Raw genomic sequence first — 144,179 nt, 5'->3', positions numbered from 1 at the left:
AATTAAAAATATCCAGTGTCGAAAATATTTTTAACATCAGCAGTAAGAAGGGACTTCACTTATTGGAAGAAACATATTTCACATTCACAAAGGTCAGGTTCCACTAGAATCACTGGGATGTATCCTGTATCTCAGGATCCTGACCAATATTCTGCTGTACCAAGGCAGGTCAACGCCCTGTCCTCCCAAACACCCTGAGTAAATTATGCCTTGTACAACAAAAGCCCTCTCACAAGGAAAAGCCATTGGGATCACACAACAGGCCCTTGACAAGGGTTCCTCCTGTGGTTTTCCAAAGTCAGGCACAACCCAGCTGTTACCATCTGCTGGGAGGAGTTTTTGGCAGGAGACACCTTACAAACCCCAGTCAAACACCAGCCTCTCGACAAAATGGACCAGCCTCGTTCTCTGAGGCTGAATCCCTCTGGAGTTATGGGATCTCACTGGCTGGGGCACAGGTGCTGGTGCTGCTTGCTGCCCACCTGTCTCCAGGAGGCTGTTGGATGGGAGGGGGAGACTTTTATGGACTGAATCCATAAAAGTGAAATAGCAATTTTTCATGGGTAATTAGGAAAAGCTCTTTCAAATTTTAAACACAGATACTGTCATCATTGCAAAAGCAACACCTTTTTTGGGACACTTAATTTCCTCTAAGCCACTTTAATAATCATTATGTTTTATTAAATTTCTAACCCTAGTACTAACTGTTTGCATTGATTTAAAGAATAAATTACAGATTGAAATTTTTTCCATCATGATTTCATCCTAGTCTCATTAAAATACTGGAAACTGTCAAGCTACCAGCATGAAAAATAGTTAATCTCAGTCTAAAATTAAGCAGTTTAATTTATTTGCATAAATATAAATTGACACCTTTAATCCCACAGAGAAAAGTCTGTATTCCCAATACCAGATCCTGTCATTTAAGACTGAATTAGTGTTGAAGTATGGAGATCCTCTTAACGTATGATTTATTTTAATGCTTTCACTGAAATTATAAAACTATCATTTCTCTTCTACTTCTCTTTCGAGTAACATTTCTCTTCAATGGATTTAAGATTTTTTTTTCCTTTCCAGCTGCACATAAATGCTACACAAAGACTTAAAAATGTTAATGCATCACCTCTGGAGTAGTCTTCAAAAGAATAAATGATTGCTCAACTGGCACTCTAGGAATTTGCCTTGGAAACGCCCAGATAACCTAATGTAAAATTCAAGAGAAGAGGAACAGACAGCTGTAAAAGTAAACCATGGCATAGTCCAAAATGAAAAGTTCACCACTGATTAAAATAAAGATTGATAGTTTATGCCCCCATAACTTGAATTGCTTTGGATTTGTTTGTTTTAAATGACAGCATTTAAGACACCAAGTTTTGAGCCTTTTTGGGGTATAACACCAGTTGTAAACTCTGTAACTGAAATATTGATTTAAATTCCTTGTCATTTATATACATGTAACTCCTTTTTGCATGACAAGTGTACACTCTGCTTTGATACTTATATTTGTTCCAGCTCATTAAACCCAGCTGTTGTGTACCTTTCCTCTCTTCCCCTCATTGTTCAGTGGTTAGCAAAACCATTCTTCCCAGGCCCAAAGTGAAAAGCAGAGAAAACATTAGCTGCAACCAGCTAGGAAAATACTACCACTTTCCTTGATTTTCCATACTTAAGTGTAAATTGATCAGGGAAATACACTCACTGCACAGAAGCAGAGCCAGTTTTACTCAGGAATGCTAAGCCGTGCACAGAGCTATGCTGGCACACTTAACAGCATTGCAGTGATACATTCTGGTCAAAATGAGAATGAAGAAGTTCTCCTAGACAAACTGAGAAATCCTGGTCCTATGCCAGCTTACATCCATTACTGACTGTACCACTGTACTGTCCATGCAGTGAAAGCATGATTGACAAGTCTGATTCTTGTGACAAGTCTGAACTTGTGAGTAAAAGTTCTCACATGTACCAATGCAATCCTGTTTTTTCTCCCAAAGGACAGCTTCTTACCTAATTTTACGTAGGCAGAAGAGAATCAGACTCATCCATATGAGCAGTTATGTTCCCCCTCTGCTTTAATGAAAACTCATGAACCCAAGTGATGTTACTGTGGCATTCCAAGGCTGCCTTTGGTGTCCTAGGACACAGCATGCCACATGGGCTATGATCAGATTGGTCTTTATGTATCCTACAGTAAGTTCTTATCAGTTCAAGTTCCTTAAAACTGTCACTGCTCCCATGCCCTGTTGGGAAATAGGTCTTTTTTCCTGTGGTCAGTGATTTAATTATATTTGTGTGTGACTAAGTAGGCACCTTGTTCCCCCCTCCCTGTGGTAGAAACAGCCTGTTGGACAGGAGGCATTTGTGCACATACATGATGTAAGAAATTCTGCAAAGTGTCTTTCACTCCCCACAAAAAAAGGTTTCCTCAGAGCCCTTGCACCTGAATGCACAGGTGTGGTAGGCCTAGAAAGGTGGCAAAACAGAGAGATGTTGTGTGGGAGAATAGACCTAAAATCTTGTGAAAGCATTTTGACTGAAGCTTCCCTGTCCACATTGGGTTATTTGCAGTGTTACCACAGGCTTTTGTTTGGCTTTTACCCACACTGCACTATACCATCTGTCCATAAACATAGACTTTGTTCCAGGCTGCTATTTCAGGCTGCCTGCAAGCTAAGACATCAGGGATCATTTCCCTACCATAAGGTTGCCAAAGGCTTCATCCAGCATGGATTCTAGCTGAGGATGAGACTGGCAGCAGTCTTAAAGCTCAGGCAGCAGAGGAAGCAGGATTGGATCCCAGTCTTTTGGGCCATTTGGGTAAAATTTAAGAACAAAGCAGAGAAGGCAGGACTGTTATCAGCACTGGAGTCACAGCTGATGCCAAGTTGAGGTTGCCTGGAGAAATATTCCATGTAATCCCATGACCAGTGATTGAAATTATTTTGGTAGCTTCTGTTTGCTATGGGATGGCTTTTGTCTCAGTCAAGGGAAGAAGTAATGTCTTCCTCTGCCATCACTAGCAAGAGCAATTCCAGATGGAGAGCTATTATCCAAGCCTGCAGCTAGGGATTTTTTTTCTACTGTAGAAAACAATAGGAAAATTTCTAATAGTCATTTTTCTCCTGGTCTTTAATTTCATTAAAGGCACTTGCAGGGGCTTGGGCCTCTTCCTATTCTGCCCACTGCAACAGTGAGTGGAAGAGCAGAAGTACTCATGGGGTAACATATAACCCTATCACTGGAGAGTGATGCACAGGGCTGGGATCCTCTCCACAGACAGCACCACAGGCACTTTGCTGACATTTGCAAACTTTGCTTGCTGTCTACTTATTTCTTAACAAAATTGTTTCATTCTTTTTGAACAGCCTTTACTTGCTTTAATGAAGACCATAGTTCCACACTCTACTGGCAGATAAGTACATAAGGAAACACAAGAAACAGGCAGGCTCACCCAAACTTTTAATAGATTTCAAAATTGCATAAAGCAGTTGCCAGCTGGCACGGATGTGACACAGTAATGCAGCATCACATTTCCTTACCCTGTCTCACTGTGCACTGCCTCTTGCCACACAAAGCTGCAGGCACACAAAGCCCTTTCAATGCCTACCTCTTCTGGACTGCTCCCAGTGATGACAGATGAGCTCCTTAGTTGCCTGTGCCAGGCCTGCAAACTGATGGTGCTCACAGCCTATGCCAATGAAAGCTCTTTGCAGTACCCTTGTAAATATTGTGCCATTTACCTCCCACCCCACTACTCTGAAGAGCACCAGGCTTCCTGGCACCTCAGCTGGGTTACAGGTAGTGTCCATTTTGCTTTCATTTTGCCTGAAACTGGTTCTGCATCCATTAAGCAGCAGATCAGTGCACAGCTGAGCCATCTCCTGCCAGGTGCTCTCATAGCAGGGAATGGCCTCATCAGCCAGACTAGTAGAGGGTACACTGACCAACCCCCCCCTCCCCCCCATATATAAGCAGGTACTCACATTTTTAAAGGCAAAAAGATGTTTTCATATTCAAATAGATCTGGGCCACATAGTACCATGCACACTGCCAAGGTATCCCACAGCAGTATTCACAAAGTCTGTGCCTATAATAATATATCAGATGTGCCAAGGAATGCTCCCAGGTGCAGGGGCCAGCTGGCACTGAGTGGCTTACATCTATGCTAATAAATTGCCTCATCCTCCCAAGCAGGGCTGCTGCAAGCAAACCACCCACACTGCCCTGACCATGCTCAGGCATTGCTCAGAGGTGTTGCTGCCATGGCCAGCTCTAAGGTTTACCAAGAAAGATACTGGGAGCTGTGGGCACGCTGGGCATGCTTGGAACTGCTCACAGAGGAGCAGCTGATTTTGCCCACCTGGCCAAATAAGCCATTTTCAGTGATGTTACTCTTTCACACTAATTTGTCCAGAGCCTGTGTAGCACTGTGGTATTTGCTGGGTCCCCAGGACAAAGGAGGAATTGAGAATCTGGCTCCAAGTTCTTAGAAGGCTAATTTATTATTTTGTGATATTATATGATATGATATTATATTATAGAATGCTATATAAAACTATACTAAAGAATAGAGAAAGGATCCTTACAGAAACCTTTACAAGATCCTAATGAAAAACTCGTGACCTCTTCCAGTGTCCTGACACAGCCGGACGGTGATTGGTCATTAAGTCAAAACAATTCAGATGTTGGATAAACAATCTCCAAACCACATTGTAAAGCAGCAAAACACAGGAGAAGTGGATCATATAATTATTATTTTCATTTTTCTCTGAAGCTTCTCAGGTTCCCAGGAGAAGAAATCCTGGCGAAAGCATTTTTCAGAAAATGTGACAGTGGCATAGCACAACCGCTGTCCATATAGGAAAGGAAAGTTTGTAAATGCCATCACCAGCACCTGGTGAGGGGCACAGAGGGACTGTCCTCTCCTCAAGCCGGCTCTCGCTGCAGGCCTGATAGGAACACCAAACATTCTGCAGCCACAACACTTTAGTAATCACCTCACAAGCTCCCACAACTACTCCCACCAATCAGTTGTTCACTGGCTGCCATCAGAGGGACTGGATGCTGGCTTGTAATAAAGTCATTGCCTGCAGATCCCAATTGGAATCTGCCTGGGCTGGAGCTGCCTTTTTGCATGGTTCCATGAGTTAGTGCTCTCTGTGCACAAGCTCTTCTGTCAGTTCTTGCCATCTAAGGTCTGTGGAGTAAATGGAGGCACTCCAAAACATTAAATCAAGGAGAGGTTAGTAGTGAGAAATTCCTTAGGCTCAGATCCCTCTACTTTAATATTTCCAGTAGTGATTTCAGCACAATAAATATGAGCAGTGTTGGTGAGAATTGTTAAAGTCGTGAACACGTGTGGTGACATGAAAAGAGAGGAGGCCTGAATATCCTATTGGAGAGATAACTTCAATACTACAGTATTAGAGACAGGATGAATGTCAATAAAATGAAAGAGTATATATTTGAGAATAACATAACCCATGTGACAGCAAGGCCCTTACTGTTGCCATCCAGAGAGGAAGGCGTGTGATTACAGATTGAAGAATGGACCACCATGAGAGGCAATCATGTGAAAAGCAAATGTGGCTGCAGGACATGCCTGCAGGAACAGGGTGTTCCAAAGAGTCCTGCCTACTGGGCTGGTCACTGGCTGGGAGAGCAGTTTGTAGTGGCAGGAGGGGCAGGGGAAGGGGCTGTCTCTCCTGTGAGAGAAGGCTGGTGACTCTTAACTTGGCCATCCTAATAATAGGAGAGAGTGAGCAATGTAGCACACTTGTTTGGTCCATAATTGTACAATGGAGGTGAACCTCTTCCCTCTGGAAAAGGGACAGTCACTACAAGCCAATGTTTGCATGCTTGACATAAATACAGGTAGGCTGGGATTTAAAAGATGCTCCTCTTCTCTAAACCAGTCTGCTCTGGAGTAGCTATTCAAGTAAAGCAAGGATAACAGAAAGAAAGGAAGAGATTTTTATGCAGTGTTTCTTGAGTTCAAAAGAACAGCACAACATACCTGTGAGGGCAGAGAACAGGCCTGGCAATTCACATTCCCAGTGCAATCCTTTTGTCCTACAACAGAGAAGCAGCAGTCTGTGCTTAAGTGTTCACTTGTTCCTGTGACCTGGGGAATGCAGAGGGCACCCAGAGAGGCTGCAGCTGGCGTCAGCAGTCTCCATTCATTCTCCTGAATGGCCTCTGTGTCATGGCATGCCCCACCTTCTGCTGCCCTCTAAGCATCTTTGCCAAGTTTCATATCCTTCATTTGCATCCATGTTTGCATAATTGAGAAGTTTTTCAGTTTACTGCTGTATATGATTAAATTCATTGGTGGGAAATGAGGAGAGCTCACAGCTGGAGTACATTAGTTTGCCATGTCAGAAGGCTGAGAAGTAACAGAGAAACTGCACTATGGGAGTAGGGACACCAGAATAGGACCCCCAAAATCTGACATGCCTGCCCTGCATTACATTAGCAGCAGTTTGGACCTCAGGGCTGGTTATGGTCGGGAATAGGGACTCCAGTAGGCTGTTTGGCTAATTTAGTTGCAGGAGCCAGGGAAGATCCTACATGATAGCTGAAAGGAGACTCTGCTGGCAGTCAGGCTCATGCCAGCATCATGTGGAATCACTACAAGAAAAACAAATGGGAAAAACACATGCCCCAGTGGTCATCTCTCCCCATCAGAAAGGACCAAGTGTGTCTGAAGGCATAATTGAAAACCATCAGATAATCAGCAAAGCCCTGAGGGTTGCCTGTATGAAGTATTATTAATTGATACAAATTGTTTTTTAGGGAGTGACTCATTTGTCATGGCTTGCACAATGCCTTGGAGAAAAAAGTCCTTAAAGACAGAATGAAACCATTTTCCATAGTTGTGGAGGAGTGTCTGGAACAAGCTGCACATATGCTTTCTAGCTCTGGTTGATGCCTGCCAGAGCAAGGCTTTGCTGGTACCAGAATGGATGTGAAGTGAGTAACCACTGCAGCTGGTGACTGATGCCAGTTCTGGCAGGGAGGGATGCACAGAGTCCTGAGAGCAGAATCAGGGGTGCATTGACTGAAACCCCCTTTGCTGACACTGACAGCAACACAGACCCTTCTGGAGGACAGCACCCACAGTGGTTCTGCAAGGAAAGAGAGGGAATGGCACTGCCTGGAGCAGAGATCCCAGCTGGCCAGGCAGTGTTGCACTGCTGGGGCTCTGTTCCTCTGTGCCCAGCTAGGACAGTGGCACATGGCCAGTAATGGGGACAGGCTCAGTGCCGCCCATGGGCCACCAGATATGTCTGTGTTGAGATGGCTGGGGCAAGGAAGGAAGTCACAGCATCTAGGGGGCTGAGCACAGGCTCACCTCAGCTCAGGAGTGAGAGTAGCAAGTATGTGCTAAGTAAGGAGAAGTAACAGAGACAACTTCAGAAAATCATTCATTGCAATCCAGATGAAAACATGAAGGTTTTTAAGCTGTGAATTGAGCAGGCAGCCAGCCTTAGCCATAGGTGTCTGTTTGACAAGGGAGAAAGTACTACTGAAGCACCTAATTAATCCTGAGCTTCACTCCGAGAGGGAAGCCTGGAACTGAGGACAGCAAATTTTTTTCACACACTCCTGCTTCAGCTTCCAGGTCTGACAATCAGATGTGCATCCTGGAGAACTCTACTAACCAGCACTCTTTTATCATTTCAGTAGCACACCTGACATTTTTTGCAGGTAACTCTTTCAGGTCTGTAACCCAGCTGCTTCACTAGTTTTTCTCTGAGAGGTGAATCCTGTCTCAGATGGTGGTGGCTCTAGTCAGTCACTGCTTTCTGCAGAAGGCAGGTGATTTGACTTTGAAGACTGCTCCAAACACACAAAAAACGTTGAACTGGAAGTTTTAAAATTTCTGTTGGTAGTACACTGGCTGGAGGCAGATAGTAATGTAAGTTTTGTTACTGATTAAGGCAGGTATTTGCATGAGAGTCTGAACTGTTATCACCAGGTTGTCCCCCATGATGAACTTGCACACATTTGTTATTAAACTGGAACATGCTGCTGCCCCTTTTTAACTGCAAAGATAGTTTCCAGAACAGCTCTCTTACTGCCTGTGAGGGATTTTGTTCCCATGATATTTTCTGAAAAATCCCTTTGCCAGGACTTTTCTCCTGAGAAGCTGAGAAGCCTCAGAGGAAAAGAAAAACAATAATCATCTGCTGCTGTGGAATGCAACATGTGCATCTTTGATTGGTCCATGTGGTTGTTTTTAATTAATGGCCAATTACAGTCCAGCTGTCCTGGACTCTCTGGTCAGTCACAAGAATTTATTATCATTCCATTCTTTCCCTTTCAAGCCTTCTCATGAAATCCTTTCTTCTGTTCTTTTAGTATAGTTTTAATATATAATTTTCTTTTAATATAAAATATATCATAAAATAATAAATTAGCCTTCTGAAACATGGAATCAAGATTCTTGTCTCTTCCCTAGTCCTGGGATCCCTGTGAACACCACCATGGGATTGCTTTCTCTTTTCCAGCAGTATCAGCTGGGCCTGAAGAAAGAGGCTGGGGAAGAGCAGAATGACTGAGGATATGGGCTCCCAGAGTAACCTCTCCATGGTCAGGCTGGGGTGAGTAGTTCCTTCTTCTCCCTCTCAATCTTAGAGATCCCCACCATCCCCTCAGCAGTGTCACCACAGGTCCCAGTGGACCAGATGGACAGATGGACCAGGCAAATGATCAGCATTAAAATGTAACCTTTTCCTAGTGAGACCATTTCTGCCACACCAGCTCACAGTGTCCTACCTGAGAGCATGACCAAGGCTGCCTTTACAGTCAGTGCACCTTCACAGATGCCTGCCCTGCTGTTCCCCCCAGTTGTGCCACCCTCCTCTGGCCCAGCCCTGCACCCTCACCCCTTCTCTCCCTTCTCTGGCAGCAGGGGAGCCACAGTGGGCTCTGGGCTGAGCCAGCCCTGCTGCCACCAATGGAAAGGAGCAGGCAAGGTCCATCCCCAACTTTCCATTCTTACAAAGAGGGATGGGAAGTCCTGAAGAGACCATGAGTTAAATGAAGGTTATGCTGATTTAGATTTGGTTTAGACCCCTCAAGTGAGCCAAATATTGCAGTTTTATGGCAGTCTAAGGTAAAAGGTGGGAAGGAAAAGATTTTCTTTTCCCCTTGCTCACTGCCAGTCCTGTGCTGCGGGTACCCACAGATCTGACAGGGGAAAATGGCTGTTTGGAGGTGGGAATTATGCAGAATATGTGTGACTGTGCAATAAATTACAGCTTTCTATCATAGATCAGTTCTGGATAACACACACAGCACAGTGAAATGTTTCTCAGATTTCTACTTTGCTGATTGTAGGAAATCAGAGATAACATATCAGGGCTCAATATATTCACTTGATCTTGTGTGGGTGAGGTCAAGCTACCACTGCTGATCAGGAGCAATTACTGCTGCAAAGGGAAAACCCTTTTCCACCTACAGAGCTGTGTGTTGTTGTAAGATTTGAGACCAAGATTTGAACTTAAATTGAACTACCAGTGAGAAATGTGTTAATATAAATCAGTCCTCATAAGCCAAATACAAATTGTAACAGCAATCATTAAAGCAACACAGAGTACAAAAATATTACAGCTATGAAACTGCATATTGTAATTACTGGTGTTATCTCAGTGCTTTATATTCAAAGTTCTCTGTTCTGAATACTATTAATGAATATTGATTTGGAGAACAGAAGAAGAACTTCTCAATATTGAAAATGGTTTAGCTGTATTTAAACTGAGACAGTTCCTTTTTTTTTTTTTTTCCTGCCTTGGCTGTATCTTTCAACCCCCATCTAACAGCAGCTGTGATTTATTTTTAGCTTCTTTTTTTGCATATTTAAAAGGGTGTTTCCGTATGGTGTGAAGCATAAGCTAGTGCAGCAATTAGCTGGCAAAGAGACTGAGCTTTACAATTGCAAGTAAGTCAGAAAATAATTTTTTGCTGTGAATCAAAGACATCTACACAAAGTGAACAGTATGCCTCAACTGTGCACATATACTTCAGATCTCTTCATTCTATGGGCCCAGTGGAGTATACAAACTGAATTCAAAGGAGGACATCTAGCAGCAAGTTTAAATGCCTACAACACAAAAATATTGGCTGTGTTGTGGAGCTGCCTTTTAATTCATAATATGTAAATAAAATATTGCAGAAATCAGCAATATCCTCTCAGAAGTACTACCCTGTACATCTAATGGAACTTGATCCAAAGGCTCCATTTGCATCTAAACACAATGATCCATGCGGAAAATATCTGGCTTTTATTTATAAATTGCAACGAACATTTCTTTTTCTACTCAGAATGGTTCTCTTTAAAGAAAAGGAAGCTCTGTCTTCCAAGAGATGATGAACAACTGATTTCTTATTGTTTGGATAAGGTGCAGTGATCCTGTCAGTCAAGACAAGTTACACATGAGGGGTTGTAAGTCTGTGACCATATAAATGGCTTTGCCCTGCCATCTTCAACTAGGGAAGCAGCCTCCAGAAAATAAATTATGTGGGTACAGAGCAAACTCTTTTTACACTGCATCTTAATTAAGAATTAATTAACAAGTTCTCATAAAGAAATAATTAATTTCTGGATCTTATTTGCTTTTTTGTTGTATAATTCTAAACAAATGTCTAGAGTTTCAGCCCTAAAAGACAAAAAAGCCTTTACAACCAGAGAGCATTTTGATCTCTTATTGGTGTGTGTTAAAATTTTAACAATACAAATCAGTGTTTGGGTTGGTTTTTTTCCGTAGATATAAAACCCCTCAGACTTCTCTGGCTGGTATTTCTCTTTAAGGCAGTTAGTTTCTGACTTCAGTGGCCTCATCAGCAGGGATGGGGAGGAAGGGCTTTGCTTCCCTATTCTGTTTTGTTTATTTATGGTGGTTTATTTAACACGGCAGGCAGCCAAACACCTCCCAGTTGCTCCCTCACTCCCCAGCAGTGAGATGGGGGAGAGAAAAGGAAATAAAGGTAAAAGTCATGAGTTGAGATAAACAGTTTATTAGGACAGAAAAGCAAGGGAAAATAGTAACAATGATAAATGAATATAGAAAAGAAATTATGCATAATGCAATTGCTCACCACCCACTGAAACAATGCCCAGTGAGTCCCCAAGCAGGCCACCTCCAGCTGACTCCCTCCGGTTTTATCACTCAGCAAGATGCCATATGGTGTGGAATGTCCTTCTGGCCAGCTGGGGTCATGTGTCCCAGCTTCTTGTGTCCCAGCTTCTTGTGCCCCCAGTCTCCTTCCTGTCAGGGCAGAATGAGAAGCTGTAAAGACCTTGACTTTAGGGTAAGCACTGCTCAGCAGCAGCCCAAACATCACTGTGCTATCAACATTATTCTCATCCTAAATCCGAAACACAGCACTCTACCAGCTACTAAGAAGAAAATTAACTCTATCCCAGCCTAAACCAGGATAACCAGCACTTCAAAGTAGTTGAGCTTCTTCTCAAGGCAGACCGAGATTATTCTAGATCGCCTTCAACCCTTTCCAAACAGGACACCTTTTTACACAGTCAATTAATAAAACAGCAGTGGAGCCTGCAGAGACTCAGCCAGACCCAGAAACCTGCCTTCCACTCAAGCTCCCTGAGCCCTCAGCTATCACTTCTGCTTGGCCCCTCTCCAGGCTGGATTAGATGCACCCAGCAGGGACACACTGCCAGAGCCCCTCCACTGCTGTGTGGCTCAGACAGGGACAAAACAGCCAGCTGTCTTCAGTGTGTAAAAATGAGGAACATTTTGGGGAAACTCCTCAGAAAATACTGGGTGTTAAGCAATGAATTGCCTAGCATCATAGTAAATCTCTGGCATGTGGGATAGACTCAAACTCCTTCACTGTTTGCAGCCACTCCTCTTTTGCTGTTCTGAGTATGTCTGCATTGCAGTCACTGTTCACAGAAACATTGCCAGACTGGGTTAAGCTCACTCAACTCCTGCTAACTGCTGCTGCAGCAGCAAAAACCTCTGTTACAAATTCTGCTTCAGCAGATTTCTGCATGGCTTTGTGTGTTAAAGTATCCACAGTGCAATTAGTCAGAACTTTTAAAAGTGAAGGTCCATAACCCATCATCTGGGCTGAGAACCCAGGAATTCGGATAATCAGTCCTGAGATGCAGGTATTTTATTTGGGCATCTAATTAAAGGACTCAACTGAACACAAAAACTAAAACAACACCGGTACAATTTCATGGATTTCTGTCTTTGAAAAGGTAGCAATTATCTTTGGTAATTTCATTCCCATGGTACATGCCGCCTTTCTGCTTATCTCTGCTGAAACGCATTTTTCTAAACAAAACAAAGCTATTTTATACCTCATACTCAATAGTTTTCAGTCTTGATCTTCAAGGCTAAAGGTGAATTTGTACACAGTGCTCTCCAAGTCTCTAGCTCTGTCATTACAACTCTGTTTATCCTGGGCTATTCTGGGACCTATTCCCTATTTTACTCCCTGTAGTGCTTCTCTGACAGTGGCAGGAATGAGAGAAACTCAGGAGAAAGAACTGGTATTTTCTACCCCAAATCCAGGACAAGTTTTGATTAAGTTTAGACAATCCAGGACCAAAGTTTCTGTCCTCCAGCTGCAACACTGACGACCTCCCTTACTGCAGCGGGAGGACCCCTACACACTTGCCAGATTTCTTCAGAGGATCAGGTTTCTACACACTGCTTTGCATCTCTAGCAGATTTATTGCAGGCTGAAATTCCTCCCCCAGCACAGCACAGCACAGCACTGTGCTGCAGGTGTGCCACAGGACAGGCAGCACAACCTCCATCTCTGGCACATCAGTGTCCTGCCTTGTATGCATTAAACTTTAATGCATTTGCTGCCTTCCTGACATCAGCCCAAGGCACAAATGTGTTGATCCTGCAAGTGTGAACCTTCAAGGTTCCAGAAGTAGAGACCTGCTCTGCATTCAAATTTCAGTTTGAATATTTCACCCTGTCTTTCTCACACTGCATAGTCTTGAGAGAAGTCTTTTTATGGAGCAGGCACTGCACGTAACAGTCAAAAAAAGGACCACTGCTTTCTTCATCTTTTTGTGATGACATTCAGGGCCAGGTGAGGACACAGAGGAGGAGGCTGCTGCTACATTGCATGGGACAGGGGCTGGCAGGGGACACGCCACCTTGTGAGTGGAGCCAAGTCAAGGGCACGTGCCTCTCCATATCGAGTGCATCCCAGTGGTACATCCGCCTCGGCACACCAGCTGATTCAGCCATTCATGTCATCAAAAACCAACGGCCTGGTGGATTGAACACTTGTCGTCATGCATGTCTGGTAGCAGCTTGTGTTGCATGATGTAGCTCACCACTTTTGCTCCTTGATTCAGACAGCTGAGCAGAGGAACCTGTAGCTGTTTTGAGGAAAAGGGGAGCCATATTCTGCTCTGCTCCCAACCAACATCTCCCACATGATATCTGTGGCACTGGTACTGACCTGCTGTTGTTATGTGCTGATGGGCTTGCTAAGGAAATGAATGCACTGTTGAGAAAGTTTTCCTCATTCATTCCTAGGTGATTAATTGTTTACATGGTCATCAAATTGCCCTCTGAGTGTGTGACAGGAAAATAAGTCCTGATGATAAAGTACACTGTCAAAACTGTCCTCATGTAGTTTTAATTACTTTGGGTGTTACAGCAGACAAGTATTCCACATAGATTTTACTATGGATCAAGATGTACATATAAAATTAATTGATTCAAAATGGAATACACTGCTTTTGTTAAGGAGTGTGCTTTTATCATTAAAGGAGGGAATAGAGCTGAAGTAATTTATTGATGACAGCTGGAATATAGTATATAATAGCAATGTGTGAAGCATGCTAGATACTGAAAATTAGAAAAATATTTTGATCATCTCTTTGCATCTAGGTGGTGGCTCTGTCAGGAGATATTCTTTCATCCTTGCAGTCACTTAATATGCAAAAACTGAATTAATGTCCTGTTATACAATTTCATCTGTGGGAGCGCCATGCCTATGCTAATATAATAAGAAAAGCATACACTTCATCATTTCTATCCATGACTTAGTCTGGGAAGGTAAAAGTGGCACTAGTTCTCTGTGTACTATGCCACCCACAAAAAAGAATTCCTAGCATGGAGATCCCAAAAACCCCCACCCTTGTCAGAATAGATATAACATCTTACCAGCCACTAGGGCACAGCTTCTCCTCAGTGGGCTGGACCCAAGCCACTTCTCTCTTTTTTGGGTTTTTTCATCTTTCAACCTCAAAAAGAAGGCTGAAATACTTTGAAGGTAGTGTCTCCCAAACCAACTTTGAAGGCAGTGCATCCCAAACATCTCTCTAGACTCAAGACATAAACTTCTGATGTCATTACATAATCATATCATAAACTATGTAAAAATGCAACTTTAGATGATATGGACACAGGATCTCCAGTCCCAGCTGCTTTGCTGTACAAACCATTCTTACTGCCTGATATCACAGCCTGTAACACATGGACAAGTCAGCAGCAAAACACTGAAATCTGCTGTGCTTGCATGTCTGAGAAGAGAAACAGAAATTTATAAGAAAGAACCCTTATCTTCAGAGTGAGAAAAACCACAAGCACCATGATCCATCCTCACCCCCATCTGCTACCAAGCCTGCTGAAACCTCCAGCACAGGCTGCTTCAGCTCCCTCACTGAAGGCATTTGCTGATGGTTCTATCCCTCTGTGCCTCTGCTGTGAGAACCACACCAAAAGCATCAAAGGAAGGAAGACAGAAGTGACACTGCTCGAGTAGGGATTCTAGAAACAGAGGCCAGAAAATAGTGCTACAGTTAAATTTCACTGAAGGTATCTCAGGATGAGGTAACCTACAAGGACTAGCCCAGAAAACACAATGCTAAATGCATTTAGCTGTCAATCACTTACATGATTAAATTATTGGTATATTCCTCCTCATTGACCTGTTTTTTGATTATTATTATTTTGAATTCTTTTGTGCCTAAATTTATAAGAGCAACTCAGAACGTTAGGCCTTTATTATACAGTTAGGATATGATCTGCCTATAACCAGAGACATTCAGTTCCCTTGCTGTCTAGCCTCAGTTTTAAATGTTTGCAAAACTGCAGCCAGCTTAACTGCATTTTGAATTGCACAGCTGTGTAATTCAACTACACAACATGTTAGCAAAAGGCACCTCTAAAATAGCTGAGTACATTTTAAAAATGTGTGCGTCTTCCCTCAAGATTTTCCTATTCCTCTCAAAAGTCTAACATGCCAGAGCCTCAGGAGAAAGAAGGCTTAATGGATTAAGTAGAACCATCTTGATTTTTACTAGCTGGGTAGCCAAACTGGCAGCAGTGATGCTGAAACAGTGTCAACAGTGATGCTGCTCCCAGACAACTGCACGGGTTTCCTAAAGGTGTTGTGGGTGTCCCACCCCTGGAAGTGTTCAAGACTTGGCTGGACAAAGCTCTGAGCTACCTGGTCTACTGAAAGGTGTCCTTGTCCAAATCAGGGGGGTTGGAACTAGATGATCTTAAATCCTTTCCAGCCCAAACCATTTTACCATTCTGTGCTATGCATTTTACTATCTGCTGCCAGAAGACAATTGTGGTGTTTGGTGTGGCGGTACAGCTTCCCTATCGTGAATGCAAGGTTGCAACAGCTCCTTAGAGTAAATGCAGGGTAGATGAGGTTTAGCAAAGATGATTTACCGGTGATGCTGTGTAGGGCCTTACATTTGCAGACAGTGATCTGATGAAACTCTTAAGAAACAGGAAGATCTGTTGAGCAGGCAGCTGTTATGGTGTAAAAGACTTTTTGAAACACACAGACAAGGTAAAGATCACCTCAATTCCCTTCCTGGCAACAAAGTCAAACTCTAGGTGTTGATGGTCACCCCAGTGTTTGCTAATTAGGAAGAATTGTGGAGAAAATCTCCTGTGTGAAATATGTTTTGTCACTGAATTGCTGATCTCTGCTAATACACAGGGTTTCCTGCTTGATAACTGGAGTTAGATGGATGAAAAAACAACAATGATAATATTCACATACATTTATCCACATATTCAGGGCTTCATAAGACTCCTGTATTATAACCTAAAGCCACTGATGCTTCATAACTGGTTGGATGCTTCTCCTGGGTGCTGCATCCACCAGCTGATGTTGTCCCTATTCATGTAAAATCCCTCCCATAACACAAAAAAACCCCATTGTCTGATGCTATTCAGTCTGGTAACCATTCCCAGTCAACCAGACAGGTGTCAATCAAACTAATGCCTCTCAACATAAAGCCAATCTGTCTAGGGTTGCAGGGTTTGAGCCAATTTAATTTAATTTATTAGAGTTGAAAGGAACCTTTGCCTCTGTGACAATGGGTAAGACAGTTTGTAATCATTCTCATTTAATTGATGAATGTAAATTTGGCACTTGACAATTAACCAGACACATTAAGACGCTAGAGATGAAATCCCAAGAGGATTTCACAAGCATCTACATGTTCTAAGGTTTACTTTCCTATAGCAAATTCATCTGCAGCCTTTCTCTGCTGGCAAAGCTGGAGCCATTCAGCTGTGTCTCACAGAAACCGACAGCCTCCACTCAAAGAAAAAATCCTGCTGTGAAGGAGAAGGACCCAAGTCTCAGCTCTGCTTTCAGTGTGTGACTGTGCTGAAAACATACAGCCTGATGGCAATTCTGTAACCCCATACAGGCCTGCACTCCATGGGCTTTTTGCAATTGATGTACCTATGCACAAGTGAGGAACTTCTAAGTATGCATTAGCCACAAAAAGCCCACAATAAATTAATTATCTTACAGAGGGCTGGTTTGAAGGAGCAATATTTTTCACTGGAAACACTTTTCTTTCCCACGTATTTTCTAATGCTGAAACTTTGCTTGTTTTTATAGTTTGTCCTTTATGATTGCCTGATTTACCAACCCACTTTGATTAGCTTTTCAGTGTTAATTAATACACATTTGCAACCCTTCTAATCACATATTGCTCAAGGGTGGGTATTCTAAAGTCACAGATTTTAAGTCCAGGGTGCATCATTGCAGGATTCAGCATAACTTTCTAGAATTTTACCCTTTGCCATGAAGCAGAGTGCTGAACAATTCTCTGCTGACTGAATGTGAGAATTTTTTTAAGGAAGGAAATCTAATCCTGATTTAAAGATTTAATGCGAGAGAGAAGCTAACCACATCCTGTCATAAGGTGTTTCACTGGTCAAGATCTACATTTCATTTTTAGCTTGAACTTACACAGCTCCAGCTTCCACCCATAAAGGCATTGCTAGAACTTTGTTTTCTGAACAGTGTTATTTATAGCTTGTGACAGATCCCTTCAACTATCTATCTCCTCATTTACAAGCTAATTAGATTTTTTATTGATATTTCTAGCTCCCTCACCCAAAGAAAAGCCCTGGAGGACAGCTATGGTCTTCTCACTCATGCCTCTACCTCTCAGCAGTGTCATCTGATCTGCACAGAAGCTGCTGCTCCCCAGTGCAGTCCCCTCTTGATGGGGACAAAACCTTTCAGGGCCATCAGACTGTCACAGGCTCAGCACAGCCCACTCTGCTGATCATCCCAGCAGCACCAGCAAGGGCTCTCTGGCCTTTTCCCACCACCCTCCTGATGTGCAGCCTTGGAAGTCTGGATGTTATTTGAGCAGAGGGTTGGTTACTGCTGCGTTTCTCCTGTCATCCCCTGCTCCTTGCAGCCTGCTGTTAGTCCTCTGAAGCCACACATCCCACCAGGAGCTTGTGCTTACCCACCACCTAAGAGGCCACCCAAATCCTTTGTATAATCCCTCATCTCCCCATCAGTCCCCATCTGAGGCAACCTATAGTTACTTGAATATTTCTATTTTATTTTAAGTTATTGACACATAATTTGCCTTTTTTCATCACGTTAGTCCTAGGGTTTTTAGCTCAATGGGAACTGTTCTGGATGGGACTCCATGCAGTCTATGTGAGTTTAGTGTGCTTACCCCTCTCTGTTCTCTGGTGTCAGTTCAATCTAAAAAGGCTTTAACATTGTATTTAAAGTGTTTACATGTTCCATTATGTAATGTTTGCATTCATTCTGACATACTTCAGATCTGCTCTCCCTCCTTCCCTCCTTTCCCCTTCCCATTTCTCTGCCTGCATCCTACGCTTTCTGTCTGCCAGCTATAAAGAGATTTCAGAATTTTAAAAATAGCTATTTAAAAGCAACAAACCAAGGCTGAAATGAAATACAGCAGGCAAGAACTGCTCAAGGGAAACTCACTAAGTTAGAATACACCAGGGCTTTCCTGCAGGGTTTTAATGGTGACCTTGTGTAACTGCTTAGACCTAAATCTACACCTTTAGCAGAACCATCACCATGAGAGGTTTGTCCTTTATCTAAATAAAGCTAATTGCAGGTTTACTTTGGGAAGAGGAATTCCAGATATAAATTAATTTAAACCATGTTTTATTCTTCTTATTTATTACATATTCTTCTTACCATGAAATTTTATTTTCCCCTCATGAGAGTTTATGGGATAATCTGGATTTAGATGCCTCTGTTTGAACGAACAAGCTCAAAAGATTTGGCCCCATGGTATTTAATGAAAAAGAAAATGTCATGAGGCCCTCCCCTTTGGAAATAACCAGTTGAGTAAAGATTAATGAAGATATATTCATGTCCACACTGTCCCCTGCAGAGAGGTTAGGAGGGATATTCATCATATACATCAGGATTAACTCAGTTTCTGCTGTGGCATTGCAATTCTCTTGAAACTGTATAGCTACTGACCTACTTTTCAGGTGGTTTGGTGGAAGTCACTACAAATCCTTCTGGCATTTCAGCACCAGCAGACTATAATGTTTTACAGGGATAGAGCATCTTATGAAATGGCAACAAATACAAAACTGAGTCACAAAATAGAAATTGAACTCTCAATGCTGGGAAAAACAAGGATAATTTTCATAACAAGCACACACAAGTAATGAGCTGACATGGAAATGCCCTACATGAATTTTTCTCAAAGGGCAGTCTCTGCAACCCCAATAATATTATAATCTTTGACGACCTTCTGGTGCTCTTCCTCTTTTTGCAACAAAGTTACTGGAAGAGTCCTTCCGTCCTTCCTTCCTTCCTTCCTTCCTTCCTTCCTTCCTTCCTTCCTTCCTTCCTTCCTTCCTTCCTTCCTTCCTTCCTTCCTTCCTTCCTTCCTTCCTTCCTTCCTTCCTTCCTTCCTTCCTTCCTTCCGCTCTACTAAACCCAGGCTTATGTGTATATAAAATTACACCAGCTAAATGTTGGACACCACAGTCTGTCTCAGTTGAATATACTAATTCTTGAGGTTGAAATAACACCAGCTTTCTCCATAGCCCTTGCTCCCAGCTAAGGCAGCTTCTCAGGAAGTCAGTGTTGGAATATTTACCAAGAGGGAGGTGGGTGATAAAAGCCCAGGACAGACCCCTGTTTGGCACCTTCCAGCACTGTCTGCCCCTCAAGCTGTGCCCATGGTTGATGGATGCTGTCAAACAAGGTGGTGTGGGGCAGCAGGCCTGGAGACACAAGCTTCTCACTCTGAAACAAAGACAAAGCAATACCTGACTCTGATCCAGCAGACAGAGACATGTGAATTTATACAAAGCAAATCCTTAATCACTCACCTAAACACAAGAAAGACTTCTCATAAATTGAACCCAACCACATTATCATCTTAAGCTCTTTAAGGATTTGCTTCTGATTTCATAAAATCAGCCCCAAGAGGAAAGTGGAGCAACATTTTCTGAAGCTGCATTGGGAAGTCCTGAAGGATGTTATTTTACAGCAGAATCTTGAGCAGGCATTGTAACTGCTCTATCACTACTACTGTAATGGCAAAATGATCTCCTGCATTGCTTTAGTCCTTTGAGGACTTGGTGGTTAGAGAGCTATTTCTGCTCCCCTGCACTGGCTGTACAAGGGCTGCCCCAGAAAAGAGGGCATGAACAAAACACCCAGGCAGCTCAAAGCCCACATTGATTTGTCTTGGCCAGTAATTGCATTAACATCTCTGTGGTATGGTTATACAATGCAGCCAGTGGGGAAGGGAGGAAAAGGATCTAGTGAAGAAGACAAGACACAACTCAGCAATTCAGCTGTTACACTGCAGTTTGACAGATGCATAAAGAATTTGTTTCTTCATGAATGTTTCTTCATCATCTCTTAAGATCTGGTCACCAGTTTGAGGAATTGAGGACAATAAAATAATCCCAATTTTAAAAATTATTATTTGGGCTCATTGATATAAATGCTGTGCTAAGTCAAAAAGTGGTAGCACCAGCACAGCACCGAATAAGGGAGCAGAGTTGTTTCAGCACTGCTGAGGCTTGCTGCAGCTAGAGGGAAAGCCTCTGTTGCTGTGTCCCCATTGCTGTGGATAGGACCACTGGCTAGGTGGAAGAAGGAAAATTTTGTCTCCCTCTGCCCCTCTTCCATTGTTTCCAGGCCATGTCCACACTATTGCTGCATGGAAATTGATCTGCTGGTGTAGGAGAGGTGTTAAGCAGAAAAGACAGAGGGGAACAACCACTGTATGTGGCAACTGGATTACAGGGTTATAGGAGTTTCTCTATGTTTTTCTTGTTACTCTACCTTGTAGTTAGAGATGGGGAAACCAGATTTTACTGTAGTTGAAACACCCAGACAACAGCCCCCAAAAAGTATCCCAGAGGGTACCCCATGGAGCAGTAAGGTGGCAAAGGCAGGAGCAGGCTATGCAGTCTGAAAGAAAACAGTGCCTGAAGATGTCAAAAAAAGGGGTTGCACACCAGGATTGTTCCAGCTAACACAGGACAACTGATCCCCCTCTAACAGGTCCCTTGGAAGTGAGATAATATTAACCAAGAAAATAACTTGGCTTACTGTTTTTTATTTACCTTGTTACAAAAAGAAGAAAAAAATAAAAACACCACCAAAAAGAGGGTAGCAGACATTTTTAAGAGTGAATGTTGCATACTGGTATAGGGTAATATCTGACAGTAAAGACACTTCAGAAAATTGAGATTAAATATCTTTCCTAATATTAACACTGTACTAAATCAAAAGCTTTACTCCTCCTCCTGTTTAGCTTTAGCTATATTACTGACCAGATAGCTTTCAAGACAGAAAGACCCTTTTATCAAAAAGGAAATAAATCCAGAGTTTGCCTGAGGCATATGTCCTTCCCCAAGATTTAGAAAGGTGGGAAAAGAAAGTAGAAAAATAATTTATCTAACTTATTTTAAAATAAGATATATATTGCATTTTTGTATTTCAAATAAGGACTTGTTTCAATTTTATTCTGTCTATGTAATGGATTTTGTTTGCTTGTCATTTTAAATACATCCCTGTCTTGGAGTACCTGAGGTATGCATTTAGTCCAAAATTAATTTCTGCAGTTTTAATTAATTATGGTTCTTGTATTAAAATTTAACTTCAAGGTTATTTTTTAAAATATATTTTTCTTATTTGTAGGACATTAACAGAGACAGGAGATATACATACCATAAAAATCATTCTTGATATTCAAAAAATTTATCAATTTTTTTCAGGTCTACCAGGCTTTACTTCTGATTGCTTGACAATTCAATGCCATTTGAGAAGTCCGAAAGAAAAAAAAAAAAACCCAAACTGTTGCAGACTTCAAAGGTAGAAAGACAGCATGGAGCTGGACTCCATGGTATCACAGTTGTGGAGCAAGCCTGGCTCAGCTGAGTTCCCTGTGGCTGCAGCTGCTCTCCATGAGCTGCTGGCCCTGTGGCCACTGCCCCTCCTGCAGCCCTTTGGATGGTGCTCCCTGTCAGGCACAAGCCATGGGACCCACCCCAGCCCTGCTGTTTAGCTGCCATGGAACTCAGAACCTCTAATTTGACCTCCAGCTTCCTGGAAAGAGAGGTGGGAGAGGTCAACTGCTTCGGGCTGCAATCCTTCAAACCTCTTCCTAAATGCAGTCAGCTGTGAAAGGAAGTCATGGTGGTGAAGCATTTGTCATTCAAAGGGAGCATTTGCCTGAGCTCCTTTCACTGACCCCTCTTCCCCCGCCAGGACCTGAGCCCTTACTTGCCCAGACCTTGAACCACTTAGACAGACCCTGCCCTTTCCTATTTGGGGTGGGAAGGGGTTGCATTTCTCCTTATTTTTGGTCTCAGAGCAGGGCAGTATTCTCCATGAGAAATGTAAATCTCTTCATGCACCACCACAGCTCTTGCTCTGGACTGAGACCTCAGCACTCCTTCCTGCTCTCCATAATTTTCTGGTGTCTTTGTGAGTAGTAATTAATCATTCTTAGCCTAAAGACAAGGAATGCGATCTAGCCTTTGCAAGAATCAACCTTTTACCTCAGTATGTGAGAGTAGCACTGGCATTAATTTGTCTTTCAACAACGTCTCAAGCTTGGGTTTGGGGTTTTTTTTGACAAAAGGCTACATTAGAGCATTAATGATCACAATATGTTCAGGTTTGTTACACTTAGCAGGTGGGCTATTAATTGAAATGAGTATTAGTGAGTTTGAAAAATCTTTTTTTCTACTCAGTTTTGATTTGCTTCCAAATACCTGCCCTGTGGTCAGACCACATATTTGTAATAGGCTCCTCTGTGGTAGTGAATTTCTTGACAGGGTTTTTTGTATGTTTTTAAAGATCACTTCAGCCTCTATACAGCAGCATCTTTGTTCATATTTAGCAATGGGAAATCAGTCCTTAATTTCCCAAGGCCAGCAGAATGTCCTGAACTTTGCTGCAGCAAACTAAAATTTATAGGTAAATATACAAAGAGTGAGAGCTCAGACAAACTAAATAATTTGTAGATTCAAGCATGATGCTTGTGACTGTCATTAGAAACCAGTCTGCCATCCTAGTAATTACATTCAGATGGCTTTGGGTCAAACCCACTTACTGTATTGTTTCTTCTAGAAAATGAGCTCTATGAGCCTACATATTTCTGCCTAGCAGTTTAAAAATATTGATGGAGGATTATATTACAGCAACCTTAAAGATTTTATTTAAGGTAGTTATGAAAAAAATGAAATAGTTTGTAACTGTGAATATAGATTGCAATTATTTTTAACACTAGCAACCAATTTTCTGACTGAATAATTTTTATGTATATTTCTAATACTTGTAGGGAAAAAAAACCCCATGATTTTAATGTAATTTTCTGAACCAAAATATTTTCTCAACGTGGTACAGTCAGTAGTTTTAATTTCTTATTTTCGTTCTCTTTCCCAGCCATCATCTACAATCAATACTACAGATGAATCATTAGTACCACTTCTCCAGTTTCCTAGTGGAAGTCTGATAGATCAAAGTCCATTCAAGGGTGCAAATGTTTCCCTTTGTCTCATCCAGGCCATTCCTGAAGCTAAGAAGAGGTAAAATATTAAGAACAGCCATATTTTTCAGCAACAAATCAAGATACAAAGAACAACTAAATACTCCTGAATAGCAATTCTGCAGCAGTGTCAGCTAAAATGCTGCCATGGACACCTGCTCATTCCCTCTAAAAATACATTTCTGGATTGTGTCACTAGAATTAATGAGCCTAAAACAACTAATGTCTCATGACAATAGGATTCCTGGGTGGGAAGCTGTGTGTGGAAAAGTCCTGGGCAGATGTACTGCAGCCCTTGCTCTGCTGCCCTGCAGCTGTGCTGCTGAGCAGTAGCCACAGCCAAGCCAAGGCACTCCAAGGCTGGCAAGGTGATGGAAGCCACAGCTGGCTCCCAGGCTGGGAGCAGCATGATTTGCTAAGGCTGAACGTGGGTCCAGGTGCTGCTCAGCAGACACAGCAACTTCTCTCCTTCCTCCTTGCTGGAAAGCAGGGAAGTGAGCTACTCCCAGGGGTGGCATCACTGGCAATGGCTTTGTTCATTTGTCACCATCATATTTTCTGAAAAATCCCTTTGCCGGGATTTCTTCTCCTGGGAAGCTGAGAAGCCTCAGAGAAAAATGAAAACAATAATTATCTGGTTTGCTTCTCCTGTGTTTTGCTGCTTTGGAATGTGGTTTGGACATTGTTTACCAACTGATCATTGTTTGATTGGTTTCATGTGAATTGTTTTGACTTAATGACCAATCACAGTCCAGCTGTGTCAGGACTCTGGAAGGAGTCATGAGTTTTTCATTATCATCTTGTAGCCTTCTGTAAGTATCCTTTCTCTATTCTTTAGTATAGTTTAGTATAGCATTCTTTAATATAATATAGTAACATAAAATAATAAATTAGCCTTCTAAGTACATGGAGTCAGATTCATCTTTCATCCCCGAAAATACCACATCCATTTGATACATTTCTGTCCTTTGGAGGAAGCCTTGGCCCAACACTTCAGCCAGAACAGTTTCCTTGCCCTGAAGGCCTCAGCACTAACCAGGCAGCAGCATTAACAACGCCTGTCTCACTCAGTCAAATCGGCCACGCCAGGAGCCACTGCTTTGACAGAACTATTTTACACACCTCAACCATAATGTGACTTGTCATTGCTTTCAGAGATGTGGTGTGCAGCCATCCAGGCTTTCACGGAATGTTTTGGCCTGTAAGAAAGTTCTATTAGATTATTTACTCTCTCCCCTTGACTGTGGCAGCTTCTCCCTGATGTACTCCTTGAATGGAAGCAATGCTTTCCCACAAGCCCCCATACCTTCCTTCACATCCCCTTCTTGTCCCTAATGGCTTGATTTCCAGAGGTGATGCTATCCTTAGGCCCTTCTGCTCCTTGAAGAACTAGGACTGCCCAGGCCTCTTGAAAACCAGGCCAACAATACAGAGAGGAGTAATTGCAATCTTTGTGGGTAGCTCCAGGCCATGTCATAATACACTCTGTTAGGTGAGGACAAAGCCCATGCTGGAGGGATGAGCAGTTAGAAGTGATGCAGGCCTGGCATGAGGAAAGAAACACATCAGTCTATTTGAACTTTTTTACCAGTGTGTGGTGAGAGGGAGCTTAGCAAGGATGAACATCTTCCCTGTCTTAAGGCAGGTAGGGCACGCTTCATCCCAGGAACTGGCAGGGGTGAGGGACATTGAAAATGCTGATTTAAACCCATGGTACTGCTCTGCATTAGGAACTCACATGAAATTTACACTTGTGTGGTTTGAAGTTGCATTCTCTTTATAATGAGTTTTGCTTATACTATGTACAAATAATAATTAGGGGACATAACTCAATGCATCTTCAAAAGGTACTTGTTTCCTCAAAGTACAGAAGCCTGCAGGCTAAGAACTGATTTTTCTCCAATTTTATTTACTAAAACTTCTTTAATGAGTATTTCTACATGAATAAGAGATGTGGAACTAGGATCATGTTTACATAAAATAGGAGTGAATTTAGGGATTGCAGCAAACTGCAGCACTTCCAGTTCCTACAGAGTTTGTGTATTTCTGGTTTAACACGTGTAAATTGACCTCTCAACTGCATCTGTGAGCACCTAAGCATATCCAGTGGCTTGGTCTTGCCATAAGGGGGAAGTCTTGTTCCTTCTTTTCCTTCTCCTCTAACTCAAACTTCTTCCCAGCCAAAGAGCCTGCCCCCTCATCTGTGGTGGCTCTGGAGTTTATTTGGTTTGCCTGTGAGCTGATACAACTCAATGACACAGCAGAAAACCAGGCAGCTGTTTCTTTCAGGGTCACATTTGTGCTTGGTTAGTGACCAACACTGGTGACTGAAGGGTTCCATTCATTCACAGGTAGCAGGGCTGACAAAAGAGAGATGATGGGATTGCATGTTTGGGAACAGGGTCTCCTCACTCTGGTGGAGGTGAACTGCTGGCTTACTGATTGCCATCCTAGGAAAATGAAACCTAAGGTGTCCAGCTTGAATACCAAAATCCATTTTAGGCATCTGAAAATGCAGTTTAGTAAAACAACCTGCTTTGCACAAGCACAGCTGAGACCAGTCCTGTGCCTCTGGAGCAGAACATCTCCAGCAGCTTCTCCAAACCCTGCTGCCCCCCTGCCTGCCCCTGACACTCTTCCCATGCTGGCTGGCAGAAATTTCTATGCCTTCTCTGGGAACTGGTCCAGCTGAAAAGTAACTTCTGTAGCCAGCTCACTTGCAAAGAGCTGTGACAGTGCAATGCAGGGCAGAACAAGGAACAGAGATGGGCTGTTCCAGGCTGAGCCAGAGCAGAGCTTGTATGTGTCCAGCTACTCCTGACTGCTGCTCTCACAGAATGCTGCAAGTCAAAGGCTGTGACCCCTAGCAGCACATGCTGTGCTTCAGCTGTGCCTGTGGTAGCCTTCCACCCTAACTACCACCAACAACAGGCCCTTGGACAAGAGGTTAAATGGGGTGCTTGGGATTTCCTCATTCTTGACTGGGAGAAAAAAGACAGTGGAAAGGCCTGAGACGGAGGGTGGGTTGCTGCTATGTGCGTACATTACTTGTATGTTATTTACTTCTGATATAACTGTGACATTACATAATGTAAATGCAAGGTAGGCTTCCAAAGCTCCAGTTGTCCTTCCTCTCCTGGTCTTGTACAATATTTTGTTGCACTCCTTTGCTGCATTTTGGGTCATGCTAAACTATAAGCTCCTTGTGGCAGAGAGTGTGTCACTGGTGTGAGGCACAATGCCTCAGATAATGGAGCTCTAGCAGCAGTGGGGGCCTTGGGGAGTGCCTGTCACAGAAATGACAGGAAGGAAGTTTCACTCTTGTTGAGTGCAGAATTAGTCATGTCTGAGATTGCTTGATTTTTGCCAGCCATTTTGAAGGACTTCATCTTTGCCTGTTGCCTATGCAGCTCCTATCCCTCTATCTCCACCAGCTACCCATCACCTTTAGACCCCCCTCCTACTCCTCTGTTTTGATTCCATGCCTGATCCTTCACTTTTGTCCAGAGATCACAAGCTCCTGTCCCTCATTCTCTGTATCTCTCCTTTCTGACCTCCCTGACCAGCCTGTCTGCTGACTAGGGCTGCAAATAAAGGTTAGGTAATGAGCAAACTCCACTTCCCCAGATTTAAAAGAGAAACATCCAATATTGTCTTCTTCTAAATGCAGAGGCAGATAAATTAAACCAAAAAGTATTTGGAACTGGAGTGCAAAGGGGAGATGAGAGGTGGGAGAAAAGAAAGGAAGAGGTCAGCAAAAGCTACCCCTCTCCTTTGGAACTGTCTTTGGCTTTGTTTCCATTTTAGCAGGAGTAGAGGTTAAGGTGAGAGTCCAGATTGCTTTGGTAATACACTTTTATACCACATGTAGTGACTCTTGCTCAAAAGCAAGTATATGGACTTGATTAAGCTTATGATTTTTGAAAGGTTTTTTTCAACTAATTAAATCCAAATAAACTAACTGTCTGGAGGAGTCAGGAATGTCTACAGCAGGGTTAAAGAGATGGAGAGTTCCTCTGGGTTTCAGTGTACTGGCATGTTTTGTGCACCCCTTATACAAGACTCAATGAAAACTGTATTTTGCTGATGACATCAAACTGTGCCAAAAGATACAGCTGAAGGGGAGTAGCTGCTAGAACATTTGTTTCCAGTCTTTTTGGACCTACAGCCTACTGTTAGCCTCCAAAATTTCCTACAAATCACAATTTCACAACTCATACTTTAAACTGAAAACACGACAGAGGCACCAAATGGCGATGACGGCCTACCACTCTTTACAGGACATCAACAAGGCTTGAGCAGAGCAGGAGAACCACTGGTCAAGAATGAAGGAATGCAGAGGTAGAACAAAAGTGCTGATTCGAAACTCCACATGTGCAAATCTTCACTGACTACAAAACCAGTTGGAGGTGCAAGAGTTAGTTATTCTCTGGGGTAGTTGGGTTCATTGCAGACTCACCATGTGGGATGTGGAAACAGGGTTTCACAAAGTCTTCTTGATTCTAACTAAATGATTTGATGGGAACCTTCTGCAAGAACTGCAGGTGAAAGAAACCAGAGAAAACAAAGTCTGAGAAAAACATCATTAGGTCAGATACAGTGCCAGTATAGTGGCATGTCAGGAACGGAGAAGAAAGGCAACACCAGACTGGTAAAATGGCAACCATCAGCTGGATATTACAGGAACTGACAGGTTACATGCTACAATAATATGCATTTTGTGGAAGGGGCCACGTGGACAAACTGGGATGGGCTGGGCTGGACTCTGCTAATCATGTCACCCAGTGCAGACAGAAGTTGTTGGATAAAGAGCTCAAAGAAGGTTAAAAAAAATTAAAAGAGATTAACAAATCAACAGAGGAACCCAACAGCTGGCAATCATGAAAGGTGGGATGAGGAAAGGATCAGCTCTGAGGATTCATTGGGTAGATACACATGGAGATAATACATTGAGCTGTAATCTTGCCAAAGATTAGGTGAAAATGAAAATGCTGGTGGTACTGCTGTATTTGGATTTCAAAAAAAAACCCCAAGCAACCAACTAAGCAACAAACCAGCACTTTCCTGGAAAGGCAAATCCTTGCTTGGAAAACACCAAGAGCAGATCTAGACTCAAACCTTGAACGCATCTGACAGCATTGCTACTGCAGAATGGCATATGGGGCTTAAACTTATTCTCAGGAAGAAAGAGCTCACTGGGTGTTAAGTCACTCCTTACATATGGGTGGAAACTCGTAGTAATTGTGCAATTTCCCTAAAAAAATCCCCAGAGATCTCAGTTCGGTATTTTGCTTTTGCAGCCTTTCCTGCCTTTGCTGTTACAGCGCTTTTCACTTGCAGTCCTTGCGCTTCCCTACATCATGTAAAAATACGATTATTTCTTTTGCTTAAAGACCTTGGTACAACATTAAAAACCCACCAGTAACTATACCGAGGTTCCTTTTGCCAAAATACCTGTCCTCTTTAGTGACGCTCACTTAACGAGGAAAAAAAAAACAAAAAAACCCAAGACCAGGATCCTTCAATTCCTCCTTTTTTCCTCCTTTCCAGGCTGGCCACCGGAGCATCCTCCAGCCGCGCAGCCCCCCGTGCAGCAATAGGGGCGGCGGCCGCAGCATCCTCCGCCGCAGCGCCGGCCCGGCCGCAGCTGCTCCCCGCTGCTCGGGGGCGGCCAAGGCCCCCGGGGCCGCGGCAGTGCCGCAAGGTGGGCAGCGGAGCGAGGCGCTGCGGCGGCAGCCGTGCCCCGCAGCCTCCGCAGGGCTGTGCCGTGCTGTACCGTGCCCCGCAGCCTCCGCAGGGCTGTGCCGTGCCGTGCCGTGCCCCGCAGCCTCCGCAGGGCTGTGCCGTGCTGTGCTGTGCTGTGCCGTGCCCCGCAGCCTCCGCAGGGCTGTGCCGTGCCGTGCCGTGCTGTGCCGTGCCGTGCTGTGCCGTGCTCGCTGCCGGCCCGCGGCGCCGCCGCCGCCGCCTCCCTGGCTCCGCCGCCGGGCGCGGGGACATGCGCAGTGCCCGCGCCGCGCTCCGCGGCCGCGCTCCGGCCCCTCCGCCGCCTCCCCCGACCCTCCCGCCGGGCGGAGGAGGGGGAGGGAGAGAGGGGGAGGAGGAGGCGGGTAGGGAGAGAAAAGGAGAGGAGAGAAGAAGAGACGAGAGACGCGCCGCAACTTGCTGCCTCTCCTCCCTCGGCTCCCTGGCCGCGCCGCTGCGGGCTGCGCTCCGCGGGAGGCGGCATCCAGGGACGCTCCGCTCCGCAGGGCCGGCGCCTCCCGGTGAGTTGGGGGCGGTGCGCGAAGTTGCGGTGTCCGTGTCCGTGTTTTGGGGGGTGCTGCTGCAGTCGCTGCGGGGCCACCCCTGCTTGCCGCGCTGCGGGCGCTGAGGACGCTGCGCACGGGCGGAGCTGCGGGCGGCAGGAGCGGACACAGGTGCGGGGCACGGCCCCGGCCCCGGCGGGGTCAGCTGTGCGGATCTCCGCGGCGCGGGGTTACCGCGCCTCCCCGCTGCTGCCAGCCAGCCCCGTTACCCTATTTCCATTGAAATCCTATTAGGCAGTGACAGGCTCCAGTTTGTGTCACTGTGGCATCTGCTCTTGGCTTGGAAAGTCTCGTGGAGGACGGGGTCGCTGGGGCGAGCGGGGTCTGCTCGTCCAGCGGAGCTGCGAGCGCAGATTGTCCCCAACGCCGAGTGCCGGGCGTGCTGCGCGGGGCTTTCGGCTCTCAGTGCTCCGGAGAGGGAAAAGAGAAACTGACCCACGGTCACAGCAGAAAGTTATGCAGCTTGAAATGCTACGGATGCTAATGGAGCAATTAGCTAAATAAACAAACGTAGTGATTTATAGGTGTCTGAACTATAGCACTTTGAAGATAGAGCTCTTTAACCTTTCTTTCTAATCTATCCTTCAGAGATTTGGTTATAAGGAGAGTAACATATCGTGTGTGGTGCTGAATACACGAATTAAATGCATTTGTGAAAGGAACGGCCTTTGAAATAATACTAAGCCATTAAGCAATAAATGCAGAAAAGGAGTGAGACAGAGAAAGAGCAAAGAAAAAATCTTGGCAGAAAATATTTCCCCTTCTAGCAGCCTAGGAAGCCTAGCAGCTGTGCTTGATTAACTTTTATCCAGGGTTCTTATTTAATGAAATTAAACTTCAAAAAAACAAGTGTGCTGTGTGAAACCAGAGGCAAATCCTCCTTAGTCCTCTCAAAGTCTGTCTGTGTTGCAGATAAATGATGATTGGAGCAGCATCTGTTAAGAGAATTTGTAGAAGCAAACACTGCTAAAGATACCAGTAGGTAAATGGAAGTATGTTGTTATTGTATTTGTTTCTCTTAGGTGATGCAGAACAAGACATTTCAAATTCCAGGGAGTTTTATTTTACATCTTTAAAAATTTTTCAGGTGCATAGCTTCATTATTGCAAAAGTGCCTCCCCTGACTGGAAAAGTGATTAATTCAGGTCTTAGTTTATTTAACAAAGGCCAAATTCTGCAGCCTGTGGGGCATCTCCTGTAAGGGGTGAGTGTCTTTTGCACTCATTGAAAAAGAAAATAGTACAGCATGTGTAACACTATGCAGGCCTGAAGTACTAGAGCAGTTTTATATTTAACCAGCATTTCAACACAGATTTTTATTAACATAAAATCAATATTCAGGTCAGCAATTGGGATCTGCAACTTCCAAATAAGAACCTGATCTGGAGGCAATGCATTGCTCAAATGAGTAAAAGTTGTGGGATATGACAGTCATCAAACTCACCCATCTTTTGTTTGGTTCCTTTTATGAAATGTCATTTAATGAGGAAAAGTAACAGGTAATCCATTGTGTTTTAAGACACAGTGCTCCTCATAGGCCTCATTGCCAGGCATTTGAAAGTGAATGTGGCTTTAGATCATGTATTGTGTACAAATGACTACTACAAGATAACTTAAGTTCTGAATTTATTCTACTATTACAGTTCTATTGATCAGAAAGTGGCAACTGGATTCCAAGTCCTAAACAAGGATGATCTGAGAGTTAATTTATATTTTAGGAAGTACTGAGGAGTGCACAAGAAAAGCCATCAAGTTTTTCTTGTTGGATGTGCAGTGGCATTTAGTTTAAGAGCCTTCTTTCTTGGGGCACTGGGAACTTCATTGACACACAAAGGAGTTAAATGAGTTTATCAGCTCATTGATGCCCATGGTGAAGTGCTGCAGAGTTCAGTGGCTGGAACAGGACAGTTATTTTATTTCCAGTAAGGATGGGGATAGAGAACTGAAGGGCTTTTTCAAAGTAGTTCCAAATCCATATAGTTTAAAACTGTAAAATAAAATGCAAGAATAAGATTAATAGACCAAGAGGACTCAAAACCATGTGACAATTAAAACAAGAAATCATTCAATAACACTACCCATGCCCCTACAGCAATGCCTCTGCTTCAAGGTCTTGAGAATGGGGCAGGATTCAGGCAGAGGATGCGAGGGTAGCTCAGCCCTGGAGCAGCCGTGGGGAGGGGCAGCTGACCTGGGGTGTGGTGGTTGTGCTGGGGCTGGGAGGGAGCCCAGGCAGGGTGAAGGGGAGCAGAGGGCTGCCCCTCACCCTTATCCCCAGCTGCTAAGCTGAGATGGGGAGTGGTCCCCTTCCATGATTTAGGGTTTGCTGATTGTATGGTGACTGCTGGCCCTGGCCCTGCATGGAGCCAGCAGGGAGAGGTGCTGGATGAGGCTCAGGTTGCACAGCCTGTGGCTTGCAGGCAGGCTGCCCTGGCTGCTTACTGCCCATCCCAGCATCCCAAGGGTGCCATCAGTACTGCTACTGCCTTATACTGTGTATAATAATGCCAAAAAGTTCTGGTGAGGGAAGAAGCTCAAGTTTCTTCCATGGGACCATGGGAAAATGGTCCATTTGTAAATGTTCATATGATAGGATACTGCTTGCATGGAGTGAAACGTGGAAAGGCAAGCAGTGTACACTCATTTGTGCAATACTACAAGAAATAAACTCTAAATTTTGAAATCACTATGCAGTCATGTGGGCTCATGGAGGACCTGTGAAAGCTGCAACACAGATGAGGAAGCTGAATCCTGATTTGGCTGCCAATTTACTACAGGTAGTTGAGATGTCCTTGGTTGCTATTCCCCCATCTCCATCCTGGCACCCTTCATGCTCTGAATTGCTGTGCTGTGCCAGAGGTTTCCATCAGTCACTCCTTCCCCTGGTCCCTCACCTCCCAAAATCCCCATGTGCCATGCCAGCAGTGGTGCCCTGCTTGTGAACTGGTGTGAATGGCAGCCTGCAGGTGTTCAGTGACTCCTTCAAGGCCCCAAACTGCAAACCTCTCTGCAGTTTCATTCTGCTTCTCTTCTGTGGTGAAGCAGTTTTTTTGGCAACACTGTTCCCTCAGTTATCTGGGCAGGCTGCAGATGGTGGGACCTCCAAAGCTTGCTCTGAGAAGGTGCACCAAGCACAGCTGTGAGGTGCATGACGAGTGACAGGAGGTGTGCCTGTGCTTCATGGATGTGATATAACCCAGTTTTAATTAAAGCAGGCACAGCAGATTATTAGGGTAGATAAATACTGCCTTGTTACAGCCCTCTTGGGTCGTATGTAAGCAGTATTCGTTTAGAAAGGATGAATGAATAGTCAGTGTGAAGGATAAAGATCAGCATTGTTAATCACTCTGGAAGTCTTCCGTGGGAAAGTGTAAACTCATGAGGAAAGACAGTGCCCATAAATGTCATTTAAATATTTAAATAAATTGAGGATAAAATTTTGATAATAAAGGCATGCAAGTACCAAGTTATGTTTGGGTTCCTGTCCAAGATAACTGGGACTTGTACAGTTGGCTTCTATCATTGATAGGCTGTGCTTCTGCTTCATACTTTGCTAGCAGTAATGAAGAGCTCATCTTCAATGCCACCTGGGGGGGAAAAAAAAACCTAATTTTTCTTGTCATAGTGCAGAGAAAAACTTCAGAAACTTGGGGGGCTATGTTTGCTTAAGATCTTGAGCTTCAGGAGGGGTTAATGCTTCCCTTGTGGTGTTTGTGCCAGGTGCCTTTATGGGGGCTTGAGTCAGGGGCACTGAGCATCCAGCTGCAGCTTGTTGCTGTTGATATATCTGCAGGGTGGGAAGAATGACTCCAGGTGGGGAAGAGTGGGTTTCCACCTCCATTAATAAGCAGAAATTGTGCATCTACGGTTCCTTGATTTTGTAACTCTCACTAAAGTTTCTTTTGCCCTTTCATACCTCTCAGAATGCCTTACAACTGTTGGGAAAAAAAATCTGTGTGCTTTCATGTAAATGCAATGAGGAAGAGCCTTTGAAAATATATCTAGCTGATGTTGATGAATAAACAAACGTGGCCAGGGTAAATCTTTTCATCTAACTTCAAGAGCCACGCTGTAATGAAGTAAATATAGATGTACTTAATGGGCTTCTTTCATCCAAATATATAGCAAGCCCTTTAAATTAATGCAAACAAATCTAAAATGGATTTCTAAGTGGCTTTTTGTTTTTTGTTTTCTCAATATTGGAGCAGTTTCGTCTACCCAGGCTAGGCCAGGAGGGGAGCTTGCTCCTGGGGCTGTGCAGATGCTGAGGTGAATGCTGGCCCAAAGGGGACAGGGCAGTGGGAATGTGAGAGACCCAGCTCTTCTGCTGGGGTGTTGTGCAGTAGAGGCAGGAAGTGCTCATTCCATGTGGAGTTTCAAATGTCTTATGTGATGAGTCTCCCCAGATATTTCCCTCTGAAAGGCAGCTTGCAGACCTGGCTCCAAGAGGCAGGGACCCTGCAGGGCCTGCTGTCTGCTCCCCCTTGGCTGTGCTCATGCCAGGCAGCACCAAGAGCTCCTCAAGCTCAGCATGTCTGCCTGCCTTCCTCTGGGGCCACCTGGGCATGGCAGGCCTCTGCTTGGCCAGGCACAAACCTGGCTGTGGGGTTGCTCTGCAGGACACATCCTGGAGTCCCCAGGTGGGGTCCTGGCTCAGAGCACCTGAGCTGGGTGTGAAAGGTGGCCTTGGAGCCATCAGGACACTGCCACAGACAGTCATTGAAGTGTGACTGCCGTGGTGGTGGTGACTTTGGCAGCATCCTGTTAGTTGGAAGCTGTGGGAAGCTGGAGCTCAAAGCATAGTTCTGCAGATCTGGGCATTCACTGCCTGCCAGTGGATTGGGTTTCATTTCAAGTCTTGCAGGATGACTGTTTCCAATGACAGCATTTGTAAACAGGTTACTGACTTTTTGTGCAAAGCATTTCTTGCACACACAACTGTTTGGTTTCACTGCCCTTGCTTGTAAAGAGTGTGTAATGTTTGCCTTTCCCATATCATGGGACGAGATTTCAGATCTTCTCTATAAAAAGCACAATTCTAAAACAATTTTACTTTAGAAGGAAGTCTTTGTTTTAAAAAAGATTAAACCCTGCTCTGGAGAAGAAGACCTTTACTTGATCTTACCTTTTCTTAATAAGAAAACTTCAGATCCATTTAGTCCCATTGTTGAGTAAAATCCCATTCACAGCTGGGCAATATTAGAATTTGAGTATTAGACTATTTAGACAACTGCATCAGCATAATTACAGAAATTCTTCAGGATGAGATTTTTCTTTGCTGAGATCTTGATGAATGAGAAATACTATAAAGAATAATTTCTATGAGTCTTAGAGGACTTTTGTGAAAGATATTTACATCTAGAAGACCACTGTACTTTGAAAAACATAATGGTGATTTACTAATGTCCAGACTGAACTCACTGTTTGACGCCTCGAATAATCAGACCAGTCCAGTTTAGCTCGCATCTCATTGTGTTGGGCAGTGTGTACAGAAGTGAAATGTATTAAAAAGTGCTCAGCTTCGGATGTGTTCATCTGGGGATTTGCTCATAAATAATTGATAACCCTCTGAAACAAAATCTCTTCATTACCCCGTGGATTGCTCACCTCTTCCCTCCCACGCTCATTGTTCTCGCAGGCGGGGGAAGGAGGAGACGCTGCTTTTATGAAGGTGCACGTCAGCCTCTGCTGCTCCTTCCAAAGGTCATCCAGCTGAACAGGGGCAGTGAAATGCTTGACAAAGATAAACATTTTATGGAGATATGTGGCATTCCAGTGTTTTAGAGGAGCCACCAAGCTGCTGTATTTAAGACTTCTTTGCATCCTAGCATAGTAGCAGCGTGTACGTTGAATTACTGAGGCAATGAAATGTTTGCATCTCGTGTGCTGCAGGACAGGACATCAAAGTAAGAACATCAATTATAGCTGTAATATTTGGGCTTGATCTTTCATGATTTTACTGCTGAGGATACCATTAAGTATCCTTGCTCAGACTGCTGCAAATGGGACAAGTCTTGGTGAGCAGTGCTTTCTCATTGGAGCCAGAGCAAGTTCCTATTTATCAGACATTGATGCATAGTGATGAATTTCCTTTTCTGCAAAAAGAGAGCCATTCTGTGTCCACTGACCTAAAGCCTGAGTTGATCTAACAAAATCTTGTTTTAATGGAAAAAGTGTCTTTAATGTAAGTTCAGTTCATCTTTTTGATGACTTGATTGCTTCAGAGTTATTAGCCAGATTCTGTAAGTCCTTAAAGGTGCTAATACTTGCTTGCATTTAATAGCCCTAACTATTGCTAATGTACAGGAAATGATCAAATCACATCATTAAGAGAGAGCCCTGACAAATCTTAAAGCCATTTTAATGTGAGGTTTCAGATGTTACTCTTTTTAATTGAAAGGTGAATGCTGTAAAGGCTTTGTCAGACTGCTGTTTCTAGATGACAGCACTTTCTATGGACTAACTGGAAGTCCTAGGGTGCTGATCCCAGCTTTCAGCTTCAGGATTCATAGCTTAAACTCTTCCTTTTTTACTTGGTAGAAGCATGCATCTGTGGTGGTGTCTGGATTTATGTCTTCCAAAGAAATATTGGATCAATCAAAGAAAATTAAAATGATTTTCTGAAATGGTAATCACATTCTGGCTGGTACTGGAAAGAACAGAGCCTTTGCTCCTTCTCTAAACCACAAGATTAGCTTGCCTATAAAGGATTAACAGAGCTCTCTTCTGTTAATTCGTAGTGGTGTAGTCGAAGTGCTCGATTCTACATCAGTGGAAAATCCATTATCAATCAATGGAGTTTTGCAGCTGAAGCCAAAGGGATTAGAGGCTCATGGTTCTGAAGTGACTGAGGGAGAGAAAGCCCTGGATATGCTTGTTGCCACACAGCTGTGAGCCACTGCTGGTGTGTTCCCACGAAAAATGGCAAAGCAAGTGTTCAGCTGCCTCAGGTGGACTCTTTCCAGATGTGAAGGGGCTCCTGCCACGGGGCAGGGCTGCAGAGAGAGCTTACCTGGGCTGCTGCTGACAGTGGGCTGTTCCTCATGTCCAAGCAAGGTGGTTTCCAACTGGAAAAGGCAGAGAAGGGTGGCCTGAAGCCTTCTTCTAGGGCTCGTGCTGTGGTTGGGGGAGAGTTAATGAGGATGTCAGTGAGAGCAGGAGCTAAGAGCCATGGTAGAGGGGTTCAGGTTTGGGCATAAGGGGTGCAGAGGAGCAGTGGTGCCTACCTCATGCTCTGACACCTGCACTGCTCAGGGTGCCACCCAGGCATGCTGCTTTAGGAGACTGCAGTGTGAGGGAGAGACAGGAACCCGTAGCTGAAGAGGTTGTAAAGAATTTGCACTGGTGGTGTTGTGGGTGATTTCAACAAACTGTTGTGGGTGATTTTTAACAAACTGCACTGTCTCCAGAAGTTTGTTCCTTCAATGAATAACAGCTACTTTTCCTTCCAGCAGAGTGCATAGGCCAACATTCAGACTGTCAGAGCCTGCAAACTAGAATGCCTGTGGTTGCAGACTTTAGTTTGGAATATTCACCAAGCACATTCCAAAATATAGTTTTACTTTCTTTCGAAATGCTGTCAGAGAGCTTAGCCTAAAGATAGCTCTGATCCCGAGCCTAGCTGTGTGGAATAGCACAGTCTCCATGGCCTCTACTGCAACATTTGGTAGTTACTTTTCCACAAATGGAAGCTAATGCTTCAAAAAAAAAGCTATTCAGAATAAAAATTACAGAGTTACAGAGTAAAAAATTAGTTTTTACAACAACTTGGTAAATTTACGTATATTGTATTGATCTGTTATAATGGGCAAGGTTGTGTCATTTAGTTTGGCAATTACAGAGATTAAATTAGTTTTCCTTTACTCTTGTTAAATGCAAAATAATTGAACACATGCCATGGAAGTTGGGGCTCTCATGTTTGTAGCTTCATCATTTATTAATCTAAGACATTAAATGAGAGGCTTTATAGATTTGCTTGCCTAAGGAAAAAGAAGAAGAAAATACAGAAAGGCCAAAGTGGATGTGTATGTGTTCTGTCCCACACTTTGATGTGCTGTCAAATATTGCCTGATTTTTAGTACACTTTGTAAGCAAGAACACTGCTTTGCCTCCAGAAAGGTAAATTGTGACCTCATGTTTAAATAGTCTGAGTAAGCTCATATTGGTGTAGGCAAAGTCACTTGTGCAGTTCCCTTCACACTCTACCTATAGGAATGTAATGTAATCAGAGCAGCAAAATAAACTACAAATGAGAACCCTGTAAAAAGGTGTATTTTGGAACTATCTTGGCCATCTTAATTGACTCCTCTATAGTTATAGGAGGGGCTGTCCCTTCGCCTAGCTCAGCCTTTTCAGGGGATGGTGTTGGCAGCAGTGCAATAACAGCTCTGTGGGGGCAGATGTGCTCTTCTTTCTTACCTTCATGTAGCTGGAGAGGATTTGAAAATTGGTTATTTCCCTCTGTCTCTGCAGCTCCAAGCCCTGACACTGCCAGCTGTGGATTAGTGAAATAAATCCCTCATGTTTGTACTGAAGTGGAAAGCATAAAGAGCATTTCCTGCCTTTTCCCCCCTTTTTAATGTGTCATTTGCTGGCTGGCACAGTGACCTCCATTTCATGCCTTGTGAAGGGACTTGTCACAGAGATTTCTCTGTGGGTGAATTAATCACTCAAGGGAGCAGCAGCATGTGGCATCATGCATGGGGACCTGAGGTAAACAGTTACCTATGGACCACCTATACTGAATGTGTATTCAAATATTATCTGCTAATGCACTTTGACTTTTCTAATATGATTTTCTTTCCCTTCTGTTTTATCTGTTTTCTTAACTATGTCCTTGGTAATCAAAAGGGATGCAAATGTCTAGTCACCTTTTGGTGTTTCTAAGTATGACTGCATTTGGAAGAAAATATTCCTGGCAATTTAGTACATGAAATTTGCCAGTTCATTGGGGAATGGTTTTATGCTAGTAATGTAGAGGTACAACAGTTTGGTTTTCCAGGGTATCTTGGACAGTTTGTCAAGTCTTTTAAATAATTCCAGTCAATTATATTGACTGAAGTGCAAGAAATAATTAATTTCTTTTTTTTTCAATTCTTGATGATTAAATCTCATATTCTTGATTTACATTTTGGTATCAATTGTATATTTTAATTTGTGTGAGTGAACCCTGAAGCTCTTACTCACTTGTGACTCCATCTTTAATTTTGCTTGACAAGTCCATCTCGTTCCTAGAAATCTAATTCACAGGAATTGATTAGCATTAACAGTCAGGTGAATGACGTGCGGAGGTGGTATCTGGGTCTGGTGTGGGGCCTGACCAGTTATGCTGATTAATGGATGCTGGTTTCCAGGTGATCCTGTTATCATTCTCCTCAGCAGGTTTGGCTAAAACAATCCCTGAAGAAGAGCTGGGGAAAGCAAACTAGAAGCAGAGGATTGGTTTCCCACCAAAACAGGAAGCCATTATTATGAGGCATAATTAGCTATATAATTTACTTGGCAAAGCAGGCAGGCATCAAATAACTCAGCTTTTCTGTGTTTCATGTTTACTCAGCACTCAGGCACAGCATGTACCAGTAACATGGTGCTGCTGGTTCTCAACAGGCACATCAACATCTGGTCTGGGAAGAGAAGCCCAGGCTGTGAAATGGGTGATGGAACTTCCAAACTCCTGCAGGGATGGCCCTAGGAGCTGCATTGTAGCTACCCTGGCACATCAAAACCCTGGAGGTTGGGACCTCAGGTTGGCAATCTGGGAACCTGGAAACCCTTGGTTGATTTTTGTCACCTTTTGCTTCTCCCAGCTGTGGGAATTACTGAAATATTAGTTCTTGGACAGTGGTGAAATTACTGAAATATTAGTTCTTGGACAGTGGTGAAATGAGCACAAGTTGTTAGTTTTAATCAGTAGTAAATGTTTTATTCAAGAAACACAGTAAACAAGAAAACTTGTTTTCTTTTGGTTTTCTTAGCTAGGCAGAACTTATACATTGCAGTGGTGTAATTCTCTGAGAAAGCAGAATTTCAAAGTCTTGGCAGTTTCCATGTTCCAGCCAGCATGATATGTGCCTTGCTCCACAGAGCATTTTATTTTCTATATGAAGTGTTAGCTTGTATAATTAATTACGCTGGTGCTTAAAAACAATCAACCACTTTAAACACCAAAGGCTTTCTTTCATTAGATTCTAGAGAAATGAGAGAAAAACCCCAACCAATCAAAAAAAAAATCCAAACCCCCAAAACCAACCAAAAAAACCCCCTTGGGAGTTTCTGGGCTTTAACTATCTGTCCATAGGCAATAGGAAATTGATTTTATGAAGTATAATGCTAATGTTTTAGTGATCATCATTTAATAAAAATGATGCTCCCTGCAGTTCATCAGCAGCTGGCACTTAAAAAGACTGAATTCAGAAAAAATAAGTGTGAAGATTGCTGTGGGTAAATGCTCAGGACAAGAGCTGTGAGATTGATACTTTTTCAACACCTGGCTACCTGGTTTTATTAACACTCCAGTACCTGTGGTGTGTGTCTGCACCAGCCTGATTGTGTGCAGAGAGGAGCAAGCTCTTGCAAATAAATGAGTCAGTTGTATGGTAAAGAGAGGTTTTGGTGTCAGGGAGAAGAGCAGTGCTGCTTTCTCTTCCTTCCTGTATCTGATGTTTCAGTTTAGCAGAAGAGGAGTGCTGGGGTTGAGATTTAAACTTGTGTTTTCTCACCCTCCTGCTTGATCTTCTCCAAAGGATTATTGTCCCTCAGCTCTGGGAGTGATGGTGTTTGGTACAGGAAAGGGTTAACTCCCAAAAGCACAGCCTGGCAATTCGGTGCCTCTGGAGCTTTAAATGAGCAAACGCTGACATAGTGCAGGCTGTAGAGCGGGCCCTGCTGGGGCATACCCGGAGCAAGGATCACAGGTCCAGGGTGCCAAGGATCCCAGGCCATGACGTTCTGAGCAGAGCCTGCCTTCCTGCCGTGCCTGGCCCCAGCTGGGCAGCCCTGCCTCCAGGGCATGGCCCCTTCTGCTCTGCTGCACAGAGAGGAGCTGGGAGTTATCCCACATGCACAGCTGGACAACTGAGTGGTGGGTGCTGGGAGCAGGGGAAGTGCTGAGTCCTTCCCATGGCAGGAACACCCCCAGGCACCAATATGTGCAGGGGGGTGACTGTTGGGAGGGCAGAAAAGGTGCAGGGCTTCTGGTGGACACCAAGTAGAACATGAGCCAGCAAATGAGCCCTTGTGGCAAAGAAGATAAAGTGTGTCCTGGGCTGCATTAGACAAAATCTTGACAGCTAGTGGAGGGAGATAATCCTGCCCCTCTCCTAGGCACTCGTGAGGCCACACCAGTTCTGAGATCCCCAGCAGTGGAGAGAAGTGCACATACTGGGGGGAGTCCCACAAAGGGCCATGAAGATGATTAAGTGACTGGAGATCTCTCATATGAGGAGAGGCTGAGAGAACTGGGACTGTTCAGCCTGGAGAAGAGAAGGATCAGGGGAGAATATTGTCAATTTGTAGAAATACCTGAAGGATGGGCACTAACAGGACAGAGCCAGGCTGTTTTCAGTGGTGCTCAGTGACAAGACAGGGACAATGGGCAAAACCAGAAATACAGGAGGTTCCTTCTGAACACCCAGAAACACTTTTTCTGACTGTGGGGGTGGCTGAGTACTGGCAGAGGTTTTCCTGGGAGGCTGTGGAGTCTCCATCCTTGGAGGTATTCAAAATCCACCTGGACATAGTCCTGGGCAACCAACTCTGGGAGGCCCTGGTTGAGCAGGGATGTTGGATCAAGTGACCTCCAAAGGTCCCTTCCCATCTCACTCTGATTCTGTGACAGCACAAACTGCACTCTTTAGCAGTTGGGCTGGATGAGTGGTAGGGACTTCCTCCATACCTCCTTCTTTGCAGACACAGTTTTTTTAAGAGAGCCTGTTCTAAAATAATAGTTCTCTTGTTTCTTTTTTTAAAATTTGAAAAAGGTTCTCCATTCTCACTGAAAAAAGAATAGTGATACACTTCTCAGTTTGCTCCTAATTCTTCACCTTTCATTTTTAAAGTGTAAAATCTTTCACATGTTCCCTGGATTGTAAAGCAGAGGAGCAGTATCTGCTGTCTCCTGTTCCTGTTGCAGGATGTGTGCAAAAGAGCAGTTACTTATCACTGGTTTGAATATGCAGGTGAAAAATAAGAGAAAATCTCATTCTTTGCAGAGACTTGAGCCTGTAAATGTTGGACAAATAATGCTTATTGTGCAAACCCCTTGTCTTGCTTTTTTGAAGTATATCCTTTCCTTTAAAGCCTGTTGCTTACTAACTGTTTTCAAGCAATTTGTAGCTGGCATTATGTTCTGTGTGCCTCCACAGCACAGCAGCTGAGATGCTGAGGTTAGCTGTCATTAATAGGCCCTTTAGCAGTGTCATACCCAGGACTCAAGGCAGGAGACTTTTATCAACACAAGCCTTTTGTAAACCACAGTGGTTAGGTGTGCCACTGCTTGTTCCCTCCTCCTGGTGAGTTATCACCCCTGGAAAGGAACCCCACCAAATGTGCTGCTTTTGATGCACATGGGAGGAGTGGAGCTCTTATCAGTGACCTCAGCCTCCTCTCCTTGCCTTGCAAGCTGATTTTGTATCAATTACAGGCATAGCTTTAATCTTCATCAACAGGATAGCAACTGCAGTGTTACCCTTGGACTGGTGATGTTCAAATTGTCTTTATCTCCTGATTCTCTGTTTGAAAAACTGGGACTGAAGTATTTTGCATATAAATTTACTTTGTATTCGTGGTTTTTAAAATTTGCCGAGAGGCTGATCTTAGACATACACGTGCTGCCTTCTCAGTGTAAATATTATTGCCCTAATGCAATCCTTGGAGACCGTGGTGGCCTTTCCAGCTCAGGAATAGTTTTTTGAGGCAAAAGAGGAGCAGTCTTATGATAAGCCATGTGGTTCTCCCAAAGGAGAAGGAGCCTTAGTATCTTAGGATAGTATGAAATCCCAGCCTTTACATAGGTCTTCCTCAATTAAAGGCATTCTCAAGAGCTTACGTACTATTTAGGATTTGAATATACTTGCAATAGCAAAGACTTCAAAAGAGAAACAGCTGCATGAGTGACAGAGTGGCTGAGATCTCAGTGAGCTGCAAATGTGTGACAACTTCTTCTTCTTACATCTGAACCTAGGAAGTGGATGTAGACTTAGGTAGGAACAAGTTTAGCCAAGAGAAATATCCCTTCCTCCAGAAAGGAGATTTTGTTCTTTGGCTTTGGTACCTAAAGTGTGTCTTATGGGGAGAAAAGTGCTTGGGAGGATTGGAGTTCATACCAGGTATTTCAGTTGATTTAAAAATACTTAGGAATGTTCAGAAACAGACGTTTTTGTTAACCACAAGGTTGCAAATGTTGACAGGCATAGGTGTATATGAGCAATAACTACTGAGTAGATTTCCATGATAACTGAAAATGTAGATTTCATGTTACTTTTTAATTTGCATTTTATGCCCTGTGGTGGCTTTGGGGGGAATATATATATATATATATATATGAACCCGTGGTGCAGAGAGATAGCTGCATGGATGAAGTGACACTTGGTGCTACATTTGCCCTTTATTATACAAGAGGTACATTTGTTTTTAGTTTTGGTCATGTAAAAATGTTGCAGTCCTAAAGCTGAGAAGAAATATTTTGGTATTTGTGTCTTTTTATTGCAACCAATTGATACAAGTAAGACCTGCTAATATATGTAGCTAGTAAGAAAATAAATTGGTTTTTTTTTTCTGTTGTATATTTTATTTGCCTTATGTGGCTGCACATGTGACTCAAGCAGTGACCTCAAGAATAACACTGCTGTTGTATTTAGGCAAACCTGTACTACAAACAAAATGCACTTCAAGACTTTGAAGAGTTTCAGAAAAATTCTGAATTAGTGTGTAAAAACGTATCTTTTAACCTCCAGAGCTTTTTATACACTGAAGTACTTGTCCCACACACAAGTAACAGCAGATCAGTTGAAAACAGGAGAAAGTCAGAAGAGAGAAAATTAGTATCCTCAGGCTCAGCATGGGAAGCTGCTTAAACACATTGTAAAAGTCACTTAAGGCATGTGTATGTAAGCAAGCAGAAACAGTGGTCTGCTGAAAGCACAAATGTTAGGAGTTACTTGGACTACAGAAATATCCTCGAGCAGATGGGTATCTGCCCCTAATGATTCCAGCAAAAAAAAAACCCTGCCAGACTGTGTTGAATTGGATGCAAGCTGAGCATGAAGATCTGAAAAAGACTTTGAAGAGTAAAGAGTTAGCAACATAAAAGAAAATGATGAACTGTGTATAGATCTATGAAAAGGTTGATACCTGTAAGAGCACTGGAAGGCAAGCAGGGTCACCAGGCAGGACATCAGAAAAAATAACTCAGTTGAATTGGTCATTGCAGGAGAATTTGGGCAGGTGTTGTGTTGGGTAACAAAGATGAGAAGGTGCCAAACTGCTGAGGTCTCACAACAGAAATGCTGAAGAAAGCTGGAGAATTGAAAATTGAATATAGAGGTGTGACCATGTGTTGTTCAGAGCAAGGCCAATCCTCTGAAGAGGCATCACTGCTGGCAGAAAACACACCACACATGCGGATGCTGCAGCTGTGAATATGAGCAATGGATTTCATTTTTAAAACCCTGAAATATTTGATTAGGTTGTGATTTTGAACAGGCTGGCAGTGGCAGTCCTGGGAGGCTGTGGGTAACCAGGTGGACAATTCCTTTCCTCAGCCCACTCCAGCTCCCTCCTTTTGACTTCTGATGCTTCCCTTCCGGGCAGGTGAGCACAGCAGCCCTGCTGCCTTCTGTTCTTCTTGTCCTGCCTGCAAGCCCCTGACTAACTCCACACTCTAAGTCCATCCTCCCCCAAACCTAGCTCATTCTTGATAAGATATTCATCTTCAGTTTCTCTGTGATTTGTGAAAGTGCAGAAAAATAATGTGAAAAATAGGTGCTTGGCCTTCTGGATATTTCATGAGAAGGCTGTATTATTTGTAAATAATTTATGACTTTGAAGCCACACACTTTCTCCCCAGGTCATATGTCTTGTATAACTGAACTGTGTGATTTACCTTAAATTGCCTATCTGCCATGCATCCTGAATCTCTGTTACAGTGCTGTTTCTCCTCTCCTGTACAGCCTTCACCCGTGGATGAGAGATTTGCATAAAGTGATTTCTTCATGTAAATGTGATCAGGCTGCAGCTCCAGCATCTTCCTGTAATGGATGTACCAATCCCCTTGAATTGGGCCAGTGTCTATCTTGGTAATTGAATGTATTTGTTTGCTGTTGTAGTTTTGGGAATGCACGTACTGACACACTTTTGCTGCAGCCTTCGTAGCATTTCCTGATCGTGAGGCTTCTTTGCAAAAAACAAGAAGCAAGCATTGGGATGGGGGTTGGTCATGCTGCAGCTCAGGCAGGGGCTGGGACAAGAGCTGGGGGGCTCCCTGGGGACACCCTGGTTATCTGTGCTGGTCCTGAGCCAGGAAGCTGCCCCCCCTGCCCTGCCCTGCCCTGTGGGGACAGCCTGCCCAGGGCTGGGACAAGCAGTGTGATTGGAATGGTGCATAAGCCAGGGAGATAAGGAGCTCTGCTGCTTTGGTTGGTGTCATTCAGGCTGTGACATGGGCTTGCTGCAGCCTCTGAGGTGCCAGACTGTGTGAAGCCTCTGCCTGAGAATAAAGCAACCAAAGCATCTCACAGATTTTTCCTGCAGTCCTCTGCTCCCTGTGCAGACTGTCCCCCACTTGTTTGGTGTTTTCTACCCCTAATCACTGGTTTGGCTGACTCTCTTCATTCATGGTCTCACGGTCTTGTTTCCCTTGCCTCACTTTCCTTGCTTTGATTCCTTTCTGTTCTTCCAGCTCCTTCTGTACCAATCTTGTCCCAGCTTCTGTATTCTTCCTGGCACCCCCTCTTTCCCCTCTACCTGAAGCATGAATAACTGAGATAATGAGACACAGCACTTTCCCAATTACTTTGTATATGTATGCATATGTATGGCCTCACCCACTGCCTTGTCTCTCATCCTTCTGCCCTTTTCTACAGCAGTCTCTCGAGGATGGGATTATCTTTGAGTGTGTATTTAGCATATTTTCACTGCCACAGTGTGAATAGCATGGAGTAATGGTATAGATGTTTTGGAAACCTAGAGCTGTGCTGTAGTGTTCATAATGCCTGACAAGTGACCAGGTAGCCTACCTTGCCATCACCTTCAGTAAGGTGTTTTGCATTCAGGTTGTCATTGCATAGTTTTATATTTTTGAAATTGGAAGGGAGGGTAAATTAATAGTCTGTATGGCCTCTAATAATTTTTTTCATGCTTTTTAATATTAATGTGTTCTGAATAATTGTTTAAGGGAAGTACCTGTTAATTTAGGTAATGGGGATGGTATTTTGATCAGGTGTGTGGTAAATGCAGAAGTTGGAGGGTATTTTTTGAAGGCTTCTCCATCTTTCTCTAATTACCAGATAGATAATAGGAACTTGCCAGATTCAACATGCTAATGATTGCCTTCCAGCTTTGAGAGAGACAGAAATTATATGCTAGCAGTGTCTGAATGAGATTCTGCTGTGGCAGTGTAATAAAACATAGAATACTGTGCTCTCCTGCCACTGTGTAAACATCCATGAATATGTCCTCAGTCTTTCAATACAGAAAGTAATGAAGATGAAGCTAAATTTACTTTGGGAGTACTCAAATGGCTATTGATGGCTTAGGAATGCTGGGTTATCAATAGTAGATGAACTGCTTTGTTGTTGTCTGTCACTTTGCAGGGCAGCCTCATGAATCATGTTTAGATAAAAGGTAAATGCTCTTACTGTCCCATTTTGCTGTTTTAAATTGCTACCTTTGCAGCCTTGTCCACAGATTCCCTGAAGCCAGGGAGAGCTTGCTGCATCTCTGGGCCTGAGATGCAGGGTATTTTCTTACTGGTGCCTTTTTTCCACTGGCTCTGGACTGTGCTGCCTGATTAAAGGCAAGTCTCCTAAGATCCCAGCATGTGACAGTGATCTGCTGTGCTGTCTGTTCCACAGGCAGCTTAGCACTGCTCTGTGCTGGGCCTTTAGGAGCACAGGAAAGAAAACTGTGTGTGGGCACTATTCTTAAATATATCACATACCCTTGGTGCCTTGCAGCTGGGTCTAGAGTGATGGGGAAGGGAGAACTTTGGGTGTTTTGCCACCAGCTGCTCTATTAGTTGCCTCTTGCTGTATCTCACTTTCAAAGGAATGATTTGCAGCACACGAATCACTCTGGGATAAAGAGAGTTCTGTCCAGTATTTTCTTCTAAAATTCAGTCAGCATGGTGGATTATTACAGAAGAACATGGAGACCTTTAGTCTTTCATATTTATTATATTGCATTGGGAGTGTGTAAGCAAAGGAGCAGTCTGAGGTAGCAGATAACCTTTGGGCAAAGGAAAAAATAACAGTAAATGGTATAAGAGGCAGCAACAGTATTTCTAAATCTGCAGGAAATCATCTAATCCTCAGTTAATATAAAACATGTCTAAATCACTGGCTCTTTTGAAGTTGGTGTCTTTGTTTCAGAAGTAAGCTGTGCAGTCCCAGGTGGTGTGAATTTACTGGGATGTTGCTACAGAAAGGTTTCTGGAGATACAGGACAGGAACCTTGCCTGTTTGCTCAGGGGCTGTGAACCAGATCACATGATGGTGTGTGGAGCTGATGTGTACTCTGCAGGAAAAGGGGAGAAATTCTGGGAGAAAGCTTTTGTAAGCTTATCCTGATTTATTCTGAATAACCCATCAGTTAGATACTGCTGTTAATGGTGTGTTATACTGACCAGTGCTAGGAGTAAGAGGCAAGGCTCTTTCAATAAAGAAATAAATGTCACCATCATTTTTTCCAGAGCTCTACACATCAGTTCTGTGTATTAAAAAGGACAAAGACTACAGCACAAGGGGGTGGTTGTGTGCCTACCAGTTGTAATAATTAAGGGCACACTTAGACCACTGGGCCAGTACCAGATCAGTGAAACTGGTCGGTGTCTTTTTCCTACCATCACAAGCACCAAAAAGATCCTGGCACCCATCTCATGCAGTTTGCCAGCTGTGTCCTTGTCCTGTCTAGCAGGAGCTAAGGGCTTTTTTTTTTCCAACCCTGTGGTAGTACTTGGAAAGCATTAGCTATGCTGGAGGCACTTCAGAGGATGGGAAGTGTCAGTGCCCTGCTGAGCTGTAGCTGGCTCCTCACAGCCTCCTGCTGACCCTGGGTAGGAGAGATCACAGGGCAGGCCAGTCTGGTTTTCCAAGGACAGTCAGGGCCCTGTGGCAGACCCTTGAGCCATTGGCATGTTTGAAGAAGTCAGTTTGAACTAAATCCATAACTCATGTAGAATGGTGTCACATCTTTAACAGGGACAGAGTGTTACCATTTCACATTTTAAAGAACTATCCTGTAATGTCTGTTTCTTTTGTTGCTCTACTGCTTTGTGCCATTGGTACCAGCAGAGATGAGAAATTAGGTAAAGAAAAAAATTGTTCTAGCCTGGTTGTCCCTAAAATGAATGTGTTACTGTGGCTGGATTGCTGCACTCAGTCATGGTCCTGGCTCTGGAGAGGAATATGCTTTTGTGATACAGACTCTTTTGTCTAGTTCTGCCTAAAGATGGTCTCTTCTGACCTCCTGCTTTTGACTTAGACCTGTTTGCTTTCTACTTCTGTGTTGCTTTTGTGTTTGTTTTCTACTTCTGTGTTGCTTCTGTGTCTTTTATTGTCTTTTTTTCTTATTCTCGAATGTTTTCCTCACACTTACAGCTCTCCTAAGTGTATTTCTCCTTGCAGCCACTGTTCCCATCTTAACAATCTGTTGTATATTTTTCTTTTTGTCCCAAAGGACTTCAGTTACTTTCCTGCCATTCACTTGATGCCCCATTGCTGCCAGTCTCCCATCCAGGCTCCCAGGTCTGTGCTGCTGCCTCCCTACCCCTGTGTCCTGTCTCTGCCCAGCCAGTGCCAGCCTCCCCTTGTACCAGCTGCGTGTTGGACGGGTCTCAGCTCACCCTGTTCTCCTCCAAGTAACTCCTGATTTCACTCTCCTTTTTCACCCATTTTTTCCTCCTTGGATTTTGCCTAGATTGACTGACTCTCACCATCTTTCCTCCTTACTCCCGTGCCTTCTTTCTTCCTGCTTTTCTCCCCGGCTCCCCAGCCAAACTTCCTTGCCTGTTCTTATCCATCATCTTGCCAACACATCTCTCAATCCCAGTTTTCTCCCTTTTTCCTTACTTTTCTCCAATTTCCTCACTCTTGTTCCTGTTCTCACAGGAGTACATCTATCTCAGAAGGCAGTAAAAAGCATCTCTCTGACATAAAGCTTTTTTCTGGGTCTTCTCAAGTCCTTTCTTCAGAGTAGAGATACTTGAGCTTCTCAAACAAAAAGACCTTTTAATTTGTGCAGGGAAAAGTGCTTTTCTTTGGCTTTTTTTTCAGAAACATAGGCATTGTTTTAGTGGAGATACCCAAAACTTCATTTAGCATGAAGCCACATTTTTTAACAATTGAAAATTATCAAGAAAGGGGAAAGTGGCCAGCAGCTGTAACAGGAAGCACCACTGCTAGCCTCACCTCCTATAGTTATCATCACAAAATGCCAGTTGGAGTTTGAATGTCTTCAAAGTCCTTTTCACAATATATTGGCAAATACAGAGTTTTGGAAAGAGTTAATATGATGCTTCAAATTTTCCAAGGCTCCCAGTAGAGTGAGTTGCCCAAGGAGGAGGCAGCACATGAGCAGTAACTGCTGCCTGCCTTGCTGCTTTGGAAGTGTGAGAGTGAGTGCTCCTCTTAGGAGTTGGGCATGGTCTGTGAGTCCCTTGATGCTAGAATTGCATGTCTGTTTGTATCTCCTAATCATCCTTCCAATTACAGCAGCCTGTATCAGCACAGTCTCGCTGTTTTATAGAAGGGCTAGACTGGGATGCTGATATCTGGAAGAGGATTAGTGATATGACAGAAAATACACAGCTGTTGAAACAGATATTTGAATTTTTAATAGATAAACTTGTAGAGCAGCTCTACCAGCCTTATATTGTTCAAGGTCTGTCTCTGTCTATCATGTGCTTTTTCACAGGAGAGTGAAGACATGATCCCCAGGGAGTTAATAATAATTCTTTCATCCCAGGGAAAAAAGTGAAAGAAGAAATGCGCTACATAAGATTTGCCTGTGACATTTAAAGTCCAAATTGGAGTTTGTCTGAGTAATTTATCTTTGGGTATTTGTAGGAGGGAGTGTAGGAGAATATGAATGAAGAAATCTTAGTTATGTCTGAGCTTTCTGATCGTTGAAGAGAATTTTTGGGGACTCTGTGTGGCTGGAAGGTCTATCTGTGTGATCTCTTCTCCAGCAGATGGAAGATAACATTAGGAGGAGTACTTTAATTATCAAAGCATGGGAATTACTCCAGTTCAGTATCACCCTGAGACACCATTTTCTTTCAGAGTGACAGGTGATGTGTTTCTGGAATGTTAGAGCTCATTTCCTGCTGCTGCACTGAACATGTGTACACCACATTTTCTCTGGCAGTATTAAACCTGTATCTATTGCTGGTGAGGAAAGAAATAAAAATACAGCATATCCTTGTAGAGAACATAACAAGTACAAAGACACTGAAGGAAGAGGGTGTGTTTTTCACTTTGACTTCTTTCACAATCTGCTTAGATTCCTTGAGTTCCTATGAATTACATGTAAAATATGATTAGACTGACACAAATTGAAATCTTCCTGCACAGAGATTCTTTCTCAAAGCATGTAGCAATTTCTATTTCCCACTGCTGTTAGATTTCTGCTTGCACAGGTGTTTGTGCAACTTCATGTTTCTGTCAAGACTTCTCTTTGCAATGTGTTGTATGTGAACTTGCCAACAGTCCTGCATCCAGACCTCCCTTTAACTTCTAGGAATAGCATTCAACATATTCTGGTGGGTATCAGCTGTTAACTAACAGAGGCACAGACAGACTTCTGTGAATTGCCTCCAACTTGGGCAAGACTGGAGCGCTGTGTTTATTCTTGAGCCTCTGCTTGGTTCTCAGCTGCTTTTCCCCACAGTTGCATATCACAGAGTCACTTGAAATACAGCTTTCAATGTCCAGTGAGGAGCAGCTAAGGACTTTGGGTTTGTCTAGTTTGGGAGAAAAGGAGGCTTTGGGGCAACCTCACTGCTCCCTACAACTTCCTGAGCAGGGGAAGTGGAAAAGGGGTTGTGGTTCCTTCTACCTGGTATTCAGTTATGGGGTGCATGGGAAATGGTTCAAAGCTGTGTCAAGGGAGGATCAGAGTAGAAAATAGGAAGCATTTCTTTACCAGGAGGGTGGTCAAGGACTGGAACAGGCTTCCTAGAGAGGTGGTTGAGATTCTGAATGTCAAACCTCAAGATCCTGTTACAAAGAATTTAAGACAACAGATGGGTTATTCTGCAGGATATTATTAAATGAACATGTTTATTACTTCCAAGGTGTTTTTGCTGTTTTATTTTAATATTTATGAAGCTTTTCCTGAATTAAGTAACTTTTCTATTAATACCTGAATGTGGCTGTGTGTAATTGGCATTGATTAATACATCTAATAGAGTTTCAGTCTTGAATGTGACTCCTTTTGACATGCTTTCTGACTTTTTTCTGTTTGCTATTCATGTTGGCCACCTGAGACACTTGTTGGGTTTGGATGGGTTTTTTTTTGGCAAAACATTAATTTTTGTTTCATAGTTGATAGCATTATTATTTTATCAAATAACCTGATAAATTGGTACAGCAAGACTGCAGCAGCAGCAGTCAAAGCACTGATGCTCTCTAATGGTGCACTTTACCTCTGCTCTATTATTGCTGCCCATTTCATTATTTGTGAGTTGATTACAGCTGCATTTCTCAGGGGCTATGAAATATTCAGCAGCCTGGACTAGCCATGGGAGAATTGCAGTCCTTGCAGCTAAACAGCTGCCCTCAAAGGCAAAGAAAAAGCAAAAAGTTCTTGTGTTTACAAGTGATGGGGAAAATCCTTCTTTTCTTTAGCTTTCGCACAGCACCGACTCTAGGTACAGGCTAATTAAAAATTGTCACTTTACTTATCCTTGTTATTGGATGGGGGGGAAGAATAAGAATAAATATACAATATAGATCTACTGCATTTCTGCCATATTTGCCTGGACACAGCAGAGAAGGAAAACAAATGTTGGTGTAATTGGTTGCCTGTGTGTCAGTGTGAGGTAGTTGATGTTCAGGGTGGGGTTGGGGAGAGAAAAAAACCCCACTCTGTTAAGGGCTAACATGAACACTACCAGTTATGTTTTCACACTGTGTCTTTCTGGGGGACTTGCCAGCAATGACTGACTGAAATGTGCAATATTTTACCAAGTAGGAAACAGATAAGATTTTTTATAAACAGGATACTTCATCATTAAAGTAAAGAAACAATTGCTTTGACCTTGTCACTGAATGGGTAAGGCCAGCATTGTGATAATTGAGAATGTAGCTAAGCAACAGTTCTCCTGGAGCATGCACTGCTTTATTTTTAGTTGAGCACACTAGTGCAGTGGGGGGATGTGGGACACACTCACATGGGTATGAATGAGCAAAACAACCGGGTAATTAAAAAAAAAATTCTTTTTGCACAAAATTTGAGTTGTAATATGTTCTTATACCAATTTTAATTTGGATTTACATCAAAAGAAAGTAATTGAGTCAATATATCCTTCTGTGGTCTGAACAAGCAGATAGCCTGACAGTATCTCTGGTTTCTTAAGCTGCTTTAGTAACTTGAGTCTCCTCTGAAAATTAACGGTGTAGAAGAAATGGCATATTTCTTCAGAGATAGTCTATTTTGTATCTATTTCCCTTTACTTTGGTGTTAATTATATTTCCTAATCTTACAGGTTACTATTTCAGAGCTTAATTTATTTATTGCTCTAATTTTGGTTTAAACCTGTCTTAAATACTCTAGTGAGCTAACCTGCTACAAAGTAAACAGTATAAGATCCTTTAAATCTGAAATTAATGTCCAGGGAGGACATTTAACATTCCTCTAGCTAAGTCAATTTACAAACCAAGTTAGTTAATTTTTCATGTAAGCAATGGGGAAAAAACAAAGTGCAAAGTTAGTCATTTTTGTTATGTAGGCATTGCAGGACAAATTGCCACCATATGGCCCCTTTATGTTATCCCATAAACAAAAGTATGTGCTCCAAGGCTGGTGCCAAGGGAAAATTTGCAGCCTCTTTACCTTTTTCTGCTTCTGGTAAATCTCTCATCACTGACCTGGATGCTTTTTCTTTAGATACTAAAGCAGTACAATTGCTAAATAACAGTGAGTTTCTACATATCAAACCCAAGCAGTTACAGAAATCTCTCTGAAGATATTGTCACTGCACAAGTACAAACCACCCTAACTTTACATATGGGAGCCTTTAATTCTGATTTGTTCTATGAAATTTGTGTTATTGGCAACATTGCATAGGTGGAAGAATAAAAATGTCCTAATTCTCAGCCTAATTTTATCAGATCTTTAAAAGCCAAAAGATAGTTTACAGATAAAAATAATAAAAAGGAATTTAAAGATTGTATTAGTTACTCTTGGGTACTTTTAGTATAGTAAGAAAACCTTTTCATAAAGTACTTTTCTCTGGATGTGATTTTAAACTTGATGAACCAGAGAATGTAATGTATATTCTCATATTCTTAAAGTGTGTCATAATTGAATTTGGACGTGTGAATTTTTTTTTTTTTCTGCCTAGGAGGAATCATTTGTCAATACTGTATCTCACTTGAACATCAAGCCCTACAGAGCCTACAAGGTAATTGTTTATACAACTGCTTTCTGTTTCCTGTGGTGGTCAGCTTGGCTTTAACTCATTTTCTGAAGACTCCTGTAATTTATGATGGTGCCAGTGCTAAGTCACTAAGATGTTTAGCAGCAATGTTACAAGTAGCTTTTACAGAAACTGTTGCTTACAGCTTCACCATCCGTGGTGAGCTGGGTGAGATTGCCAGTGTGTGTGTATAAAACAAAGATGTGATATATTTTCAAAATGCCCTTCTTGTATTTGTGTCTTAAGAAGGAGCAGTGCCAGTACCAGCTAAAAGGTAAAATCTGCTGAATGTGGATTTGTGTGTGGTCATTCAGAAAGTTGTTCCTCACCCCTCAGCATCCCAGCCTTTCAGCTGTTTTTTCTCCTGGAGCTGCGTGAGAGGCATCCTGTGTCCTGCAGTGCTGACATAGGTTTTCCTGCCCAGGAAGGTGGCTTTGGTCAGTGTAAATGGTTTGGTCAAGCAAAGCCATGACCATCTCATGGAAATCACAGTCCTGGCTCACTTTGCCAAGCTGATAAAAGCTGTTTCTGCTGTTGCAGTTGTGGTAGATGCTGCAGATCTGCACATCAACTTGCTCATCTCAAAGGCCTTTGGAAGCATAGCCAATGAGGTCACCATGGGTGTGGGCAGCAGCTGAAGCAAACAGACTGCTGGGGGTTCATATTTCATGGTCAAGTTACAAAGCTCTCCCCCCGTGCTGGGTGCAGAAGAGGATATTGTGGTTAGGGAGTTGGTGTGGGTGTGCAGTCTGCAGAGCAGAGCTGGAACCTCCACATGGGGCCCAACAACATTCAGCCTTTAGCTGCTGCTGCTTGCCTCATTTACTGGAGGAATGATGAGATTTGAGCCATACCAAATTTATGTTGGGTTGCCTCTTCAATAATGTCTCCCAGCACCTGGCAAAAGGTAAATTTCAAGGACTGAAGTTAATTTTAATTCCAAGTGTCCCAGCCTTTGCTGGGGGGCTGTTACTAGTAAGTGATACGGTTCCAGACTGGACTGGACTTGGTTGTGTGTAATGCACACAATTTGTGGCTGAGTTGAGAAATACTGGGAAGATTTCAAGTCTCTTTCTTAATGCAGTAAAAACCTTGAAACTTTCTGAGGAATCAGTCCTTTGCTACTGTACACCAAGCAGGTGGTCTTCACTTGATAGTATTGCAAACAAAATCTTTCAGGGTAACCCCACAGTGCTAACTGACCTGCTGCACGTTCCTAGCTTTCCCTAAAGGAAAGGTGGATTGTTCAGACAAACTTAACTTTTTTAACAATAGACAGGTTTAACTTTTCTTTTGCAAAATGGAGTGCACTTCTCTGGTAACATGTTTGGTTACCACAACTTGTCTGACCAGGTGCCTTCTAAGCTACAGTGACTGGTTGTATGAGTTTGTGTGAATACTCTGAGTCCCTCTCTGTCTCCTTTTGTTATCTCTGTGTAGGACAGAGATGCTTTTGAGCTCATGAGAGGGGCATAAATAAATACAACATAAATATGGTTTATAAAATTATTGCTTCTTGGGAATAGTTGTCTTTAAAATGTATATAGAAATCCATGAGCTTGTACAGATACCTTAGAGATAAAATTAATAAAATGAACCACTCATGCTTCTAGTGCCTTACCTTGTGGAAGCTAGAGGTCTATGACAGTTGCCTTTAAATCTGTCAAAGATTAAGCATTTTACTTCTGAACTCTCATTTTCTGATGGAAGAGAGAAATTTTCTGTGAAAGATACTCAGATCAGGAAATGAAACACATCTGAAAGCTGAGGGTTTTCTCTCTCTTCTCTGTTTGTTATTGCAAATTCTGTTTGCAATAAAAATGGGTTGATGACTGAAGCATGTCTGATGGACCTGCATAATCTGAACTCTTGCAGAGGAAATCAGAACTTGTGAACAGATATTATCAGGACATGTAATCCTCCATCAGCATTAGACAGCAACACAGTGCCATCTGAGGGCAACTGTAGGTCCAGAGCACTGTCATTTCAGTTAAAAGCTGAGAACCTTAGAGCTGAGGAAAAAAAAAGTTTTCTTTGGGTTCTAGGGTCTTTCAGAAATCTGGGTGTGCTACTCTGATGCACAGTACAGCCCAGAAACAGCTGTTTGGCTGGGAGCAAGGCTGGAAGGTGAGAGAGGATCCTCTCTCAACCAGCTGTGGGGTGGTGAAACAGTGTCAGTCTTTAGCCTGGCAGATTTTGGGCTGTGTTAAAAAACCAGGTGACCCCTCCATGGGTCACTTGATGGCTGTGATCTGGAGTACCTTCAGATGGAGGTGGAGAGGGCAAGTGTGACAGGTGATAAAGGAGGTTGCTGAGCCGAGGAGTTCGTTCAGCCAGTCAGGAACCACATCTGCAGGCACTGCAAGCACAGGCAGCTCTGGTGTTTCACTGAGAGGTTCCTCCCTGAGGTTCCTGTGGCCTTCAAAGGCAACACTGAGAGGTTACAGCCAGTGTCAGTTTGAGGAAGCTTAATTATTTATTTAAATTGCATCCAAAGGGTAAGAATGTGCGAGTTGAGTGGTCATGAGTCAAGTGTCCAAGCCCAGCTGGTCCTGTCTCCTGGGAGATGGCAGAAATACCTGTTGTACAGTCATTTTTCTAGAAGCACAGCAGTGGCTTTTAACACACATAGACTGTGGTGGGGGGTGAGGGGTGAAGAGCAGGGTGGGGTCTCTTGGGTAGGTCTCTACAGCAGGACAGCAGAGCTGTTGGCAGTCATCCCCTGTGACTTAGGTCCTGCAGAGAACATGCAGGACTGGTTTGTTCCATGTTTGTGGTGGGCATCACACTGCTCTGCCCATGTTCAGTGTCTCTGCTCTGGGCTGTCTGGCCTGGTGTTGGCCTGGCAGAGGTGCAAGGTCAGTGGCTGAAGGACAATGTGTGAGCCAGGTGCCAGCGGGAGAGGGCTTGCTGACATGGGAGCGCTGCCAGGGACCTGGAAATGGCCCTGGACAGAAAGGCAGTGAGAAGGGAAGAAAGGGCTGCTTCCATCAGAGTGATTTTGCACAGGATACATGGTTTGCTGCTTACAGCTGACAGCTTGCCTGTGGTGGAAGTTACTATTCTGCTTTCAGTTTCCTTTCTGGCTGTTTTGCACCAAGCACATGGGGATTGGGGTTTGTAGGTATTTGGAATCAACAGAAATCCATACAAGCATCAGCCTCAGGCTTCTCCTTTTTGCCTGTGTGGCTTTTGAGGAGTGGGGTGTGGGGAATTTTTTGTTTGTTACTGGGGTTTTTTTAGGTTGAATTTGTTGGGGGGCTTTTATTTGCTCCCTTCTGGTCTGATTGTTCTTAGAAGTTCCCTCTTGTCTTTATCATTTCACTTTCTTTGAGCTGGCAAAAGCATTTTCTATCAGTGTTGATGTTAATGGGCTCCACCATGTTGGCTGGTGTGAGCCTCAGGATACCTTGGTACCCCTGCCACTATCACTGGTAGCTTCTGCACGTCTGCAGCTTTCTTTGGCTGACACGTCAGGTTTTCCCTCTGCTTCCTTTAGGTTGCCCTTCCAGATGGCTGGCTCTCCTGCAGGAGTAAGCACCCCCAGGCAAGGGCACTCAGCTGCAGCTCCTCAGCCTGAAAGGGTCATAAATACATGAAATTTGTGCTTTTCATTATACTGAGCGTAGCAGGAGGAGCCGCCTTGTCAGCAAGCTCCCATGGGGAGGATCTGCACTAAAAGGTTTGCATAACAGCAGGGGGGTGAAAAAACTCCCTTGGAGAGCAATGTCCATGAGCTGAATGTTGGTGACTTGGAGTCAGGGATCTCAGAGGTCATCCATGGTCTGACTGCAGCTTGCTAGCTTGTCTTTACCTCTCTGGTTTTGCTGTTTGTCTGGCCATGCTGCTGAACCTGGGGTGCCTGTGGCTCTCATGAGGGCTCCTAGAAGCACTGGCAGCTTGTCCCAAAATAACCTATCCATCTCCTCATTTTCCAGCATGAGATCTATATTTTCAAGGAACATGGGGGGAAGGTGACATTTTTGAGGAGGTGAGGCTGGGTGAGACTTCAGCCCCCCTGGCCATCAGTGAGCTGGGAGGGGAGAGATGTGCTGTCCCCTCAGCAGGGGCTGTGTGCTGCTGCCTGGCACTGCCCAAGCTTTCCTGGTGAGGAAGGGCACATGGAAGGAAGGAAGGAGTGTAGGAGTCAAGCTTGGCCACCTTCACTAAGGGTTCTCTCTCTGTGGGAGAGCAGTGGGCAGCGGTTCCTACAGTGCTGCTTCCTGCATGGTACAATTAACATACCCAGCCCTTCTCGGGCGTAATGCAAAGGAATTTAAGAACTGCCCCATCACAGGAGTTAAGCCTGTTTATTTAGGCAGTGGAGGGATTCAAATATTCCTGTGGCAGGTTGGCATCTGGGCATGATGGGGGACTGAACCAGGAACTGCACTGACTGCAAAAATAGGCTTGTTGCAGGAATGACTAAGACCATTACAGAGCTGCATGAATGATTAATTTACCCTGCTTTTGTTTCACTTTTGATCCTGGGTCCTCTGGAAAGAAAAAAAAAGGTGATTTTGGAAGACATTTTTAAAATAACAAACAAGTCAGTTGTAGCAACAGCTTTACTACACAGATGTGCACCAGCACCACTCCAAGAGGAACAGAATAAAAAATCACTTGCTAACATTTTTCTGTAGTGTGAATATTTGAAAGTTGTAGACAAATAATCACCAAATACTTTGCAATCAGAACATTTATTCACATTTCCAGAGAACAGTATTATTAATCTTCAAATAGCATACAGAGTGATATAGTAGTAGTGCTTTCTTAATAGCCTTCTTTTAAGCTCAGCGTAGAAGGAATTTGTTTTGTTATTAAAATTACTCCGCGTATTTGAGACAGACTTCAGCTGAACAACTGCCTAATACGTGCTGGACACATATTGATTTTTTTGTCTTAGCCCAACGTTTCCCCTGGGCATCATATTATTTATTCATAAAGCAGAAATGATGTCTGACAGGCAGTTAGAGGGGTGTAGAGCTGTAGGCCAGAAACAATGTGAAAAGCTTTGCAAGGACCCCAAGAAATCAATGTGCTGGTGCTAAAGAGCAGCCTTTTAATTCTGAGCACACATTCTTGCAATCATTTAGTGTGGAGCAGGAAATTTAAATAACAAATAGTTACTATTAAAACTGCAGGCCTAAATTTTCATTCATCTTTATTCCAATTATCCGAGCCAAGGTGGAAGCAGGCACTGAAGGCAGCTAGCCAAGCCCAGCCACCTCTTAGCCATAACAAGCCATAACACAGGCTTGCTGCTCTAGCCCTGATTTGCACATTTGTATGTAAATTTCTGCTGGAAGGAAGATATTTCTATCAATAAAGATTTAGAACCCAAACATTGTTCAGAGAGCCAAGACATTCCTAAAATGTGCATGATTCATCACCACTTACTCTGATTGAGCGTTAGACTGATGTCTGTACAGCAGAGTAAAATAATAAATAGCTGGTATTTTTAGAATGCAATTTGAAATATTTTGATGAGTTAGTCATTGTGATAGACCTGTTTGAAAAAAAAAAATCAGGCCAAATGAGATTTGTTCTGGTTTTGTTCATTCAAAATTAGATCACAGCATACTATCAAGCAGTATTTGCTGGTGGAAGATATATTTCCAATAATGTTTTATCCACTGGAAAAAAAATCAAACTATCAGGTAATCTTAGGAAAATTTTAATCTGGACTTATACCTCTCTCAATAAGATAAATAATTAGAGTATTAGATTTGAAATGCAATGAACATCTAAACATCTGGTCCAATCAGGCCACTATGGAATTTGTTTCTTGTTCTTTAAAGCACAGATAATGCAGTCAAAAAATAGCATGTCATCATGTAATTAAATATTTCATCTTGATGTATAAGCACAAGGGAGCTGAACTAAATTTGTTCTGGCATTTCTTGACTTTCTAGGATTTGACTTTGAACCTTTTTCTTCTTTGATATATATTGAATTGGGAATTTCAAAATTTGCTCTGCATATTTTGAGGAGGGAGGGAAAATGTAGGAAAATAATTCATTTCTACTCTATAGACATGAAAATTATTGTCTTTCTTGTGGTTAATAAGAAGGTTGTGTTACTTACAGTGAAACCAAGACACACATTAACCTTGTGAAGCTAAGAAGTTCACATGTACTCCTTAAACTGGTCTGCAGAACATTTTATAGTTGTTTTCCCTGGGGAAGGCTTTGACCTCTTCAATTGTGAAGAATCACAATAAATCCAATTTTAAGTCACTCAACTGGGACAGCATAATCTGAGTCCATCCACAACAAGTAAGACTGTCTGAAACATGCACATTTTGTATTTTTTCCCCAGGAAATGGTACGGTTTTGACAAGGAGGGAAAAGCGGTATCTGCTAGGAAATCAAATATATGAACTTTCACATGTAGTGTTCTGACATATGATGGCATTGGGAAAGCATTGCAGTGTTTGACTCTGCCTGTCTTTCATGGATTTGAAAACCTCATTTCAGCTGACTCAATCTGAAGAAAGTGTAGCAAAGCCAGCATTTATCTGGGCTATTGTACACATTGCAATGGGCATATTTTTAATGCTTGCTCTCTGATGAGGACATGAAGTCATAAGAATACCTAATTTCTCCAAAATGGATGCATTTTTATTTGCTCTTGCCAGTACTTTTGAATGCTGCCAATAACTTGCAAGACTCGCTGTGTATTTACAAGTAGGTTTTAAATAACAAATTTACAGCATAGCATTACAGGTGACAGTGTTGTGTAGTGACTTTTAAATGTCACTTTTCCAAACTGGTAAACTACAGCTGTAATAATAATTCTTTTAATCTATTTGGATAGCTGATAGCCAGTCAGTTAATGAGGTTTGTTCATCAAAAGCTCATCTGAATTTCTCTGCCTCTCTGAATTTTTTTTCTTGATTTAGTCCTGTCCTTACTGTTGTCAGGAACATAACTCCTGGCTTTTGACATCAGGGGAGTACCCACCCCAGATAAGGCACTAAAACATGAATGAATGCACACATTTTCTGCTTCACCAGCCTGGAGAGCTCTTCAGGACACCCAGGCAGAGGATTTGTGCACCAGAGCTGTTTGCCCAAGGTCCAGCTCTAGTCAGTGCAGGGCTGCTCTTAGGACATGGTTCTTTAAGATGTTTTGCAGGCTTATTTTATTGCATGGTGAGTTGTGTCCTATAAAAACCTTACAGGATGCAGCAGTCTGAGTGTAAGGACCCAGTTGTGGGGTGGAGTTCAGTTTCAGGCTGACACACACACACACACACACTGAGTTCCTCTCTGAGCAGCTGTGTGCCCCCATGAGCAGAGCATCTCCCTTGGGGTCAGTGGAAACGTCCTCCCTGTGCCCAGCAGAGCCTGGAAAGCACTGCTGGTCTCCCTGAGCCAGGCTCTGCTTGGTATAATCCCTCACAAAGGGTGAAAGACTGGGCTGGACCCAGCCTTGGTGTTAGCAGGGTGCTGGGACCCCAACTGGTGTGCTTTTCCAATCCATTAGTGACAGTGACAGTGAGACATAGCTGGCTGCTATGTTACCTCCTGGCTTTTTTTCTGGTGCTGATTGCTAGTTTTTAAAGGACACGGTGAAGTGCACTAAGCAAAATGATCAAAGATAGTCCACATTTTAAACAGGCCTTTTGTTGTTAAGGTTTGCATGAGTACAGTGCAGCACAGCAGAAAGTATTTTCTTAACTTTGTGATATCGTTGTGTTCCTAAAATTGCTTTCTTCTGATGCTTTGCTGGAACCTTTGATGAAAGGTGGTTCATCCGTAAACCACTGTTAAAAAGGCCTGGTGTGGGAAGATGTCTGCTGCCATTTTCTATCTTTTACCTTCTTGTTTCAGTAATTTACCTAATGTGACAATAATTTACCTAACAGCATCTCTTTGGTACAGCACCTAGTCTTACCAAACAAACAGGTGTTTGCAGAGGCGTGCTAAGAGGATGGCAAACACCAGTCCATCTCATGGTCAGTTGGATAAAAGGCTGCACTGCTGTTGAGAGTACCATCTGCTGAGAGGCAAATGTGTTTTAAGACCAAGGTTTGCTGCTGAGCTCAAATGGCCCCTTAGCCACTGCTCTTTTGGCTTGGGAAGTGGCTGAGCTAAGGAGGTGACAAAAAAAAAATACTACCTTCAATATTTTTTAACAGAATTAAATAGCAAGTACATTAATAAATCAGTTTATAATAAAGACCAAATTAGTTATGGAATGCAGAAGTTTCCAGCTATTACATATAGATATTTTAGGAGTAATTAGAAGATAGTAACTCCTTGTAACAACCAACATAGACAGACATGTTTGGGAGCCAGCCCTAGGGACGCTGCTGGCCATGGAGCAATGCCATCCTTCAGTCCAGCATGGTTCATATGCAGTTTATGTAACTTTTACCTTGTTCAAATCTGCTGTTAAAAGGAATTTGTTTTCTTGTGAGTGTTTCTGTAGTGTTCATGTGTTTCTTTCATAATAATAATGGTAGAAAGAGGCAGTCTGATTTCATATCCAAAGCTCTTCTGGCCACACAGCCCCCCAGTTCATTTGCAATACCAGCTTTGTCACTGACCTGCTGTGTATTCAAAACAGCATCTGCAGGCTTTATTCACTGCTACACTGAAGTTAAGGATGAGCTGTGGACAGACATCAACACACTTAACCTCATTTTCTCCTTTTAAATCCCTTCTTAAGAGTCTCTTCTGCCATAATCCCTGAAAAAAAAAAAAAGAGAAGTAGGTTAGTGAGGTGTTATAGCCACTGCCTCTTGTGTTGACTGATGTAGTCTCTTTGTTTTCTCCTACTTCCTTGTCAACAATCCATATCCTCTTACTGGATCTTTTTTTTTTTTTTAATGTTTAAATGTGGCTTTCCAGGCAAGAATTATCTTTTTTTATTCTCACTGAGAACAGCCCTCAGTGTGCTTCTACCCTGCCTGGGACTGCTAGATGAGGTCCCCAGCACAAGGGCCACCAAGTTGTTGAGAGAGATGAAGCACCTTTCCTGGGAGGAGAAGCTGAGAGAATTGGGATTGTTCAGCCTGGAAAAGAGAAGGCTTCAGGGTGACTTAATTGTGGCCTTCCAGTACCTTAAGGGAGCCTGCAAAAAAGATGCAGAGGGATTTTTTTACAAGAGCATGTAGTGGCAGGACAAAGGGGAATGGCTGCAACCTGGAAAAGAGTAGGTTTAGATTAGATATCAAGAAAAAATCTGTTGCTGTGGGTGTGAGACACTGAAACAGGTTGCCCAGAGAAACTGTGGATGCCCCATCCCTGGAAGTGTCCAAGGCCATTTTGGATGGGGCTCTGAGCAGCCTGGTGGAGTGAAAGGTGTCCCTGCCCATTGCAGAGGGTTGGAACTAGATAATCTTTAAGGTCCCTTCCAACCCAGGCCATTCTATCATTCCATGATTCCGAGTGACCATAACACAGTGAAGAGAATGTAACTGTGATGGCTCAGTGCCTCACAACTGCCACAAAGTTTTTTATAGCACTGTGTGAGGAAAACAAATATCACATGGTAAAGGTGAAAAATGATGGCATATGTCCTTAATAAGGGATGTTCTTAAAGATGTCTAATAATTATAAAATACCTGAGCTGAAATACAAACCCCCTTTTTTTTTTTTTCTTTAGGAAAAGAAGGGCTTGTGGTATTCCTTTAGTATTTCAGATCTCTTGTAGCTTCCATTTGCAGGTATATGTTCAGCACTGCTGCCCATCAGGAGCTTGGGAAATGGAGGTTTGAGTATGGATGGGACTTTTAGTCAGTATTTTCCCAGGCACCCATAGGAGCTCTTTGCCAGAACCTATGTTACAAGTTTAATCCTCACACTTTCCCAGGTCTCCTGTGGTGAGGACTTTTTGTCTTGCAGATTATGGAAGAAAGGGGGCACAGTCCTATGGGCTGGCAATACTCAGAAAATTAGTAATATAGAGCCTTCCCCTGCACCACTGTGTAGACCAGCAGCTTTCCTGTGAGGGCAGGGTGTGTGCCTGGGCTGAGGCAGTACTGCAGGCACCAGGAGCTGTGTTTTCAGGGCAATATGAGCTTTGCCACATTCAATCACATGTTTGGCAGAGTCATGGGCTCTGTGTGTTACCCCACCTTTTGAGAGAGCATCAGCCCGTACAGATTTTGATGGTTTTGCTCTGGAATCACAAAAAGTTCCTCCTCACCTGCAACATTTACAGAGGATTTTACACCAGTGGTATTGAATTATAAGTAGAAATATATAAATACTTTTTTTTTACATAAAAACCCTTACAGCTGTTACTACTCAGTAGTTTTTTTAAAATTTAGTTAAAATTTGATATCCTTTTTTGATTTCAATAAAGGTTATGTTAATTGAAATAGTATATTTAGTCAGAAAATATTTATTGAGGTTATAATAGCCTTCCTGTAGCCTTCCTGTGTACTCTGTAGTGTGCTGTTAAAAGCATTTGCTTCCTTTTATTGAAATGTAAGGCCTACACACAATACATGCCAGTGTAGGGTGGGATAAAGTTTTAGCTGCCATTTGGGATAGGAATATTGTAATTGCCATTGAATCAATTTTTTTAATGCCTCTGTTAGCAAATCTGGGACTTATGCTTCTATTATAGAGGGCTCCCTTCCTGAAATCATCCTAAATCTCAATATATGGCTTTTTTATGTGTATACAAGCATCATGATACAAGTACACCCAGGAGAAACTAAAGTAAATCCTCTTTGTAATATTTCTGGGTGAGGCTTTATTCTCTCTCTCAGTGAAGCAGGTACTATTGGAAGCTTGTGTCTTTGGCATGGAGAGTATCTCCATTTTGCATGACAGACAGGAGGAATGTATCCATGGTGAGTGTCTTGGTTTGAAAGGACAAGTGTCTGCTAAGGAAGGCAGGAGCCTTCCTTGAAATGGAAAATGTAAACCTCCTCCCTCTGAATTATAATAATTTTTAAATTAAGGGGCTCTCAGGCAAAGATATAGGAATAGAAATACCAGTTCTTTATTAGGAAAATTAAAAATACAAATGCAATAGTACAAACAAAAATAAATCACTGACAGGGTCAGAATATGTCCTGAAACCCTGTGGATCAGGGTGTTAGCAGCTGTCCCTCTGAATGGTGGCTGCAGCCCTCCTGGAGGGCAGGTGTGGTTCTGTTGAAGCAGTGATCCTGGAGAAGGGTGCAGTTCTCCTCTGAAGGTCCAGTGGTGGTGTAGATGTGTCTGGTCTTCCTCTGGGAATCCAGTGGAGAAGACAGCTGCTCTTCTGGGAATCCTGGAAAAGGCTGCTCTGGTGTTCCAAATACAAGATTATATCCAGGTAGGAATGCTTGGCTCCTCCCCCTGGGCAGAGCATCTCCCAGTGGATGATGTAACTTCATCAGTCATGCAGTGACTCAATGGCCCATTCACAGAAGACATCTCCCCAGAGGGAGGATTGGTTGTGGAAGAGATAAAGAAAACTGCCCCATTAACAGAAGATAACTGCCCCACCTCTAACAGGTGGAGAATAGAATACACAGCCCAGCTACACCTTTCAGCCTAAGACAGTGAGTTGACTCGTTTGATGATGGTGGATTAAGGTTGCTGGCTTAGGCTGCCAGGAAAGCTAGTGAATAGGAGGAGTGCATAAGCATTATTTTCATGTCTTTATGGGGTGTTTGTCAATATGTGTACCCATACTGCATTTCTAATTGGTGCTTGAACAAGCATGGAACAGGCTACCCTATGATACTTTGTACTAGTGTGAAAGAGGATGTAGAATGAAAAGTTAAAATACACAAAGCTCAGTCTTTAAAAGTGGATTAAATAATATATTTCTTGTTTATTGAGGAAGTAATATAATTGGTCTGGAAATGGAAATAATTTCAACCCACAAAATGAGAAGAGGTCAAGCTTTCTCAAACTGAATTAAAACATATTTGAAAGGAAGATCTCTAAGATGCAACAAATTTCATTTATTTTTGATTCTCTGGAGAGTTGGAACTGGGCATCCATGTTCAGGGTTGAAGAGGAGTTCAGTACCTGTGGGGCTCCAGCTGCAGAGGCTCACTTCCCTGCAGACACTGCCAGCAGGGCAGCCCATCACGATGGCACTTTCTGTAGTGCTCACACTGGGCACTCTCTGCCCTGCTCAGAGCCTCTGTTCCATTCAAGCAAACATCAAGTCACAGCAGCTTGGGTCAGCAGTGATTTGACCCTTCAGTTATGTTCAGTGCTATGACTAAAGCCTACTGTATTCTCTTTGAGCTATTTTATACATGGCATCACTGCCACTTGGGAATCTAGAGTGACTGTTGTTTATCAGTTTAATCAGTGAAATATCCACATGATATTTACCTAGTGCTTCTAAATAAAGTATTGAGCACTCTGCCTTGGTACCACCAGGAATGGGTGTGGGCTTCAGCTCTCAGCCTTACCTCTGCATGTTCTTATGTCTGCATATTAAGAGACTATCGTGTCTGAGGTCATAAAAACCTTTTAATTTTTTAACTGTATGACCCTCCATTGAACAGAGAAAGTTGCCAACATCCATTGAATGTAAACTTTCTTCAGAGCTAACAATGGACTTTTTTCAGAGCTACTGAAGCTGCAGTCTGCAACTTGCTTTGAGCTAACAGAAAAAGAGAATAGTAAGAAGTAGACCTATCAATATGCCATTGCTGTATTTCTATTGAGAGGCCTTGTGAGTATGCCTTTGCAAATGATTGCCTTAAAGCTTTTAATGTTCTTGCACTGCAAGAAGCTAAGCAACATTTTCAGTGCTTATTCACAGTATATACTCCTGCAGTCCACAACGGGCAGAAATCCCCCTCAAATTAAATGGGCTTTTTGCTCAATACAGTCTCTCATTCTAACTGAATTAGCAGTAACAGACTTAACTATAAATTATTTTTTACTCTGGGCACATTCTCTAATAATTACCCTCCACTAGTAAATACTTCACCGTATCAGGGAGATACAAAAGCTTTTAATTTTTTTAATTCAGCAACTGTCTTTAACTTCAGAGCTGGTTCTGTTGGAAGAGGACTTAGGTTTGTTTTTATGGTGAGAAAGATCACTTTAAAAACAAGCCTAAGGGTATAATTAGGACACTGCTTTATGAAATTACTACCTTATAATATGTGAAATTTGAAGTTCTTCCCCACTGAACACCTTCTGCTTTAGAGATTGGGGTCCAGAAGGGCTACGTTTGTGGTGGTTTTTTTATGCTTTTTTTTTCCAGGTATGCATTAGTATTGAGAAGAGGCTGATTCATGCTAGACTTCATTTTCAGTATGGGTTTAATTCCTCCTGGAATCAGAGTAGTGAAACGTGCTGCATGGCAGCTGGCACAACAACATTTTTAATCAAATAATAGATTCCAGCTGGTGGGGAGTCACCTGAGTTCTAAGCAGACATGACTTAATGCAGATCTTCCTTATTTCTGTAATAAAATGCATTACCTTTGCATATGAAATAAGTGGAAGAGGAGAAGTGAAGGAAAGCAGGTTTGTAGGTTTGCTAGAAACAAAAGTAGCCATTATAACCTTGTAAGTTGACTTAAACAAGGGATAGTCTGGGGTTCTGAGGTCAGAGTGGGAAATTAACTTGGACTCTTCTCGCATACCATGAAATGATTTCTGGTTTGCAAGTGAGCTTACGACTGCAAGGGTCATTTTCTGGGCTCTGTCCTTGAATATAGCATTTTGTGGCTTTAGCTACCTACTCTTGTCACTGTCATGAGGAATCATGCTCATGTTAGTTGTCAGCCTCTTCCCCCTTCTTACCTGCCCAGGTTACAGTGCAGTGGTGTGAACAGTCAACCCAGCAGCTGAGTTGGGGTCTTTTTGATGTCACTGAACTGAATATTGTTTCAGACAGACGTTTTTCTCTGCTCTCTCAAGAATTTAAAGATTTTGATGGAATTCAGATAATGAGGATCTTATCGATACATGGAACTGAAACTGTAATTGTGCTGCAAAGCTGAGTGTAATGGTACTGGAAAGGTCAGTGCATGCTGGAAAATGTCAACAGATGCTGCATTTTCAATGATTTTTCTTGTTAGTTTCTATGCCACTATCTAAGCTTAGTGGTTAGCCAGGACAAGCAACTCATTCTTTCCTTGATGCTTACTGGGTCTTAGTTCATGCTATTGAAAGAAAAGTCAAAATCCCCATATATTGGCCAAGGCTTTTTCTGCTGGTTTTCTCCCTGGCTGAACGCTGAGAGTGATCCATGCTGGCTAGCTGGCTTTCTGTTATTTCAGTGGTGGGTGTTCTGCAGAGAGCCGAGGTGAAGCTGAGCAGCACCCCACCAACTCAGCAGGTCTCACGGGGAGCAGGTGTCCTGCTGTCCTATCCCCAACTGAGAATTGTGAACCTTTGAGGAGCTGGAAACTCCCATCCCATCAGCTGGAGCTGCAGAGATTTGATGCTTCATGCAGTCCAGCCTGGAAGTAAACAGAGTATGAAAAGCATGTCTGATGTGAGGAGACTGTTTCTAAGATGAGTGATGCCCATTCCCTCAGAGCCTCCCCGAGGTCACTTGGTTCAGTCAGGAGCTGCTGTGTGATAGCAAGATCAAAGCCTTTGGAAGCAATCAGACCTTTTTGTGACATTTGCTGAAAACGTGCTACAAGGTAAGTTTTCCTTTAAAAAAAAAATAAAAAAAATTCTTTTTACTTTATTTGTGTGGTCAGAATTTCATCCTCAGTAAAAGTCCTATAGAAGAGGAATACTAAGAGGTGTTTTTATGTAGATGTCTGCAATTAACATAAATCTACTAATCCAGGCTAGCAAGAGAGAATATCGACTGCAGTGTTTTTGCACTTCCTTCTGACAAGTCTGAAAAGTGATGAGAGAAAAACAAGGCCAAATTGATCTCATAATTTCAGTTGTCTTGAAAATAAAAGTAAATATTCACATAGCTTCAATTTATTGCCTGTATTATTTCCATGATGTTTCTGTAGTTACTGTCTGTTGATGACAACATTACAATATATTTTAGAGACTTTTTGTGTTACATTTTGGTTTTGTCTGTCTCATTCCTCATGTAGCTTATTGATGCCATAAAAAACCCTAAAATCCTAAAAATGTTTCTGTATGTGGAAAATGCGCAGAAAAAGCAAAAATAATCTATGTATGGCAGATACTAATCAGAGTTTGGAGGAGATATTTAGGTAAGTTTTTTTATTAAATGTTACAAAAAGTTCATATTAAGTTTCTGTTGTGCACTGATAGTTCAGGGGATGCACTGGAAGTCTGGTTGTCTGTGCTGTGACCAGTCAAACCCCACAGTTTATTTTGGTGCAAAGTGAGGGTTGGGGTTTTTTTCATACAAAAGCAAAACTGGACCTTTTGGAAACATTAACAAAACAATATGGAGAGAAACTCTTGCTAGAGCAGCCAAGTGTATTTTGGCCAGGCACTTTCCTGTAGCAACAGGAACCCAGCCTCAGGTCTCGTGTCTGACACATCCTGGGCAAATGCTGTTTAATGTGGACTGTCAGTGCCTTTTGGTCAGGAGCCCACATCTCCCTGCTCGCTCTATTCATCTGGAAATCTTAACCCACAGCTGGGAAATATTTCTACATCAGCTTTCTTAGGAAGTGACATAGTAGTGCAAAACATTCCAGTCACTTTCAGTTTCAAACTGTATTTGATAAATTTAGAGCCAGCTTTTAAACGAAGCAGTATGAGCAGTGGATGTGTTCACATTTTCAGAAGGACCCTACGAGTTAACAGGCTTTTCATTTTCTAAGGTGTGTGCTGATGCACATCACGCAGTTGAGGTTGTGATGACCAAGATAGAGGTACTAGTTTGCTCTCAGCCTTTTTGTCAGCAGTAGACTGGTTTTCATTTGGATATGTTGAGTTCCATGTGCAAAGATTTGTGTGACATTTGTTGGTTTTAATGAAGTAGGGTCAGATTCATAGGATGCATTTAAATGAAAACTGGTAAATGGAGCTTACCAGATTGCATATCAGCCATGTAGTTTAAGAAAGCAGCTATCTCAGAAGTAATCAGCCTACTTATGAAATAAACTAATAATATTGAATGAATTGTTTGATTCTTGCAAATAGTATTTGTGCTTATAGATGATAATTGCATGAGTAGACCTCTGTACTTTGCAGGGACAGAGTTATGTTTTTGTTGAGGTGTTTGTTGTATTCATGCCAAAAAAACAACCAGAAAACGTCATTAGGTTCTGATCCTTCAAACGTGCCTGCGCTTAACACAGCTGCTCAAATGATGTTGCTTTGGCAGGGTTGATTTCAATACTTTGATCATGAAATAGCTCATGTAAGGTGGTGGTGGTGGGGAATTTATCCAGCAGAAGTGTTGATCTGAATAAACAGTCATTAATGAGTACACGTTGCACCCTTCCCTGGAGGCAGAAAACCATGTTTCTGCTGAGTTGATGAGTAAAATTAATTTGCTTACTAAAGATACTTACTGTCTTGAGATTCAGTTTGCTGCTGCTATCTCAGCCCAAACTCAGACAGCAGAGTGACTGTTTCTGTTCTTTGCTGGGCAGAGATTTCTCTGGGTGTTCAGGCATTTACTCCTGCCTGCTATATGTCAGCTGCACCACCTTTGCTCAGTTCCCTGGGCTGGACTGGGGATAGCACAAAGACATTTATAAAGGTAAACAAGGGTATTGTTTGAGTGTCTTTACAAACAACAGAAGATAATTTGTTTGCCCACTGGAAGGGGAATGTTTACTCTTTAGCAAGGAAGGAAAAGTACTATCCCTTCAGGCTTTACAGAGTAGAAAAAATTACTGCAGCTTAAAGATGACTGGAGCCCCTGTACCTCTAATGTTAGATACCAGCAAGTCCTCAGCTGAGATTTTGGGATACCAAAGAAAAACCCAGGGATCTAGCAGGGAATGAGCTCAGGTAAGACTAAGAGAGAAATATGGGAATAAAACTAAAAAGCCACATAAAATGCATAAAAGAAGCGTGGGGAACCAGATCAACAAGGAGATAACAAAGGTAGATTTCTCTGGTTGCTGCTTGGAAGAGTGGCTGGCAAATATTCCACCTGACAGCATTTCATACAGATTTTGCATGGCCAAAGTTTCATTTATAATTATAACTAGATATTTGAATTTCTTTACTACTCCTGTGTGAAGTTGTTCCTGCATTGTTTTTCACATATTTTCTCAAAGGAGAAAAAAATTTGCAGGCTCCCCAAATATTCTGAGAAGAAAAGCCAGCTGTTTATTTAAGCTGGCTCTCAATACACAGAAAGTTGCCTCTAGAAGAAAATGCTAATATTTGGCTTTGGACTTGCCTGGGAACACAAATAAACTATTGTTTATTTTTTGTCTTTGGAGGTTTTGTAGGTGTTTTTATTTCTTCCTTGTTCTTTTAAGTCTTTCTACTTATCTAGCATCTTGCATAACTTTGATATTTATCTTTGCAGTACAGTAATTTACATGAAGATATGCAGGATTTTGAGATTTTTTTTTACCGGTAGACAGAATAGGAGGCTAAAAATCATCTGTTTTCCATTCAGTATCTATTTTGCAGTACATGTTGAAAGAGACATATGCTGCTGCATGTCTGATGAGGCTAATTCTGTCTTTGCCTTGGTGGAGTTGTTCACACTGCACTTGCATTCGGATGCATTGAATGAGAAATTCAGTGTTTAGGTTCACAGTGGGCTCTCAGGACGTTGCTTTGTTAGAGCAGTGACTTGGCTCAAAGCTCTGCAAAACTCACCCAGTCTCAGGTCCCCCCCAGCCTTCTGCTGCCACTGTGTTCTCTTTCCTGAGGGCCATCCAAGGGAAGCTAGGGGTGGTTGAAGGCTTCAAGAGGCTCCAGCATGGCTTTGGGCAAGGCCTTGCTGTGAAATTGAAATTGAGTCATGGTAAAGTGACAAGTTCTCTCGTAGGCAAGACTGTCATAGCACTCTGTGCATCAGAGACTCATGAAACTAGACCAACTGTAAAGGTGAGAGGATTTGAGTAGGAAGTTCCTCCTTGACTCCAGAGCATTTACAGATTATCAAAGTCAGGGATATTGCTGAGGGTGGGCTGTGGCCATGACCACATGGTCATTTGACTCTCTGCATCTGAGCCTCAGTGAATGGCATTGAAGGATTTCCTTTTAATGGGCATGTTAAACATGGGACAAATTCAATTTTAGCATAGTCATTTAAAGTAATTTCTGATACAGATGATTTGCTAGCAAATGAGACATTAGGTCTGCCATAATTTGGGGCTCATCCAAGTTTCTGTTCCTCTAAATGCAAGTGATCTAAGTGATGGCTCAGCTGTGCACAGTGCTCTTCAGAACTTCAATGCAGATGAGCTGTTCTGACCATGATTATGAGTGCAATAGCTAAAACTCCTATACAGTAATAACAGAGTATGCCTGCCATCACCTCCTTAAAAAAACCCTGAAATCCCAGCGTGGTTGGCTGTTACTTTCATCTACTGCGAGCGGAAACGGCTTAAAACAGACACACATCTCAGAGTTTCCCATGGGCATTTTGAATGCAGCATAGAGTATTGAATATCTGAAAATACACCAAAAATTTATTTGAAAGAATAATGAAAAATGCACCAAAAATCTAAGTTGTTATCAAACAACTAAGGCTTGAATAAACTCTGCTATAGTGAGGCATATAATATTTTATACAGTAATCAAAGTGTATCAAATATTCTGACAAAATTTTCCAGTTCACTGTGGGCTGGTATGTTAACAAAGATACTCGTCCCAGCTTTAGTAAAGTAGGGATAGTAAAATTCTTGTAGAACCTATGTGTGTTGTGCATGTAGAGTAGAAATGTCTATCATGAGACTACACTGCACTTAGGTTCATGATGACCTGTCTTTTCTCTTTACTTTGATTTTCCCCTGACTTGTAGCTACTGAAGTCCCCAAGGATTACAGGGGCAGAATGCCTAAAAGTGCTCTTTAATGCTTGACAGCATGGCTCTGACAGTGTTAGACACACATTTTAAGCACACTAACAATTGAAGGATAATGCTGTACATAGTGTAGCAGGTTTACAGAAAAGGCAAATAGGGATTTTGCAGCTTATAATAGAGTCTTTGATATAACTGTTTCAAATATTAGATTAGGGTGTATATAATTTAAAACTCCTTTCCAGTTGTGCTGTAAATTTAATGGCAGGATTTGGTTGAAATGAGCTCTTGTGGTCTGCAAGGAAGAAAATCAATCAGGATGCACCTTATCATTTTGCCATATCGTTGGTAGGGATGCAATTAAATTCAGTCTGAAAGGTCACAGTGTGGGGTGTGCATTAACCTTACCCTAACCTGGTGCATGATGCTGCCACTGAGAAGGAGTTAATAATGATAGCAGTTGGAGCTGCACATTTGTTCTCTCTTTTTTCAAACATATCTGTGTTCACACACACTTCTAATTACATCTTTGTGCATAATATTAGCAGATATCTGGAATATTTGCAGGGCTGTTAATTAGGTTGTAGACTAGTGTACAGTGGAAGGTACAGCAGAGTTCCACAGCTGGTGGCCAAACCCACTTAAACTCACTCGTTGGAGTTCATGTTAATGCAGGAATATGTCAGTGAGACAGGGCTTTGTTTTGTTTCTAGACTCTGATGATATTTAAAGCAGCAGCTGCAAAAAGTGGGTTCAGTTTCAAAGTGCAGTAGAGTTTCTGAATGCCGTTTGCATTATACACATTTGCTCCAGATGACAGAAATTAAATTTCCTATTGAGAATTGGACAAGTACTTTAGTGGTGAAGAGACTCTTGACCTTTTTAACCTAATAAATTAAGTTGTGGGGAGGTATTTGATTTTAGGTTTGATTTGGGAGGCCTCTTTAAAAGGAATCAGGTTTCCCATATTAGCTATTGAAGAAAACCAGTGTAGTGCAACATTAAAACAGCAGTGGAGTTTCAGGGACAAGGTAGAGAAACAATATCCATCACTTCTTTTCCAGAGGCTTGAACTGAGAGGTCATCAGATTTTTACTTCTAAAAAGCATTTTTGCTCCTCCCTGGAAAGCCATTTTTTGTTACATGGGATTGCAGACTTTTTTTATTGAATATATTGAACACTGAGGCATGAGAATGAGAAATATAAAATGTAAACTTCAGATTTTGAGATGGTTCCAGGGGAAGTGGATTTGGCAAAATAACAGCCTGTTAAGCCAACCTCTAAAATACATAATATTTTAGAACGAATGTTGAACAACATAATAAAGTCAGAGAAGCTAATGGAAAATGGGATAAAATAAAAAATTATTAATAAATATTTTTGTGCCAAGGTTAGCTGTTTCATATTTTTCAGTTCTGTTGCTAAATAAAAGCAATAGATGCGATTCATCTCAGTCTTGATAAAGAATTTGAATGTGGTACCCACATGGAGATCTATCAATATGGCAAGAGAAAAAGAAGATTCATAGAAGAAATATTAAATATGTAGAGAATTGAATAGAGAGGTCAATATTATTTTAAAATGGTGGTAGTGTTGGGCCAAAGGGAATCTGCTAATTAAATTCCTCAAAGGAGATGAAACATGTTTCATATTTTCCTATCCTTGTCATAAATAAGCAGCAGTATGCTTATGAAGTTGACAGGTGACAGAATTCTTATGAATTTATAGGTGACTCAAAGGTAAGAGTCACTGGCATTTCAGAAGAGGATCATAGCATCATACAAGGATTATGTTTTCTTCTGAGTTGGTGTGATAGATATGGCTAAAATATAATGGTGGAAGCCCATGCTTTTTACTCTGGGTAAAGTGAGGCCAGGCAATAAAAACCAGTCCCTGATTATCTCTGAGGTTTGTTAACAGACTTTTCCAGGTGCAGCAGAGGTAAAAATAAAGAGCAGCTTTAGGATGGAGCATCATGGAGTTCACAGAAGGGACTTGTGAGTTTCCTTGCAGTCCTGTGCTCCCGTATTTATTCGAGGTGTTTCTCTTGAGGAATGGGATGTGCATGTGCCTCTCTGTGTGTGGATGTTTTAATTAAATTGCTAGCTGCTTCCATGTGTCTGAAGCATTCCCCAGTGGTGTCTGTGTCTGTGCACTGTGAGCAGTGGGAAGGATGATGTGTTCTTGTGCACGCAGCTGCAGCCCAGCAGGAAAGGGGGAGACTTCAGAGAGAGCAAACTCTGCAGCTCCTGGAGGGATGCTTGTCTGTCACTTCTGCCTATCCCAGGCCCTTTGCTGCTGGGGGAACGTGCTGAGTTTCTGCTCCACTTTGGATCATCAGCCATCACTGCTCATAAGCACAACCTAAATATTGGCCTGCCTGCAGAGAAATAGAAAAAATCCCTTTTTATAGCACGTAAGTTTTGCTCTTGGAAGACGAGAGAGAGCTGTGTCCTGATGGTGAGGTAAGTGCCACGTCCGACATTTTTGCAGTTCCCAGAGGCAGGCTGGAACAGTTAAATTGATTGTTTGGTTGAACTGACTTTCTGTGCCAGGCACACTATAGGTAAGTAAGGGCAGGCATATACAGGTACCCTTGGGGTACCGTCACTGTGCTCTGGCCAAAGCCTGGTTTCTCTGCTGCTTGGATACAGCCATGGGAAGGGGACCTTGGTGCACTGAGGAGGGACCTTGACTGTCAGAGGAGGACGTGGTGGGTGGTTTGCTGGGCCCCAGAACCAGCCTGTGGCTGAGCCTGTGATGCTTTTGTTGGGTCGGAGCAGGTGCCACTTCTTCCCCACTCTTGTGGCTGCTCCTCATCCCTCCTTGCACGTGATCCTTTGAGGTTTGTTGGGCTCTATAGATTTCAGGAGGAAGCATGTGTCACTACTTCTGTTATCACTAATCTTGAAAAAGCAGAATTTAGGATTTCACCAAAAATACAGCCATTAGCTTCATTTATTTTGGATGCTAATGCTCATTTTGCCTTAACTATCACAGATTGGAGATGGTAATTTACTCCACTTAGGGCATACTGGTTTTTGGTTTAGCCATGACTATGGTTATCAATGGTGGGATTGTATCCTGCAGCATCTGCTTCTTTTTTTTTTCCCTTTTCATATTATTCTCACCCATTTTCCATGCTTGCATTGTTTACCCTTGACATGAATGATTATTTCTTCCAAATGTATTAAACACATTAATCAAGTTTTCATGGCTGAAGCAGATTTAATATGCATTTTTAGGAAAGTATTGGACAGATTTCAGTGTTGTTATTCCAAGAATTTTACTTGCTGATTTACTGTGCTTTGAGAGTAAGATTGTCTTTTGTGTCAGACGAGCATGGCAAGCCAACAAACACGAGAACCAAGAGTGACTCGATGCTACAGACAAGAATGTGTGATTCTCTTTCTGTCATCTAGTTCTGTTTAATACTAACAGAAATGGCACATCTCCCACTTCCCTGTGAGTACAGCTTCTGCATTTCTGCAGTGAATCCAGAAAAGTTTGATCAGGGCTTCCTGTCCCCCAAGGGCACAGAGGAAGCTGTGGCACTGCCCACTGTCCACCACTTCTCTGAGAAAAAGCTGCTAAAAGTACAAATGAGTGAAAGGGTTTTATTTTTCATGGCATAAAGACCTATGAATTTGCTCAGGGGCCACACATTTCACTCTATAATTTTCTACTTGATTATGCTTTTAAATTGCAGAGCAGTTGTATTATTTTTATATAGCAGTATCATGAGGGTTCAAGAATACTTCTTAACTGGTGTTGAAATTTAACCTGAACACTGAGATTCATGGGTTTATTCTCTTAATATCCCTTGATAATCACTCCCTGCCTTATCACTCACTTCTTGAGGAAGGCAGAAAAAATACAAACCAGTTTGTTCAAACTCATGAGATGAAGTGATGAAGGTCCTTATAACCTTATTGCTTGAAAGGAAGAAAACTGGACCAGAAGTTCATATCCTAATTATTGCTGCAGTTATAATATAGTGTGGGAACTGTTCTGTTCTAGGCAATAAGGGAACACACGCTCTTTCAGTCAGAGGCATTATTATTTTTGCATTATTTCTATCAGCATCACAATTCTGCCAAATGAAAATACATATCCAGACATTACATGGTCTTCTTGCTTTTCACAGTTCATTTTTTCTGTCTGTTGATGCGTGCAAGTTCTTTCACCATGATTTGAAACTTCTTAATGGTGTCAACAAACAATTGTGTATTCCCACACTGTCAAACAAGAAATTTGTGGTTCTTCTTACCCTTGGGGTAGGCAAGGACCCAAGAAGATTACATTACAGAAGATTGATTTCTGTTCTTCATGTAAAAAGAAAATCTATTTCTAATCTGGTTTGGGATGAGAATTCATAGTGACCATCTGTGTGAATATTTTACCCATAGTAATTTAATTTTAAAAAACAATCTGGCTCAAAAAATCAGTGCTTTTATTTGCTTTTATTTTTCTCTCCCTGAGTAAGGTTTCCTGGTCTGGCATCTCAGGGAAGAGCATCTGCTTCAAAGGATGTCTTTGGAGGTTCTGAGTTCAAAGATGTCTTTGGAGATTCTCCTTACCTTTTTAACAAATATTTCCATCATGCTGCCTCATACAGACAGTAAGAAGTCTTCAGCTGTTATGGGCAAGGTCTATAGTATAAACATTCATCTCACTTCATCAGAGATACAATCATGCTTCACTCCTTAATATGAATGTCTTGTTCATCTTATTCCTTAAAAAAATTAATTTGGCATCGTGATTTACATTAATAATTCACGATTTCGACAGAATCTTTTTATTAAAAAAGATCATGCCACACATTTCAGCCTATTAAAAACAAAATTACAATGGATTTAGACAGAAGGCTAATAATACTTAGGAAGTCCAGTCTGCACATGCATTTTCATTATGATTGACAACCTGTTTAGAAATTCTATGTTTGTAAGTTCCAGCCCAGATTTTCACTAGGTCTCAGTGAATATTCATTGGAATTCGCAAATACTTGATAGTTAGGCTGCATTCTGTCCCCACGGGAACATTTTTCCACTGGACATTCAGATAGTTATCCTTTATTCACATAAATACTTCAACAAATATTCAACATTCACATTGCATGAAATAGTTTATTTACATTCATGTAATACATTGGCATTAATCTCAATACAAATGTAAAATATTGATTGTTTGTGCTTGGACATTCTCACTGCAGCACTCTATTAGGTTAAGGATGCTACTGGGTATCAGAGGGGAATGCTGCTCCCAAAATTCTTTTACTGGTTCACTGCAAGAAAGCAGTTAAAAGCCAACATGGAGATGAAAATATCTTTCACAGCTGTGACAGCACAACATGTGTTAGTACTTTGTGTGAAAATGAGCAGAGACAATTTAAACTCTGCATTTGGCCGATTAGTCTTACGCTGTCTTTTCTTTGACAATAAAGATGCCGTTGGCAAAGCCTAGCCAGAAAGGACAGAGTGGGTATTCCTGCAGAGACTGCCTAGAAGATTGGGATGCTTCTGGCATACAGATACTTGTAGCAGCTGTTTCCAATTAACTGTAATAATTCTGAAAAATAAATGAATTTTCTTCAGGATCTCCTTGATGAATATTGATGTGGTGGCAGTCTCCTCAGCCTGGAAGTGCTCATGGTGGCAGTGCTTGGGGTGGAAAGGATAAAAAATTGAAAGGTGAGGATTTGCCATAAAAGCTGAAGATGCAGATCCTTGCACAGGGTAGAATTAGGAAAGGGCTTTTGTCTTAGTTTCTCTCTCTGTTCTGGCATTTCCCCTCCAGCCAGCCCTCCCAGGCAGTCAGCCCCATGAGGGAGGCCTGTCCATGAGACTCCACACCATGGGGTCACACCCAAGGGCACATCCGAGTGGATGGTTTTACTGAGGCCCTAGGTGAGCTTAGTGCCAAAAGGATTTGTTCCTGGAATGCTGGGATTTGTGAGGAGCATGATGCTGGTGGAGACATGCCAGCTCTTCAGGGACCCCATGGTGCTCCATGTGGAGCCACTGGGTTTGCCTGGAAACACTTTCAATGTACAGAGAGCTGAACTTGGCGTGGCTGTGCTGTGGGATACCAGAGTGAGCATGAAGGCTTCTGGTACAGACTTTTTCAGCACTTCAGGACTCTTGTTGTGTGCTGTCCCCTAACAGATGGCGAGCTCTACTGTCTAATAAAAAAAAAAAAAAAAAGGCAAAGAATCTTTCACAACTTGCTGAGAATTTAATATGGCTTTATTTCAGCTCATTTCTTGTTAAGTCCATTTTGCTTTATTTTCTTCCTTGTAGATGTATTTCTTTTCATACCTATAGCTAGTTCTAAGTAGTTTTAATTTGAATTTGATGATTTATATAGTTTTATTTTTTTGAATGTACCAGTATTTTTACCAGTCCTATTTGTTACTCTCTTCATAACTTTGTTGCAGGACACATTTTTGTGGTGATTTCACGTAACTCTTTCTACACTCCTAAACTCTTGTATTTATAGTTTCTCAGATTATATAGTAGCTTCCATGCCTTGAGAGTGATGGCAGGCATTGCTAGTGTCATATCTTTGCATTTATTTTTTGTTTGTTTCAAAAGCTAAAGCTGTGAATTGGGTTACTTGAACGAGGCATGCTGTGTTGTATGTTTTCCACATTAGCTCTCCGAAGCCTCCTCATCTGTAGCACTCGCAGGGTGTCCTGCTTGTGATGTCATGGAGTCAAAGTCTGGTTTGGGGTGGTGACCAAACTAGACATCAAGGATCAAAACTTTCTGGCTGGTGCTGCTGCCCCAAATATATGCCTCTTAGCTGTAAAACCCACTGGGAATTAATCTTTCCTTTAATTCCTATGTATTCCTCCTACTCTTTTTATGCAGCAATGGTATTAGTGTGTTTGCAATGCAGACCCATTGTGTGGGGTCCTGCCTGCTGCTGTCCTTTGACACAAGCCTTCAGTTACTCAATGCTGCTTCTTTTGGCTTCTAGAAACTCAGCTTCAGAGGCTGTAAAGGGTCTGTGTAGTGTTTCTTTAGAAAAAGCCCAACTGACTGTGTATAATCCTAAGCCACTTCATTTTCCAGTACTTAACATTATCTGCTTTCTGTAGAGAATTGCATGTTTAAGAGACAAAAACTTAAACACTATCAAATAGTCCCTTGCAAGGTTTTTTTAAAGGGAATTGTTTGCAAAGCAAATTTCCTTGCCCATTGTCACTGTTTAGGAGTGTCTCTAGTTTACTGCCGAGTCAGGAAAGTGCAGAAGATGGGCTCTTAGCAGTGATAGGAACCCTTCCTCTCTCACATGTGCAGCTCTGCTTTGTTTTCACACATTTATCCACCCTTCAGACACTATTAGTGAGAAAATAAAATTATATGGAGGGGTAGGGCTGTTTCTTTTGTCTTTTTTATGTTAAGGCAAATTGAGGATAGGAGGATGATGCTGAGTCAAAATGATCATCTCTGTAACTCTTGTAGGGCTAGCACTAAAATAAGAATGAGATGGGACAGGAGGTCTTGAGCAAATGGAAATTGTAAAGCTGAAAACACAAATGTGAAAGAAAAATGGTTCCTCTGAACTCCCATCTGTATTGAAAAAGACTGTCAAGAGCAGGGTTTAAACTTTTTTGGCTGCATGCTTGCATGGGACAGAATGTATTTAAAACAATTCCTTTCAAGTTTTCCTAAGCAGGAGTGTCTGGAGAAATGAAGGACTGATGGAGCACTGCAGGCTCACGGTAGGTGAAGAGGTGTTTCTCCTGCACACAGGATCAGGTTCTGGCCTTTTCCATCTGCAGAAAGCCAGAGAAAGCTTAATGATTTCAACAGAGCAACTGCACAAAGACTTTATAGGAAAAAATAGGACTGGAAGTGGCAAACATGATGGGAATACAGTCTTTCAGATTATTTCCTGTGATTTTTCACCTTTGTTTTAACCACCTCCTGGCTAGAGTGCTGCAAGAACAAAACTATGATCTTCTAAAACAATTAAGAGATGCTCTTGCAGCATAGATGAAGCATTAATGTAGCAGTGCTTTGGTGTGCCTGGGGGATTTATGTTGTGTTGGTTCAGTGATGAATCAAGAAGGCAATGTGCAGTGCTGAGAGATGTACTGCTAATGCTGTTAGAGGAGAGGGGCTGCAGCAGTAGGCAGGGAAGGACAGGGATGCAGCTGCAGTGAAGGGGTGGCTGAGGAACAGGAGCACAGAGCAGAATTCAGAGAAGGTAGGTCACAGGTAGCAGCAGACCTTGACTGGTTTTGTCTTTGTACCCATGAACAGTGCTTTTGCACATAGTTCATAGTGGGTGGTAAAGATGAACTTTGTCTGGAGGCGTGACTTCAGGCCCCTATCCTTTCATGTTCTCCCCTTTGTTAAATATTGTTATAAAACCTCCAAACAGCATAGTGAGTGGGTTTTTTGTTGTGTTTTTCTTTTTTTGTAAAGGATCTATTGGCAATTATTATTATATCAGTAAGGAGCAACATAAAAGCCAAAGCATTTGATGCCTCCCGTGCTTGCTTGACAACATTAAATTACTGCAAAGAGTGCCCCTTGTTTAAATGAGCAAATATGTAAATTTTATGTAAGCTGCTTAACTTATTCACATTTTTGCATTAAGCTCTTCTTGTGTTTTATGAGCTTATGATCAAGCAACAAAAGTTTTATTTTATCAGGATTTGGAATTAATGGAAGACCGAAGTTAAAAAAACAACTAACCAAACAGTAAAAGCTGCTTGATGGAGAGAGGCAAGGAGATTTCTTTGTGTGTACAAGATTTGTAATTTTTGAAAGTGTATCTGCCAGCCCACTTATAGCTCTGTCCTAATAGGATCACTTGGAGAATATCTGAATGTCTGGTATTACACATTCTTAACATCTGAGTTTTAGTTTTGAAGTGGCTGGACATCTGAAATAGCAGACCTGCACATGTGAAATACCCTTATTTGAGTGTACTTTCTTTGTGTAAAGTAAAACAGTGGAGACATCCACATTAGTTGGGATTATTGGCTGAGATGCTTCCCATGTCAGGAAGAACTGATTTGTTTCCCAGGGCATGCTTTCCAGGCTGATGTTCCTAGGAGATTTGCCCAAGCAAAGATATTCAGGCTTTGACTCATGGTGAATTCTGGTATCTAATGCAGAGAGGATGCTAACAGCCACCCAAAAATTGGATTTTAAAAATGATGGAGAAAGAGAATGAATGTTTTGTTTTTCGCTTCCTCAGTTATTAAAAGCAAAGGTGGGGAGGGTACAATTACCATTTGCTGAACATTATTCCTGAAACATTTCAGAGGGTGTGAGGCTTTCCTAAACATTCTGCATGATGAATTTGTTTCTTCTGCCCCACAGAATTCAAATGAGTGCTTCCCCTTGTTGCAGTGTGTAGGGCACCCTCATGTTGTCCCTGCCTGGAACACGAGCAGCGCTTTGCTGCCCGGATTCCCACGGCAGCAGCAAGCAATCTTGTCTGCAGTTAAGATCTCTCCATCACCATGGGACTGTCACTGGTGTCTCAGAGGCAGCACTCAGGGTCCCATGGGGAAGCTCACAGCTGGCTGCAGCTGCTCCCATGCTTTCTTCATGGAGCGAGGAATGTACGTGAAAAAGGAGAAAAACTGTAATGAAATCCATTAACAACTGCTAGGAAGGAAGGAAGCTCGTGCAGATGAATTTTAGTGGAACAAAAGCTATTGATACAAAGCCACCTTGTGTGTTGCAATAACTGATGGCTATGCCACAGGGTGACCCCTCTTCCCAGGGCCTTGCTGGATGGTGGGGTGGAGGTGGGGACCCCCAGACTCCTTCCTGCTCTGACCCAGCACAGAGCACTCCAGGTGCAGTTCCCACCTGTGGCTGAGGTGCTGGCAGGAGCACTGCCCTGGCTGCCAGGCCACTGCTTTCTCCATGGCCAAAGGAAGGGATCTCTGTGAAAAGAAGGCTCACAGGATGGGGGGGTGGGATGTATGCACTGGACTTGGGGAGAAGCACGTGGGGGCTTCTTTTCTTGTTCATCTCCCCTCAGGCTTAGCAGAAAATATTTTTCTCACATCCCTGGCTGTCCATCTGGCTGCTTTGGTGTGGGAGAAAACACATGCTGAAGCCCATACAATTTGCATGGATTTCATGCAAATATCAAAGCAGAATTTCAGGAGTTGGTTAAGTGTGGGTTTTTTTCTAAAAGGCTAATGTAATCTTCTGTGGTGTGTGATTACATCTTCTGGCAAAGCTCACTTGATTAAGCAAATCCCATTTCTGGGATTTAGAGTTTTATGCTAGCATCTCTCCCAGTTCATTGAGTTGGCATAGGAAATTCTGTTTACTGTCTTCTCTGGTGCATTTGGTCCAGTGTGGAGTCTGGAGGTGGTGAATATGCACACTAACACTCTGGCTGTCTCAGCCACACTCATGTAAAAGAAAAAGTCACATTCAAAGAGTTAAAAAAAATAAAAATCTTCTCATCCACAAGTTACTGCAGGTTTCCTTTAAACATCATAATCAGTTCTTGCTGGCAGAGGGATTTTAAAGGTCATTTTCAAAAGAGAGAGAAGCATACAAATGTTCAGGAGAGTCCTCCTTGTTAGGCACTGGTCAGAGCAGCGATGCTCTGCACTCTCCAGCCACCAGTCCACTGCACTTGCCACCTCCCAGGAGGTGCCCAGGAAGAGGGTGGTGGGTGGTGGCCCCCAAAAGATGGCTATCTGCAAAACTCCCCTGCTGAAATGGAGGGGAAGGCTGCCCAGTGGTGCTCTGCCTCAGCTCCTTCCTTGTGGCAGCTCCTGCTTTATTGAGCCATGCTCCTGTAGAGCCTGCATGTTCCGGGGTCAAGTCTCCCTTGCAGGTGGCTTTTGTGTGCCAAAGGCTGATGGAGTAGGGACAATGCAAAGGCTGGGCCTCTGCCTGCTAGCTGGAAGGTATTCCCCATGCCCAAGATGGCTTTCTTTATGTTGATATTAGTTATTTAAAAAACCAAAGCCAATCAGCTTCTGTCACAGCCTTGCTGTGTGACCAGGGCAAAGCCTTTATTAGCAGATACTTTGAGAGCTTTTATGGAACTCCCCTGGTGGACAGACACCTCTGACTTACTGGGCCACTCCACTCCCAGCAGTGATTGTTTAAAGTAAGCTTTAAAGTCAGGGGAGGGCCCAGTTTCTCAGCACCCTTGCGTAAGACTCGCTATATCAGACACTTGAAAGATTTGCTCTTTTAAATTCCTTTTTAATTAGTCTATAAATTCTTTCACTTCAATCTTGTGAACCAAGCTTGGGTTAGGCTTTCAGGTATGTGTCAATGCATCCATGACACGTATCTCCAAGGGAGAACAAAGTATTGAAGGGCAATATTAGATACTAAACCAGGTCTGATCTCTCACAGGTAGCGTAGAGTGCAGGCAAAAAGCATAAAATCCCACAACAACAATAGCAGAGAGAAGGTGGAAACACCATCTCTTACTGATCTGTTGTTCACCTGCTTCAAAAGCTGTTTGAATCTGAGGGGTCAGCAGATCCTTTAGGATTTTTTTGTTCTTTTATACCAGGAACATAGGTCAGCCTTTGGGCAGCATTGATAGATTTCAGTCCAGTGTCACATGAAGCAGGTGCAGGGGCAGCCAGCTCACTGTTCTGTCCTGTGGGTACTTGGGAGGACAGCACAAAGAGCTTTAGTTGCATTCAGAAATGTTTGATGCAATTAACCAGCTTTTTGTTTGGGTTGGGTCTAAGGTTGTCTATCTTGTTTTTCCTGATTTTTAAACCAGTTTTCACTCTGAAAGATATAGTGATAATCAAAGAGAACAAGAATGGTTAGCTGAAAGTCTACATCCCATCCTGCTTTTCCTGAAGTTAAACTTTGAGTATTAACACTATCTCAATTCCTTGTAGTTAAAGAAAGGTTTCTAAGAATGGGAGAATTTTTTTGTTTCTTTGTTTTTGTGGTTTTGGGGTGGTATTTTTGGTTTTTATGTTCCTTGTTTTATGAATAAATAATTGCCGTGGACACTTCTGTTGCTGATGCAATACTTAAATGTGATTCCACAGTTTTTATGTGGCAGTGGCTGTGGTAAGAGGACTTGTACAGTTTGTGCAAATGACTGCACAGAGAAAATCACATCTTAATAATTATTTTTAATATAATGCAATTTCCTGAGCACAAACAGTTTTATGTGATATGCTTTTGCTGAGTGAGATGCCAGCATTCATGGCAGAAAAACAGGGATAATTCAAACAGGTCTGAAGGGATCAGGACTCAGAAATGCAAGGTAGCTATTGGAGGTGAGATGCAGAGCAGTCATGGATGGTGATGAAGTACTGACAAAGCTTCCCTCTATCACAGCCTGTCAACAAATGACAGGAGGATGACATTTTTTCTCTCTTGCACTTGTAATCTCAAAGTTAAGCCCTCAGAAATAGATAAATATCCTCTTGTGGCTGTTTTCCTGATTAGAGTGGTGTCACTTCCATTTCCAGAACCTCTGCCCACTAGTATCTTACAGTCTGATCAATTATTTTGAGCATACTCTAATCATATTTTACATTTTTAAAAATAATTATATTCCCTTGTGCATTTGAGTTAGCAATTTGATTTAAATAATCAGATCTTGTCCATATATTCAAATAATTAATGAGAGTTTCTCCTTGTTGGATATGATGATATAGGATAATGGATTTGCACAATTTTTTAGCCAAATCTGAAAACATTTGGATACCTTGAGTCAGAAAGATCTTTGACCTGGAATTTAATTAAGGAATGGAAAATAGGAAAAGTGGGTGGATGCAGGAGAGGATTAAACAAACAAACAAAAAAAAAATCTCTGTTCCTTCAAGATTTTGGTTCTGTTAAATTGTGTAAAAAAGTTTTTTTCATAGAATAGTTGAGGCTTATAAATGGCATAAATTTGAAAATTAGGAAGAGTGGGAAATGAAAACTTAGTCATTTGATTCCTTTCTTCATTTTTAACAAAAATGAGCAAGCTGCAGGGGAGAATAAAAGACAGCTGAAGTTGAAGGAAGCACATTTGTAGCATCTACGTCCTAATGAGTAACATTAGGAAGCCATATGTAAGTATTTAGTCTTGACTGTAATGGATTGAATACATTTGGTCTTGTCTGAAGGAAACAAGCCCAAATCTATCAAGTACATGGATGAAAAAACAGTTGGAAATTCTGGTTACTACAAATGGAAACCAAAGAGCTATGCTCTAATTCTTTCATCTCAGATGAGGTGAAAATTTCATTTCCACTATCAGTGCTTATCAGACAGGTGAGAAATAAATTTTTAAATTACTTCAATTATTCTTAAATCGTTTACTGGATGTGTAGTAGTTCATAAATACTGTAATGTTGCAAACCAGCTTCCCTAAGAAAAAATATTTAAGAAAATTATTTGCATTCTTTTAGTACAGAAGATTAGGCTTATTATTATATTGGTAGATGTCAGATCTTTGTACGGCTTTGACTTGACAGCTCTGAGAAGGGGCTTTGGCCACATGCAAGTTATGCCAAGCAAAAAATCCACATGACCTGAGTTAGTCAAGAGTTAAAGAGCTTTTAACAGAGAACATATTGTAGACCCAAATGAACTGTGCCCAAGTGAGATACTTCAGTTTGATCAATAGCTCAAAATGAAATACAGACCTTTCAGCAGTGGGGGCAGTCTGCTGTGTATTTGTCTTCAGCATGTGTAGGAGATTTGCACTTCCCAGCTCTGCCAGCTCCCAGCCAGAGGCAGAGGTGATGCTTGAGTAAGTATAATTTTGTGTTTGGTCTCCCATAGATGGAGAGGACCTGCTATGATCCAGCATTTGTCTCAGGCAAGTAGAAGGACCTGATGAGGTGCAGGTACCAATGCCATATAACACTACAAATAAAACTGTCACAAAAGTAATGCTCTTGGAAAGAAGGAATAGCAGTGACAAATTTGACTGGAATAACTGTAATTGAGGCAAGTCTAGAATAAGCAGTGTTATCAAGTTGGTTTTCATCAACAGCTAATCCAAATTTAACTAGGATCTCTAGGGTTCAGGCTTCATTATCACCTAATGCAGGCTGAACACATCTATCTGGACTCATTGGAGATTTGATATAACACCTATTTAGAGAAGTAATTTACAAGTGTTAGTCTTATCTGTATGGCCAGAGATGTTCATAATTTGTTTAAAGATGTTTGCTTTGTATTTGTAAAGATTGAATTTGCTATCAGGGAATTAGAGTGGCAGTGACTAAGTCTTGGCATATGTCTTCGGAGAAAGAATCTCTTGTCCTTGTGTTTTCAGAAAATTGAATGTTGAGTCCCTTTTTCTCTTAGTTGTAGATGTAAAGTGGCAGTCTAAACATGTGTGTGTTTTAAATCCTGTAAGCACACCAGATTTTTTAGAATAGCATCATACTAAGAAATCTCATGGTTTTTCTACATCTCCAAAGACACAGATGGCACCTTCCTGTCCTTGCCAGAGGATGTGTGCAGTGCTCCTTCCTTTGCATGATTTTATGGAGAAATTCTTCTCTGAAACTTTTATTCTGTGGTTCCTTAATCCATCCCTCCATTGAATGACAGAAGTCTTCTGCCACCTAGCCTGCCCTGAGTAATATCCTTGTGGTTTTAGACACTTGGAGAGCTAAAAAGGTGTGAGATCGAGGTGAGGGCTATCTCAGATTGATGGTGTACATCCAAAGATACTGCAAGTTAATGGAATTGCTGGGAAATTACACCAGTGAAACTGAGGTCTTCTTCTGTACTTCTGCAATACTTGTGAGAATAGTCTGAAAGTATTCATTTTTTCATGGGGCCCTGACAAGTAATATCTGCATCTTTACTTGCCATAGATGTGGGAAAAAAAGACAGTAAGGTCTTTTAAAAATGAAAATCAAGTAGGATCACAAAGATTCAGAAGGAGAAGTATCTCCAAAGAAAAATTCAGTAAACTATGTCATATAAACAACTTACATGTAAGTGATAAATCTCTCTACATCTGTTGACCAGTGTAAAGACTGAGTTTTGGCTTTCACATTTGACTTTATGTTCACTGAGTACATGATCCCTCGAGTAAAATCTAAAGGTACAACCTGTTAGAGATGAAGTGAGATGGCACAGGCAGGCTCCTCCAGTCCAGACTCAAGATTTCCAAGAGAAATAACCATCTTCAGTGTTCTTAACTACCTCCAAGCCAAAATACACCATTTTTAGGCATCTATATATGTTATGTTGTGGTTTCTAAGTGTTGTGCAGTAAAAGACAAAAGTGATATGAGAAGAGTAACACTGAGGACCACTGATTTATGTGGACTGGAAACTTAGGAGAAGCAGAAAAAGTGGAAGCAGAAAAAGGAGAAGGAACAAAGCTGGCCTGGTGCTCTTGATTATACTTGACCAGTTCTGCTTGCCTCTGGCCACAAGCATTTCCTAATGTATTTTACCATTAGATGTTGCAGCCTTTACTAGATCTTGAGTGGTGTTTGTAGGCTGACCCCTGCGCAGTTCTCTTTTCAGACATCCTTTTGACTCTGAATAACCACCTCAGCACAAGTTTTTAAAGTTTTGACATTACTTATGTCATTCTGAAAAAGGAGATTCATACTGTGAAAATGCCCCTGGAAGCTACTCTGAAATTTGTTCTAGATGTTCACAATGTTTAGTCAAAGAACATCTGATTTTGTTTATTGCCATGGAGTTGTGGGGCTCTGCTGAAATAAAGCACTCCTGAACCTGCTTAAGTCCATTTGACGAGATGTTTAACTCCATTTGACAAGATGCTTAAGACAAATTTTATCTTACTAATAGATAAAAGGAAATCCTTAAGAATTGTTATTAAATAATAAAATTAGAAGAGATGATTGCTCATTCACATCTGTCCTGTATCAGCTTAATTTTGAATGCAAGATGCAGAGTTTTACAGGTCTGTTTCTATCCAGACACTGAACTGAGCACTGCTGCTCAGTTCTGAAAATTATTTTGAAGTCTAGCTTCCGTGAAATGCTTTGAAAGAACATATTTTTTAAAAGTGCTTATAAATTCCCTCTAGAAGTCACCCTCTTACTTTGCTGTCTCATGTTACAAACTTGAATATATTAATTTGGAAGAAGTGTGTCTTTGATTGTTCGTTACTCAAGAGAACCCTTGCCAGAGTCCCCAAAAATACAAGAGCAAGAAAGTGCCCTGAGAGGTGGGGCAGCAGGATGGCTGCCTAGCCCTGATGATCATCTCAGGGCTGATCTGGTAGGACTGGCTAAAAGGGTGAGATAGGCCCCTGGCAGCTTGCCAGCAAGTCACCAATTAATACTAATTGCATGGGAACATACTGTAAGGGTGGTTCATCAGGGACTGGAATGAGTTCATAGCTGTGCTGCACCCAAGGGCTGTGTGTCCCTCGGTATTTACTTCAAGAAGAAAACACAATGTTGCTTGCTGCTCTATTCACTTGCAATGTTTTGAGATCTGGACTACAATTCATGTGGAGAGGCATGAAACATCTCACATCTATCATAGAGCTTGGCTTGTGAATATTTGAGTTAAAGTGTAATATTCTAATTGGTTTCAGCAGGAATCATCACTGTCTCATCTTGAGCCAGACATTGCTTCTCGTTTTCTCATAGGAAGAAAAACAAAGCTGAAATTGCATGAACTATATGCACATGATAGTCCTTTCAAAACAAGAAAACTATGGCCATCTGATTTTAAAAGGGCTTTTGGCTTTGCCTCTCTGATTTCCAAGGAAAGCTTTGTAGAAAACTGGGATTTAGGCTGCTGCTGTCTCCTCCTCTGCCTCGTGACAGCTGTAAACATCTGCTGAGGATGTCATTTATTGTCTCATCCTCTAGTTGCTCATGAAGATCATGAAGCATCGTGCCTCCTTGAAAATGAAGCTGGTGATGCTGTGGGGCAGGAGTGAGCAGGCAGCGTGCTCAGGGGCTCTGGAGTGTGGTTACCGGGGCCGAGAGCAGCTGCTGTGCCTGCGCTGCCCGGGATCAGCCCAGGCAGGGAGAGCCGCTCTCCCGGCAGGTTTGGAGAGGCAGGTGGCAGCAGCCGGGCTGGGAAGGGCACATCGCTCTGTCGGGGCACTGCGATTTCGCCTCTTCGTCCTCCTCTCGAAAAGGCAGACAAGGCTTCCAAGTCCTAAATTGCATTTTGTCTAACTCCTCCCCTATTCCGGCTGCTTGCTCAAGCAACCACCCACGGATCCGAAACAAAAATGTGTGAAGCGAGGCAGGGAGGGCTCTTGCCAGCGCAGATCCCAGCTCCTCTCTGGGCGCCCGTCGTGTGCTGCCACTGTCTCACTCCTGGGCACAGAGGAGCTGTGGCTGATCATAAACACATCGGCATTTCTCTCCCGTTCCTTCTCATCACCCTGTGCTCCAAGAAGAAGAAGCAAAGAGAGGTGCGGGGCTGCGGATGAGCGTGTCTTTGTGGCACCGCTCGCCGGGCGGGCTGGCAGAGGCGGCATTGTTCGCGGGCTGTGCCCGCCTGGCAGCCGAAGGTGGGATCCGAGCCCTGCACACGGGATCGGTGAGGCTGTGTCCGAAGGTGGGATCCGCGCCCTGCACACGGGATCGGTGAGGCTGTGCCCGCCTGGCAGCCGGGGAAGGTGGGATCGGTGAGGCTGTGCCCGCCTGGCCGCCAGGAGAGGTGGGATCCACGCCCTGCATCCGGGATCGCTGAGCGGCCGGGACAGGGTGAGCAGCTCCGAGAGCTGCGTTACTGCCCGGAGGGAGTTTTAGAGCTCAAACAGCTTCTCCTGGTATCTTCTTCTGCACAATGCAAAGAGGGTCTAGGATGAGGAGTCCTTGTTAACCAAAGGTAATATTTTTGTCTTTAGAGTAGCATAAGTTAGCGGCCATTGCTGCTGTTTGGTTGTTTATTAAAATAAGAGTGATACAACAGGGAGGAAAGTTACGAAGTGCTCTGTGCTCCGCAGGAGAGTAAAGCTTTGTGGGGGCATCGTGCTGAGGGTTATTGAAGTTTGGCTGTTCCCCTTTATGTGGGCTTAGTTTGTGTTACCAGTAATAAGATCTGTATGTGTTCCCATCAGAGGAAGAAAAGACTATTTAGTTTCCTTCTCCATCTTACTTTTTAAGCCAAAAGTTATTATTTATATGCAATATTAAATTAATTATGCTAATAGAAATACATTGATATATAGGCAAGGTAAATACTTCTTATTACCAGAGACAGTTCCTCACCCCTCAAGGTACTCCCTGGAGTACAATCCATCCTGTACAGTCATAAAAACATTAACATTTGTTGCACATACCTCAGCAGAAAGAAAAATCATTGTTGCATTTATTTTTCCAGCCACCTTGCAATAACTATGATTACACAGACTGTGCCAAACATATTTTTCATTGTTGTGCCAGTGTTTCTCATATGCTCTTAGTACATCAGTCCTATTTTAGTGGTTTTTAAATGACTATTTTTTTAGTTTCTAAGATCTATTTTGTCCAAGTGTTTGCTCTTCATATTGCTGTTTGTTCTTTGTGGTTGATAAGTTTGTTTTTGAGAGTGTGTACTGCTATTTGGGATGATAACAAGTATGGTCTTAAAAGCACAAACCTTGTGGCTGTTGCTCATCTTTTGTGCCCAGGCTGACATGCTTTTGGGGTGAACAGGCTCAGCTGCATTGAAGACTCCCCACACAACTTAAATCTGGAGCTCTTAACAACACAAGTGGTGTTTGAAAGGTTTTTTCCTAAGAAGGGGTTAAAATGAGGAGAGTGTGGTTTGTGCACTGAGGAACGTGACTTGGTTCTGCCAGTGCAGCACCGTTTGTTCTGTGTAATTTGGGAGAACACAGCTTGTACCTCCTGTTTGCCTGATGGCACATAGCAGCCCCAGAGGACACACGCTGCTTTTGTGCTTCTGCTCAGTTTTAATCTTTAGGGAGCAACTGTTTCAAAGAATAAACACATTGCCTTGTAGGAGAAACTCCAGAAAACATCCTGCTAGTGACAGCGGCAGCCGCTGCCCATCATCCCGGGCATTCCTCTGCCAAAAGCGGCGGGGCTTTGTGAGCTGGCCTGCCAAAGGCTGGGAGCTGCAAACTCTGTATTCCCGAGGATGGCCAAAGGAAAGCAGCTTTCAAAGAGCTGAATTAAAACTGTGAGGCTGCTAGCTGCTGGCTCAAAATGCAGAATCTGTGTTTATCCTGGCCCCCTCAGCCTCTGGCATGCCCTTTCTGCAGGAGTGTCCTGCCCACTAATCTCTACACACCCCTCAGGCTGCTTGGTGGTGGGGCTGCTTGGGCACCAGGCAGGCAGGTAATGATAATGAGCCTGCTCACTCCCTCCATGCAGGCTTTTAGGTTAAATCAAGATTAGTTGTTTATTATTTTGAATACACTGCCTCATACTGGTGTAGAGCCTGTTACTTTTCTTCTACTGATTGGTTTTAACTGGCAAACAAAGTTTCATTTGCTGTTAGTTTAAAAAAGTGGAGTAAATACATGTCCCACACAAAATAATCCTACTAAATAATATTTGTTTGCTAGATGTTGCATGCCTCACTTATACAGAGACTTTAATAACCCATTTCCTTCAGAGTATATGACACTAAGTGGGCAGGGTCAATTTAAAATAAATAGCTTTTGCTTACGAAGTCGACTTCAGTCTATTGTATATGTTTCTGTAAACAAAAGATGCAGCAGAGTTTGGGATAGATATAAGCACAGGCAGGGGTTTTGAGATAATGTCTTAAACAGTGTTTCGTTTTTTCAGCCCAGAAGCTTTTGCTTCCTCGCTGGGAGAGCCTGTATGAAGACCTGTGTGGATGATGTTATAAGGTAAGGAATACACCTTAGGTGTGTTAACTTCTAAATTTTGCATTGCTACAGAGTTTCTGTGTGAGAAGTTGCTGCACTCCATCTAATTTCTTCTCAGAGAGACTGTTGTTTGGTAGTAACAAATAAATGAGCAAGACTCTCTGTTTACAGTGTAGATGATGATATGTCTTAAATTATGTTGATTTTCAGTTTCTCTGCTGTGAGCCTCAAACTGTCCCTGTGGGGAGAGGCTCTTGCTGTGTGTCTGTCTGGAGGACCTCTTGGTGCAGCATCACGGTGTTTTATCCAACTTAGTAATGTTGCTTTACAGGAGGGTGCAGTGTGTTTTCTGATTCCCAGAAATATTGTCACTTGGTGGCATTCCCCTGCCAGCTTTAATATCACCTTTCCTTCTACACTGGTCTCTGTCTGGGTAGCAGTCCCCATCACCTCTATTCCCCTGCAGACATGGTGCACTCCATGCTTTTATCCACAGGCAGACTGATGATATCAGTGAACAGCACCACTCTCACCTCCTCTCTCAGGGCCTCATGCACTGAGTCACCAAATCATTTGTCAATTAATGAAGAATCTATTTGAAATAAATTGATGAGGAAATGTGGAACTCTTCTGTTCTGGGGTCCTAAGAGGCAGGCTTTCCTGCTAGGCAGTTCACAAGCCTGCATGCATATTACAAAGTCTAGTAGTGTTAGTATAGTACAGCTGTGCTGCATATTTCCTTAATCTGCTTGTTTAGAGACACCCAGAATATTCATCTTAATCATTTCCGCTGCATAGTAGGTACAGGAGGAAATACCAGGGAGAGCCCTGTCACTGGGAAAATGCATCATTTGAATGTGTAATGTAAATATTTTAGCTAACCAAATGTAAACACTGTTTTGCCTTTAGGATGGGAAAAGACTGTTGCAGTCAGAAACGAGCTGACATAAGAGTGACCCTGTATAGATGAGATACAAAATTGTGTTCACACATTTTGGTAATCAAAACAGAGCCCTTAATGAATTGCCTAGTGTGAAAGGAATTACAAACACAAATGTGCCTGACACAAGGCATTAGGAAGTTGCTGCTGTATTAATGCTAGAATGAAGGACTTCTCAGGATTCATGGGGATCCAAGGTCTATGGGGAGGATGATGGGAGATAAGAGAGATAAGATGATGAGAGATGTCCTATGGTGAGGGCTAAACAAAGGCTGGAGACTCTTTGGAGGGAAACCCAAACTTGTAAATATGCTCTGAATGTCCATGCTTCTGCATGCCACTGACTATGAGTTGTTGAGTGAGTTGTGTTCATCATGCCAGTAAATTCAGAAGTTTTCAAGGGTTAGAAGATGGTAGAAGCAACAAATATACTTGATTCAGTGAGAAGCACCTTATTGCACTCACAGCTGTGCTGTGGTTTTTCCGCCAGTGGATTCAAAGGAAAGCAGAGTTCTTAGGGAGTTCAGAGTGGTTGCTCATCAGTTCTGCCTGAACTGGCTTTGTAAGTGTGTGAAGACTTATGTTCAAGTGGTGGTGCTTGATAGAAACCAAACACGTGGTTTAACTTTTGGTACTGAAATTGGTCCTGAAAAACAGCATGGGATCCAGAATCCTCCCAGATTCCACTTGACTTCATTGTGCAGTAAATGGTCTTTGGGCATTCATCAGATCGCTAAGCAGAAGAAACATCTGGAGATGATTTGGTTGGCTGTATGTTCTAGCCCTTGAATTGTTAATGTCAGAGGAGGAAGAAACGACACAGAGGATTTGTCTAGACTCCATAGATTGCAAGAAACTAGTTAGATCTTATTTCTGAAGGCACAGGTTCATGTAAACACCCAAGTGAGTGAGCTTTCATTACTGGAATGGCTGGGGGATTTTTTAAGGTTGATTTTTGCTTGTATTATCGACAATGGATAATATATTAACGTCTGCCTCACATTTGCTATTCCTTTGTTGTAACAGCTGGAAATTTACATTTATACATAGGCCTCAGAGCTAAAAATGTCATTCCCTAGGTTAAAAACCCATAATGATTTTTGTTGTTCTCCTTGATAGGAAGGGATAACTGAAAACACAAGGAAAAGACAAACAGGAAGGGTAGCCCCAGATGATAAAGGTTCTCAGTTGGAGCAAAGATTAATCATGTATAGTGTAGCCTTGAAAGCGTCATTGTCTGCCACTACTACAGCAATTTAGCTATAGCCAAATGAGCAAATCTATCTATTTAATTATCTAAAGAAAGTAGAAGAAATCAAATAATAAACGTCATCAGTGAAAATACAATGGCTTTTTTTTCAGTACATAGAAAATTAAAAGCCCCTCTTGTGTGGATGAAGAGTGTTCTGCATCGATGAGAATAACGTCAACATTATCACAGAATCAAACTTGTGTTGCTAGAAAATCTAATAATTTTGTGCAATAACTTCTTTTAATTATTCTCTTGAATACAGATAATCCAAATCTCCTTTTTCTCCCAGACAGATGTATCAATTTTCATGGGAAAGCATTAATACAGTCAAGAGTAAGAACTTCATTTTTTTCCTTTATGGGCAGGAAGTTCATATACGTTTGCTAAAGGGCTGTATTGTGCCTTTTTAAAAAATAATTTTAAAAAAGGATTTAAAATTAGATGCTGTATTTTAGCACAGGGAAAAAGATAGGAACAGATTGGTCTGTAGTGCTGAATTCACAGTATCATTTTTCTAAAATAAAGTTATATTATTTGAAAGCTGATGAAAGAGAGGGAATTTAAGAGATGGGAACTGCAGTTGAAAAATTTTTGGAAGGAGATTGTAAACTTCAGGGCGGAAGGGAGTTAGATAAAAGAATCTATGAGAGTGGGAATAATAATGTGAAGAGGAACAGACTGTGCTGGTGATATCTTTTGGCCAAGGTTTTGAAAAGAATTCAGAATATGATCTGCAATCTCTGTCTTTGAGGGGGGAATGGGATTTTTTCCATTTACAGTAAAGTTGAGTGAGAATGTCATTGCTCCAGCTGTTAAAATATTTTGAATTCTACTTCAAACTGATTATTTATTGCAGTGTTAAAGTATAGACTGTTGTGGACAAAAGAAAAAGAGAAATTGGAATCAATCCCAAAAAGTGGGTTGAAAGTATAATTTATGCTTCCCTGAAAGGAAATGGGACTGCTTGTCCAGTTCAGCTCATTCCAACCTCGTTCTCTGAGAGACTGCTTTTTAGGAAGCCTCTTTGGATAGATACAGCTGGAGGTGAACAAATCTCAAGGTTCAAATCTGCACGGGAAACGTGGAAGCCTCTGTCAAAGCCAGGAGTAAATAGGATGCATATTTTGAGGCTGGAAGTGCCATCTGAGTGTGACTTTACAAAGCATGTGAGGACCACGGCATCCCAGGCATCTCTGGCACACACTTGAGAACAGAGTTGTGTAAGGCAGAGTTTCTGCAGAAGGTGGATGGGCTACTTGGGCTGCTCCGGTGCCTGCAGCCTTTTCAGCAGCCTCTCTTTCCTCATGGTACAGAGCAATACACCATCTTTGCCTGTTCAGTCATTTCTATGTGACACAGTCTTCACATTCATATCTACATAGAACCAGCTCCAGATGAATAGCAGTAACTTCCAGCATTAGGTAAATATGTCTGTGAAATGAATTTATCCTTCTGCTGTTTGGACTGTCAGTAGCCTTGGACAATCTGTTGTCATCAGACTGACTTGGGTTCTTAGTTCTGCTTTTGTGGCACAGCCAATTCCATTTCAGTGAATGTGAATTAAAGAGAGTATGCTCTAATAATATTTTATATTTACCTGGCACATTTCATCCCAGAGGACTTTATAAATCATGTATATTCAGCACCTCTGACCTTTCACAGTCCCTTCAGAGCTGGAGAACAAGCATTTTACAAAAGCAATAAAACCATAGGAATTTTTTCTCTGTAATACTGGGGGGAACTCATTAATTACAGAATGAATTTTATGTTCCCCAGCTTCAGTTTGTAAAGACCTTTATTGAAAATTTCTTCAAGATAAGATGTATGATCCTGCGTTTTGTGTACACCACGAACAAAGGGCTAATCCATCCTTTTAAAACTGGACCCCTGGAAATATTTCACTCTTGCATCTAAATGAACATAAAAGTGTCACTACCTCTATACCTTGGCTGTCGTTTAACCAGTAAATAGTCACCTCTTCCTGAAGGATCTGCCCAAAATGCCATAGTCTGCCTTCCCCCTCAGCTGCTACGCATCCTCCCATCGCAGTGTGAGAAATACAGCAAAATAGACGCATCAGAAAAACTATTTACTTGCTTTTGAGGAAGTCAAACGTGACTGGTCCTCTGAGGTATCAAGCTGAAGAAATTCAGCATGTCTGTGCATTTGGTCAGCATATGCAGAGGAGGAGGGATGAGCAAGGCCAAAGGAACAAGGCAGACAAGGAGGAGGATGGCAATGAATTCATTGTCCTGGCATTCGGTGCCTGTTCCTGTAACATTAGGAGGATGACCCAAAGCCTGCGAGTATCAGTGTCTGTCCCTGCAGCACTGGGTCAGTGAGGGACAGTGTGAGGCTCTTTGTCTTCCCAGAGCATCCTCCTTGTGGTGCACAGAGGCTCAGCTTATGTGCAGGACTACCTCAGTTGGATTGGATTCCCTCTACTTTGAGAAAAAACTCCAGAGGAGCTGCTTTCCTGAATTTTAAAGAAGGAAATGGACATGCAGCCTGTCCACATACAGTTTTTGCTTGGCCATTTTGTGGGTTGATTTGGGCCTTATTTAGTCTGTTGTTTTAAACAGAAGGACAACCACATTTCTATTCTAGTTATACAATTCAGCAAATGGATTACAAAACCACAGTGAACTGTGACTCTCATGGATGGTAACTCAGTTAATAATAGATTAAAGAATCTTTAACGTTTTCTGTGTATTGTTTTGCCATTTGTCTCTCTTTGTAGCTTGTCTGGGTTTAATATAGTTTATTCCATTTAGGAGCATTACTGAGACAAACCCCATTAAAGCAGGCATTATAGTCCTTGTTTTGATTAGCACTCAAGGCCACTAGATAATGATGCTTTAAAAAAAAAAAATCTCGTATTTCTCCCATGGTCATTAGCACTGTGATCATTGCCAACCTTCATACAACAGTGTAAGTTGGTTTTTTTTTTCTAAATCTCAGAGCCAATTGTGAATGTCTGTAATATAGTCTGTGACATTTGAACTGTAACATTTCTCTCAAAAATAACAGTTCTTGCTCTTTCAGTGCTCATACTTGCAAGAAATTGGATCTTTATATGTAAGACAGTCAAAAAACATCATTAACTAGCTAATATTTTTCAAAGCTATTTTATTGGGGTGATTTTTTGGTTTTTTTAGTTTCATGTTGTAGTGAGGCTTTCTAGATATTTAGGTATGTACATGTTCTTCTCAAACAACACTCTGACCAGAGAAAGACATTTGCACCACTCCTAACAATACCAGACCATTTCAGCCCTGGACTAATATGGGCAATTAAAATAATTTCCACACATCATGTTTAAACCAGTGACATATAATTCTAGGACAAAGCCTCTCAGCACCTCTTTCCAATATTCATCTGCACTCAGAGGATAAGCAGCTGCTATTACATGCTAATGTCTTTTGAGGGTGAATGGCCATTTTAGGGCATGTTATTAACTCTGTGCAAATCAGTGCATTTTCCATCTTAGTGTACAGAGTTGACTTCACACACTGTTCCCTTTGCAGGTTTTAGTTCTGTTAACCAAAAAGAAAAATGAGAAAAATTAGGCATTTGATGAGTTTGGGTTGGCATCTTGAAAGATAGGGCAGGTCCATCCACAATTACATGTTCAGGCTGTGGGGACCAGACCTCTCACCTTACAGGCTTGTGAAGTTGCAGGTCTTAGGGCAAAAGGCCAGCCAGAACAACTATAATTTTTAATAACACAGCTGAGTTATTTTACTTTATTGCTGTGTTTTACCTACCCAGTGTAGATGTACACTGGGTACCTGGAAAGAGGCACTCACTCTAGCGTTTGCTTTTTATCCTTACAGACCCAAATCACCCTGTGTTCCCACTAACTGGCCAGATCCAGGTGCAGGAGCCCAGCAGACTCCTGAGATCCTTTGAGCTGCTCATTGAATCCTCGGAGCAAGCTGAATGCTCCTTTCCATGAGCATACTTCTTCATTGAGATAAAAATTCTTGCTTTTCCCCCCATTTTCTTCCTCCTGAAAAGGAAAAAAATGAGTGCACACACACACACACACACACACACACACACACAAAAAGTGGTATAGCATACAGAGCTTTAGCATAGACTTGCTTTGGCTTAAGACTGGCTTGTTACTACCAAGAGTTTGTTTCTTGCTGTGGCCATGATCCCCCAGCCTCTGCTCCAGCATTCAGGGGACTCATGTGGGATGAGTGGCAAGGAGTACCAAATGTATAAGATATTAATTTTTGTTGAACTGTTCCACGATTCTCCAAACCTTCTGAGCACAGAAACCCTTTTTATCGTATTGCAGCCCAAGCCTCCTAATCTGTACTCTTCTAGTTTGGGCATTTAAATGAATTTTGCTCACTAAGGCATCCAGTTCTGTTCTATTCCTACTATTTGTTTTGTCTAGCCTTGCTCAGAGTACATAATTAATGCAGTAGTTAAAATACTATCATCTTAATGCTCTTTACCATGGATGAAAACCTACTTGTCTCAGAAGCTGTTATGCATGAACCATGTAGAAGAATTAGCTTCAGTGGAATAACCCTGGATTTATTATTCAACCAGTCACCACACTAACCTGTTTTTTTCCTGTTATTATTCTTACCTAAGTAGTTGCTATAGTTAAAAGGCATCTCCCAGTTTCTAAAACAGAGGACAGAAGCAGATTGTTGGAAGATCTTTTAAAAAATCCATTTTTAAAAAGTGTAAATCCTCACTTATGAATTCCTGATAAATGCTGAATAAATTCCCACAGTTCATAATTTCTCATTATTTATTTAATTTATACACCATTATAACTGTGAATGAGGCTTTACAAAACCACAGGGACACAATCTTTGCCCTAAAGAGATTGTTGCTGAAATTAGACACAACATATGACCAATTATTTCAATAGACAAAGCAGGATTACACCAAATAAAAATGGTTCTTGTTGCATATCTTGTGTACATTGTAAGCTTATAATAATACAGTTATTTGGAAAGACCTGTTTCTGCTTCTGAATGTGGTGATTTGCAACAAAGCTCTAGAATAAAGCCATCATTAGTGTTTGCTGGTTTAAACGAGAAAACCTGAGACACTAATGACTAATGGTTGCTTTCCTACAGGCAATTTAATTAAAGAGCTGGATTTAATAGAGGCTATATTCAGTATTCATTTCTAGCTGCTGTGGCCTTCGAGGACCTTCATTTTTAGACTCATCTTGAAGATATTGTTTGCCTGGTGCATTTTATTGCATGGTGAAGGCAGAGCCTCTTGGAGGCTCTAACAGGACTCCACACTTTCTTCAGCCTAATCTTGGGCACAGAGTGAATAATAAGATTTCTCTGAATTTTAAGTAAAGAAGTCTTATTCCATACATATAGAGCTCTTTTCCTACTATTTAGTTTCAAGTACCAGTGTAATATTTTATTTCCAGGAATAAGCCATAATTGTGCAGTATATCATTGTTGAAGTGTTCCTCAGCAGAAGAGGCTACCATCCTCATATAAATACTGCATGTACTTGTATCAAATCCTCAGGCTTTATTTTGACATTTGAATATCCAGACCTTTTACTTGGCAAGACTTTAGCTAATGAACTGAGGTTTGACCACTATTTCCAGAGCTCTGCCAGTATAGAGCTCATCTGATCCCCTCTCTAGATGAGGACAAGTGTCCATGGTGGGAGCAGGGTGGGCTGGGCGAAGGGAATGGGGCTGGAAACCTCCCCACCTTCTCCTCCCCTGCAGCAGGTCAGGGTTGGGGTTTTATTCCCCAGCAATTCACTCAGATAAAAAGAGGATTAGGGTACCTGGTACCTGCTTGCCTACCCCACAGGATTCTGGTGTGGCTAATTAGTCAGTATTTGCACAACTCTGAGAAAATGCTTTAAAGTGCCAATTATGAATAATAATTATCTTCTGAAGATGATTGGGAGTCCACGTTTGCATGTTGATTCAGGCCACAGGAGGCAGTCTTTCAAATAACAGCTCTTATTTAAATGCCTTGCTGCTTCCTTATCTCATGTTGTGTGTTGTTTTTTTAAGGATGATGAGAAACATTAGTTTACCCTCAGGAAAGGCCAGGTCTGACTGTTTTTAATAATGAGTTATGTACTTAGTCACAGTAGGTAAATTTACAAACCAAGCAGGACACACTCAGAGATCGATTCTGTCTGTTGGGCAGATGGTTTTACACAAAACGTTCAGCAGGACAAGCCTGCTGAGACTTTAAAACAAATACTGCTAAGTAACATTGCCATAAGCCTCTTAATATGGTGACAATGCCTGATTTACACTCTGCAGAGCTACTTTATTTATACCTCATCTATTTACTGGTGTGTAATAGATTTACTCTGGGAAGAGCTCGATCTGGGCAGATTTACTTTGAAGGCTGACATTTTCAGTTGGACCTTCCAGAAAACAGTAACTCAGCACTAACTGCAGGACACTGAGCTATTTTAGTAGTAACAGCACACCAGTATTAAAGACAAAGCAAAAACAGCCTACAAAAGAAGTCTGTGACTGGACTTCAAATTTTTGAGATTCCTGGAAACTTTCTGTTGCAACAGAAATATTTTTTTATTTTTCTAAACATCTCTGCATTTTCTTGTAGTTTTAGAAATGTTGCTGGTCTCTTTAACTAGATAGTTAGAGGCTTAATTATTTATTCTACTTTTATATGAGCTAATTGGAGAAGTGTTGCCTGTAATTTAGTTTTAATATTTGAGTCTGTATATCTGTATGTTAATGTTGCATTAAATAAAAGGAAATCTACAGTTGTACTTAATTCTACAGAGAGAACAAAATTTTGCCTCCAGTTACTATACAAGAGCAATTGGGAACAAAATTGGGCCAGAAGTTCCCTGCCTTCTATCTCTTTGCAGTAAAATAAAATTTTAATGGAGAAAAATTACACAAAAAAAGAACACTTTGTTTTAAAATGTTCATAAAGGGAAAAGAATTTTTTTTTTGCCTGAATAGAGGTCTTTTGATAGTTGTTTGCTAATTTTATGCTTATACATGTGTTCAGTAGCTGCATAGGGACATTAAACACAATGTTGATATGAGCCCACATATTGATGCTCCAGCAGAGGGGTCTTAAATATTCATCTGATGACTAGATTTGTGTTGTTTTATTTGCTTCCTTTTTTTTCTACCCAAAGTCCTAAGCACCATCAGATAATTAAACATTACAGGGTCTGTGACAGTGAACATTTCTGAAAGTTTGGACATTAATTTTGTGTCCTGCCAGCTGGAAGGAGTGTGATGCTCTGGCATTGTTCTACTAGGAGAAAAGTGTTTTTCTGATATTAGACTAAAATGTTTCATCCCTGAATAAATCCTTATGGCTTTCTGAGAAGGATTTAAGTGCTAAGAGCATTCAGCTTTGTGTAGGCAATGATTTTAGAGGAAGATGTTTGTGCCTGTGCAATAGTAAAGCATAGCATTACTGGTGTAGATTCAAGTGCAACTGAAAATTCCTAAATTTAGGCAAGTATCTGCAGGGCACCTTCAGGCCCTGTTATAGTCAGTGGCAACCAGAGCCCCCTTCAGCTGCTCTTGCAGAAGCAGCTGGTGCCATTTGAGGTGCCCTGGTACATTTTTCATAGTTTCTTATTAGCTATTTGAGAAGTGTGAGAATTGGCCCTGTGCCATGTCTGCTGACCTCATCCAGGTGCAGATTTCATCTGCCTAAAGAGAGGGCAGTGAATGGTGGTGGAAATGCCATAAACTGCGTCCTTTGGCCTCCATCTGCCACTCCAGGACACACATCTCCTGCAGTTCATGCATCAAGTTGTTCTGATGCCCTGAGGAGGCTGACCTAGAAGAGAGGCTAGATGGAGTTAAAGAATAAAGCAGGTATTTATTAGGAGGCCTCAATGGATCCACATTGGGCAGCACAAGACCCCAGCCAGTGCTACACCCAGGATGAATCCAAAATGGTCACAAAATGGACAACAGGTCACAGGGTCTCACACTTTTATAAGTTCTGGTCCATTTGCATATTGGAGTTAATTGTCCAGTTATAGCTTTAGGTTATGAAGTCCCATCCTTCTTGTTTTTCTCAGTACACCATTGTTTATGCTCTTGGGCCTGAAATTTGGATCATTTGTCCTTGGTCCCCAGTGAGAGAAGCTCTGTGAAGAGAGCTTACTATCCCCTAATATGAAGCTCAGAACTACACACTAAAGCAGTGCAAAATCTGAAAAATATAAAAGCTAAAACCCGAGGCATCAGTTCATCTCTGTGGACACATCTGCATGAACATCCAGACATCCTGGATGCCTTTAGGCAGCTCAGGCTGTTCTAGCTGCCAGTGTTTAGGCAACTAAATGGCCCCCTGGGCTGCATCCAGCATCTTTTGTGAGGCTCCATTGCCTGGTACTCCTGGAAACCCAGGAGGCTCAGACATGTCAGGAAGGAAGGGAGGCAGGAAGGGAGGAAGGCAGGCAGGAAGGCAGGCAGGAAGGCAGGCAGGAAGGCAGGAAGGAAGGCAGGAAGGAAGGAGGGCAGGAAGGCAGGAAGGAAGGCAGGAAGGAAGGCAGGAAGGAAGGCAGGAAGGAAGGAAGGAAGGAAGGAAGGAAGGAAGGAAGGAAGGAAGGAAGGAAGGAAGGAAGGAAGGAAGGAAGGAAGGAAGGAAGGAAGGAAGGAAGGAAGGAAGGAAGGAAGGAAGGAAGGAAGGAAGGAAGGAAGGAAGGAAGGAAGGAAGGAAGGAAGGAAGGAAGGAAGGAAGGAAGGAAGGAAGGAAGGAAGGAAGGAAGGAAGGAAGGAAGGAAGGAAGGAAGGAAGGAAGGAAGGAAGGAAGGAAGGACCTGTAGTTCTGCACGTCTTACTGCTGTGCTCTGTAACTCAGCACTGTGGGTTTGATCTGTGGTCTCCCAGTTGTCCTGCCTTATCTGCATAGCCACAAAACAGCCACTGGGCAACCAAGCCAAGTCAGAAAGCTGCACCAGAGGGATGTCAGTGGCCCTGAGGCTTGATCACTGGGCAGCACTAGCCCAGTGGAATAAATTGTGCATCCTGAAATGGCTGAAATGCCTGTCCTTCTGAGACAGCAGTAGGTACCAGGTGCCCTATGGTGACTGGCTTGTTTTCTCCATCTCTTTGGGCTGCCATCATTTCCCACCATCATTTTGCCTTTTCCTTTCCTTCGCTTCACCTGCGTTTGCCAGCAGTGCTGTCTTTGCCTATTAGCAGTTGTGTACCAGCTGCTGTGCTTTTCCTTTTTTTGGCAGTTTCCGTGCAGATTGTGCTTGCTTCTTTTTGCCCCAAACCTTTTTGGTGCGTGTCAGCATTTTATCTGTTCACATGCACTAGGGAATGATAGGAGCCATGATCTATTTGGGTCAGTGCATGCCTGTAACAATTCCAAAAGGAGGGGTTTTCTAAGAATAAACTCTCCAATGCCAATCTAGTTCTCATTCTTACCCACATAATATCTGTTAGCACCTTCTGCTATTTTTATACTTGTGAAACTGGGGTAGCGTGATGAGTCTGTTGTTTTTGCTTTCTTCCAGATGAACTAAGTCTTGCAATTCTTCTGTTGATTGAATAACTCATGGAAATACATAGCAAAGTATGTAGTTTAGCAGCTGCCCCAAACTAATGTCCACAATTGTTTGTTTCAAGTCAGTTGAAAATTTAAAAAGGACTCTCTAAAAGGATGGCATGGTTGTTTTTTCTGAAAGTAGCACATAAATTTGGTATTGAATCAAAGTAAAAGCAGAGCTAGATGACCTTTGTTCGTCAGGCAGTTTGCCAGGTGTTCATTGCAGTCAAGAAAAATTTTCAACAAAAGGAAAAATTAATTTACTGTCACTGCCATCAAATCAACCTGTAAAAGTTTCAGCTTTCAATAACTAATGTCACTCTCTTGACTTACAGGTGGTTTCTTTGAAAATTGTTTCCTTCTGCAGAATTGGATTGCTTTACAATAAAACGATGTCCCAAAGTGATGAAAAGGGATGAAAAAGCTTTTTTCACTATATAGCATTAGGTTGTCCTTTAAAAAGAACCTTGTTCAAGATGTATTACAAGAGGCCTGAGCATGGCATATTTCTCAAAGAATAAAGCAGATAAAATCCAGATTCCTCGGTTCAGGAAAATGGAACCTGAAGAGGGTGTTATAACAGTGATGTAATGATAAATTGTAAAAAATAAGTAGTTGTTGAAATTCCTGGGTGGGATGTGGTGTATTGTAGCTTATGTTCTTCAGGTGACTACTCATTATTGTGTATGTTTGTGTCTGGTATAGTGCTTAAGGCCATTTAACACATTTTAGGTGAGCTCTTCTACTGCCTAATTCCTATAATTCCATTCTCTCTCTGAGAAAATGTTTTCTCAGCATCTGCTCTTTGTATTTCTGACACACCCTTTCTTCACCACTTGGGCATCCTGATACTAACAGGCCATAACCAAAGTAATCAATGCATGTTGTTATCAGTATTGGTAATTTTAAAAAGAGTTTGTGTGGGTGTTTGATCAGCACATTATTACAGAAAAATAATCCAAAGGAGAAGTGATAAACCAAAAAGGCTACCCAGGGTGGGAAGTACTCAGTGAATAGTCAGGGTGGCTGCGCTCTCTGCTAGAAGCACCAAGCTCGTGGAGCTGTGGCACTGTGGCAACAATGGTGTGGCCTTTGGAAAGGAGGAGGGGGCACTTGTGGAAGGAAGAACAAGGTTTGGTGGGCTGCAGAGGGTGGGTGAAGGTGCCAAGAAGAGGCAGGATAACAGAGATGGAGGCTTCCTGGCCATGCAGGAGCAGAGGCAGGACCTGCTTTTGTGGGCCCAGGCCTCCAGTGCCTGCTGCGGTCACACCCACACAGCTGGAGACTTCTCAGCTGCTGGGGGAATGGCACCTGCTTACTGTGATCAGTCCTACAAAGGTTTTGAGCTTGTTATCTGCTCTTCCCTCGTACATCACTGGTGAAAGACTCTTCTTACCTGGTCTGTCTTGACTGTCTCTCCTGTCTCTGGAGAGCAGTTATCCTGTATCCTGACAGGCTTTCATCAAATCTCAGTCTTCTCTTTCAAAACCTTAACAGGACTACCTTCTGTGGGGGAAAAGTAATGATTTGGGTCAGCACAGAGGAGAAACCTGAGAGAAGCAAAGCCCAGCTGGTTATTGATTGCATGAAGTGATGCAATGCTCTGCTTATCCTGCCTGCCAGCCACTGCTTCTCTGTCATCGTGCTTTGGCAGCTCGTAACTCAAGGTAGCAGCAAAACTTTTTGCAGGAGGCTTGATGTATTTCTCCTTCTCTCTGCAGTGCTGCCCATGTTGTAGAGCCTCCTGTGAAAGTACTGCTAATGATCACACAGGAAAGCACAGAGGCAGGGGAAGTCTTGAAGCAATAGTGATGCTTAAACTAAGCAGAAAAACCCATGCCAACAGGCAACAAGAAGAACACACTGGAGGAAAGGGGGAGAAGGGATTTTCTTTAGTCATTTGTTATTCAACAAATTTGAGTTTACAAGCTATAGGCCAAATTCTGTCTTCTGATTCTTGCTTTAATGCAGGAGGAGGGTATTTTTACTAGGGATCATGATTTATTCATGTTAAGGAAATGCTTCTTTATGCCAAGTTCAGGCTACAAAGTGGTAGTTAGTAGATGACATTCAGACTGAAGATTTCCCTTGAAACAACGTGAGAAAGTATTTATTTTCTGAAGTCCACTTCCCTTCACAGATAGTTTCCTACCATGTAATATCCAATAGCCAGGAAAAAGAGCCCAATACTGTGACAGGCTGGATATGCAAATGCCATATTCATACAAAGCTTTATGGAGGGTTTCTTTTCCACTCTGTGTGAACAACCAAACATCTCAATTAAATCAAGAAAGGAAAGACCTGGTTTTCGTTAGCTGTGAAGACTTTCAGAATTACATTAGTTGCAGTTGATTAGATCTCATAATTGCATTTGCTGTGTGTCAGGATGAAGCAGTAAGGGGTTTGGGTGTGTTGAGGGGGGTGGAAACCAGCTCGTAGATCACTCCTGCAGGACTCATGATTAGTTTCTGCTGCCTAGGTCTGTTGGGGTCAAGCCCAGGGTTTTATATTTCACTCTCCAGAGCAGGAGAGAAGGTGGGTAAAATGCACCATGTGTCACAACGTTGGTGTGGGGGGCAGGACAGGATTTTGCCTCCCTGCTCCGTGCTGCTGCAGGTGCCAAGCAGGACACTGCCTGTGGCTCAGTGGGGAGGTGAATCCACAGGATATTCTGGACTGTCAAAAGCAAGTGATGTTTTCATTTACCCCAGCTCTGCTTCCAATTGAAAGGGCAGAACAATGTCATGCTGGTCTTGGGGAGAAATTGCAATGAAATTGTGCCATAGCAGGAGGCTGTGAAAAGGTGTGGTCTGTCAGGGCTGCTCCTGTTGCCCAAAGGTTTAGTTATCCTCATTGTCTGGTCTGATGGTCAGCCAGGGAGGCCAGCTCAGAGGAGTGCATCTGAGGCCCTTCCCAGTGGGTCAGCACACATTAACCTCCCTTGGTTTTGTCCATGATTTATAGATATCTCCTCTCCTAATTCTAGGTGTCTGAAAGGTCACTGGTCTGTCAGAGATGAGGGATGACCTTCACAGCTCACTTTGAAGGTATTCCTCTCTCCACAGGAAGAAGTGAGTCTTTACTGATCATGCAGAGCATAGAAGCAGCCAGTTTAGATTATTTTTACAAGACTGAATTAAGGTGGCATCTTCCCTCAGGGAACACACAGCTCTGTTTCCAACTCAGAGAAAACAAAGATCACGGAGAGGCAGCACTGAGTGGGGACACCAGGTATCTGGATAAGTTGCAAGAACTCTTCAAAACCCACCAAATCATTCTTTGTCTTGGACATTTTTTCATGAAAATGAGGTTATTTAGACAGGGATTCTCTCATGTGCTGTCTTGGTTTTATCTTGACAAAAAGTAAACTCTTCAAGACAGAGACCGTCTCCAGCAATGAAGAAGGCTCTGCATATATGTACCAAATGCTTAAGAAAAGCTGACATTCCTAATGAGATACAAATGCTAAAAAGTTAAAAATTATTTTATTGAATCAATTAAAGTGAAATGAAATTTGGCCTTGAAACAACTCTACACCTACACAAAGCACATTGTAAGGTGAACTGTTTTCTTCAAATTGATTTGTCACCAAGTTAAGTCACAGCTGCTTCTCTTGCTGTGGGATATCACAAAGCTCAATTCTCACTAATTCCTTTTGTTTCAAGATTACCTTATCTTAAATATAACAGGTCCTTCTGATCTAATTTGTATTCTACCTCCAAGGACCATCACTTAACTTCCCTGGAAGACTCCTGTCTTCCAGACATTTATATCCACAGACTTTATGATAGCATTGGCACTCAGCAATCTGGGCTGTTTGAATTTAAAATTATTTTGAATAATTTTTTAAAAAAATTGGGATGATCTTCATGGGCTTCATTTTGGGGGTGCATCTCACTCAAGGCACATCAAAAGGCTGTAATGTCCTGACAGTTGGATACATTTTTTTAATTTCTCATTTTAGGTAGAGTTATTCTCACTGTAAGTAATACCATTTGAGCAATCTGAAAGTTTGGTATTAGTAGAAGTCATTTAGTCTTCTCCTGTGATGGGAACAGAGGTGAGATCTCACAGGTGGGACTCTGTAGATAGCATCTGAGTAAACCAAAGCCTGTGTTTAGAAATGTAAATGTACAGAAGTGGAATCTCATTCCAAGTAGGAGTCTCTTTTTTTTTCTTTTTTTTTGGGGGGGGGGAAGCAAAAGAGCAATATTTCATTGGGGACAATCAAAGCATTGTGTTTTGCTGCTGCATATTTTGCAATCTTTTGTAATTTTATACAGTTTGGGTCCTTTGGAAACTGGAAGTAGCATCTGGAAAAGTACCATCTACTTGTATTGTTTCGCGGGCCTGATTCAAACAGCAGTTTGAGAACGAGTACAATTGCCATGGATTTTAGAGGTCTTTTAGGTCAGATGACTGAGACAAACTCTGTGTGTGCCTACTTCCCAAGCTAGGGGGAATTTCTTAGTTTCCATTATTATTACCTGAAAAGGGTTGCTTGAAATGTGGTTGCACTGCAAAAACTGAAAGGGGATTTGGCATGGTAGAATTACATAAACAGCAAAGTGAAATTATAAACAGGCCTTGTTTAATATGAAAGAGCATCTAGTTCCAGGAAAAGCAAAGCTATCAGGAGTAGTTGTGTCAGAGCTAGAAAACACAAAGACAGCTTTCATTTCTATATGCTCTAAAGTATGCAGTAATCGTGGTCTAATTGCCTCACTGCAGCCAGAAAGCAATATGGGATATTGTGGGGGTGTGGGAAAGAGCACAATAATGCTACAATTAAGCTGTAATCTTTGGCATGGTCACTCAGCAGATAAAGCTTTTCTGCTGTCCCATTTGAGACAGTCATTATTTGGCTGCTAAAGCCTGGGGAAAATATGTGGTGCTGTTCCTAGGAGCTGTTGCACAGAGGCTTCATTATGGGTTTCTTCCTCAGCAGCTGGCCAAGCCCAGCCAGTGCTCTGCATTTGAGAGCTGTGGCCTCAGCACTCCCCTTCTCCCTGTTTGTGCTTGGGGAGGTTTGTACTGCTGGTAGTGGAATGGGGAGAGCCTTATTAGCCATTGTGGAATAAATTTGTGAGCTTTAAGATTTGTTACAAACCTCTTTGCTTAGGGCCTGATTTATAATGGATTATAATGGAATCTCTGCATTTGGCAGAGATTTGTGAGTGTATGGTTTATACACAGAAAAACCTTGTGAATGTGGGAAATAAATGTGATAGCTCTGTGACAGGTTAGGTGCATAATTGTGCATGTGTATTAACCCCAGGATGCAGACTGTGTTTCACGGGGACATAATCACATTCTTATGCAATTATGCTCACCTTCCTTTGAAAATTTAGCTTTACAGCCTGCTATGAAACCTTGTTAGCGACATCTCTTATTTTCTGAAATCCTCCATCATTTTAGGAAATCTATTCCACTGTCTTGAAGCAAGCCCTTGAATTCACACACTTAATTGTTCATGTAACTTTCCTGACTCTTTCCACTTTCCCAAATTTCTTTCTTTCTGAGAAGAGGCTGGCTGCACTGCAGGCTTGTGTTCACTTACTAGAATTCTAGTAGGAATAGAAAGGAAAGAGTGGCAGGAGAAGTCAGGTCAACTTTGAATACATTAACCTTGAGGTGATGTGGTCTGACAAGGCATGAATGAGTTGCTTGGAGTATGAATGCAAATTCTGGCATAGATCAGACTTTACTGCTGCAAGAGGCTTTTAATTTTTCTGCAGTGCCACAGATAGATGGATTCAGGGAGACTTGGTTTCTCTCTAGAAGATGTTAGGGTTTAGAAGGGGTTAAAAGTGACCGGTGGTTTGGGACTGTTCTGTTTTGTCTTCGATCTGGTTTTGCATTATAGAGCACATACATCCTTTGATAAACCAGCCTTGATTTCTGAAGAAGTAGGTACAGGTAGACTAGATCAGAACCTCATTATTCTGCTGCTTTGCAAAGCAAAATCATGAACTGTTTTGAAGGCTTATGGCATGCACAGTCTCTGCAAGGCTCATCTGATAGCCTGCAAGAGCAGCTCATTCCATGTCAGTAATTCCTTCCAGCATCAGGCTTTCAGGACCAGGCCTTAATTATGTGCACATCTGGTCTTCACAGCTTGGAATAAGATGTGTCTGTCTTGAACTGTTCTCATAAATGGGTGCTGCCAAGCCAAGCAGCTCAAAATACAACTGCACCACGAGAAGAGCTTTAACCTGTTGTAGGAAAGTATTTGTCCTGATTTAGTGCATAGGAACCCTAAAAGCAAAATGCACTAGGTACTGCATGAGAAAGTGGATCTTAGTCTTAAGGTTTGTGTAGCTCAGTACTGGATCTACATTAAGAACACTAGAAGCCAAAAGAAGCCCTTGCATCTGCAGAAACAGCAATTTGACAAATTACAGATATGTTTTACAATGTTTTTTAAGTGCCTGTGAAGAAACTTCACTATCTTGACTCCAGTAACACTGTGGAGTTAGGAAATGTTCTGCAGGCAGCATCTCAGTCCAAACAGCAATCCTGTCACCTACTGTCTCCAGAAGCATTTAATTGCAATTGCTCTTTTTCACTTACTACCAATGTAAAGCAAGGAACACATTTGTGTATTCGAGCTGTTCCATAGTATCATCTATTTTGATTTGGCAATGCCTGAGAGTTATCTGAAATGCCTCTTTTTGATAAAATTTTGATATCTTTGTATTTATTTTATTAGGCTGTCATGCACACTTATTCCTATTTTGATATCTTAATTAGTCTTTGTCACCTGTGGCAGAGGTGGCTGCTTCAGGCAGCAAACAGGACTGGGAACTGAGAGAGGAAGAGGAGCTGGAGTGGCTAGAGACCTGGATATGTCCTGTGTGGAGAAGTACTGAGAGAAGAGAAGGATCTCTAGTACAGGGGGATTAAGGTCCAAAGGACCCCCTGTTATCAGATGCCCAGAATGAAACACAGAAGATGTGGGTTTACCAAGTTAGAACAGCCTGAAGCATAATTTTGGCTGCAGTCAAAAGGCTCTTTCCCAAAGCCAATCCCATGCATATCTCAGGAGTTAGCTCTGGTAAGGGACCACTCCTGGAAGATAATACAACCCCCATTCTGTGGAGAATAGGAGAGTATGAGATTGTGGGCTTGGGCTGTACAAGACAGTTATCTCCAACATGCTTCATTTACTGCAATGGACCCAACCTTAATGTTCATTAAAGCACAACTCCCACCAGCTTCTGCAGATAGGCTCCAAAACAGGACTTGCAGTAGGAGATACCCATGAAGAGTTTGACTCAGGTATTTTGCCCACACAAGAAGAAATGCAGCCCTGATGATGTCATCAAGCATGTGTGTAATGTCTTATTGGGTTATGCTGTGAGGAATCCACTAACTGTGGCAAGTCACAGAAAGGAGACACTCCAGCTGCCTCCAGCTACTCTGCAGTTAAAGCCTGGTTAGGCCACAGAGTGGAAAAGGTTAGAAAACACATTCAATTTAAAATCAAGAGGTTTAAAGGAAGGTTGTTTGGGTGAAGGAATTTTGATTTCATTTTAACACAGGTCAGCACAGTGCTACTCTTAAGGGCTGTTTCAGGAGCACAAATGGCATTTTCCTGCCAGCACCATGGTATTTGCATGCAGAGAACAGTCCTGACATGCAAATGGTTATGGACTGAGCAAAGTGCATTGCCATGTCCTCCCCCTTCTCCAAATGAGGTGTGTAGTTTGATGTGAGCTGTTGTGGGTACAGGAGTTGGGGATTGCCTGCCTTCAGATGTTTTCTTTAGGGTGGCCTTGAGGGTGTCACATACAAGGGGTGTGCTCAGTCTTTGGGCCCTTGGAGACATACTCTGCCTGCTGGTGCCTGAGCTGGGTCGGAAGTTGCAGAGAGAATTTTCCAGAGTGGGAGTAAGGTAAATCCCCTGGTCTCCTGTAGGATGCTGTCTTCATAGAGAAAATGTATTTTCAGGATTTGAAGGAACAGAAGATGAAAGGCTCTTACGTTGAGAGGTGTTAGTCACATGTGCAGGACAATTTCTGCTGTTGCCTCTTTGTTGCAGCCCAGGTTTCTGGTCTGGTTTTGTGGTTGAATGACAGCATTTGCAGCTGGATGTCGGCAAGACATTGCTTCATACTTCTCAACTCCTGTCTCAGTTTGTGGGTGCACATATCTTGCACTTCCCCATTTTCTGGTTTAATACAGCTCTCTGGGGGATTGCTACCAGAGTAATAAAAATCTCAGATAAAAATTCCAACCTTCTTTCCCACTCTCCCTGCTCCCTTCCAGGCCTGCTGCGGGGCAGAGGGGATCTTCCAAACTGTCTCATCTCCCTGATCTGTTTTGCAGTTTAACAGTGGATAGCTGAGAGCACTGGGAGCCAGAGGGGTGGCAGGGCAAAGAGAGCAGTAGGAGACTGAGCAGTTCCCAAGGGAGTCCCTAAAAGAGCTTGGGGGTGAGCACATGAGGCACCTGGGCAGTGCCCCCGTTAGCTGAGCACAGCCTGGCAGCGCCGGCCCGGGAGCCGCAATCCCGCAGTCTCCATGAATCCCTCCTGTCCTCTCGCGTTTGGCTTCTCCCGTCCAAAGTCGCTCAGTTGTCAGAACAATTTAGTCTCTTGCCTGTGCTCCATCTATAATTCATTAAGAAACCCAGAGAGGTGAAGCTGTTGACATTTCCCACTCTTTTCCCTTTGGAAGGCATGGGCTGACTGTTCTTTGCAGCAGGACGTGAATGAAGCTGCTCTAAACCCAGAAGCCAAGGGAGAGGGACACGCTGCCATCTCCTGCTGGGACACCAAAGCATGGCATCTGCCTATCACAACCACATCCTTTGCATGTGCCACCATCAACTCAGGCAGGACTTTGCTCAGAAAATCCTGGCCAGATCCTGGACCTGAAGTGCCCTGGGTCTTTTGGATGCACCTGTTTTTGAAGGAATACCTTCAGAGGTGTTCGGGTCTCACCCCAGACTTTTGCAGCAGCTTCCCCACCAGTTAAAACTGATGCTTCATGTGCTCCCTAGAGTTGCAGCCTATCTGCTTCACTGCAGATACAGGTTTTTTGGAACCAAAATTGCATTCTCTTCATCATCACATCATCCTGAACTGCCTCAGCTCTGCTTTATCCCTGCAACAGCCGCAAGCAAAAATAACACATTATTCACCATAAAAGCGTGGCTTATGCAACAAAATATCTGTCATTTTGAAACCACAAATATAATTGGGCATTTAAGTGCAATTTTGAGGAATGGCTACAGGCATCATTTATCATAGGGATTTCAATAATGGCAAATATTGATGTCTAAAAAGTAAGAAGTTCCCTCAAGAAGAAGAAATTTTATCTAATATAGTGTAAAGATTAGTTTTCTGAACTGGTAGTGACTTTGACATGTGAATGCAGACTATTGTTTAGATTTTGCCATAGATTAAATAACCAGGTTTCTTAGCCTCACGTTCTAGGCCTTTCTCTGTTATTCTCTTTAAGAGTTCAGTATCCCCAACAACTTGGGTGCAGAGTTCTGTGGAAAGGGTACAGTGGAAGAAATCTTCATCTTTAAAGGGTTGTCACACAGGAAAATAATTTTTAAAACCCCAAACAGTTCCATTGACCACTGTTCTGTCTCAGCAGTGTCTGTCTGCAAGGTTGAACTATTTGAGTCTGACAGACTTCCAGGGGTGGAGGTAGGACTCAGGTTTTGAGGCTGACAAATGAAGGGCCCCACTGAACTCCGGAGTGTGCACCGAGCTCTGAAGCGCCTCGTAAGAGCCACAAATCCCAGACCCCGAACAGAGACATTCACCAGAGGGCAGCACAATATCACTTTCTATTGTAGGAGCAGGAGTTAATCATTTCAGCCGTCAGAAAGCTCTTAAAAATTAATTAGCTGCTTGTTGTTCCATCGGTATGATTTCAAATAAGCTTCTCTTTAAAGCTAGCCTCAGGAACATCTCCTAAATCCAAGGTATTGATGTTTTAGTGTCCAGACTTTCACGTAGTGGAAGCAGAGGGAATTCAGGCAGTTGTGTTTTCAATCTATGTCTTTGCCAGGTTTCTGTCCAGAGCTGGTTGGGGCAGCTGATGGGTGCTGGTCCAGCTTCAAGCATTCCAGGAGCTCTCCTGGAATATTCCCCAGCCTGGGAGAATATTATTTCAGCCTCATTTTTTGGGAGGCATTAAACAGAAGGAGTAAGCCCTCTGATGTCATTACATGATAAGGGTTCACAGAGGGTTAATCTAGAACCACAGAATCATAGAATGGCCTGGGTTGGAAGGGACACTAAGGGTCATCCAGTTCCAACTCACCTGCCAGGGCAGGGACACTTTTCACTAGACCAGGTTGTTCAGAGCTCCATCCAAGCTGGTGTTTAACACTTCTAGGGATGGGGCATGCTCAACTTCTCTGGGCAACCTGTTCCAGTGCCTCACCACCCTCACTGTAAAAAAATTTCCTTTGAGATCTAGTCTAAATCTACTCTCAGTTTAAAGCCACTCCCCCTTGTTCCATCACTACATGCCCTTTAAAAAAAGTCCCTCACTAGTTTTCTTCTGAGTCCCCTTTAGGTATGGCAGGCTGAGGTGTTTTTATGTTATAATTGTATTTACTTCTGGTTGTCATGTGTGCTGAGCAGATTCTAGGCCCTTTAGCACTTATGCTAAACTCCTGTTGTTCAAGGAGCTGAGAGGAATCACTTGTCACATTTTGCCTGGTTGGCTTCCTTCATTCAGGGCTTCACCTGTCATCAGTCTGTTCCTGTTATTTCTCTGTTCTGCTTGCACAGGTGTCTGCAGCAGTCACCTCCCCTGGTTCAAGTGCCACTGTGCTTTTCTGTCCTGTTCTGACCTCTTTCTCTCAGCGTATAGTCAAAGCATTTTGTGCTTCTTTCTTGTAAATTAACTACATCTTCTGGCCTTGGTCATTCCCTTTGCTGCTTTGACTTCTGCCTGGTGGGGTGCCTCATGTCTTGTGCTTCACTCCTGACATCACTCATAGAGGTCTTCCTTGACTGACTCCTTCTGATCTCACTCCTTTTGAAGTTCAGTCTGAGCTCCATCTGCTCTGGCTCAGACCAACATTTCCTAACTCTGTACTGAAGCCTTCAAAGACAGAGCTTTTCCATGGGGCTGCTCCCCATGTAGCCTTAGCTTTCCTTAGCTTAAATATTATCTTTATTTAAAGTCATGGAAACTTCAGAATATATATTTAGAATTTAAAAAACCCACTTTCCTTACAGTATTAGCTTAAATTACATTACTTAGTCTTTTGAGAGTAGAGTATCCTTCTTCAGAGTAGATACAAAATTATAAACTTAGTAGTAGAAATAATTTAAGTATCTTTCAAGACAGGTCTGTGTCTGCTCTAAAAGAAAATAAAAATGTGCTTCTGTTTTAAGAAAAGTACTTTAAATCCCTATTCTCTTTCTTCTTTCTTTCTTTCTTTCTTTCTTTCTTTCTTTCTTTCTTTCTTTCTTTCTTTCTTTCTTTCTTTCTTTCTTTCTTTCTTTCTTTCTTTCTTTCTCTCCTTCTTTCTCTCCTTCTTTCCTTCTTCCTTCTTTATTTCAATATTAAAAAAATTAGTTTCTTGTTTTCATTTGCATTCATTTTATTTCTTGGGAAAACTAAGGAAAAAAGATAACAAAAATGCTGAAAAATTATTTTGCTCAGTTTCCTTTGTCTTTACATTCCATTTTCATTTCATTTTTTAATTTTTTTTCCCAAGGAAAAAAGAAAATTAGGGGGTTTTGAAGGCAAAAGGATTGGACAAAAGAAACAAAAAGATTTTTCATGAATTTTAAGTTGTAGCAGGGCAGAAAATGTCTTTGAAAATTCACAAAAAAAAAAAGCTTAAAAGGGAAGTACTTTCTATTCAACCATCTTAACAACGGTTTGGGGCTAGTTAAGGCAGCCAGCACAGTGTGCTTTGTAATGTTTTCTGGATGAGGACAGTCCATCACCTTTACAGGAATCCATTCCAGTGCACAGTGCCCTTGCATGACATCACAGAGGTATTTGTGGGCATTACACCAAGTTTTCTCCTGACTAAACCTGATTCAGTTTCCCTTAAGGTCTCTCCATTTCACAGCCAGTGCTATGACTGTGACTCACGGTAGAAATTAACCCAACCTAGGCTTTAAAATAAGGATGAGGCAGAGCAGTGTCATCTTCTGCATGCACAACTTTTAGAGTGATCTGCCTCTGCTTTTAAATGTTTGATTTTCCAGGCTCTGCCAGGATAAGCAGAGAGGCACATTGCCTGCCAGTGGTCATTGCTGAGGAGCGGTGGCTCTTGGCTGTCAGTGCTCAAAACTACCAGTGAGATGTTTGTGCTTTGCCAAGGTGTGTGGCACCTGTTCTTCCTGTGTATTTAGGGATTTGGAGAAGTTACACAATGTCTGGCTTTCTTCTTTCTTGCCCAAACTAAAAATATTTAACTACACCTTGAAATTGGTCATTTTCAGGATCAGCAACTTCTCCCATCTTTTGTTTGTTTCTTCCCATTTCAATTTATATCCAATGCCATTATTACCTAAAGGGAAAATTTTTTTTAAAAAAGCATTTATCCACTGTGGATAAATTAGTGAAGTTCTTCTTGGAAGGTGTTCAGAAGTCTGATCCTGCATGGTTGAAATTAATGAGTTCATTTTATGCAGGAACAGAAATGTTACTTGTAAGAGCTACCCAAACTACCCAGTCACCTAACTTAGTTGTATATGTGTAGCTAATATCTTCTCTGATTCACCAGATTTACTTTGATCTGAGTGGCCTTTTTCTGGGGATAAATCTTTTTTTCTTGTAAGATTTTAATAAGAAAATGGTGATATGTTTTTATATACAAGTATGATATTAGTACCTAGTTGAATTTGTTTTTACAAGGGATGCTTCTGCTGCAAAGAAATAAATATATCTACATACAAATTTCCTATACCAAAAAAGAAATTCTATGAAAATGTATGCATTGAAGTAAGTCATTAGTGGCTTTAGAGATTGTCAATCTTATATTTGTGCTACTTTTTCATTCCCAAAATATATCTGCTCATTTCTTAGCAATTGTATTCTATTTCAGTTTTTATCAATCAAGTTAGGCTGAAAGCCTGTAAATAGGCTTTGCATAACCTGTTCCCAAATTATGGAGGAATTGATACCTTCAGCAGTGAAGAATTAATAACTTCTTTTTAGTTTTGCTATGTCAACAATGTATTGCATTAAATGTATCTACAGAATTTTAGAATATATTGTATACCAAAACTTGTATGTCACAAGTAAGGTTTACCCAGGAGTCTTTTTCTCCATGGGCTGCTGTGCTGTAGCAAAAGTTGTATTTATTCAAGTTCTTAAAAAACACCCTGTTTACTTTGCTCTGTTGTTTCTCAGACTCAGGTGGGGAGAAGCTAAAAAAGAAAGTTCAGTATTGTTACTCTCCAGACACACTATTATGAAAATAAGCATGTCACACAGAAATAAGACGGGATCTTATCTGCTGTGAGAAAGGTGTTTGTGGTATTCCTTTCAAAGACTTACCTGGTTTATTTGTCACTGCACTTTAAGCCTCCAATCACATGCAGGCAGGAGAGACTGAGAGAGAAGGAGGTGAATGTTTGCTGCAGCTCTTTGGCTTGTTAACTTTGCAGAAGTTGTAGATGTTTTTGAAAGCTCACTTTTCAATGAAATTTGCAAATCTAACCACAAAAGAGATTAGTCTGGCCCTCAAAGCAGATTTATAAATCTTTTCCTGAAGATACAAGTACAGAGATGCTGTACTACCTTTTATTCACATTGAGATTGTAGATAGGTAACAGCTTGTGTTAATATTTGACAGATCTGTTCTATGTTACTGTCAGAAATGTAGCTGAAAATCTCTTTGGCTGGCTGGCTTGTACTTGAAACTGGTTTTCATAAGATCTGGATTTGAAAATCTCTCCTGCCAGACTTGTAGCTGTCAGATTCATTATCTTCAAAATTTCTCTTAACTTCTGATGGTGTTTTTCTTTCCTTCTGCAGAAACAGAAGGTGCATGCAGCACAGATGTCAGTCTTCTTCAAGGAGTAACTTCTTCAACCCCAAGTGATCCCAGCTCCTGCTAGTACCATGGGGCTAGAGGGTGTTTTTTTAGGCACTGGACAGATCCATGTAATCCTGTGGGGAAGTTTGGCAGCCATGACAACACTCTTGTTCCTCACCTTCCTCATCTTCCTTTGCTCCAGCTGCAATGGGTAAGGCTCCAGGGCTTAATGGTTCACTTTGGACATAGCTTCATGTATAAATAGTTAGCAGGAAATACTGAGGACTGAGGTACAGAAATTAAAAAAGAAAGGTACCTTTCTCAGAGCAAACTTCAGTTTGAACAGTTCTATTAATTCTAAAATCTAATTGTATTTTTCTTTTGCTGTGAAGGAAGTACACGATTGTGTTTATTTGGTGGTTTCCCCTAAGCAGAAGCCTGAAGCACAGCCCAGGTAGACACTGAGTGTTAGCAGGTCACACCCCTAAGCTGAAACTGAGAACATTATGTGGGCTAAACAGGACCAAAAAAAAGTCTAGGTAAAAAGGAAAGGGAAGTGATTATGTATTTCAGCTTTGCTGTGGCCATTCCTGATGTATTGGGAAAATATATAGTATTGATCCTGCCTTCCATGCAAAAACGAGTAAGGATCAAACAGTGGTACTAATTAATGCCTTCTGCCTTATCCTTATTTTCTTCTCCATAAGGGGATTCAATTTCACCAATACAGGCACTTCTACTGACTTTGTTTATGCATGTTTCGAGGCTCCTTCATGACATGTACTCTGAGCCCTGCTGGCTGCACAGGGAGAGGGGCAGCCTGCAGTCTGTCCATGGTGCCCTTGCACAGGCCAGAGCAGGCAGACCCTTCACTGTGAGGAGTGGCACTGCTGTGGTCCATACTGTTATATTTTGTAAGCACAGCTGAATCAGCCAAGTCTATGGGGAGAAAAATCCAGTACAGCAGCAAAATCTGCAGTTTGGATGCATGTGCCTATAAGGAGCATGTGCTTTCATTCCTTGAGAACACTGAGGAAATTATGCAGCCATAAAATGCCCTGTATTGGCATAAGATGTGTCTACAGTGGAAGGCTTTGTTTTTCAGCAGGATTTATCTAATGCCCACCATGCAAAAAACAGCTGTGAGCAAAGATAGGTCCCAAAGTTGATTGAAATCCTAAAAGGCCTAAGTTAGAACATGTAATTTCCTGTGATTCAGGAGAAACACTTTTGTAAACTGTGAGTTGACACTTCAGTATCTTCTTATTGTCACAGTTTCCTGTGATAGCTGTGTAAAAAATAGTAGAATTTTTTAAAAAATTATTTAAAAGTAGAAACCCTATTTTAAATATTCTTCAGCCCACAGACATTGTATTTAGGTAATGTGTATCATCTTTAAGGCCTTTCCAACCCAAATGATTTTATAATTCTGTGTTTTGTTTTGTAACACACCAGTCCTTGAAACATCTCTAGAAAGATGTGTCAAACCACTGAGTGATCTTTGCAGTTAGAGAGATACATTGCCTGAAATATTCTGGTGATGTTTTTTAATAAATTCTTGTGTTGCTAGTTTGGACATAATATATGTTGTTTCAGGTCATTCTGTAGGGCAGGTTGTTTATGCATAAATGCAATTGTGCAGAATTTCTTCCTGACTTCCTCTTCAGAAATGGATGAGGACATAGAAAACTGAATAAAATTTGTTCTTTCTAAAATATCAGAGTCAGAAAAATTTCCAGAGAGGAAGTTCAGCTTTTAACTTTCTCTGCTGTGCTCTTCTCTGCATGCTCACTTGCTGTTTTGGTATTTCCCAATTAGGTAGAATTTTAACAGTTGCTAATGTGGAAGTACAGTTCACTGCAGACTTCAGAAGAAGCAAAAGTTTCATCTTGTCAATATTTTCTCACATTTTTATATGACTTTTCATCTAGGGGAAGGATTAACATTATTTTAAACTCATACTTTATTGCAGTATTTCTGAATAAGGGCTATATTTCCCAAATGGTAAAAATGGAAATGTGATCCATACTTAGACTCCTTTGAAGGACCCAGGGAAGCGGGATTCCTTTAAAAATGTAGGCCCCTGCTGCTATGAAATTTGTACACCTTTTTGAACTGCTCATGCCTATTATCAATTTGACTGGCATTTTTAGTTATCTGGATTTTGTTGGCCTTTTCTAATTCCTCATAGGATACACATTTTTTTTCTGACACAGTTTAAGGGACTTCCTAAGTAGTCTGTAACCAGAATGTATATCTGAGAATTTCAGATATGATTAAATTAAAGAATTATATTTTTATTATCATAGAATCATAGAATGGCCTGAGTTGGAAGGGACTTTAAAGATCATCTAGTTCCCTGTCATAGGGAACTGGACCAGATTGCTCAGAGCCCCATCCAGCCTGGCCTTGAACGCTGCCAGGGATGGGGCATCCACCAGTAGTTACTTCTTGGAGCAATTTGTTCCAGTGTCTCACCACCCTCACAGTAAAGAATTTTTTCCTAATATTTAATCTAAACCTACTCCCTTTCAGTTTGAAGCCATTCCCCCATGTCCTGTCTCTGCATAATTATTTATATTATATTGTAATAACCATCAGTCACTTCTCACTGTGGTCTTACATTGAGTGAGAAGAAAGGTTTTGTGTGTTTGTTGTACCTCTTCAGTTATGTTTATCACCATTCTGCCTCAATGGTGTTTTTACACAGAGGTCATACCAATTGCTGTAATAATTTTCAGTTATTCCATGTTCAATATTATTGTGAATCATAGTTCTGTTCCCTGCAGGAGTGTAAGGTCTATGAATGATTGGTATTTGTATATTAGCATAATTTGTAGTAAAAATTCATGTGTCTTTTTCATTAAGGGAAAAGAAGGCAAAAAGTCAGAATGGAGATCATGAAAATCTGATGAATGTGGTAGGTATTTATTTCTGGCAGCTTTTGTCTGTCTTGTGGTTGGTTTGTACCAAGCTCCTTGCAAAATACAACTGATTAGAAAATAGCTCAGGAATTTCAAGATGGTTGAGCATGGGAAACTTTAAAAGTTGCAGAATGGGAAGAGGAGGAAAACTCGTGTAGATCCTGATAATCTGCACTTTCTCAGTGCCCTTTCTGCCACCACTGTACTCCAGCCTTCCCTTCACTCCATTTGCAGCCCAAGGCAGTGTACCCTTTGTCAGCTGCTGTCTTCTCATGGGTGAAGCCATAGCAATGTCTAGTACCATAAAAAAGCTTGAAAAGGGCATCACTCTGGACATCTTGGCATTTATTTCTTTTTAACATCTGTAAACACAGGCACTTAAATCTTTGAATCTAGCTGGCATGGTTTGCTTTTCCTGCCTGTAATACCTGTGGGTCAGAGCCCCAGAGATGGGAATGCAATTTGTTGTGTGTTGTATTCATGTGAATGTTGGTTGTGATCCGGGGGTCTCTGATCTGTGTTGCAGCCTTCTGAGAAGGAGGTGTTCAGCCATTCCATCACCAGCTCTGTAACGGAACCTCCCCCAAACAGTGAACAGAACGGAGCCCTCAGCAACGGAGAGGGTGAGTCCGGGCAGCCCCTGCGGGTGGGATGAGCCAGGGGCCCAAGCTCCCTCCTCAGCTGAACGCTGCTGATCCCTCAGGTCTCAGGTTTTCAGCCAGCAGCTTTCCAAGCACACAGGCAAGCCGTTTGCCAGAATACTCTGCACACCTCTGCTGGCTGACACCAGATCACACAGACCTCACAGCCAAGTTAAAAAATGCCATGGAGTCGTTTGCCTTGCTTGGAGGTCAGTGGAGGTGATCATCTCATGGAGATTTGGGTGGTTTAGGCTGCATCTCCACTCCTGTTACTCCTGTGTTGAGAATGACACAGGAACAGGTGAGAGGCAGTATTGCAGAAAGAGCAAAGAAGGCTTTATTCTAAAGAACCACGTGGTTTTTATAGAGTGATAATAAACGATAATAACATAGAGTGATAATAAACGATAATAAAATGATAAAAAACTATATTAAAACGATAATAAATGATACGTTCTGTTTGATTGGCTAGTTAACAAAAACACCTTTCTCATACACCATCTTTGAGAAGAACAGAAAGACAAAGTAGAAAAACACCACCTGCAGATTGTTTATACTAACAAGTTATTACATTCTTACAACTCCCTGAAAATTCTCACAAGCTGCTGTGGGAAACGCTTGTGTTTCTCTCTCTCTGTCCCATGGCATCCACACACTCCTGGGCGTGCTCTGGCACAGCCCCACGCTGCTGCTCCCAGCCCTCCATGCCAGCCAGCACTGGGAGCTGCTGAGGTCCTCTCCTGGGCCACCAGGTCTGGGTCACCAAGCCATACCTGCAGATTGACCAGGTCATCAGGCAGAGAATGGGACCTTCCCTAACCTTGGTAAGCTATGGAACTGGCATAAAACCAGAAGATGAAGCTGCACCTTAGAGTTTCAAAAGTGCTCCAGGAACCTAGGGACATATTTCATGTCCTCCTCCAGGGATTACAGCTTTGGATCACAGTCCTGTGCTGTGCTGTCACTTACATTTTTATATTTTAGAAAACAGGCAACATAAATAGGCTTCCTTTTTTTTCCTTAGTCTTTGCTTTGCTGAACACTCAAAATGATTCACCCTGAAGGATCACTGGAAAATATTTTACTCAGCTGCACCTAAAAATAAACTCACTCTCAGCTCAGAGCCACTGGGAGCCAACTGTTGTCTTCACACTAACACCAACACCAGGGGCTGCACTCCAACTTACAGCTCTCTCCTCATGTCCTGCAACCAGAGGCTAAGCTATTCAGACTTTACCCCTTAGAGACAAGCATCCAAAGTAATTTTTAAACTTTGTTTTTGCAGCTAATTGCTGTTCCCATCCATTGGCTTGTTGTGTATGTAGGTGTGTGCTTCCCTGAGGGACTTGATGTGCAGAGCAAGGCCCTTCAGAATGGAAGTATTTCTCTCTGCCATGAGTCACCACATGTGCAGCTGTCAGAGCTGCTACTAAAAGGTGTGCTATCAACCAGCAGACAGTTTTCAGACTGTCTGTCTGATATTATACTCAGCTTACACTCTGCATAACAGCCCTTCTGAATAACCCAAACCCCTGTGCTTCAATTTCTTACTTATAATTTATGCACTTTTTGTTAATAGTTCTTTTTATTATTGTTTCTGCTAGCTTTTTGAGCAGGGGCAGGGCTATGGAAGAACCATCAAATGCTATGTTTTTTTCCTTTACCCAACCTGCCAGCATTGTCTTATCTATGCCAACCCTTCAGCTACACCAACCCCTTCTGTGCTACCACCCATTCCCACAAAAATACAGAAACTTAAGCTTTCATTGCTTTTGATTATCCCCTCCAGCCTGAATGGAGTGTGTGCTTTCTGGGTTCTGTAAGGGTGCTCAGCACAGCACAGAAATCCCTAGAATCAAGGAGCAGAAAGGCAAAACTCCTATCTCCCATTCAGACAGTGATTATCATCTCACACCTCCAGTTCTGTCCTGAGTTTTTTAGTCAGGGTATGGCTCCCTGCAGGTGCTGACTGTGTCTGCATGCCCTGAACACAAGAGAAAGCAATGTCCATGGCAACCACCAAATCAAGGGCATCGATTGCTTTGGCAATGCTTCTGTCACCATGTCAAACACACTGAAGGACACAGAGAATGGGTTGTTTTTGTTGAGATAGTGCCTTAGGAACTGTACTAGGAAAAGTAAAGCTGTTCAGAAGTGATTTTTTAAAGAAATAGTGTGAGGTAAAGTTACCTACCGTGCTTGAAACGTGCTTGTATATGCCCATGAATGCATGCAAATGTCACACGTGTGCTGTGAGATGAGAAGCCCCATACATTTCAGTCCCTCATTCCTCTAGTGACAGTGACATGTGGCCCACTTCTGGGACCTGAAACAACATGTTCTGCCTGCCACTACCTCCTGAAGTCTAGTCTTGTCTCTTGTGCATATGGCCAGCTCGTTAGTAGGTTGTCAACCAGCATTATGTGCTGCGAGACTAAGAGAAGGATGGCTCAGCCCTCGGTGGGGAGCTCCTGCTGGAGCCTGCAGGGAGGGCTGAGCAAAGTGCAGCTCCAACCAGAACTGGGCCAGCATGTTAAACAAGCTGAAGGATGGTGGGGAGGAAGAAGGAGCGCTTTCCTTTTGATTCCAAAGGATGGGGAAATGCAAAGAGGAAAATCTGACAAGGATTTTTTTAAGGCACTTGATTTGAGGCCTCCCACCTGTTTCCCATCTGAGACTATTGAGCACTCTGTAATCATTCAGTGAAACTGAGTACAAGGCAGCTGAATATCCCACCCCCTGTTCTGACAGTGAATGCTGTTGCCATATAATGTGACTTGGGGGTGTACAGACTATTTTAGATGTTGTGAGAAAGACATTTTACCAGTAGAGTGCAGAAATGTCTGTAACTGAAACCTTCTGATAAGCAAAAAGCATGCTAATCACTAGGCATTTCCAAGCATTAGCATCATTTATCCTTTCCAGCATGTCACAAAAACAAAGTGATGTAGAGAGTACCAAATCACACCTTTTAGTTATGCCTTTGTTTGTTATTCTTCTCTGTAATTTTCTTTAGTTCTTTCTGAGGACAGTACAGCTGCCTGTATCCAGCCTTATGAAGAAGTACAGACATCTGATCTACTAGATCAACAGGATACCCTTGGAAAGTCTATAAAATGTCACCAGAGCCGGGAGCTACCCAGTATTCCCCCTAACAACCCCATGGAAACTATAATCTCATCTAGAAATGCAGAAAATGATCAAGGTCTTGGAATGGAAGGGCCTTATGAAGTCTTGAAAGACAGCTCCTCTCAGGAGAACATAGTTGAAGACTGCTTGTATGAAACTGTGAAGGAAATTAAAGATGTTGGAGCAGTAGTCAGTATGGAAGGGAGCTCTAGCAGCAAATCAAAGGCTTCACTGACAGTTTCTGAAGGTCAGAGCCAGATTCCTGAGTGCAGAATTGAGTCAGCAGAATATGCATCTGTTGACCGAAATAAGAAGAGTCGCCAAAGTGCAAATTCAGAAAGTCCTCTTGACAACATACCAGATGTAGAGGATGAGCTTCCCCCTCCAGTACCCATGAAACTTCTTGATGAAAATGAAAATGTGCAAGAAAAAGAAGTGGAAGAAGAAGTGACAGAAGGAGCAAGTAAACCAGAAAAGGTAAATACTACAAATATTTGTCCTCATCAAACAGCCAAATAATGATTGAGAACATATGGGTGGGAGAGGATTTTATTTTTCAGTAATAAATAATAACAAGAAAGGAACCCCACTCAAGATGAGGCAAGACTGTAAATGGAAATATGATAATGTGTAGTAGAATCTTTGTGTTAGAGGTATATGCTCATTCTATTGCTGCCTGTATTTTTGATTGTTGCAGCTATGCACTACAAAAGCCTTTTCCCAAATATTATCCAGGAATTGCATAGGAGGCTTCTGCTTCTTTGTTTGATGGTATTATACTTGTGGAAGCTATTACAAAGGGCATCCAGTATCTCTGTCACCATCTATATATTGTCCTTTTTTTCCTAATGAAACTGCAACTTACAAAAAAGAGAGGGGAGCATCCTTGTTGGATGTCCTTACTTTAGATGTGCCTCTTTCATTGGGCCACTTTGACTTAGCTGTGCAAGTGTTATGCACTCACTTTGTCTTTTGCTGTGGGAGAGAGGGATAGAAAGAGAGAGAGATTGCAGCTGTATGCTTTTATATTTGTCAAATTCTGCATGTCACATATAAACAGAGTGTCAGGAATTTCTAAGTGCTGAAATCACAGCCAAAAGTTAAGTTTTCTCAGCAGCTTATGCTTCCTCCCTAGGAACGAGTTGTGGTGAATTCATTGAAATATAAATTTATGACATTTTCAACAGTTTCCCATTTGTAGTTTTTTATCGGAAGTCATTTTAAGGATGCTTTCAGATCATAGCAGAGACTTTTCATAAACTGTTGAGTTTGCATTTTTCAGAATATTTCGATATCTTCTTATTAATTGTGAATGAAAGAACTGTAGGTTTAGCAGATTTTTGGTGTCTGAGTCATCAAATAATATTCGGTAGGTATTGATGAAAATTTCAAAAAAATTCTTAAGATGCAATGTGACTTTTTAATGTAAACATTTATGTGAAAAATCACAGCAGAGCTGAGGCACTGTTACTTGGTTTTGGTTGTTCTCTTATTTGAAGAATTTCAATAATCCAGGAAGAAGGCAGAAGAGTATCTTGTTAAATAAATAACTAAGCATGTAACTTGTAAAGCACAAGATAGTCTAAATGCATAAGCTGAAGACTTCTTGCAGTATAAAAATTGCTTAGCTAGATTCTTCAGTGCACATTTTTACAACAATGAGCTCATTAAGCAAAAAATTAAGATGTGACTGTCAACAATAATCCAGAAACATTCTCCCCTCCCACATTCCAGCCATAAGTAGTTTCTAATTAAACTTTTAGATAAACAGCTTAGTGTAAAAGTGATATTTTCCCTACCAGGTGTGAAAAGACTAGCAGAAAGTAATTGTATTTCCCAGGCACCAATACAAAGGAAAAGCCTTTGCTGCTCTGTAGCTCCCCAGCACACCGTGTATGCCGTGTCAGTAACTGCCAGGAGTGGGAATTGATTAAAATGGTTCAGGTTTTGAAGGATTAATCAAGAGATGACACATGCAGTCCCCTAAGTGCCAGAAAAAAAAGGTGTTTGTCTAATTAAAATTTATTCAGAGCTGAAGGCACCCTGAGTTAAATCTTGGGCAGCATCAGATCATTGCTGTGCACGCTGCTGGGTACATGCATTATGCATCGGGGTGTGCCTGTCCTGTCCTTGAGAGCTACAGCTGCAGCAGAGCTGGAGATGGTAATTGATGGAATATATAAATGTCATTATTGTTGGCATTGTGTGGGGAGGGGGCTGGGGGATTGTTTTTCTGTTGTGATGATGGTAGTTTTTCCCTGTATTTTGCTGCCTCAAGCAATGCAGAGCAATGCCTGGTTTTTCGATGTGGCAACCAGAATGAAGATGTTCATGGAAATGTATGTTACACTGATAACTCTTTTAGTTAGACTCATAGGTGTTCCTGGTTTTGCTTCCTTTCCATGACTCTGCTTAGCTGCTTTGTTTAGCATGGCATCTGTATCCCAAACTCTTCAACCTTCTGCCCTGGCCCTGATGAAGACAGAAGTTGTGTGTACGTCCTGCAAGTCTCCCTCACTATGATGAGGGCACACAGAAGGGACAGGCAGGGAGACACCTGTGTAACCAAGGCTTGTACCTGCCAGCAGAGAGAACAGACTGTGTCCAAGCTGTCTCAGTCTCACTGTCTAAAAGAGGGCAGCCAGGGTGATGCCCAGCCCATGCCAGTCCCTGAAGCACTCCAGTCTGGGAGAGAACTTGGTGGACCAAGCCAGAGGCCATTCCTGTATATAACAGCATGAAAACTACAAAGCACCCTTTTAAGAGCCAGCTGTGCAATAACGGATGAAAATTTACCTAAAGAGGTTTTTGGCTGTGACCCAGCCAAATCCTTTGGAAAGACTTGGGAAGAAAGACACTTTTAACAGCACAAGGCCCTCTTACAGGCCTCTGTCACCTGCAAAACCTTGAACATCATTCTTCTAATAAAACTGAAAAAGCAGAATAGATTTCTTTAGTTCTTTCTTTTATTTAAAAAAAGAAGTATGAATCTCCTTTTTCGCCCAGGTCTTTCCAGAGTGAGCAGTGGTAGAAGTGCTATCTCTGTGTCCATTCAGCTGCTGCCATCTGATTTCAGCCTTGCACAGTCTGAGAATGAGCAAAGCATCTCTTACAAATGCATCCGAGGAGAATGTTCTTGTTCTTGTGCCCAAGTCAGGAGCAGCAGCTGAGCCAAAGAGCAAAATATCAAGTGCTGTTGAGGAACAAAAAGAAAGCAGAAGGCAAATAAGGACACATGTTGTTTGTGTTGCTACTGTTGAGGTTTCACCTTAGTTTAAAATGTTGCTAGGTACAAAATGTTGAGGGGCAAGCGGGATTTAAGTTTCCAAGATAACAATATCCTCCAAAATGGATGTGTCACAAGCTTCACATTTAGAAGAAAGAATGCTGTGTCAGGGGAACAGCACAGGATGGCAAACACCCTGGTATATTTGTCATACTTGAGTGGAAAACTGTAGAAGGGGTCCTGACACATGGTGCTTATAGACACACTGATGACAGAAAAATCACTGAAGAATTTTATGAGCACATGCTTGATCTAATGTGTGAGGATGAAATTAGTAGCTTACTCCCCAGCAGATATAGATGCAGATAGGAAAGACTAAACTAAGTTGCTGTAGTGAAGCAGATTTAATACAAGCCCAAAATATATTTGAACTTTTCCTTTTTCTTTTGTTTTTTTGGGGTTTTTTTTCAGCTGGTTGGTTGGTTGGTTGGTTGGTTGGTTTTTTTAAGAGTAAACAAACCACAGATTACAGAGCACTGTTCTCCAGTCAGTGAGAAAGAAGTGAGGGAGCTTGTCAGTGTGAGGGAAACTCTTCGGGTGCAGCAGGCAGAACTTCAGTGTACTTTGGGCCAGGGTCTGTCAGAAGTGCCCAGGAACCTGGAGTTTGGTATTTACCAGAAGTAAAAACAACAAGACAATGGAAGGAGGAAAGAATCTATCACAATGAGCCTCTGAGAAAAAAAAAAAAAAAAGAAAACAAGTTGTGTGCCTGGAAGTAGTATTTTATTAACTATGCTGAAAATAGCTCTAGTCCTCCATGTCTCCATGTTGGCTTGCACTGGAGGTGGTATGAAGTATTTTAGTTGGAGAAGTTGTGTGAAAGTCCAAAATACAGCCTTTTACAGTGCTGGAAGGCTCCCTCTGAATCACTGTGGAGCAGGAGTCCAGCAGAGCCTTCTTGGCTCTTGCCAGGGAGGAGGCATCCCACAGCTGCTGTGCAGCAGCAGGGCTTTGTTGTTGTAAAGGTCTGAAGATGATTTTCATAAGAGCAAAATGCTTTTCCTCTGATGTTTCATGACCTGTTTTACACAGAACACTTTAAATGCTTGAAATTAGACTTGATACCAAACCAAGCCCTCCATCCTTCAGTGACTCTGCTGTGTGACCTGGCTCCAGCTCAGGGTGGGCTGCAGCAGGTCTGAGTGGTTGTGAGGCCAGGCTGCTGAGCACCTCTGCACAGGAACTGCATTCCAGGGGTGGAGGACACAGCTCTCCCATGCAGCACGACCAGGATCTACAGAATGAAGGGTAACAATCATCCAGAAGGTGTCAGCTGAGTATTGTTCTTCTGTCATCTAAAAGTGTATCTGAAAATCCCGTGAAAGGACAACTGGTGTATCACAACAGCTGACTTCTAATTGTTCAGAAGCCTCTGCAGATACTTCATAAGAGGTGTAAAGGCAGAGATACAGTGGTGCAGTGGTTTCTTTAACCATTACATTATTTTTACCCTTTTCAGGTCAGGATAACAGCAGATACATTAAAAAAGCTTTACCAACCTCAGGGCTGTAATCTCCAGAGAAGTACTCTGAATAGTGGGGGTATTAGCTATATATAATGGAGGTTGAGAGCAAATGACCATAAAGTATAATGTATTGATTATAATGGGAGGGTTTTGTTATAGATTTCGCACTGTTGATGGGTAATGAGCCTTTTATTTCCTTTCTTTCTTCCTTTTTTACAGAGGCTTAGTTCAGTGTCTTACAAGTCTCGAGAGGAAGATCCATCTCTTACAGAAGATGAGGTAGGTTTCTTGCATGAAATTCAGTAACTAACTAGAGAGCAATTTTTAGGCACAAATTAGCATAAGCTCTGGGTGATTAAGCAGAATCCAAGAAAGGTGAAACTTGTGTGAAAGGAAAATGAAAGCCCAAGGTTCTCTGCACAGAGAACCATTCCTAAAATCAGAGGTATTCTAACGTATGGTTGTTTCAGGCCCATAGGTTAAACGTAGTTTCAGAAAACAATAGGAAGCCATAATTAGTTGATTGTTAGGGTAATTTCTTGATTTGGATGGCAAGACCTTCTCAAGAAGAATAACCAGCAGCCTTTTGAAACATATGCTCCACCTTCCCCATGCAAAGTGTTTGGGGCTCTGGGAAGTAAGCTGAAGCACAATAAAAGCACTGGAACATAAACTGTTCTTTATGGCCAACTGTCTGTTGGTCAGATAAATGGAGGAGAGTTAAACAAAGAGAGAAGTTAAACATAAATAAGGCTGTTTGTGATCATCTCCAGTACACCCATGCCATTTATAAATATGTTTTCTGGACATAAAACTAAACACAAACTTGGCAATGAGCTAGGTGAGCTAATGCCTTCTGCTGGGAGAAGCACTCCCAGCCATTAATGAATAACCTGACCTTGAAGTGGGTTAATGTAATCTAATACTGAGAAGAGTTGAAGTACAGATGAGTAGAAAAGCCATTTTTTGTTAGCTGAAATCAGTAAAGAGTAAGAAGTATTGCCATCTTCAAGATGATTTCCCTCTAAAACAAACAAACAAAAACCAACCAGCCCCAAAAACCCCAAACCAAACCAAAACCAAAAAATACCCCAACCAACCAATCAACCAGCCAAACCCAGCCCCATGCAAACACACACACACACACACACACACAAAATCCCAGAATTATCAGAAGTGGTCTGGTTTGTCTGCTTCAGTCTGTGTTGCCTATTGGTAATGGACATTTTTATGCTAATCTACTCTTTTAACTGGATTGATGCAAACCCAGAATGGCTTTGCATGCCTGGGAAAGAACTTCAAGTGTAATGGAAGAGCTATGTTGCATTGTGATATTGGGTACCAGAGAAGCTGTGCAGGGAATTTCAGCCATCTGTCTTGTGCAAGGGCTAGTATCCATTTGGCCTGGGAGAGGAAATTAAGACTGATTCCTGTGCTTGGCAACAGCCCAGGTAATCCCTGAGCAGAGGGACATGTGTTGGTGTGGGCTTCTCCTCACCTTTTCATGAAGGGCCACTTTCATGCACTTGTTGAATTGTACCACATCACCAGAGGAAACTTTTAGTCAGGAATGAAATGCTGGCTCCCTTTCTGCTGTTTACAGCTGAGAGGATTCAGTCTCCAGTCTAAAGTTCACATACTCAATGCCTGAGAAGCAGCTCTTCTTTGTAGGCAAAGTGTAGTCAACAGAGCAGACGTGGCATATCAGTATTGGCACTACTTGCTATTATCTGGTCTGAGTAATTTATCTACAGATTTTTAATGTTGTCTTCACATGTGTTGGTGCCTATTTAGTCCTGCCTACAAAAACAATTAACTATTAATTATTAATTAACTGTTCTTCTATTGCAGTGTCTCTAAAAGCAGAAAAGTAGCCACTACCATTAAAAATAGTAACAATAATAATTTTTAAAGCCCTAAGGATCCGACAGCATCCTTCATTACAGCAGTTCAATCTGATCCTCCCTTTGATGCCTCTCTCCCTGTTGAATCTAAATTGATTCCACGACCATAATAAAACTTGCAAGAGCTCCTGCTTACAAAGCCATTCCCTTTTGCCCAGTTATAAATTTCTTGCCAGGGTTTTATATTCAAGGAAGTTTTACATTTATAAACTTACTTTATAAAGCATTCCTTTTTTTTAAAGAAAACCATCTGTAAATGCATGCCAAAAAAGGAAGGATTTGTAAGAAATAGTTGGGGTTTTTTTTCCACAGAAAAAATCATATCGTTTTAGAATGGATATCTTTTTATCAGAAGATCCTGTCTTTTCTTAAAAGCCAACATCCTTGTAGTACAAGGGTACAGACTGGTGCACAAGCTCTATGCCATGCTCCATACTCAGCAGATGTCTCCTTTTCCTAGATCTCAGCCATGTACTCATCGGTGAGTAAGCCAGGACAGGCCATCAAGGCACTGGATTCTCCTTACACCTGCATTCAAGAAATTGCATCTCAGAGGTCCCCCTCCATTTGCAGTGGCCTCTATGCAAGTGTGAAGGACTTTGAAAACACCCTCAATTCCACCACTGTGCCTCAGTCAGCGGACAGACCAAACGGGGAGCTGGAGCCGGACTATGAAGCTATCCAGGCAGTGAGCCAAGAGGAAGAGAGGACCTTGGTGGTGCCCAACACAAACCACACTGCTCTTTCAGGAGAGAGCGACTACGAGAGCATAGGGGACTTGCAGCACCACAGGGAATTCACCAGACTTTAACCACTCCTGCAGCGGATTTCCACGCTGTAATTTTCGAAGGACAATGAAACATGGAGAGGGAAGTGCTTTTCCTGTGGAACACAAGTTGTGAAGAAGCAATGTACGTTTCAGCCAGGGTGTGATACCTGCTGGTTTTTCTGGGTGGTGGATCAAGGCTCATGGGAAAGGGTACATCAGGTCAGAAAGATGACCAGGAAAATGTAAAGGTTTCTTTATTGCTATTAGCTCCAAGGCAAGCGTAATTTGGGAAGGAGTGCCATGCTTGTTGTCCTGATAGGATTACATACCAAAAAGACTACCTTTACACAAAACTAGCTTCTCATTTTAAGAGATTATTTTATGTAAATTTCTTCAAAGTTTTTCAAGCATAATTTTTCATTCAAGTTTTGGCATCTGCAATGTTGAGCAAACCACGGATAATTGTACCTCAACTCAGACTTACTCTGTGGGGCTGGGGAAGATGCATTCACTTCTATGTCTTTTGGGGAGCTCTGGCCACCTTCACTGCAACTAAAGTGCAAACAACAGTAGTTCACAAGGGACTGACTCCAAATGTACTTGAATTAATTCTGCTGGCTTTTTCTTTTTTCTTTTTTCTTTTTTTTATGTCAAGGGCTGTAGAATGTGACTTTCAGTATTTGAGATGTGTACTGGTATTTGTAGGGGTTTTGTTTGATTATTTGCGAAATATTCCTTTAAAATGGCAATGGTCACCCTTAGCATTCTTGCACTGTTTCCCTCAAATGGGCATAAACATGTACATACACACACCCCAGACCATTGTCATGTTGCAAAAATTGTGCAATTGAATGCATTGGCATAATGTGTATAATCTAACCTTAGTAGTGTTGAGTAATTTTTTTGCAGAATTTTGCCCTTTTTAAAGACTTAACTATTTTAATGTTTGTCTAGTTTCTTATATAGGAAAAATTCTGTACTGTGTTCAGTGGGTAATACATTTTTTTTACAACATATTTTTCATCTTAAAAGTTTTTATAGATTAACTTACTAGGGTTTGTAACAGGAGGAATCCCATTCTTTATTTGGGTATGATTTTTGGTTTGGTTTTTTTTTTTTCCTATTTCAAAAGTAGATAAATGAAAATTGCTTTGGGGTTGTTTTGTTGACTTTTTCTGTCTCCTTGAGCAGGGAAATGGAACATGCTTTGCTGTTTTTAAGCTAAAATTATGGAGTCTATGTAAAAGAACACTGCCAAAGGGCAAAAAAGAGGCAAAAGGGACAGTGGGATTTAGTCAGGCATAGCCACTGGTCCTCCTTGTTCTTCTGCTAAAAGGAGCAGGAGGGCAACCAAGACCTACTTGGGCCTCTGAAAAACAGTTTGAAAGCCACTGGCTTTTCAAAAATGCTGAATTATTCTGTTACTGTGAAAAACAAAGTGCAATGCTTGGATGAAATAAGCAGGTACTGGATTGGTACCTTTTTTCTTCAAGAATAATACAATAAATAGTACCATGGTACAAGAATAGTCCAAGGGTAAAGAACTAGCATTGTGTGACATGCATGTGCACATATCCCCATGTATATAAGCATACACTTGTAATTTGGACACAAGTATAAGTTATAGTCCAAGCTGGCAACATTCACATACGTAATATCTGGCATGTGCTTGAAGAGCAGTTTATTTTTAATTCAAAATAAACAGTACATAAACTGAGGTTGGCTTATTCTGTAGTAAACAAAACAGGTTTACTTCCAGCTCAATTGGTACTGGGTTTTGAAGGTTGAACCCTTCTCGGGTCCTTGGTCAGTTCTCAACATGACTTGGTACTATAAAGAGCAAGCATAGATCTGGTTACACACATTTATTAGAAATAACTTCATAACTGAAAGAAGTGTGCTGATTTACAGGCTTTGCCTGCAAGTTTGCTGAGGAGCAGTGCAGTTGTGCAGTCAGCCTCTGCCCACTGGGTGGCTCAAACTTTGTGGATCCTGACCTTGTGCAACAGTGCAGCACACTCTGATCTATAACTCTTCCTTGAAGGAGAAGAAGTTCAGATCACTCCACATCCATCCTGTTCTTGACCATGCTGCCATGTTTTGACAGCTGCAGCAAACCCTTTGCTTCCACTTCAGTGCTTTTTAAGGATGACTGTGGTTCTGCTTTCTGGAGGTTTTCCCTTTATAAAAGTTTTTGTTTCTATTTCCTTGAATGTGAATTCATGAAGTTCACCTTTGAATGTTCTCTCCTTCTACTTCACACTGTTTAAGGCCAAAGATCAGATGCATCATTTTTCAGAAGATTTGTCATGCTAAGTCTGAAGAATTTCTCTAGTCTTTAACTATGTGTTTGCTGTCTGTTCCTTGCTCAGGGGTACCAGTTTATATATGTAGTCCTCAGTCTGACTCCTGCAGTTTAGTGGCAGACATGCCTCAACTCCTGATATTCCCAAATGCATCTCAAGGTGTAGTTATCCTTTTACATGGATGACTGCCTTTGGAGAAACAGTAGGAACATGAGGTTTGCCAGGTTCACTAGATTCAATTTCAAGATATCTTGAGATAATGTCAGTTGATAGCAAAGAATAGCCCTGAATTCTTGATTGTAAAATTTTAAGGTGCAAAAGAAGAAAAGCAAACATCACTCTAGAAATACTCCCATTGAGACCAGCAGGTCAAAGGATGGTGGAGGACTGTCCGGTCATTCTGTTGTCTTTCACAGCCAGATCAGAAATGTTGCTTTGTAGGAAGGGACACGAGTCCTTCCGTCCTTTCTTTCCTCTGTTCTGACAACTGCTCCTGAGACCCCCTAGGCTTCCCTTTTACACAGTGAAAGAAAAATTTTCCTCCCCCTCTCTTCTTTCTTTGGTTTCTGTCTTTAACCTGTCTCCTACAGCCTTGCACTAGGAGCTGGTACCATGTCTGCAGTGCTGTGTCAGTGGCACATTCCTTCCTCTTTCAATTACTTTCAGACTGGTCACAACCTTTTAATGGTTCATCAGACCCCAGTCTCATGGAGAAGCAATTCACATTTTGGATTGCTGCTTTTGGGATGTGTACCTGCCCTCAGCCTTGAGACCCACACACCCCTTAAAAGCTGCAAAAAATAATTACCCTCCTGAACAAGGATGTATGGGGGAGTCCATAACTCCCCTGCAATCACCATTATGTAGTTTAATGCTAAATGAAAATGTTTTAGAATTCAGACCAAGGTTGGTAAGTGAGTATTTACATTTTTTGACAATGAATCAATGTTCTGGTTTAGTTCCCTCTTCCCAGAAGTAATACCTGTTCTTTTATGGCTGCTGTCAATGCCTCCTTTTCATTAATATATTTGATAGAAAGATTTTTCCAGCAGTAATCCCCAAAGAGATTCATCTGACTGTAAAGAAAAGGGAGTTTCTTCTACTTGTCTCTTTACTGCTCTTTTTAATTCTTTCACCATACCCCTAAATAAAATTTCAACATCCAAAATGAAGTGTTTGTTACCTGGTGATGTTTTCTGGGAAGATTCACAGTCTATTTCTTTGCTTCCTTTTTTTGGCACAACAGTACAATAAGATCTCACAGCAAATTGCCACAGTAAGGCCAACAGAAGCTGTAATGTGTATATAACTGTACTAGTGAAAAGGTCATTTTGATTTCCCTCTGGGAACTGGTAGAAAATAGGAAATGCAGTTCAGACATCTCTTCCATGAATCTGTGTCTTCCGTGAAAGTTGTTCTTACCACATACCTAGCCAGTGCTAATCCAATATGTAAACCAGTCATCCTGTTCTACCATAAATGTAGAATAATTTTCTCAGTCACAGAGAGAAATAAATTCTTTGCAGATACCTGTAGCATGGGCATGTACCTAATTACCACAGTTAGATCAGTTATAGTGCCTTTTCTACAAAGTAGCTAGTACTTCCATACTCTTTTCCATACTGTATGTGTTTAACTCAAAAGTATAAAGGGACAACCCCAATGTTTACTTGTCCCAACTTGGAAACATCTTTATAGAGACACATTTAATGTTAACTCAGTTAACTAGACCTCAAGTTAGCCCTACAATAGCAATAGTCACTCACAAACATTCACAAAAAAGCCCAGTAATGTAGCTATGATGACCAAGCTTTGCAATAAGAATTATCAGTCTTCTTTTGAAGAACCTAGCTTTTACAATAGTGAGCATTCAGGGAGGTGGTGTTCATGTCAACTGTGAAAAATTTGTTGCTTCAGTCTTTCTATTCATATAAATTGCAGGCTTGCTTACATGTAGCAGGATCCATGGGGTGAGGGATGAGTAGGTGTGGGGATTCATATTCATGAGTAACCCAGAGCTGGCTCATCCCCATAGTTTCAGCTGGCTGATGACCAGCTGCCTTTTCTCCAAGCCCTCATCCATCGTGCCTTCAAGGAATCCATCCTGAGGGGCTGCATGCTTCTCCATGGCTCCCTGAACAGCTCCTGTCCTCTGGTTTGAACACAATCCTGTGTACGCGGTGCTCTCAGTTCAACCTCTCAATGGTGCTTCTATAAGATGCTGGATAAATGGTTTGCATGTGTAAAGCTGTGACACAGAGTGCTCTCTCTGGTATTGTCTGCTTTCCAGAACTTCATGTTAACTGTGCTACTCTTGACTACAAAAGCTGCCAGTGCTGCCCTGTCTCTTGCTCATCTCACTGCAGCCAGTGCGGAGTCACCCCATGTGACAGCCCTGCCCAGGCTGGGACACGGGTGTTTAAAAGCAGCCATTCAGGCCAGGTGACTTGGCTTGGAAGCAGCCAGAGACAGGACTCTCATCTGTGCACTGTGGGACTGGAAACATCATACCCCAGCTCAAGGACTTTATTTCTGTCTCCTATTGTGCATATACATTTGTTTGCCACATGATGTAAGAAATCTGTTTCTGTATCAAATATTTTAATTTGGACCACACTCCAGTGAGGGGCTCTTGCTCTTAGGCAAATAACCAGTTATTTCAGATGAGTTTTATTTTTTGAGGTTGAAGTATGCCTGAATAAGGCTTTTACATCCCTCACAAGTAATTTGGTGTGGTAGTCTGCTGCAAAACAGAAGAATGCAGAAGATGCTTAGCCTGACAGATGCTCCTTTGGTGGTGTGCTGAAGACTTTCAAGGGCAGGTCTCTTCCTGGGAGCAGGGAACATAATTACTGTTAATACAATTTCATGTCCTGGTGCTGAAGTTGATTTGTAGCATCTCTTCTGGGAGGGTGGTGGCTGAAGTCATTGCCAGAGCAGATCTCAGCCTCCAGCCTTAGAAAAGAAAATATATATATATAATATATATCCCTTGCTGCTGGCAAGCAACATGTGTTCAGGATTATGTTAAAGATAAATGCTGCAAACATCACAGAACTAAAAATATAGGGTTCCCTTTTTTCAAGGAGATACAACCCCCTTGGCTGGTCAGCATAAAATATCCCAGGCTTACAAAACTTATTAAACAAATTAATTGCCTATGTGGTGATTTTCCAGGAGTGCATTAGGATTTCACATACAGTAGGCACTGTTCTTTTCTCCTGAACAGAGAAAAATGACAACTTATTTGTAATACAAGGTTCCCATTGATTAATTGATAAAACTTAATTTACATATAATCCAAAGGTCAGCAAGAGTGTCTACACAATGTAGATATATCTTAGTTCTGGCACCCCAATTTCCATAGAAATGCACAGATTATCTTTACATTACGAACCCACTGGTCTGTGCCCAGTCTATGGGAAATATAAATCTTACAGTTCTGTTTTTACAAACTGTGAGGTTTTGTTTCTGGAGGCCTTCAGTTTTAAGCTGGCCAGAAGGACAGTCACTACAAATATGATAGCAAAGTGCCTAAAAATATGGATGTTTCTGTAAAGATGCTCACTGTTATTGCACAGCCACTTGACTACTGTATGTGGTGCTCTCTTGCTATACACATTCCTAAATATTGGCTTTCATTTGTGGTGTTCATTTATTGTAATAATAGCACAGTCTGACAAGGGTTTTGTCTCTGCAAATTCATTGGCTGATTTTAGCTAGCATGTGTTTGTACAGAAAATACAAATTTTTTTCTTTTGTTTAGAAAGCAGGTATGTTATTTCCTATAGTTTATGATAATGCAACAATTGGCTTAGATTATTTATAAGGTATGTAAGTAACTTGACTTCAGAATGCTTCATTTGAGATTTCAGAATGCCTCCTGTTCACTACAAGACAATATAACCAACTCTTGTCCTTTTAATCATGCTATATTGAGGAGGAGGGCTTAAACATTACAACTCTTATTACTGTATTAAAAAAAAATGGGACAGTTCTGGTGTTTTCAGTTCCTAATGTCTAAAAAGAGAACAGTTTTAACTCATATTTTAACTTTCAGCATAGGTGGGATTTGGACTACCTTCACTCACATTTATGGAACTGCTCTTCCCCACTATGTTCATCTGTCACCACCTGAGTATCTCTTTTGTCCTTAGTGAAATATGACAGTTGTACAGAGGGCACAGAAACTGCATCACATTAACACTCCTGAATGGGACCTTTCCAATGTGCCTGTGAGATTCAGAAACCTGGACTTCAGTTTGATGATCTCATCCTGTCTGGAGGCATCTGTGGAGGTCTTCACTTTCTCTCTAGGCAAGAAATTCTGTTGCTTGCAAGCACTCAGATGACAGTCAAAGACACATATAAGATGTGAATTGTCACAATGTTTAAGTGCATTATTAAAGAGACATCTAAGAGCACAAGAACCTGCTTTCTCACATGTCTGAGGATACTGGAATTTGCTCTTTGTATCTGAGACTGAGAAAGGTCACATAACCAGTCTCCTCAGAACATCCTACCAGCAGACAGAGCTTTGAAATGAGCCACTGTGCTGGCTCCTGAGTTTCTGAGTTTCTGCATGTATGTACCAACTTGATGATTTCCAGCAGGGTTCATCTCATCTCAATCTCATCTCATCTCATCTCATCTCATCTCATCTCATCTCATCTCATCTCATCTCACCTCATCTCTGTGGCATGACTACTTAGGAATGGCCCTTTGCTTCACAGTCCCAACCCCTTTAACTTGGGGAAAGGGATGTGAGCTGCTTCTCCTCAGTCTGACCAATCTTTCTAGATGAAAGTGTGCTAAGAGCCCACCTTCAGAACCACAAAAGAGCATTCACCATCAGGGTAATACAGGTACAGCCCACAGCAGCAGCTAGGAAGAAAGGTAAAGTAACAATAGCTAAGTTTCATTTGCACTTCCCCTATCCCACAGACAAGCTGTTTTGAAAGATTTTTAAGGTAGAAAAGGTTATAGTGAAGGGAGGAGTTGCTGAGAGTCTCACAAGAGACAGATAACATTGTTTATTCTTCTCAGTATTCCCTATACAGACAGAGGCAGGATCAAGTCATCACCACCCAGCCATGATGCAGCTGGATTATCTTTTATCAAGCCTCCATATCAACAGAATGGAAATTAATAAATTCTAAAAACATGGTTTTGTTCTATTAGAAACTCAACATGGACAAATGTAAATGCACTAAAGTAAGCACCATGTGTAGATCTGGACTTGCATCATATGGGGTTTTCAGCAAAAAACAAAACCCAAACGAACAGAAAACCCAACTCTAACTGGATTACTTTATTTTAATAGAATTCTTTGCATGAGCCAAGGCTGCAGGATTGGGCCCTAAGAGTTTAGAAGTTTGGTTTAGTGATAGGTACTTTTGTTTGTATTTTCAGCGAAATGTATTTTCTTTTTTATATTAGTGAATTGATATGACTTCCATAAAAAAACAAAAAAAAATAGTCAGTTATAGGGATAATTATGTCTAATAGCTAATTATTAAAATTGTGCCTCAGTAAGAGTCACTTAAAATTGGGTGCTATATGACCTTCAGCATAAAATTGCTTTATAAATGGAACACTGCATACTAAGAACATAGTGAATAAGAATTTGTAAATACAGACACTTGTTTATTTTATCCATTGTTTTATAGTGGAAAAAATACGTGTTACTGGAATATCTCCAAGCAAAGTTCTTTTACATAGTGTTCTAGCAACAAAAAGTGTTTTCTGGACAACTATTTGAGTCTCTGATCATTGACACAGAACAGCAAAACATCCTCAGAACACTATGAGCTTGTGCAAAGAGAGGCTTAGGACTGTGCTGGCTATCTTAGAGTGGATATAGTTGAATATCCTGCAAAGTTCAGCTCTGTGGGCACAGAGAGCAGCTCAGTGATTCAATGACTGTGCCATATACACAATGCATGGAGTCAATGCATGCAGACTTCTGAGATGGCATTAGCTAAGGCTTGTTTGCTACATGAAGAGTTATTTGGCTTGCTACCTGTTTGAAATCAAAAATTTTTAATCAACATCACTGCAAACACTGAAATACTGTAGTTTTGCAGAATGTATGTTCCATAAGTTGTAGTTTAACTGTAATTGCAGGGCTTATCCTACTGTTAGAGAAGTTCAGATCCAACACTAAATTGCATTTTGTAAATTAACAAATGCCATTAAATTCCTCTCAATATTTTGTAATAGTATACACAAGTTGATGTCATTTAATCATACCTTTGTTCCAAGAATCTTCATCAGATATTTCTATAGCCAATTCAGCTTTTGGCTGCTGAAAGCACAGTAGGCAATTATGGTTATTTACTGTAAATGGAGAAAGTTTTATGTAAATATTTCTGGGGGGAAAATGCTACATGAACATATGAAGCAGTTATCTAAAAGTAAGAACATAGGCCAATAATAAAAAATGCAGGTTTTATTTATGTACAGTAGCATCCTAATATTTACTTGTTTATATGCAGAAGAAAAATCATATGATTCTGTACTGTATTCTCTGAAAGCATTTAAAAGAGGCTCTGCCATTTTCTCTGGTTATTATATTTGCAAATAACTCAAATTTATTGAAAATCCATGTAAATTATGTCAAATGGGAAGCATGTTACATTGCAATGAAATTAATTTAATTCAAAAATCCTGGCAAAATTCATTGGATTAAAATCTATATATAAATTCAATAGCCAGACAGAATAAACCACAGTAAATAAGCTTTGTCCTTTGTTTTAGTGGTTGGTTGGTTGGTTGGTTGGTTGGTTGGTTGGTTGGTTGGTTGGTTGGTTGGTTTTCACCTGTGCTTCTTTTAGTTGTTTTCTTAACAAATATATTATTCAGTCCTTGCAGTCACTTCATTCTGCAGGTCTTAAAACCTGCATTATTTTATAGAATTCTGTTTGTTCTAGGAATTTTGTGCTGATTTCATTATCTGACAAGAACTACTAGGACTTCTTTGTGATATATAGCACCTTACTCCTCCCAAAGCCACAGTCCTGTCAAGATTCAAGCATGCACACAACAGTACCAACTTTAAGTTGTCTCTGTCTAAAGCAGTGCCATGAATAGTGGCACTATGCTCTCTAATGCAGGTAAGAATATTGGGTTTGAGCCTTTCGAAGTTGTGCAGCTTTCAGCATTTTTAAAGTTGCAATTACCAGCCCTATGGATTATCCTCTGAAATTGCTGTGGCATTTGATTCCTTTTCCTTTGTAATAGATGTTTTCTAGGTAATGTTCCCCATCCATTTGCTGCACCTCTCTGTCAGTAGCAAGACTCATTTGTGTAGAAATACTTTTAAGAGCATCCTGAAGCATTTCAGAGGCAGGTGACTTAGGACCACTGCTGAATATGTAACACAGATTCTGCTTGTAAGTCAAACACAAAGAAATGTCATTTTTAAGCATGTCACTGGAACAAGGTCCCTTTGTACACTAGAGCATGAGACTAATTTTAGGTTTTACCTAACCTTTTGGGGCTTGCACTGTCCATGACTTGCACCTTCCTTCTCATTATCTTTAATTACAGATAGTAAAAGCTTTACCCACTTAATACTAAGTAGTTACTGATGAACAGGTTCCTGGAAAATTCACAGTGCAGACAGGGATTAGTTACACCAAGTTAGGAGACTGAAGAAATTAGACAGACAAGTATCTGTTCATTGTCAAAGTGATGGCTTTTTAATGTTTAATCTGTGTGAGTATATTTTAATAGTCAAAAGATACAAGGTTATAGGTCAAATAGAGAATTTGTGAAAATAAGGAATATTTCATATGCAAAATCATTCAGGATCTAATAAGTGTAAAAGAAGATTGATTTTTCCTGAACATTTGTTCATGGGCTAAGAAGCTGCAAATTATGCAATTTGATATAAATTTTGTATTAAGTAACTGTTGGATATTATCCAATACGAGCTGTTCTTCAGAAAAAAAAAAGTGCATGCAGCATTATTATCAAGAGAACTGTTTCACATATTTTTTTTATTCTTCATTCTGAACAGTTGCTATCAGCCATAAAATTGCTCTATTACTATGGTTAGCTTCATGTTTCAGGCCAACCACATAGAACTATAAATGTGGCTGGTTGAAATATTGAACAATTTTCCCAGATTCTGGCTAATCATATAGCTGTGTGGAGACACTTGGGAACAGAAAGTACCAGGATCTTTGTTCTCCATAAGCTTTGACATCACTTAAAAGTAAAGCTTTAACCTGATGGGAGCTTGGTGTGGAGTCAAGAGTATACTGCAGTGACACCTGGTGTTTAAAGTAGAATTAGTCCCTGTGAAGTGTGGCTGACAATTTACTTTTAATTGGGTACATAGTCACTGAAAGACTCCCAGTTCATCCTGTGTTCATGGAGCATAGCATTATGTTGAACTACAAAGCATTGGAGCTAAAGAGTGCCTTGACATTGCTTCGTCGAAAATGTGTTTGACAGATTTGTTTCAAAAGCCCAAAACTACAGTGGCATGATCTTCCTTGCACTGTAGCTGGCAAGATACTTCAGCACTACTTCTTCTCAGCTGGCTATTACATAAATGAGATTGACCTTTCATATAACTCACACGACTGGAATTTCTGTGCAGCCTTTGTGGAAGGACTGATAGGCAAGAACAGAGAACTGTCAGTTCAGGCAGAAAACAGGGATCCTGTGTGTGTCATGGTGCTAGAAAGCAAATTAGAGCTAAAACAGATTCTTCTGAAACAGCTCCGGCTAAAGAGCTTATTGACCAAAGTAGTCAAGATCTGCATATTTACAGATGGGACTGAAATGGCATGTAAATCCCATTATCAGTGAATGTAATTAAGGATTATTAGGATAATGTAAGATAATAATAACGAGGATCATTATTATTCAGGATTTCAGTTTGCCACAAGATGAAATAAAAAATAAGATCTGGTTGCAATCTCTAATTTGGGCTGATGAAGTATTTCTATTATGCAAAAGGTTTGTGTTACCTATTTCGAAAACCACAAAAATGCTCCACATTTATGTAGTTAATCCTTGAAATTTGGCAAGGATGAAACTCTAAGGCCAGCATTCTGGTTTTCCTTTATGCCACAAAATTCTGTTAAGGGGTTGGCTGAGCTGCAAAAGTCAGATTATCCTAAAAGTCACTGGTTTTTTTCTTTCCTTTATTTTTCTGGAAAATTATGGGAGCCTGTAAAAACAAACAAATAAACATGAACCTGAACTTTCTAAGGCTGTACTGAGGCTCCAAGTCAACCAGCAGATAGCCAAGCCTTGTCCAGCAGATACTTGAAGGTTGGCACTCTAACTAGCATTCAGAGGTCCTCCTAATTTCTCACCTGCAGCTTATTTTCAGCAGCAAAGTACAAAGATAAAAAAGGGTCTGGGTAAAATGCACTCTGGATGGGTTCTAAAGGAAGCAAAGAGCTGCTGCTCCAAGTAATATAATGAATCTTGCAACCCAGCAGCAGAGCCACCACTGTGCTGTTTCTAGGTTAGAGGGCTGAGGCTGTTCCAGACTGGAGGAGAGTTATCAGTAGCTTGTCTTTAAAACACATAGTTCCTTGAGTACTCCTTCAGGTCATTTTGGAAGATAGGAGGGACACTTGCTTTCCCCCAGTTTTTATGCACCTCTCCAAGTCATCATGATGATCCAAAGATAATCAAAATGCAATGACATAAGCCAGCTCCCTCAGCATTTTTGGGTGCATCCCATTGGGGTCCATGTCCATTTTGTTTAAGTATTCTGTAACCTGATCTTCTTCCACCTCACTTACATGTTCCTTGCATCAAACTTTCCCTCTGTCTCCAGGTCCTTGGATTGCTGAAGGTAGGTTTTTCTAGCAGAGACTGAGGTGAAGAAGGCATTCAGTATCTCAGCCTTTTCTGTGTCCTGTGTCACCAGGCCCATGCCACCTTCAACAGCAACAGGCTCACATTTTCCCTAGTCCTCCATTTTTTACTGATTTAATTACAGAAAGCCTTCTTGTTGCCTTTGATATGCCTCACCAGATT

General features: G+C 41.8%; 1 protein-coding gene across 2 annotated transcripts; it reads left to right on the top strand.

Moving 5' to 3' along the window:
* The first annotated feature begins 29,464 nt into the window (after nucleotides 1-29,464).
* Nucleotides 29,465-133,579, top strand: PAG1 (phosphoprotein membrane anchor with glycosphingolipid microdomains 1). 2 transcript variants are annotated; one of them, XM_066564202.1, is made up of 9 exons: nucleotides 29,465-29,577; nucleotides 53,399-53,458; nucleotides 91,993-92,057; nucleotides 117,744-117,955; nucleotides 120,613-120,664; nucleotides 121,195-121,291; nucleotides 124,326-124,915; nucleotides 129,409-129,468; nucleotides 131,554-133,579. In XM_066564202.1, the coding sequence occupies exons 4-9, from the start codon at nucleotides 117,831-117,833 to the stop codon at nucleotides 131,902-131,904; spliced, it is 1,275 nt and encodes a 424-aa protein (XP_066420299.1). In that variant the 5' UTR covers nucleotides 29,465-29,577; nucleotides 53,399-53,458; nucleotides 91,993-92,057; nucleotides 117,744-117,830; the 3' UTR covers nucleotides 131,905-133,579. The 2 variants fall into 2 exon arrangements, with proteins under 2 accessions (XP_066420299.1, XP_066420308.1); XM_066564211.1 differs by lacking the exons at nucleotides 29,465-29,577; nucleotides 53,399-53,458 and adding an exon at nucleotides 89,973-90,079.
* Nucleotides 133,580-144,179: the final 10,600 nt, after the last annotated feature.

Source organism: Molothrus aeneus, chromosome 1 (assembly GCF_037042795.1).
Source record: "Molothrus aeneus isolate 106 chromosome 1, BPBGC_Maene_1.0, whole genome shotgun sequence".
Lineage (NCBI taxonomy): Eukaryota > Metazoa > Chordata > Aves > Passeriformes > Icteridae > Molothrus > Molothrus aeneus.
Note: the sequence above shows the minus strand (reverse complement) of the source record. Positions and strands in the feature narration are given on the sequence as shown.

What these genes read in the sequence shown, in the direction of transcription:
- PAG1 (XM_066564202.1), top strand. Translation starts at nt 117,831, where the DNA reads ATGGGGCTAGAGGGTGTTTTTTTAGGCACTGGACAGATCCATGTAATC. An exon ending in ATGAAAATCTGATGAATGTG is followed by an intron (nt 120,665 to 121,194) that starts GTAGGTATTTAT and finishes TCTGTGTTGCAG; the next exon opens with CCTTCTGAGAAGGAGGTGTT. An exon ending in GAGCAAGTAAACCAGAAAAG is followed by an intron (nt 124,916 to 129,408) that starts GTAAATACTACA and finishes CCTTTTTTACAG; the next exon opens with AGGCTTAGTTCAGTGTCTTA.